A 144,179-nucleotide genomic window follows, 5' to 3' on the forward strand; every position below is an offset into this window, starting at 1 on the left:
TGTGAGATGTGTGGACGTCAGAGTGACATACAGGGTCAGCAGGGGGAGGAGCAGCTTCCAGGAAAGGAGACCTGCGGGTCTGTGTTGGGGACTGAGTCCTCTGGGTTCAGGGCAGCCTTCTGCCAGCACAGAGTGGTGGAGCCTTGGGTGGGAGCCTGTGAGGAGGATGGCCTGCACAGGACGGGTGAGCAGAGGGTCTGTGTGCCCTGGGAGGTTCCTTTGTCAAGGTCTTTTCCTCGAGATCTTCTCCCCTGGGCTCTGGGGGATGTCACACCTAGAGGACAGCGTTTCCCTTTCCCACGTGCACTCCCTTAAATGACTCTGAACCTCAAGAAAATCAGATGCGCTTGTGTGGGGTTCGTGGGGTGAGGATAACACGACAGCCCTTGGCCGCCTCGGGTGCCGGCGAGGGACTGTGTCAGGACCGCCAGGCTGGGACCAGTGACAGAGGGAGTTGTGTCCACGGTGAGGATTGATTCCAAGTGGGTGACTCAGGGTGGACGCCTGGACTCTCCCCTCCCAGCGCTGACTGGGAGGCCTTCATTAAAGGAAAGGCGAGCACGAAGCCAGAGGTGCTTGGACTCCAGACGCACGGATCTTCACTTATCAGGAGGCTTTTTTCACAAGTAGCTTGGTTTGAGTTATGGAATTTTATTTCCCTGGAGTAAAACTGAAATTTTTTAAATTGGCTCTTTTTATTTATCGGTACGAACTCTGTAGTATCTAATGTCTGGAACTGATTTTGAAGCTCAGCCACACTTCATGCCACATAGAGACTCCCCGAATACAGAGCCTCTGGGGCCTGATAATTTTGACCTCGGGACTGGGGGTCGGCATTCTTACGTCAGCAGGGCCTCTCAGAGCCACACTGCTGGTGGACAGACCCTCCTTCCCCACGCTGGCTGCATTCCCAGGGTTTCTCCGCAGTGTGACTTACGAAGGTTCATTTATTGCTGAATGCTTTCCAAAGTTCCTTCTTTCACAAGGCTTCTCTCCTGTGTGGGTTTTCCGGTGTATAATGAGGTGTATTTCCTTGCTGAAGGCTTCTCCACATGAGTGTTTTTATAGAGTTTTTCTCCTATATAAACTCTTAGAAAGTCAGTGAGCTCTGATCTCCAAATGAAGGTTTTCCCGTGTTTATTGTTTTCTTGGTGTTTCTCCCAGTATGGACTGTCTGATGGGCAGTGAGTCTTGACTTTTAGTTAAAACTTTTCCACATGTTTTACAGTTTTGTGGTTTTCCTTATTCTGAACTATGTAAGTTAGAGCTCAGGTGATTTCTTAGTAAAAGCTTTTCCACATTTAGAGGGTTTCTCCCCAGAGCGAAGTTTCTGACACAGAGGCCTGGCTTCCTGCTGCAGACTTTCACACCCGTCCCCCGCCCCATCATCACTTCCTGCCCTTGATGTGAATTCTCGGATGCACAGCTAGTCCCGTCTTCTCCTCAGGGGCCTTCTCCCGTCAGTCCATTTAGAGAGGGTGTCCACAGCATGCACGGTTTTTTGTGCAGTGGGGACCCTCTGTTCCTAAAGGCGCACCGTGTTTTGTACACGCGTGAGGCTTCTTTCCTTTCTGAGTTCTGCAGTGTCTGCAAAGGTTTGACTCCGGGGAGGGCATTTCCACATTCAGTGTGTACGGAGGCTGTCTCCCCCTCTGCGTTTCTTTGACATTCACTGGGGGTTGAGGGGTTTCCCAGGCTATCTGCATAGTTTTGCCTTCTCTGATGTCCAGTCAATCAACTTGAACCGCTGGATAAAGGTTTTTTCAAATCTGTGGACTTTCTAAGGCATTCTGACGGTGCGGCTCCTTCTGGGTTGGATGAGAATGGGGCTGTGCTGGGCGGCTCTCGCGCATCCCTTGTCCTGGAATGGTTTCTCCCCGGGAGGATCGTGTGCTCCAGTGACGACGGGCTTCTGGATTGGTGCTTTCCCACACGACAGTCACAGCATCCTCTCCAGCAGGCGTTCTCTAAACACAGTAAGATTACATTTTGATAGAAGCTTTTACTCAACTATTCGTAAGCGTAGCACTCGTGTCCCGTGTATTGAGCCTTCTATCACAGGGCCTTTCTGATATTAATTCTGTTACTATGCTTTTGCACTGGTGTGAATTGTTGACACATTTATTACAGCTTTGTCACATTTAGTACATTTTGTCTTCTTTGGGAATTTTCCTCAAATTCATTACATTCATTGTTTCTCACTTTACTCAGTGACTTCTTGTTAAATAAATGTAACTTTTCCCAGAAGTTTGACTTGGGCTTTCTGTTGCTTTTTTATGTGGTTATCAACTTGCAAGATTCCTTCTAAAATGGAATAAAATGCACAATTCCAAGTGAGTCTTTCCACCATCATTTTTTTTTTTAAAGATTGGCACCTGACCTGAGCTGACATCTGTTGCCAATCTTCTTTTTTTTCCCTCCTTCTTCTCCTCACAGCCCCCCAGTACATAGTTGTATATTCTAGTTGTGGGTCCTTCTGGCTCTGCTATGTGGGACGCCGCCTCAGCCTGGCCTGATGAGTGGTGCCACGTCCATGCCCAGGATCCAAATCAGCAAAACCCTGGGCCGCCGAAGCGGAGCTCGCGAACTTAACCACTCGGCTACGGGGCCGACGTCTCCACCATCATTTTACAGAATGAAACCTCTTCAGAAATATTCAGTTATAGTGACATCGTTGTTTCCAAATAAGAAAAATTCCTGTGTGTCAGTATTTTTCATCTTTTGGGTTTTGAGGGGGGAAAAGCTGCTGCAGGTGGACAGACAGACAGAGTACTGACAGCGATGACAAGTAGGCTGGGAGTTTCAGAGATGACATTTCAACCTGTGGAGCAAAGAGTAGAACCTAATGAGATAAGGCTCTGAAAGGGGGGAGACTGAGCGGGAGGGCTGTATGGCAAAGGCAGACAGGCTGTGGGGAGGCAGAGGGGTCAAGGGGCTGGATTTGGACATTTAAAGCCTCCTCGCAGCATTCATGGATTACTGTGGCGGGATATTAGCTGGTCCTTCTGCTTCCTTATCTCTCCCTCTCATCCAACACACCAGTGTCAAAGTCACCCCTCCAGGACACCAGCCCCCACATTTATAGGAACACTGCTATGGGCCCCGCCCTCTCCCAGCACCGGATCTGACTCAGAAACAGAAATAGCAGGAAGCACACATTAGTTTAGAGGATCATGGCCCCCTGAGCTGTTGACTGATATAATCTGGCAGATTAAACACTTGCATTAGGTTATTCTACCAGCGCAATTGAAATACTGAACTTACCCATAGTCTCAACCTCTGAGTTATTTTTCCCATTCTCATTTGCCAGACAGGGAAATTTTCTAAGATCCACAGACCTCGTCTTGACCATGCCACTGTATCCTTCCTTCAGGCAGCTTTTGCATCTTCAAATTCTACTGCGTTGAGGTTCAGACTTCTTCTTTTTTTTTTTTTTTTAAGATTTTATTGTTGCTTTTTCTCCCAAAGCCCCCCAGTACATAGTTGTGTATTTTTAGTTGTGGGTCCTTCTAGTTGCGGCATGTGGGATGCCGCCTCAGCGTGGCCTGACGAGCAGTGCCATGTCCGCGCCCAAGATTCAAACCGGCAAAACCCTGGGCAGCCGAAGCAGAGTGCGCAAACTTAAGCACTCGGCCCCGGGGCCGGCCCTACGTTCAGACTTCTTGAGATCAGTCCAGCTCTGCCACTTACTAGACAGGTGATCTTGGGCAAGATAATGAGCCTCTCCCACAGAGTCTCCTTACCGATCCCCACAGAGATGCCCACGTCACCGACCCCAGGTGCCCACCACTGACCCTCCCACACATACCAATCACTGCCATGCAGACCCCACTCACTAAGCAAACCCCTCAGCTGACCAGTCCCAAGACACCATCTCAGACTCAGGAGCCCCTGTTCACTGACCCTCACAGACTGCTCATTCATTTTTCCAACAAGGATCATTGGGTGCTGACTCTGCTAGGAGCCTGGGACACATCAGGCTACAAAATAGAACAGGATTGTCTCCTTCATGGGACTTTTATCCCAGTGGTAGAGACAAACATTAAACAATACGTAGGACAAATAAGTAAATTACACAGTGTGTGAGAAGGTGACAAGTGCTGTGAAAAAGAAAAGAGCAGAGCAGGGTGAGGAGGCTGGAGAAGGGCAGAGGGGACGGGCTCTGACTTAAACCAGCGTGGCTTGGCGCAGGCTCCATGGAGGAAGGGGAATTTGAAGGAGGTGGGGAGCAAGCCGTGGGGACGTGTGGGGGAAGAGCGTCCTGCAGATGGAGCAGCCAGTGCAGAGGCCCAGGGCAGGGGCATGCCTGGTGTGTCTGAGGACCCAGCAGAGAGGCTGGCATGGTTGGACTGGGTGAGAGAAGGAGACAATGTGAGAAGGTCAGCAGGTGTGCCAGTCAGGGCTCTCCAGAGAAACAGAACCAAGAGAGCACATTGGTTTCTCTGGAGAGCCCCAATAGATAGATAGATGTAGATATAAATACAGATCATGTTGGATATAGGAGTATATATAGATGTAAGATATAGATAAAGTATAATAGATACAGATAAATATATGTAATATATATACATATAGAGAGAATATAGTATATATAGACATAGGATAGAAAGGCTAATAGGTAGAGACATATATATCTCCTATGTAGCATCTATCTATCTTACACCTGATAAGATACATATACTTCATATATATATATATATATGTGTGTGTGTATACACATACATAATGTCAAGAGATATATTTTAAGGAATTGGCTCCCATGATTGTGGGGGCTGTCAAGTCTGAAACATGTAGAACATGTGGCAGGCTGGAAACTCAGGCAGGCACTGATGCTGTAATTTTGAGGCAGAATTACTTCTTTTCTGGGAAACTCGGATATTTGCTCCTAAGGCCTTCAACTGATTGGATGAGGCCCACCCACATTATTGAGGATAATTAATTCTCTCTCCTTTACTTGAAGTCAACTGATTGCAGGTCTTAACTACATCTACAAAATACCTTCACAGCAACACATTGATTAGTGTTTGACTGAATAACCTGGCTAAGGGGACACATAAAACAAACCATCACACCACGTAATGGGGGCATATCAAGTGGAGGCCCGCAGGCCATTACCACTACGGACTTGCTTTTGTTCTAAGGGAGATAGGAGACATTGCAAGGCTACACTGGAGGGTTTTAAGAGAGGAGTGAGATGGTCTGACAAATTAAAAGGACCACTCTGGCTACTGTGTTGAGAATATCTTAGAAACATCCTTTGTGCATGTGTCTTTTCAAAGTGTATTACAACAGAACAGTGTGGTGGATGCATTCATTCACTGAAATAACACTGCTCTCACTCACGCATGCACTAGCATTCTTAGAAGCACTTTTTGATGTGACCTTCTATTTTAGGAAGAGGATAAAAAGGAAGAGAGAGAAGAGGTAAGCAGAGGACGCTGGCAGCCAGGGGGACCAGTTCTCCAAGACCTATGGCCATAGAGCTTAGTGGTTAAGGGTTTGGTTTCTAGAATCAGAAAGATTTCACATTTAAAACTCTTCTCTTACTCTGCCACTGGGATCTTGGGCAAGTCACAGCTTCCTTATCCATGTGGTGAGCATGAGAACCACGTCTAGCTGATAGGTAATCATCCACCCTCACAAACCTGGGGGTCTGGTATAAATGTCATGGCTCAGTGCACGGTGCCTGGCTGATAGGAAGAGCTCAGTGGATATGGTATGATGTGAGCATTATCTATCATGCTATGAAGACCTATATAAGGAATAAAAACCCCTAGAAAGGGTAAGAAAAAGTTGATGATTAAAGAAAGCATAAAAGGAGACGAGGACGAGGATCATGACTTACTTCTCAAGGAAGAGCTGTCGACACTTCCTTTACCTACATTATCCTTAACTCAGATGAATCATTGTAACAGCTGCATAGCCCCACTCTCAAGATCCAGTCTCTCCCTAACTTCAGGCATCCATAATATCTTCCTACTGCAGAATCTGAGGAGTAGGGCCGAAGACATAAACAGCTGCCTTTTTGAACATCTCCATAGGTAATCTGGATCGCCAGCTTTGGTAACAAACCACTTTCCTAATGAATGTGTGATCATGACACTCTCTTCATCTCATCATCCCGGTCCATCCCCCCTGTCTACTTTAGAATTTCCAACGTGCGACATTGGTAACAAAAGCCCTTCAGGATTCGTTCTCAGCCTGCATACTCAGCGACAAAGGATGGCAGGAGTAATAGAACTGGATAGGATCTTTAAAACTCTCCAGTCCACTCCTTTATTTTTTTAATCAGTAAAGAAAATAAAAACTGGATGATAAGATTTGCCCCAAGTAACACAGCTAGGAAGTGGCAGAAACGAAAGGCAAGTCTGTCTCCGAGTTCATCGCCCCTACAAAAACACCGTGACTCTTCCACGAACACCTCTGCATCGCTTCTTCCACACGCCTTACCACGCGATTCCGGGTTTCAAGATCACTTACTGTTTGCAGCCAAGTTTCATGACGTCTTTGCCAACACCTCTGTCATTTCTGTGGATTCCGACAACAGTTTGTCTTGTCTCCTCACGGCACCCTTCGGAGTTCTGTCACGCTTTGTGGCTGCTCACTGCTGGGGACCCGAGTGATCTCTAATGGTCCATGGCTCATTCGTCTCTTTCAGTCTCCAGTGACTCTGAGCGCTCAGACTCCAATCTCAGGAGAAGAATACTTAGAAATGTATTAAATGTAAATCCTCGGTTCTCAACAATTCTCACTCTAAAAGACAGAGTGGGTAGCACTTAGTATGCAGACCAATAGTGGAAGTGGAAACAAGGACAGTAGGAAGGAGCACTCACTTCTCCTGACACTAAGTAAGGTGCAGAACTTTCATCCAGTCTTTCTGCATCTCAGAATTCTTCTCAGAAAGCTTCCTAACAACACAGTGACATCAGACGTAATATAATGAACTAATCAAGGTTAGTCCCTTTAAAAGCAAAATTTAACTCCCCATTATACTCAAAACGTATCTTACCATTTCTCCCAAATTACACACCTTAGTTTCCGGGATAGTATTAGTCTCCTGGATATACAGACTTTCCAGAATGGGGACCGAATCTCCTAGTTTATGTGGACACCTGACTCTACTCATAACTGTTCTCTCCAGCTCTGCATCTTCTTTATCTAAAGGGTAATTCCACATGCTGTGCTGACCTCTGGAAAGCTTCTGATTGGCCAGATCGTTAGAGCTCAGTGTCGGTGCCTGACTCTTAATGCCCATTTCAACCTTTATCATAATGTCATGAAAAGAACGAGAGTGGACATGAGTGCACAGGACACGTTTCGACTCTAAATAGCATAAAACAAGGCTACTCTTTTTTTTACCTTCACCTAAGTAAACCGATACAGCCTTTTGGTGTAAGTGGCTGGGTAAACACACATGCTCGTCTTCTCATCTATATAAGGGGCGGTGGTGGGCGGGGGAATGTGACAAGAGGGGAGCAGAGAACAGGAAGTGATTTTGAAAGTCCATCTATGACACAATGAACCCCCACACTCACCCCGGACACAGAAAGACATCAGCAGACTCCTACCTTCCAGGGATGAGGAAAGAGGGTAGTTTTTTCCCTTAAAGACACTGACTGGGAAAGTCTGAGGTCTTAGGTATACAGGGCATAGGAGGGGAAAGGGTGAGGAATGGGGCTAGAATCAAGAGTATTATTTAATAACCTTCTTACAGAAAGATTATCTTATCTCCTCTCCCACTCTTAGAATTCTATAATCAGTCAACTACCAATCAGTGTGAAGTCAGAATGAAGATACATCCAGACATGCAAGGACATGAAGTTCATCTTTTGTGTTTCCTTTCTTAGAAAGCATTTGGAGGATATGCTCCACAAAACTATGGTGTAAACCAAGAAAGAAGAAACATCAGATCCAAGAAACAATGGATCCAATAGACAGAAGATCCAGTTGGAAAGACACAGGCAGTTTTAGAAGGCAAGTTGTCTAAATTGGAGGAGGACCAAGGGTTCCAAATGGAGGAATACAGTATAAACGTGAAATCAATAGAAGATGGCAGGCTCATATGATGAAATATCTGAGAAGAATTAAGGATCTGTGGGAATTAATATAAGCAAAACTTTACGGCAGTTATCTTAGGAAAAATACAGTGCTGTATAAAAATAAAAATTTTATTCTAGGTTCCAGTTCTGGGTAATATGGAAGAAGCAGCCTCCATCCTGTCACCTCCACTGAAAGCTGCTTTACGACCTGGACAGGACGCACACAATAGCTATTCGAAGACTCTGGAAAAGAAATGATAGCAGGCAGATCGGGGGAAAAGACCAAAATCCGAAGTACTACTGAAGTCCCCCTACCCCAACTTCCCCTCTGTTATCGCCTAGTCTGCAACCTGGATGTGGGCACCAGGGTACAGACAGAGAGAGCGCTCCACACCGAAGCCTCTGGTTCTGGATCGAGAGCAGGAAAGGGGATTTCTAATGCTCAGAGAATAGGGAAATCCCCTCTAGTCCTCCTTTTTCCTTGCCCTCTCCACCTCAGTCCCAGGCAGGTTTGGAGAGGAAGAGTATGAGCTCCACTCGGATGAGCTAAGGTTGAGATCATGATTAGACAGCCCGCAGGGAATTCTGAGCAGGCTGTTACATACATGAGTCTGGATTACACTGCAGCTGCCCACACTAAATATGAAAGGTGGGGAGTCCTCCGTCTATGGGTGGGAAAGTCATTCATTTGCATGACGTCACCATGGGTGTGACTGTAAAGAGTAAAGAGAAGAGGTCAGAAGTTGAATGGTAGGGCATTCCAGTATTAAGTGGTCAGGGAGATGAGAAAGAACTAGCAGAAGATATTATCACCAAAGAATGGTGGGAAGAAAGCAGGAGTATTGAAATAGCAGCCAGTAAAGCAGGAGGAAAACCAAGACAATGTGTTGATCTGAAAGCTAAGTAAAGAGAGTAATAAACGATGTCCAGTGCTGCTGGTAGGTAATGTCAGATGAGGACGGGGAAGTGACCATCACGTTAGCAAACGTGCAGGGCACTGGTAACCTCGCCAGGAGCAGTTCAGCGGAGACGTGGGGGCACCTGACAGGATGGCTTTGAGAGAGCAAAGGGACAAGGGAGTGCAACTTTACTGAAACCAGAATCTCCTGGTTAAAGCCACTAAAAGACATAATAAAAATATTTTTAGAATTTTCATTGAAAAGCTGAAAAGATCATAAAGGGTTATCAGGTCAAACTCTCAGTGAAATCTCACTGACCCCAGAGAGGTAAGTGACTGATGAAGCTGCTTTCTCTCTGACAACATTTGAAGATTCAGGCAGACTTGAACATGGGTTTTGGACAACCTGCTGGGGCAACGTAGACAGAGTTCAAAGGCCAAGGTCAGCTCCATGGGGAACATCTAATGGGACACCCACCCCTTTTAAAGCTGGAAACTCAGAGGGCTACATACATCCGGGTAAGGAAGAAACCAGCTGAAACTTGTCCCTGTCTCTCCAGCATCCAGAGGGCATTTGTCTTGTGCATTTCAGAGCAAGAGAAAAACGAACCAATTCCTAAGATGTTATAACCACGTGACAGCCCTCACGTGGACGGGTAGCCAAATCCTCATCCCCTAGGTGTTCCGAAATATCCTGCCATAAATTGAAGTGTTCCCAGAGTGGTCCATGAGGGGCTTCGCAGAAGCAAATGTAAATCTTCCCTGGAAGATGGCACCTTCATTTGGGCCTTAGAATTCCTCCAACACAGTTATTCAAAGACAAGCAACAGCATAGCGTCAAAAGTAATTAAAGAGGGAAGTAAGGTGCCGGGAGAAAGAACCAGCAGAAACAAAGGCAATGGCAATGAAGAGACTTGCAAAGACTTCGGATGCTGAAATTAGCAGACACAAAGTAAAAAGGAACCTGACACAGCCCCCCCCCAAATCACTTTGGGCCTGGTAAATAAGCCCCCACTCCCACACCAGCGTTCCTTCTTTAAAAATTGCTTTCTAGAGGAATCTGCACTTTCAAAAAAAGCAGTAAAATAGCCTGATGGTTAAAAACAGAAGACAAGCTTGAAAATATCTTCTGTGAAGGGGATCACACTATAAAATGTGGTCTAGCATCTTGAATAGAATAAAAGATCCACTTTAGTTTTGATATTTGGTGTTTTCATTACCATGCGGCTTTCTGCAGGTGTCAAAGCCGCATTCTGTGTACAGTTCCGTAAGGCTGAGTACGTTAGCCGTGCTGTTCAATTCTTTTACATCATACTGTCCAGTGATTCAAGTGAAAAAGCAAAGACAGATAAGAAAAAGGGCTGAAACCATATCGAGTCAAAGACACACGGACACCCTTAAACAGGCCACAGCACTGACTCAGCTCCACCCAGAGTCGCTCGTAGACGAGGTTGGTTGTCAGGGAATTCCATCGTGGACGAGAGGGACAGGGACAAAGGACTGAAATACATCCTGAAAAACTGGGTCTAAAAGGTGAGGTGTAGGGCAGGACTCTTTGAATCGTCATTCAATGGAGACTTTTAAAATCTTGATTGACATTCTTCCCAGCATTAAAATTAAGTTCTAATTATCCTCTTAAATAGAGTGAAAGAAGATAAGATTTTGAGATAAGAAATTACTTTAGAAAAATATAAATTTTATTTTCTATATTTTAGGGTCAATCCATATTTTAGAAGTCATATTATTATCAAGCTCTAATAATTTAAAGTAGTGGCTCACAGATCATAGATAGACCGATGGGACAGAGTAGCCCAGAGAGAGACCAAAAGATGAGTAAAAGGTTCGAAGATACAGAGGGCATCTTCAATCAGCAGGGGAGAAGATGAGTTAGTGAATAAATGGTGTTATGACACCTGGATAGTCATCTGGAAAAAAATTAAATAGGTCCTATAATCTCACATCTTACACCAAAATGATTCCAAGGGATCAAAGATGTTAAAGTAAAAATAAAACCGGGGGAGTGGGGCGGCTCTGGGGCCGAGTGGTTAAGTTCGTGCTCTCTGCTTTGGGGCCCAGGGTTTTGCCGGTTCAAATCCTGGGCGCAGACATGGCACCGCTCATCATGGGAGGCTGAGGCAGCGTCCCACATGCCACAACTGGAAGGACCCACAACTAAAACATACAACTATGTACTGGGGGGATTTGGGGAGAAAAAGCAGAAAAAAAAAAAGCAGAAAATTAGCAACAGTTGTTAGCTCAGGTGCCAATCTTTAAAAATTAAAAAAAATAAAACCGGAAGAGTGGACAATTTAAAAAGTAACCTTGGTGTGGGTAGGTAGTTTTTAACTGTGATTTAAAACTCAGAAGCCATGAAAGAAAAGATTAATCAATTTTGTATAAATATCAAAAGCTTTTGTAACAAACAAAAACCCCATTCTGTTCAAAGACCAAACAACAACAACAAAAACTAACTAATAAAGTACATTTGCAACTTATAACAAAGGATAACAAGACTGATTGCCTTGTTATGGGAAAAGAACCTATAAACTGATTTCTAAAAACCAACAAGCCTATACTTACAGATACAGTGGCTCTTGGTCATACGACAGATGCCCAGTCTGACTCCCGAACAACAGTGCTCTCAGCTGCGAGAGTGGGCCTGGGAGCTGGCGAGCAGCACGGCGCCCGGAGTTAACAGCAGTGTATTGGACACTTGACGTTGCTATCAGAGCAGAGCTTTAATGTTCTTACCATAACCACAACAGCAAAATGGTGATTATGTGAGGTGAAGGATGTGTTAACTAATCCTGCTGGGGGAAACATTTCGCACTATCTACGTGTACCAAATCATCACATTACACACCTTGAACTTACAGGATGTTATATGTCAATTATATTTCAATAAAATGGGGTGGGGGGGAACCACTCGGAGACACCCTTTTGTCAGACTGGCAAAGATCACAGAGTCAGCTGAGGTTCCGTGCTGGCACGGCACACGTGAGGCAGTGCACACCGGCTCATCTTCTGCGGAGGGCAAGATGGTGCTGTTTTTCTAAATTAAAAACTGCACACACCGTTTGAATGCAGCAACCCGCTTCAGTGAGTTTTTCCCTACAGACATACTTGCCAAAGTATGAAATGGCATAGATCCAAGGACATTAATTGCAGCATTTTTGCAATAAGGAAACCACCTCACTGCGCCTCAATTTGGGACCACTGATTGAAATGTATTGGGGTGATCCATGCAACAGGATACTCTGCAACCATTACCAGAATGAGGCAGCTCCATATGCACTGCAATAAAGAGATCTTTGAGGTACGTTGTTAAATAAAAGTAGCAAAATGCAGAATACCACATCTAGCATGCTACCGTCTGTGTTTACAAAAGGGGTGTCGTTATGTACAGACTGTCTCTGGAAGGACACACAGTCAGGTAACGGTTGTCGCTCAGGGAGGAAACCAGACCACAGCGGGGATGGGAGGGAGGCAGTGACTTTTCACTGTACATGCTTTTGAGTTTGTACCGTGTGCTATCAAAAAGAAAAAACTTTAAATCATTTAAAATAGTTACGTATCTACTGAATAATGCTCAGACGATAATGCAACCACAACGCTCCCCACCTCCTTCGCGACAGTTCGACATGCAGTAACGGAATGAGTAGGGACTTTCCCTTATCATGCGGCCCTGGGAACAGAATTGCCCTTTATGACCCATAAGCCGATTGAAGGCATTTTCTTTAAAGAGAGGTGTGTGTTATATCCTCTACAGGCCTCAGCAAATATTTGTTGGAAATGGTGAGGTTCACGTTTATTAATTTAACACACAGTTGTTGACCCTACTGTGTGCTCAGCTTGAGCTGGGTTCTGGGCACAGAGGGCTACGCTGGGCCAAGTCCTTGACTTTGAGCTCACAGCCTAGTTGGGGAACTAGACAAAGAAACAATTACAAACCAGCCTCCGGTGCCAGGAGCTCTCCATTGCCGTGGGATAGGCGGGGCGAGGAGGCTGGAGAGGCTAGACAGATCTGGTTGTGAAGGGTCTTGACGGCCTTGCTTTCCACCCTCGGCCAAGGGGAGCCACTGAAAGGCTTGAGCAGGTGAGAGCCATGGCTGGGTCCGTGGGGTGGACAAGTCGATGGTGGCTGGAGTGGGAGATGGACTGGAGGGGACCAGAAAGACTGGTGAGGAGCCTGGGGCCATTCACCAGGGGGAACCTGGCTTGTCCCCGCAGGGAGAAGTTTATAACTCCTTTATTTTTCTTATCACAATGACTAGGAATTATAAAATCTTAGGTAATATATGTGTCAGAGAGCAACCTTGTATCTCAGTTGAGGAATATTAGTGAACAAATTAGTAATTGAACTTTAGGTGATGAACAGTTTTTTTCCAACTTTGAAATTTCTTATTCACCGCAAGGGAAATTAATTGGGAAAGGACAAATTAATTAGAAATTTTTCCATCTTTCATGTTCTGGTAAAATTTATATATCAATAGAAACTATCTGTAGCTTGGAAGTTTGAAACGCAGTCTAAAACGTGGTAGTAGCTTCCCCCGCACGTAGGCAGTGCCCAGAGCTCGCTGAGGGCTGCCCCGCTTCCTGCCAAACCTCGTCCTGCTCACCTAGGTCCCGACATGCTGGGCTCCACTCACACCTCTTTAAACCAGCCCAAGCCAGTTGTGCCTCTGAGCTTTCCCACGAGCTGTTTACTCTGTCTAGAACGCCCAAACCTTTCTCACTCACCCATCCTGTGTGTCTCTTGTCACCAGTTAATTCCTCACTGAGGCCTTCCCTAACCACACCAAAGCTGGCCCGACACTCTTTCGTAGCATCCCATTCTATTGACTCATTGCATACACTACAATTATTTGCTAATTCTTCGTTTCCTTTCATACTACCTGTCTTCCCCATTTAAGGTTCATGGAAGTAGTAACTATACGCGTCTATAACCACATATACTATGCTTGGCAGAAATTTTTAAATTAATGACTATGGCCCCTTTATGTTCCTCTGGCCACTGGCCTCAGCTTTCCTCTTTTGGGTCACCTCCACAAGGGGCATTCCCTAGCGTCTCTCTCACTGGGCCTGGGTCCAGCACCTGCATGGCTATCACAGGCTGTACCAGGGGATGCCCAGGGCTCAGATACCTATCTGTGAACTCACGGCTCCTGCACCCTCAGGTTGGAAGAGCACCTGAACTCTTCCCACCTGGTCAGCCCAAGGCTGAAGAAAGGTCTTCTTGCAGAAGTGCATGTGGAAAACCGTGCCTGGAGCACGGCCGCAAGACTGGGAACTTGCTGCACAACCTCCCACCCACCAATAGCCATGCCAGCCCCACCCCCGTGTCTGGAGCCAGGTGGCTCTCTAGGGTGGCCTGGAATGTGTCATAGAAGAGACGGCTGAACACAGTAGGTGAGCACGTGGGCTCTGGAGCTACCCCGCCTGGGTCAAGTCCTTGATTCACCATTTACCAGCTTTGCGACTTCTGAAGTTTCCAAACCTCTTTCTTCCACCTTCAAGTGCAGAGTGCTTACAACAGTACGTGGCACGAGGTGCGCCCTCGAACGTTAGCTGTTATTCCCAGTGACAGGCATATAGATCTTTCCATCCCACAGCCTGAACACTACGGTTTCTGGGGCCAGGCAGGTCTGGTTGGTCATTGTGGGGATCCAGAACAAGACTGGCCATAAAAAGATAAAAAACGCTTGGAAGCACGACTCTGGCCATGTCTCAGTGACATCTAATTGGATAAGCAGCCAACACAAATGCAACTTGTACATCTTGGAACACCAGGAACTTTCCTCATTTATTTTCAGAAAAACACAGTGATAATAATTCTTATGGCAACGATTTTTTAAGGACAGTGATGTGTGGTGTGTAGGGTAACACACAGAACAAGGAGGGATATGTCCGGGCGACCAAATCCTGGCACTTGTGGACAATGAGTGGTAGCACAACTGAGAAGTGCTTCAGTGATGGCAAACAATCAAGCCTTCTATTTTTTCTCCTTCATAAACAGGTATAAAAATATTAAAAGTAAAAATACTACCAAAAACATATTCAGCAGGAGTGGAGGTGGGCTGCGAAGCTGGGAACCCTCCTTCTGCAGGATGAAGCAGGGCGGGTGTGTCTTGTCTCCATGTCGTCCTGCTGGCTGGTCCAGCAGCAAACGGGAGGGCAGTGTGAGGAGCAGGGGCAACAGGAATGAATCGAGAGGAATCAGACGCCTGTTCTTGGACTCAATCCATGCTTAGGGGAAGGGTTTTCCCAACCAAAGGCATGCATGCAGTTCAGGGGTCTTCTGACCCAAGCCTCTGCTGCTCACGCACAGTGAGCTGGAAGCCTGAGTCTGCGGCGGCCAAGGTGCCGTGGCAGAGCAGTGCTGGAGATGGAGGAGGGCACCACCTCACGGAGATGCCGCTGTCAAGGCTGGGCAGACCCAGGTGGATGGGGAGAAGCTAGGTGTAGAACCAATCAGCTGGAGATGAGGAAGACCTGACGAGAGAGAGGGATTCGAGGAAACTGAAAGGGGAAACTTGGAGCAATTTTTTTTCCCTCGAGAGCAGGCAGTTTCAGCAGCTGTTCATGGGAGCCCACAGGCATTGAAGACTATAAGTCTAGATGCTAACCCTCTACTGAAACCCCTTCCCCTGGGCAGAGCAGGGTTGGCACCTCCAATGGGTTTGCTCCCTGGACAATTCCAAAGTACGCCAGGAGAGCTCTGATGTGGGAGGGGGGTCCTAGGTCTGCTTCTCTGGCTCATAGCTTTTTCTATAGTCCAGGTGAGGGGGCTGGGGAGACTGGCTCGCATGTAAGTTCAGCAGTCCCTCTGCCACATGCAGATTCGTCATCTTGAGATAGCATAGTTGTGGGTGTACCAGGAAGTCTGTGCACCACGTGGGGCAGGAAGTAGTGGGGGATCATCTGGATGTGCTGAGGGCGGCACGTTACCAGCTTGCAAACTCTGTAACCCTGAAGGGTCCCAAAGAGTGGTCCTGACCGTCTGTCACAGTCAGCCTCTATGTGGTCAATCAGTAAGACTAGAAAAGTGAGGTATGCAATGAACTCCTCTTCCTAGGACTCTCTGGATGTCTTGGGATTAACCTGGCTGAGGGTGGGGTAAAGTCCCTCCCAATAATTGCCAACATCTTGTCTAACACCATGCAGATCAGTTGGCAGAAGAGAAGGTAGCTGAGGATCTTTAATTCAGGGTTCTCAAAAATGCACTTTTAGGGGTCAGCCAAAGGTGATGCTGGGGGAGGTCCGACTGCCCAGAGAGCCATACTACTTCAGATTAGAAAAGTACAGAATAGCACCCAGGAAAATGCTGATGCCTATGGTTGAGAAAGTCACGCAGTGAGGTGCTGATCATATGGCAGAATGTCACCGAGCCAGAGCTAATGGCCTGGTCCAGCAGCAGTCCCATGAGTGTATCCAGGCTGGCCCAGCTCATCCCTCCAGACAGGGACGAGTGAACAGGCACCTCAGAGTCGAATTCCCTGAAGACCCAAGCCTGCTAGGAGGTGGGCTCAGGGAGCATGGACTGATCCCAGATGGAGGGCTTCAGACTGCACTGGTTCGGGTGGAGGAACAGCTCCTGGGGCTGTCACTGCGATGAATGGAGCCCTTAAAGCGGCAGCAGGTCTTGGCTCAACTGCAGGCACAGACCAAGTGGCGACAGCTCTTGTTAATAACAAACAAAATGAACAACAAATTGGCAATGTATTTCTCAGGGATTCAAGGTGAGAGAGTGACAGTCAGGACCAGGCAGGCCACACGGATAGCACTGAAGGCAGGTGTCTGCAGCAGGGACTGACTCCAACATGATGGACAACAGCCTCTTCTGAGCCTTGGAGCTGAGGTGCAGCATGTGTAGGGGCCAGCAGATTGCCCAACCTGATGGACAGCTGTTCCACAGGCCAGCACCCTGCCACTTTGCTTCCTGGAATGACAGTTTACTTGCTCTTCCATCTTCATTACATGATGTGTTCCAGCCTGCAGTGGTGTGGGCTCCCCATTCTCTGTGGAGCGGAAGGGGAGAATGCCACCAGAGGCTGAGTGTGTGAAGGCACAGAGATGTTATTTTATCTGTGATTTCCACTGAAAGCACTGAAGGTTTAAAGATGGAGACTGGACCTGTAGGACTAGAGTCTCAATCAAACTTCTGAGCATGGACACTGCCCCTGCCAGAGAATGTCACAGTGTAGCTGACCACTTCTTGACCTGTAGAATCATTCAACATGTCGCCCACCACTGTAAGGATGGGAGAGTCTTTAAGGAGTGCCATACCCGGCCGGAGAAGGAATGGCTACTTTCAAATCCAAAAGCAGAAATTCAAAGCTCTCTGCCTTTCCTGTGAACAGAGTAAATACCTTCAGAAAACTGGACAAAAGTAGGGCAAGAACTAGGATGCAGCAGGTCAATATCCCAGTAGTAACAAATACACTCTAATGCAGGGGACACAGAGGACAGCCCAGCTGAGGGGAAGAGAGTGGGTCAGAGCCTTCTGGGAGCTGGCCTTGGGGTTCCAACCTTTCATGCAGTTGCACATCAAGAAATGCCAAGTCCCAGAAGTGGAGGTGGCCTGGGACACCACTAGGTGGCTGGGATCGCCACACCTGAAGCTGCGCATGCCCTGACTGCTGTGTGTAGACTGCAGTGCAGAATTGGAGGGTATCCACACAGACTAAGGCCCTGCTTTAGGTATCGTCCCAGGGTTAGAGTCGAACTGAGGCCCAGAGGAAGTGGGTAACTCAAGATTTTGATTAACCTCTGCCTCCCAGACAGAGGTCCCAAGTTCTGAAAGCTGGGTTTGACTGCAACACCCAGTATCATGGACTGTGTATGAGATCAGATCACCACATTCCCCAAGGGCAAACGGGATGGTAATAAGTGACACAATGTTACCACTTAGGAGTTGCTAAAGCAAAAGAGGGACATGCCATTCAAATGAAGTGTCTCAGAAGGAGAATACAGGTAAGCAGCAGTGGACACATAGCCCAGGGAGACCTGGCCCCACATGGCTTGAAGCAGAAGGCGGGGAGCATAATTCAAGTAAGTCCTGGGCTGACCAGGGTGGCTGCGCGTCTTTACACTGGGCATCGGGAGTGTGGGTGTGGAGAACAGAGGGTTCCATTGAGGTGGGAATCCTCTTATATAAGAGAAGCAAGTAGAGTAAAATGCTTGTAGGCCATTTTCTTACTTTTGTGTTCCTTTGCTTCTCAACCTTAATTTTTACAATTTTATAATTTGTCTTAACAGTCAAAACATAAATTTGATAAACCAATTTCTAGGTTGTCAATGAAGATCCATTTTGGTTCTGACACTTGGTAATTCAGACTATTAAACAGCACTGGTGTTCAATTGAGGCAGCACTGAACCACGAGGAGGGTTTGCCATTCCTAAACTCTCAAAACCCACAATATCGTGAAGCTTGACTCTCAGTAAATAAAATGACTGTCTCACTGTAGTGTTCCTGGTTATTCTCTAGAATGACTCGCTTACATTTAATAACTCATAAATTCAGTCTTAAAGCTCCTCCATCTACACTCCCGTCACGTCACTTTTCTCCAATATGATGTCTCTGATGCTGAATGAGGTTGGCAGTCTGGTTGAAAGCTTTCCCACATTTATTACATTTATAGGGTTTCTCTCCTGTGTGAATCCTCTGATGTTGAGTAAGGTGTGTGCTTCGGATAAAGGCTTTCTCACAGATCTTACATTTGTAGGGTTTTTCTCTAGTGTGAATTCTCTTGTGTTGAGTGAGGGCTGAGTGGTCACTGAAGGCTTTCTCACATATGTTACACGTGTAGGGCTTTTCCCCAGTGTGAATTCTCTGATGCTGGGCTAGGGCTGACTGGTCCCTGAAGGCTTTCTCACACAAACCACATCTGTATGGTTTCTCTCCAGTGTGAATTTTCCGATGTCGAGCAAACGATGAATTATCCCTGAAAGCTTTCCCACATTCGCTACACTTATAAGGTTTCTCTCCAGTATGAATTCTCTGATGTTCAGTAAGGGAAGAGTTCACCCTGAAGGCCTTTCCACATTCATTACATTCAAAGGGCTTCTCTCCAGTGTGAATTCTCTGATGCTGAAGAAAACTGGTACTCTGATTGAAGGCTTTCCCACATTCATTACATTTATAGGGTTTCTCTCCACTATGAATATTCTGGTGTTTGGTAAGATGTGCCCTGCACACAAAGGCTTTGTCACATATGTTGCATTTAAAAGGTTTCTCTCCAGTATGTATTCTGTGATGGTGGGCAAGGTGGATATTTCGGATAAAAGCTTTTCCACATAAGTTGCATTCGAAAGGTTTCTCTCCAGTATGAATTTTCTGGTGATATGTAAGTGAGGAGCTCACTGAGAAGGCCTTTCCACATTCCTTACATTCATATGGTTTCTCACCAGTGTGAATTCTTTGGTGATGGATAAGGTGTGTACTCTGGTGAAAGGCTTTCCCACATTCTCTACATTCATATCGTTTCTCTTTAATAAGAGTTTTCTGATTTGCATTAAGTTTATTAGTATGAGTTTTCTGATGTTTATTAAGGACTGAACTCTTAGTGAAAACTTTTCCACACTCACTACACTCAAAGGCTTTTTTGCTAGACTGTAATCCCTGACTTTGAACAAAAGATGAGCTCACGGTGCAGCACTTCCCAGGTTCATCACATTCCTGGTCACTAACCACAGACAAGGTTTTCTGGTGAGCGAGTACCGCTTGCTGCAACTTCATCTCCTGGCCTCTATGCTGACGTTCCAATAGGCTGTCACATTTCCAGTGACCATCTCTAGTGAGTCTCTCCTTTATCACCCACCGATCCAATCCTTCTTCAGGAATATCTGCCTTGAGAGTAGATTTCCTACCTACAGGCATAGTGATCCAGTCTGAAAGACAGCAAAAAGAAAAACGTCTGTTTTATCCTAGTAAAACTTGTAGTTGGGATAAGAAGGTGAGCCTATTTATAATGGTAACAAATTGGTTTTAGTTTTGAAGATTTCTTGCAGTGAAGATAAGAAAGGAAAAGGGAGGAGATTCACAGAGGACACAGCAGGAGGGGTGACCTAATGGATAATGGATAAGGCAGAAGAGCCTGAGTGCAGGTCACAGGCCTGGGTTGGGATGGTGGGTACAACACTTATTTTCTTTGTGATTACAGAGAAGTTCCCTGACTTTCTAAGCCTCAAAAAAACCTATACAGACAAAACCATACCAACAGATAAGAAAAAAAATGTACCTTGTCTATTTTAGTGATAGCCCAGATGTGGCCTGAAGAAACCATTTAAACTAGAGGTCAACACTTGGTAGAAAAAAAATTCAGCTCCAGAGTAACTACTAAAATGAACATTTTGTATTTTATACTCATTTTAGCATTCAGATGGATATTAAAAATTTAGGCTACTATAAAGGCTGTGTGAAATACTCATATCTACCAATCATATTGGGACCTCCTGCTATCAGTGAGCAAGCAATATTTTCAAACCTATATGAATACTGTGACATCCATTTGAGGAAAATGTACCATGAGGACATATGTGTGAGCACAGGAAATTGAGACAAAGCAGCAAACCTGCCAGGACACACCAGCATGTCCAGGAAGGAGAGGCCCTGCACCGAGGAAAGGAGTCTACTAGTCACTAGAAGTGGGATTCTGCTACTGGGATGGGCACCATGGTCTATGAATTATCTGACAAAATGAGTCCTCTCCCAACACACAAATTCTATACTTATTCAACAACTGTCTCACTGGGGTTCATGGGTACCTTGATATTAACAAGCAGAGTTCTGAATTGCACTTTACTTTTCCGTATATATTTGTGAATATCTGCCTTTTATGTTAAGTCTATTTAAGACTTTGTACTAGGAAATGCAATGATGAGGACTAGAGACTAAACACAGATGATGCAGAGGTTCCCGGGAAATCCTATTAAGAACAGCCTCCCTTGTCACTTTTTTTTGGTACTTACTCCAGAAAAATCTACAAAGAGCTACAATCAAAAAATAATCTACTTTATATATCTGGAAAAGAAAGATAAAGAGGTGCCTTTCAAGGCTGAAATTCTGGTCAGCTCAGAGTAACGCATCTGTGCTCAGCAGAAAGAAGGGTTGGGTATGCCGGTACTGCCCAAACTGAAGACCTTGGGGCTGGCTCTCACTTCTGGACCTGACAGAGCAGCCTGTAGCAGACCAGCATTCCTGCAGAAAACAATAGGAAAATCTGAATTAAAAATATATTCTGTCTAAAGGCATCAGAAGTTACTTGAGGCAAACTGGACAGTCTAATATTTGGAAGAGAAGGGAAATAGAGAGGTGATCCCAACACTTAGTGGTTTTTTCCTCATAGAACTTGCTGAATTCTTATGCTACTCAGGGCAAGAGCCTAAGCTAAGCAGAAATTCAGAACTTTCTATAGTCTTATGGTACTGTAAAGTCAAAAACTGGAGTTTAGGACCCTCCAAAGAAGGCAGAGTGGTGGTTGCAGCAAACGTGAAGCTCTCCACTGGGCCTCCTGGAGGGCTACAACCTAGCAGTAAGGGCAAACAAGAGACGGGCAAAGCTTTACAAACATTGCACCCCATCTCTAGCCAACAAGTCCTGGCTGGATGAGAGGGGCCTGCTTGCACTCCCGCTGCCTGTCAGAGGAGAAAGCCAGTCTCCTCTGGAGGAATACAACAGCATCCAGAGCCTCTTCACTCCTTCACACATAAGGTCACACATAACGGATTCAATCAAAAAGTACCAGGAGTACTAAGAAACTGAATCAAGAGAAAAACAGACAATAGACAAAGACCCACAGAACTCAGACACCCAAGTTATCAGATATGGATTTTACAATGTGTAATTAATATGGTCAATAAAACAGATAAGAAGGAGAATTTCAACAGAGGATTGGAACCAAAGAATCAAATGAAAATTCTAGAACTGAAAAATATAATAATTGAAATTAAGAACTCAATAGATAGATTTAACAGTATATTGGACACAGTAGAAAAGAAGAATAGTGAATAGAAAAACACATAAGCAGAAAACATCCATGGTAAAACCTGGAGGAAAAAAATTTAAAAAGAGACATATAAGTCATAGTGAAAAGGCTGAACATATGTGTGACTCGAGTTCTGGAATGGGCGGAGGAAAAGAATGGGGCAAAAACATTATTTGAAAAAATAAAGGCTGAAAAATGAATTGGAGAAGGAATACAGACTTTAAGCAGAATAAATACAAAGAAAATCCACCTAGGCACGTCATAGTAAACCACTGAAAACCAAGACCATCTTGAAAGGTGCTTGAGAGAAAAAACACATTACCTTCAAAGGAGGAAAAATAAGACAGACAGCTGTCTTTTCAACAAAAACAATGGAAGGCAGAAGACAATGAAGCAACATCTGAAGTGTTGAAAGAATGTAACTGCCAAACTAGGATTCAATAGAAAGAAAATATTCCTAAAAAGTGACTATGAAATAGATACTTCCATACAAATAAAAAGAGACTGTGTCATCAGAAAACCCACGTTAAAAGAACACAGTGACAACAGGGCCAGGCACATGGCCGAGTGGTTCAAGGCCTGCACACTCCACTTCGGCAGCCTAGGCTCATGGGTTCGGATCCTGAGGCCAGACATACTCCACTCATCAGCCATGCTGTGGCGGTGTCCCACACACGAAAAATAGAGGAAGACTGGCAAGATGTTAGCTCAGGGCTAGTTTTCCTCAGGCAAAAAAAAAAAAAGAAAGAAAAAAAGGAAAAGAAATGATGATCAGAGTGCTCCAGGCAGAAACGAGGAAATGTAAGAAGGAATGAAAACCAATGGAGAGAGTGAATACATGGATAAATAAAAATATTACTGCACAAGACAATAATCATAATGTCTTCAGAGGTTGAAAACATATACATAACTAAAATACATAGCAAAAATAACACAAAAGGTTGAAGGAAGAAAACAGAATTAATGTTCTAAGGTACTAGCATTGTCTGAATTATTAAAAGTAAAAATTAATTTTGGATAATAATAAGCTGGTTTTACTTATTAGACTTATCAATAAAAGACTAGTTAAAGAAAGTACATAAACTAGCTAATACAGGGTGAAAATGGAACACTAAAAATAGTTAACTTAAGACAAGGCAAGATAGAAGACAAAAAAGTATTTAAAGCAGGAGAGTAAAATAGAAAATAAATAATACGATAGTAGACGTCCAATCTCATATATATTAGTAACTGGTCTAAGTTATCTTATTAAAAAACTTAGATTGTGAGACTGGAAAAAAAATAAAATAAAACTAAATGCCACTTAGAAGAGAAATACCAAAAATACAGACACAGAAATATAGAAAAGACAAGAATGGGAAAGGATTTACCATGTAAGCATTAACCACAAGAAAGCTGGTGTACATAAACTAATATCAGACAAATCTCACAATATTAGAGAAAACAGACTTTAAGATATTCCATATTGACAAAAGGGTAAATTCTCCAGGAACATATAACAAGTCTATATTTGAATATAACGCAACTTCAAAATGTATAAAGTAAAAATTGAGAGAATGAAAAGGAAAAATAGAGAAATCTTAACAATTACAGTGAGATATGTTTACATACCATTCTCAATAATTCAGTAATCAAACTATTGAGAATAGGGATGATCTCAACAACCAGAAAAACAAACTTGACTTAATTGATATACTTAGAACACTATACTGAACAATGACAGAACACCCATTATATGTAAGAGTATACAGGACACTTACCAAGACTGACCACATACTGGGCCATGAAGCAGCATGAACACATTTCACAGGACTGAGACCATTCAGAATATGTTCTCTGAACTCAGTGGAATAAAGCCAGAAATGAATACCAAAATACCAAAAAGATAATTAGAAAATCAACAGACGTTTCTAAATTAAGCAATACATTTCTAAATAATTGATAGATCAAAAAAGAAATCACAACAAGAATTAGGAAATATTTTAAACTAAATGATAATAAAAACATGAACTGGAACTTATAGGATGCAGCTACAACCACCGTCAGGAGGAAATGTGCAATGATCTATTTGTCTATATTGATGATCAATCTCAAGAAATTAGAAAAATAGCAAAGTGCACCCAAAGGAGAAGGAAAGAAATAATAAAGATAACAGAAATTAGTAACTTAATAAAAAATTGACAGACCTCTAGAAAGACTAATCAGAAAAAGAGAAGGCACATACTACCAAGATCAAGAACGATAAAGGTGACATCAGGACAGATTCCACAGAGATTGATAAGATAATAAGATAATGAGGAAACTTTATACCAATAAATTAGACAGTTTAGACAAAGACTCCAATTCCTAGAAAGGTACAATGTACCAAAACAGACAAAAGAAGAAACAGAAAATCTGAATGGTCCTATATCTAATAAATAAATTGAATCTTCAAATTAAAACCTTCTCACAAAGAAATTTCCTTGCAGAGATGGCTTCACCAGTGAATTCTTCTGAACATTTAAAGAAGAAATAACACAATCTTACACAAGCTCTTCCAGAGCACTGAAAAGAAGGAAGACTTCCACTGGTTTTATGAAGTCAGCACAACCTACCAGAATCTGAGAAGGACAATTAAAAAAATATAAAATCCCAGACCATTCTGTCTCATGAACACAGATAAAATTCCCAAACAAAATATTAGCAAAAGGTATGACATAAAAAAGGATAATATGTTACAAATAAGTTGAAATTCAAGGATGTTCTCATACTTCAATCACTCAACGTCATTCGCCACATTAGCAAAATAAAGGGAAAAATCACATCATTATTTCAATAGATGCTGAAAAGGCATCTGACCCAATTCAACACTCAGTTATGATAAAAATTCACAGCCGAGTAGGAGTAGAACAGAATTTCCTTAATCTGATAAAAGAGTATCCCTCAAAAATCTACAACAAACATCGCAGTTAATTGTAAAATACTGAAAACATCAGACGGGGCTGAAACGAGCATGTCTGCTGTCACCTCTTCTGTTGGACACCGTAACAGAAGTCTGGACCAGTACAAGGCTAAGAGAGAAAAAATAAAAGTTTGCAAAGGAAGAAATAAAATGTCATTATTCTCAGCTAATATGATTATGTTCATATAAAAATGCATAATACTTTGTGGACAATCTCTTAGAATTAACAAGAGAATTCAGTAAAGTTTCTGGACACAAGATCAATATATAAAAACCTATATACCAGCAACAAATAATTGGAAAATGAAACTTTCAAAACATATTTATAATTGCATCAAAAACAACAAAGAGTTAGAAATAACTATAATACTATGAAAGATGTGCAAGAACTATGCACATGAAATTACAAAAACATTTCAGAGAAATTAAAGAAAACCTAAACAACTGTAGGGATATACTATATTTATAGAATGGAATACTCCTCATTTTCCCCAATTAATCTACAGATTCAGGCCAATTCTTATCAAAATCTCAGTAGAAATTTTGTTGAAATTGAATAGCCAATTCTAAAATTCTATAAACAAAGAAAAGAACAAAGCTGGAGGACTTAGAACATCAATTGTAAGACAATATACTGTTGGAGTAATTAAAACAGTGTTGTATTGGCACAAGATTAGACAACAAGAATGAAACGGAAGAGAGTCCACAAATAGACCTGTACACAAACAGACCAGTGGAATAGACTATAGAGCCAGAATCAGACCCATGCACATGAGGTCAACTTAAGCATGACAAAGGTGACAGCGCAGTACAACGGGGAAAAGACAGTCTTTTCAGTAAAGGATCCTGGGCCAGCTGGATATCCACATGGAAAACAATGAATAATGAATCTTCCGTGTGAACTGTAGACCTAAGTATGAAAGACAAAAGAATAAAGCTGCTAAAGGAAAACATACAAGATCTTCATGGCACTGATGTCTTAAGTAGGACACAAAAGGCACTAGCCACCGGGGGAAGAAAACCTTGATTAATTGGACTATCTGAAACATTTAGAACTTCCGTTTATCAAATGACATCATTGGCCAGAGTGGGAAACAATGTTTGCAATACACATATCTATATGACAGAGGACTCAAATCCCAAATATACATCCCTACAAATCAATAAGAAAAGATCAGACAACTAAACAGAAAATGGGGGAAAGACACATAGTTACTTTAGAAAAGAGGGATATTTAAACAGTTAATAAAAGTAAAAAGGATGATTAATTTCAGCAGTAACAAGCTGAGACAGGAAATATTCAATATATCCTCTACAATGTGAAAATTAAAAAAAATAATACTAAGTATATAAGAGAATATGGAACCCTCATATCCTGCTGGTTGGAGTATAGCCTGGTATAAGCATTTTGGAAAACTATTTGGCAGTGTATAATAAGCTCACAAATTGATGAACAAAGTACTCCTAGCTATATATTCGAGATAAATGTATGCATATATTCTCTAAAAGACGCACAGGAATGTTCATCGCAGTACTATTCATGATAGACTCAAGCTAGAAATAAACCAAACGTCTAGCAACAGTAGAATGTATGAGTAGCGGTAGGTTTACATGGCAAAATATTGTACATCAGTGAGAACGGACTAACTATTGCTACCTGTGACAACATGGATGAATCTCAAATACACCACTGAAGGAGAGAAGTCAAACACAGAAGGGTACACACCGTATGATTCCATTCACATGAAATTTAAAAATAGGCAAAACGAAGCTATGGTCAGGGTAGTAGTTATCTTTAGGACAAAAGAAACAGAGGGGACGGAGGTTTCCGGGGTGCTGGTAACAGTCTATTTCTTGATGTAGGTGCTGATTATGCAGATGTATTTTTACTGTAAAATTTTGTTGAGTTGTACACTTATGATCCGTGTACTTTTCTGTGTTAGTATTACCTCAAAAAAGTTTACTTTAAAAAATCCAGGAGATGGCTTTAAAAAATAATAATTTGGCTCAAGAAAAACAACCACTTGTTAGCTTTCTTTTTCAGCAGCTACTGATGTCTAGTAAAGCCTCTTCCTGATTGTGATCATAGAAACACATCATCTGTGCATTTTAGAGAATATTTGTCTTTTTCATGTTTTCTGTTACAGGGTAACATTCATCTAATTGTTTATTAAGAAGGGAGTCAAATGCACCATTTTTTCTGCGCTGAAGAGTAGCTGAGGTGTAGAAAGACTGGACTCACCGAAACCGACTGTCCTGTGATAGAGCAGGCTCGGATGGGCACTCAGGCTCAGCTCTGGCTGGGGCCCAGGGCACTTCAGGGTGGGCTGAATTAGGGAGCCACACGCCAGGCTGCACTGACCCACATTCAAAAGAAAAGGGTATGGTTTTAAAATATATACCCGAAGGGCTTCAAGCAAGGCATGCGAGGAGTATGAGCCCAGGCCCTACACAGTGTGGTCAAGAAGTCGCCCCTCCGTTTCAAAAGGTTCCAGAACTGGCACCATCAGGTACGGCTGAAGTGGAGGGGTGGGGCTGCCACAATAAGGAGGACTGGTTGAAGGTCAGTTTAGGAGGGATTCCAGATCCCTCCCCCTCTACGGACGGAGGAGTTCCCTCTCCTGACTGGGCAAAGAAGGGAGGCTCTTTCTCCGGAGAGGGTACATCAAAGCTGCTCTGGGCTGAGGACACCAGGGCAGCTGGCAGCAGGAGAGGCCGGCCGAAGCCTAAGCCCCACTGACCCACCCACGCACAGCTTCTTAAAAGGACGTCAGTCCTCCCACTGTTGAGTGGGGCAGACAATAGGGAGTCACTAGATAGCTGGGGAAGCTTCTAGCAAGAAAGAGATAAACTAATCAAAGAGAAAATTCGAGAACACAGAACCTATGAAGGGAGAAGAAAATGCTTTTGAAAATCATTATCTTTAGAGGTAAAGCATTTTAACTGTAAAACATGAATAAAACTTTATAAATATTTAGAGCGATATTCAGAGAAACAAGAGCTCTTGGAAATTAAAAATGATGGCAGAATTTGAAAACTCAATAGAGAATTCCTGCCAAAAACAGTTAAAAAGCCAGAAAAAAAAAAAAGAAAGAAAGAAACAACTGTTTTTAGGCCATGGACAAATGACAGTGACAGATACAGACCCCCGGAGGCAGGGCCAGGTCAGAGCACAGAGCACGGAGCAGCCCAGGGGTCTGAGTGAACCGAAGCGAGAGAGATCAGGGTTTGCGGAGGCCGAGTCGGCAAACAGCTGTGGCCCACAGAAGAGAAGAAAGCCGCCGAGAGTGAACACGAAGTTTAAAACTTCCGCACAAGGAACATCCCTGGCCCAGAAGACTGCACTGTTCTGCCAAACGTTTAATGAAGAAATAACACCAATTCTACACACATTTTCTCAGAAAACAGAAAAGGGGGAACTTCCAAATTCATTTTATGACACTAACATTACTCTGATACCAAAAACAAAGATATTACGAGGACACAAAATTACAGACTAATAGCCCTCAAGTACTGATGCAAAAATTCTTAACAAAATGTTAGCAAATTAAATCCAGCAATATTTAAAAAGGATAACAAATCAAGACTAAGTTGGGTTTATTACAGGAATGCAAATTTGATTTGATATCTTAAAACCAATCAATGTAATTCACTATGTCAACCATTGCATCATCTTAAGGATTCAGAAAAGCATTTGGCAAATATTTAATACCCATCCACGACAAAACTCTCATCAAACCAGGAAAAGGTGTAAACTTTCTCACCTAATAAAGGGCATCTACAAAAAAGCCTACTCCCGACATCACACCAATGGTGGAAGGCTGGATGCTCTCCCCTAAGATGGGGAGCAAGCAGGGCGGCCCCTCACAGCTGCTACCCAGCACTTTGCTGGAGGCCTAAGCAGCACAGCAGGAAACACCTGGGCCCCACACACACCACTGTGGGAAGGCAAAGTGGAAGGGTCACTGAGAAAACAGTTTCACAGTTTATTACAAAGTTAAACACACATTTAGTTTACACCCAGCAATCCTACTTCTAGACATCTGCCTTGGTGAAAACATATGTCCACAAAAAGCATATGAACTAAAAATCATGCCCACACTTGTACCAGAATGTTCACAGCAGCTTTAGCCAAAACCTGAAAACCCCAATGTTCAATAATGATGAACGCATGAACAAACAGTGGGAAGGTCATAGAAGAGAATGCTACTCAGCAATGGTAAGGAACTACTGACACACGAAACAGCAAGGATGAGCCTCAAAGATAATGTGCCGAGTGAAAGAAGTCAGATACGAGAGCACATCCTGTACACTCCCCCTCCTATGAACGCCCGGGAAGGTAAACAGCGACATCGGCAGAGCAGTGGGCTGGGGAGGGGGAAGGGACTGACGGCAAAGGGGTAAGAGGGAACTTTCAGGGATGACAAAAATGTTATTTTTCTTGATTTCGTGATGGTTACACAACTGTATAAATTTGTCAAGACTGATCAAATATTACACTTAAAATTGGTGAATTTTATTGCATTTTTAATCAGCTAAAACATCGAAAATAATTTAAAAATATTTTTAAAGCTCAATAAAAGAACTGGAAGATAAACTTGAAGAAACTTGTCAAAAACTACAACAAAAAGGCACAAAGATGGAAATTTTAACACAAAGATAAAATTAGAAGATTGGTCCAGGAGGTATCAAGCACTCCATGAAGAGTGAACTGAAGTGGAAATCAAACAACGCTAGACGAAAATGTCCTAGAACCAAAGGGCAGGGATTGCAGATGGAAAGGCCCACCAAATACCCAAGCACAGGCTCACCGGGTCTCAGCGATACAGATACAGAACCACCCAGGCAACACTCCAAGAAACCTCAGCACACGGGAGTAAACGAGGAGATCCTGCAAGCTTTCCGAGAGAAAGATACTTCCCAAGTGGTGAAGAAGTGGAATGATTTTGGATTTCTCAACAGCAGACTGAGGTCGAGAAAACAATGGAGCAAAGTCTTCAAAACTCCGAAGGAAAAAGATTTCCAGTGCCGAATTCTATTTAGTCAAACTATCCAGAAAGTATCAAGCAGAAAAAAGACATTCAGAGACATATTAGGTTGCAAAAAACTTATTCCCATGCATCCTTTCTTAGGAAGCTACTGGAAGATGTGTGCCACTCAAAGAAGAAAGTCAACCAAGAAAGAAGATGCCATGGGCTACGCAGCCTGGGAGAGAGGGGACTCGCAGGAGGATGACAGCTGGGCACCAAGCATTCCAGCATGGAGCAGGTCAGATGGTCCAGAAGAGGCTTTTCCAGGAAAATGGAACGGTCAGCATGACTAACGAATCACCCGAAAGGCCTGAGATGCAGCCAGCCAGAGAAGGGCTGAGCTTAAACCAGTGACCAATAGAAATGAAGCTAAGAAGCAATGAACTCTGGGAATAGATTGCTGAGGAAAGCAAAAGTTGTCATAATTTACTATGGATCAGTTGTGAATAGTGTTTGAGAATGTAAAACACTGATTATTGCTCCGACTAAAGTTACACTCCCACTCTACAAGCGAGGGCAGGGAATGGAAACAGCGATAAGCATGAGGAGTTGGGGAGGTGAGCTGAGTCCTCACGTTTTATAGAAGGAATTCATAAAAAATGTCTAAAACTGCAAAGTCAAGAGGTAGCAACACAAACATGTTACTTGGAAACACAGAACCAAATATACCAAATAATCAGATAAAAGAAGAGAAAGTGGTTACTTCTAAAGAAGGGAGAATGGGGAAAAGGGGGACGGGGGCCACTGTTTTTCATAGTAAACACTGTAGTTCCATTAAACTAAATGCATGTATTACTTTGATAAAATTTAATACTGAACATAAAGAAAAAGAATAAACTCCAAAAAAGTTGAAGGAAAGAAATAACAAAGAGCAAAAATTAATGAAATAGATTAAGACAAAAAAGAAAGGATCAGCAAAGCCAAACATTTATTCATTTAAAAGTCTATTAAATGGGCCAGCCCGGTGGCGCAGAGGTTAAGTGCACACGTTATGCTTCAGTGGCCCAGGGTTCACTGTTTGGATCCCTGGTGCGGACATGGCACTGCTTGGCAAGCCATGCTGTGGTAGGTGTCCCACATATAAAGTGGAGGGAGATGGGCACGGATGTTAGCTCAGGGCCAGTCTTCCTCAGCAAAAAGAGGAGGACTGGCAGCAGATGTTAGCTTGGGGTTAATCTCCCTCAAAAAAAAAAAAAGGGAAAAGTCTACTGAAAAAGCAAAACTCTGATGAGACTTATAAAAAAAAAAAAGATAAAAGTAAATACTACTAGAAAGTCATGCTTTCATTCAACAAATACATACTGGACCCTGGTGTGCTGAGGATCCAAGAGCAAACCACACCGAGTCCTTCCCTCCTGGATTAAGGGTAGAAAGGCTGATTTACACAGGACACAGAAAGCACAAAAATGCTTTCTGATCGGGGCTGGCCCCGTGGCCGAGTGGTTAAGCTCGCACGCTCCGTTGCGGGCGGCCCAGTGTTTCGTTGGTTTGAATCCTGGGCGTGGACATGGCACTGCTCATCAAACCATGCTGAGGCAGCATTCCACATACCACAACTAGAAGGACCCACAACGAAGAATATACAACTATGTATCAGGGAGCTTTGGGGAGAAAAAGGAAAAAATAAAATCTTAAAAAAAAAAAAAAAAAGCTTTCTGATCATAAAGACAAACACAGGGGGCCAGCCCCGTGGCCGAGCAGTTAAGTCTGTGCGCTCCGCTGCAGCGGCCCAGGGGTTCACTGTTTTCGATCCTGGGCGCGGACATGGCACTGCTCATCAGGCCACGCTGAGGTGGCATCCCACATGCCACAATTAGAAGGACGAGCAACTACGATATACAACTATGTACCAGGGGGATTTGGGGAGATAAAGCAGGAAAAAAAAAAGACAAAGACATATATTTTACTTCATTAATTAAGAACTTCTGTTAGTAAAGAAACAGAAAAGATAAGCTATAGACTGACATACATATTAACTGATAAAGTATTAGACTCCTGTATATATATAGAACTCCTTTACAAATAAATAAGAAAAAGATAAACTGTAATAGAAAAATGGACAAAGAATATGAATATGTAAGTCATAGAACACAAATAATCAACATACGAAGAGATGTTCAAGTTCATTAGTAAATAAGGAAATGCAAATTAAAACCGTGAGATACCACTTCTCAGGAATGGGCTAATTTTTTTTGTTTTTTAGGAAGATTAGCCCTGAGGTAAGATCTGCCACCAATCCTCCTCTTTTTGCTGAGGAAGACTGGCACTGAGCTACCATCTGTGCCCATCTTCCTCTACTTTATATGTGGGACACTGCCACAGCATGGATTGTTGGGTCTGCACCCAGGATCCGAACCCACGAACCTGGGGCTGCCAAAGCAGAGCAGGTGAACTTAACCACTACACCACCGGGCCAGCCCCAGGGCTAATTTTTAAAAGTCTGACAGTTCAAAATTTTGGCAAGAATGTAAAGTAACAGGAACGTGCATCAATTACGAGTATAATTTGGAACAACTAATTTAATCAGCGATCTGAGGAAATCTAGGAGAGCTGAAGAAGCACATACTCTTAAATGCGGTATTTCTACACCCAAGAACGCACCTACGAGAAACTCGCAAATGAGGCCTGTGTGGATAAGGAAATATTACTGAACCATGACCACCTGGTTTTTCATGTCATTACCCACACCTGACTACGAAATGCCTCTAGGCATAAAAGTCCTCATTTACCTTCATATTTCCCCCACCAAGCGCAACAAAGAATTCGTGTTAATGATGAACCAAGGGAAGAATGAACGACATTAGGCTGCCAGAGTGGTAGGACAGTAGGTGAATTTCTTTCAATTCCCGCCTTTTTTTTGTTATAGCACTGCTTGTGTAATACAGAGTGAAATATTAAAAATGCCTTAGTTTGGTTACAATAGAAATTCAGAATCGTATTGGGGTAAGCTAAAAGATTTTTTTTTGATAATTGAGTTTTGGAGTTCAGATATTTAAACTCCCTAACAGATTGGGTCCTAGACATTGAAGGTACAGTCACGTGCCACATAATGGCAATTTGGTCAAGGACAGATTGTATATATGACAGTGGTCCCATAAGATTAGTATCTATAGCCTAGGTGTGTGGTAGGCTGTCCCATCTAGGTTTGTGTGAGTACATTCTATGATGTTCGCACAATGATGAAATCGCCTAACCACATATTTCTTGGAATGTGTCCCCGCCATTACACAAAGTATGACTGTATATAGTTATTTACTGTAGTGTATAAATTCCTGCCCACTTCACTGGGCTACCTTGAAAAATCACTAATAAAAGGTTTTAAAAAATATTTTAGAGTCTACAAAATGCTAGCTGAAGGTGAAGTGTTGTCATGTCTCACACAAAGCAACGTGCTCTCCAGAACACTGAGGCACCTCCTCCTGCTCTTACGCTACCAGATCCAGTGGGCTCCTCAAGACAAGTATCAGCCACTACACCATCATGTTCTCTGTAGCCCCAGGCAATAAGTCCATGTCGCTTACGAGGTGCCAAGCATTGTGCTGGGTGTGAGCAATACAGCAAAATGTACCACGACCCTGGCCGCACTCCCACAGTGCTTACAGCCCAAGGGGATGCCAGCCCAAGGTGGAGAATAGTGAAATGCTGGCTGAGTGTACATACACATGGACAAACAAATATGAAGGTGGCTGAAGAAATGTGCAATGTTCAGCTGGAGGAGCTGCCTCAGTAGGCATATGGTGACTGGCCTTTAGGACCAGAAGCAGCCCTGCTGTGTGTGCCCACGGGGATTCCTCCGCACTGGAGCAGTGCGAGCAGAGACTGCACTGTCACATGCTGAACAGGACGACAGGACACACAAGCACCGGGGGGAAATGCCCAGACTACATGTCAGGACTTTTCCAAATCAGAGTATTAACCTATGCCCAATAAGGAGAGAAGAAAAATCATGCAGAGGAGGGTCCAGGGAGGGACAAACTGCCACATAAAAGGAGTGCCACATGCACACAGGGACAAATGGGGCAACACGGTATTGAGGTGAACACGGGAAAAGATACTCCTTCTCACTCCACAAGCCTAGCGCACTTGCCGAGTTCCTCCCGATGCCTCCCGGACGCAGGGTTCTTACCAAGACAGAGGCATCTCGAGGCGTCCTCTGGCATCCAAACTCCCCCTTTTCCCAGCTGTGAAAGCATATCTGGTTCAGGTCCTAAGAGTCCTGTTTTTAAAGGAAAAAAATGGACCATATCTGTTCACACCAGAGAGAAAATCAGTGCAAGGATGAGATCTGGTCCTCTAAACTTCCTGGAAAAGGTGACATAACAGGAAGGCCCAGGGTAGAGACGAGTTCCCAGGAGGCAAAGATGGCTCAGGCCTGACACAAGCAATCTGTTCCCATGTCTTTCTCCCCGCCAGAAGGGAGGAGGATTCGACCCCTAGTCCCCTGTGAGGCATCTGCACTGAGACTCCAAGAGTCACCAAGGATAGGCAGGCAGTGGCCCTGAAGACGACATCCTCGGTCAGCCCACTCCAGCCCAACCTTTCACATGTAACCAGTTGAAGGGTCCCAGAGCAACGTCCAGATGTGAAGATCAGCCTTCAGAGGCTGCCCCTTACCCAGCGAGACCAGGGTGCTGTAGTTCTCCAGCATCACCTCCCTGTGCAGGGCCCTCTGAGCAGGGCTCAGCTGCGCCCACTCGTCCCAGGTGAAGAGCACGGCCACATCCTTGAAGGTCACCGATTCCTGTAACAGGAAACCCGCCCCTGTTCACCAGCGGCTACCCTTCACGGGGCTCTCTGGGAATGCTGGGACCCTGGGCCCCGGGGGCCACTTGAGATCTGCAGGACATTAGCATAGGGGGCCTGGCGTTCTGTGACAAGGCAAGCACTTCCTCAGGGTCTCCTAGGGGCCGAGGTTTTATTAGACCTTGTTCTCCACCTTGAAGAAACATATGTCATGGAGAAAACATGTTTCCTCAGCACTGGGACTTCATACCTGCTGTTCATTTTGACAAAACGTTTTCTCCCATCTCCCTCAATGTGCCCAGCCCTGCCTCCACCCCCACCCCTATGACCAAACCCTCCGCAGGTCTCGGCTTAGACATTACTTTCTCAGCACGGCCTTCCTCGACTGCTCCCATCACCTGTGCAGGTCCATCAACGCTCGGTCCCACTTGATGTGAGCTTTCCGTTCCCTTGGACTGTGAACTCCAGGAAGCTGTGACTGTCTCCACATCTCCCTTCTCCCCAGCATGTCTTCCAGAACATGGCGTGTGCACCTAGCACCTATTATTTGTTGCTCAGCAACTCCTGCTTCTTTCAGTTGCTCACCTGCTCACCCCCAACACACATACACGGTTCCCATGGAAACAGTCGTTCTGGGCAATGTGACCTTGCCTCTCTCTCTGATCACAACTAGCGCCGTCCTTGGAAACTAATGCCTGAGAGGCCAAGGGAGCTGCTGTGCACTGAGAAAGAAGAGTTAAGCAGAAGCCCAGAGAAGAAAGCCAAGGGTCCAAGAGAAAGGACTTTTAGGTTATTCTAGACTCCATTTCCATAGCCAAAATCCAATTGCATCTTTGCCTTTGGAAAAATACGTGGGAGATATACCAGTACCCTTCCAAGAAAAGCCTACTTTTGCTTAAGACAGTCTGAGCTGGGTTTCTATCACCTGCACCCAGAGCCTTGCACAAAGTAGGCAACCAAGAAACACTTACTGGATTCAACCCATGAACCAGTTTGCCAGGGACCACTGTCCACCTTTGTATCACCTGCACGGATCACAGCACCCGGCACGTTTTACATCCCTGAAAGAGGTCTGCTGAATGGCAACCAAATCAAGGCAGCCTGTAAACAGGAGATAAATGTGTGACACCAACGAGTTTGAGGAAAAGGCTAGGGCACGGAAATTTCACAGTGGACTGGCATCGTGCGGACAGGGTTCACAGAAAAAGTGGTGCCTAGGATGAGTCCTAAAGAACAAGTCAGAAACCAGGAGGAGGAGGGTGAGCAGCCAGTGAGCTGCCACTGGGTTGAACACAGCACCCTCAACTGGCTGCTCACCCCTTCCAACGATTTCTGCCACAGATTCCTGTCCTGGACAGGCTTAAATGTGAAGGAATTAGATAATTTTACCAAATTCATCAGAATTCATACATTCAAATGCTATCTCCTTCAAAGTGGAGTCCACACTCTTACTCTAAACAGGCTGGCACTGCTCAAAGCTTTTTAGTAATTTACTGAAATTGAAAACAAACCATTTGAACGATTTCATTGGTACCTAAAATTCCTCTGGAGTAAAAAGCCAAACGTCATTTTAAAAAAGAGTGCAGTCAACCCCACCTCCCCAAGAAAGTGTCAGAATTCCTCTCTTCTCTCAACTCCTATGTCAGGCACTGCCTTTACTGCTTTACAACCCTAATCTTACTTGCCAGTGGAAAGAGTACAGGTTTCCATTTTGGACCAACGTGGGCTCCAGTTCCTGTTGTGTCACTGACAATACCTTTAGCAGGATACTTAGCTCCAACATCCACTGGGACAAGCTCAATATGGTGGGGGGCGGGGAGCAACTGGGTCAGCCTCTGAGCGAGACTGGATTGGGAGAAAAGCTCCTGGTCAGGGAAAGAAACATGCTCACACTCTTCAAACCTCCAGATTCAAATCTTCTCAGGCAATCTGGAGGGACCCCATAGCAAATCCCCACTCACCTGGGCCATGGTTGGCAGGCGGCTGACTGCCATTCCTTCTTCTCTGATGAGCCCGTTTAAGGACAAGGAGAGCAGGGCTCCTCAGGCTGGAAACTTTGAGGAGAGGACTGGATCAAAAGATAGTACACAGCAGTCCAGAGCAATGCTGTGAGCATTCATATCCTGGGAGGCGTCCAATATCCCAAGCAGTGAATTCTTCGTCCCTCTTTGCTCCCAATTCTCTCTTTCTTCGGAGGGTATTTCTGCTCACCTCCACTGTAAAGGGACTCACTCACTATGCTACTACTTTCCCCCCACATCTTTCCCCTAGCATCGGAGACAAATCCTCCTTTTCTATCTTAAATACATTGACTTCTCCTGGCCAAAGCCACCCTCCAGCCCCAGTTCTCATGCTTTCTACCCACCTTCTGGCCTTCGCCCTTAAGTTATGCTGAGAGGTCTCAAGAGAAGTGTGTCTCCTGCCTGGACAGCTGCCTAATCCTGGGAGGGCAGGGGAGGGGAGGAAGTGGGGAAGGAGGGTCGTCTTCTTTCTCAAAAAGGAAGCTAGGAAGGCTGGATCTTCATTGCCCACCTCTCTCAGGCCAAGCCCTTGTCTGGCCTCAGGCCTCTCCCCCTCTGGGGCCCAGTTTGGATGACCTAGAGTCAAAGGTGGGCGAGAAGCAGTGTATTTGTTGAGGGGGTGGGGGGCTAGCAATCTAATCCACGCAACCTCCCGTCCTGCCCTCTGCCAGGTCCCCGGGGAGCGGCTGCACAGGCTACCCAGCGCTGCCCCGGCCCGCGAGTCCCGCATACAGGGCTCCGAATCCTACCGGGGCATGTACTCCCGGAGCATAAACGGGCTACCCGTCGTCGGCTCCAAGACACACGCCAGAGGCCCTGACCGCATCCTCCTCCACATGCACTCGCAGGTTCGTACTCTAAACCCGAGAGCCCACACCTGGCCGTCCTCCCTCCTTCTCTTTGGAAGCAAACCTCAGCCATACATCCCGGGAAGTTTGGGGCATCAGATCAGCGTCCTCCAGAACGGACCACAACCCAGACCTGCTCGGCTTTCCCTTTTCCCTGTCCCCGGGCCCGACCACTGCACCGCCGCTCCCGCTCTCCCATGCGGCTGTGGCCACCGTGCCTGGTCACCACTGAGTTGCCCTTCGAGGAACCTGTGCAGGCGGCAAAAGACCGCAACCGCCACATCGCAGGCAGAACACAATGAGCTGGAGTCTGCAGCCGGGGTCTGAACTGCGCTTGCGCGTTGCCCTGGGAACCGCAGAGCTGAATCCCCACAAGTCCGAGGGGGGCAGCACTTCTACTTCCCAGACTCCTGTTTCCAGAAGGCGAATTGGCCACGAGCTCCTGCACCAGCGCCGGGCCGAGAACAACATTGCGCGCCTGCGCAGATAAGGCCCTGCCCTTCAGCCCCCTACCCCAGGTCTAGTGGTTTTCGGGGCTGAAACTACGTTTCCCAGAGGCCTCGGCGGGGGTCGCCGTTCCTCCTGCCGATGACTCCCTGCGCGCTAACCCGCATGTGCCGATTTGGTTCCGTTCTGGTGAGAGTTGGAATCGCTGTGTGCCTTGAAAAAATGCCCAAGGACATAGAGACTAGAGAAAAGTTGAGCACGGGAATGGGAGAGGTTATTCCGGGGAAGCAGCGCCTGAGCCGCTGACGAGAGCGGGTCGGGGAAGGCCCCCGAGGACGGAGTAGGAGGCCACAAGCCGACAAGGCCGCTTCCTCACAGAGGACCGCGCCTCGGCCCCGCGGGCGCAAACGATACCGCGCAGGGGAGGGTCGGCCGGGGGGCGCGGCGGGGCCGGCGGGGGCGGGGGGCTGAGCGCGCGCCTCTCGGCGCCTTCCCGGGCGGAGGAGCTCGGATGCCCAGGGGCCCCCTCTTCCCCTACTGCGGGGCAGGAGGAGGTGGTCCTCCGTTTGCGGACAGTCTTCTGCAGGTCGGGCAAGGGTGAAGCGATAGATAGAAACAGGCGACGGGAGCTACTCGTTGCCTTTGAACACCCGTTTTCATGGAGCTCAGGAAGGAGCGATGAGAGGGTTTTAACTTTGTCAGTGGTGGAAAAATAGCCAAGAAAAGTGCCTGAGGCTTGTCAGGTCACTGTTGGTCGCCTCTTAGGAAGCAGTGTCAGTGGCCCTGCCTGACACTAGGGCATCTTGTTTGCGTTTCATTGAAAATTTTATCCTGTAGACACTTGGGAGCATCATGTGTCAGGCTCTGTTCTGGGGGCTGGAGAAATAGCAGAGAAAACCCGGCACTTGTGCAGGTTTAATTCCACTCGGGGAGGTGGTCAATAAGAAACAGAAAATATGTATCAGGTAGTGCTGACACAGTGAAGCTGTGTCAAGGTTTAGAGGATGGGGCTGGGAAGTTCTCTTTCAGGAGGTAACATCTGAGCAGAGATTTGAAGACAGTGGGGGAAGCCATGTGAACATCTAGGAAGAGCCTCTAAAGGGAAGGGGACAGAAATGCTGTCCAGAGATAGACGTGTGCCTGGCGAGTTCGAGGCTCAGCAAGGCCAGTATGAGTGGAGATGGCATGGGGAACAAGGCAGTGGGAGATGAGGTAGGAAGGTAACTAGGGGCCTTGAAGGCCATCATAGAAACTTGGGGTTTACTCTGTGTGTGATGGGAAGCTGTTGAAGGGGTTTGAGCAAGAGCCACATGGCTGAGCACATCCTGACAGAGTCACTGGTCAGCTGTGGAGACAGATGCTGGCTGGGCTACAAGGGATCCAGGAAAGCCAGTTAGGAGGCTACTACGGCCACCCAGGCAAGGGACAGCCTGCCACAATTATACAAGCTTTCTACAAGGCATCTGCTTTGAGAACCTAGTGATTCTAAGATAATTAAGGGTTCTGGATGGCATGCTAAGTTTTGATATTCCATTTTCAGGTATATGAGGGTGATAATGTAACATTTACTGACCACTACCTAGATATCTACTGGGCACTTTTATAAGCACTTTACATTAGTATTGAACATAATCCAAAGCTATGAGGTTTGCACTATTAACAAATAAGAAAGCTGAGGCCCTGATATGTTAAGTGCCTTGCCTAAGGCCTCATGTCTAGTAAGCAGAACCAGGAGTCCTGCCCCTGCCGGTAGAGGAGCAGCCCAAAAGTTGTTCCCTCCTTCCTGCCCAGGACGCCTGGGAACTGACATACAAGGGCTGAAGGCTTCCAAAGCGCCTGGAAAAAGTAGTTAAACCTTCATTTATCTGACCCATTTCTTCTGGTGCAACCTCTAAGATTAATATTTTACCAATTCTGAGTTATTGCATCCATCTTAGGCTTCAATACACTTCATTCTTCCTCCCCCTCTTGTCCTGTGCCTTCCTTTTGAGCCTTTATTTTGCTGCTGTCTTTACCATTTTCATCTATGGTCTACCAATCTCTCTGTCCCCTTTCCTCTTCCCTTCCATTTGTATCTTTTGAGATCAGGTGCGAAACAAGAAAAAGAAATAAGGGAAAGGAAGAAACTGGGTGTAAGGGGACACATTATTAAAAACCTAAGTTTCTGAGGATACAATTAATTCAGTGTTTCATTCCCCTTTGTCCTTGCCTGTTCTAACTCCAAGAGGTAGACCTTAAAGGTCCCCTTGCCCAAAGAGATTGAACTGCTCAAGGTCCAAACACTCCGGGTCCATAGGGAACCTCCCCACTGCCACCCACAACATCTTCTGCACCCATCGTTGATTCCCATCTCGCCCAGTGGAAAGTTTCCTTCCTCCTAGTGAAATAGATTCCTATGGCCTCCTCCTGTGCCCCAGATCTTATTTTCCCACTTTGAGCTGCCCATCCCTTCCTTGTTGCACCTTCAGACTCTCTTACGCCTCTTCTTTTCAGTGATAAACATGCTCAATTCTTCTACCTTAAATCACACACACACTGGCGGATTGTTGGTTGGCTACATCAGCCCCATTCTCGAACCCTCCTTTTCTTTGCTTACCTCTACCATAGAGGCTAGAAGAGCTAAACACTTACGTTCCCAGCCCCTTTTGCTACCAGCCTCTAGGTAACACAGCTGTGGTCAATGAGATGGAAGGAGAAGTCTGCTGAGGGGCTTCTGGGAAAGCTTTTCTGATAAAAGGCAGATGTTGCAGGTGCTAGCCACCCACTTTCTTCCTGCCTTGAATGCAGATACTTTCTGGAGCTGTGGCAGCCATCACATGACCACGATGGAAAGCAAGGCACTAAACTATTTGGTCTCTGAACCAATGCCAACCACCGCCAGTTTTGTTATGCGAGAAAAATAAATCCCTATTTGCTTGTAAGCCATTGTTAACTGGGCTTCCTATTATTTGTAGCCCAAAGCTCTTCTAATCTCTAGACCCTCTCTCAACCCCAATCTCCCTCCAGTTATCTTTCTAAATTTCTTCTTTCTCAGTCAAGCTACTAAGTCCTTTTCAACCTTGAACTCACTCTGTGGCCCACTAAAATTTACAGAGGGTATCAATAACCCAAACCAAAGGCTGTATTTCTGTTTTTACCTTACTTTAACCCTCTAGGATTTGAAAACAGTAACCATTCCTATCCCTACGCTAAAATTCTCCTTTTAGTTGTGTGCCACCCCCTTCTCCTGATTTTTCTCTCCTTTGGCTGTTGTTTCCTCTCAGCTTCTAGGGCCTCCACTTCCTCCACTTGCCTGGTCAATGACAGTCCTCCCAGGGGCCCTTTATCACTGCCCTTCTACTTAGTCTACTGCTCGTCAGGAGACTTCGCTAGGATATCCATAACTCAGCAAAATGCCCCCAAAATGAACTCATCATTGCTCCACCCAACTGGTCAACTTCACGTGTTTTTAATTAGGGCACCCCCTTTCCCCTCAAATAAGAAATTCAGGTGCCCATATTTAATCAGTTACCACCTTATGTAGATTCTGCCTCATTATTGCTTGAATTCTTCCTTTCCTCTCCCATCCTACTGCCAATTTCTTAGGTTAGCCCTTGGAAAACAAAGAATACATCGTATTCATTTTGATTTTCTAATCATGTCTAGTGCATATTTAGCACTTATTAAATGTGAAATAAACGAAATTGTCTTTCCTATCATAACTATAGATCTACAAGATCTCCCTATGATTGTCTGAATATGTTCTGAGTTGCAGAGATTTTGTTCCTAGTTCAAATTTTCACATCTGTTAGCGTTCAGCCTCACTCTTCTCCTTTCCACTTCAAGAGTTTGATACAGAGATAAGTATTTTGAATCCTGTGTACTTAAAGACTACATTTAATTTATACTGTTTTCTAAATAATTAGCTTATTTAAACAGTTTAATGACTATATTAATTGAGAACTCAGAACACCATGCTATTGCATTAAGATATGTACAATTGTTCCATCACCTGGTAGCAACCAGCCTATATTTAGGGGAGAAAATAACAATGCAGGGGGAGGGGGAGGGACGGGGGGATAATAGGATTTGGCAGAGGTAGAGAATTTTGTCTCAGAACATCCAGGGAAACCAGACTGTGGAACAGGAGCATCTAGATAATGTATATAACATGGTAAAAGATCAAAGATCTCCTAGCATTCATTACATTTATAGGTCTGTAGCATGTTACAGCTAAAATGGATCCTGGAGACCTTCTAAGTCTCAAATCTCTCATTTACTAGAAAAGAAAACTGTGACCTGGTGAAAGGTGACTTGTGCAAGTGAGTGGCAGGTCAGGACTACGTACCAGGTCTTTGGGCTGTCCAGCTGAGCACCCTCACATGCTGTCCAGTGTGAAGTCTCTGACGTCCAAAGGAGAATCTGCAGCATGCTACAACGGAGCTTATCTTCAGTGCGAATCCTCCTCGTTTAGAACATTAGCTACTTAAACTTTCTGATATAAAGTGAGTTTCACTTTCAGAATCAAGATTTCTCCACTTTGATATGGTTTCTCTGTGATGGTCTGTAGTATCTGGAAGGTATACTTGAACTGAAAGATTTCTACACCATTACATTTAGTAGGTTTCTGCATTACATGATTTATCTGATTATCACTGAAGAGTTAATCATGGGTCCAATGAAAACTTTCCTCACGTATGAGTTCTCTGATGTCGTGTAAGGTTTGTACTCCGACTGAAGGCTTTTCCACATTCATTACACTGATAGGGTTTCTCTCCTGTATGAGTTCTCTGATGCACTATAAGAGATGAATTCTTAATGAAGGCTTTTCCACATCGATCACATTCATAGGGTTTCTCACCAGTATGAATTCTTTGATGCTCAATAAGGTATGCGCTCTGGCTGAAGGCCTTTCCACATTCATTGCATTCATAAGGTTTCTCTCCAGTATGAATAACCTGATGTACAGTAAGGGATGATCGCCCAGTGAAATGTTTTCCACATACCATACACTCATATGGTTTCTCTCCAGTATGGATCCTCCGATGTTGAGTAAGAGATGAATTCTTACTGAAAGCTTTCCCACACTGATTACATTCAAAAGGTTTTACCCCAGAATGAAGTCTCTGATGTTCTATTAAATATGTACTTTGGCTAAAGGATTTTCCACATTTGTTACATCTGTACGGCTTTTCTCCAGTGTGATTTCGCTGATGCAGGGTAAGAGTTGAGCTCTTACTAAAGGCTTTTCCACATTCACCACACTCATAGGGTTTTTCTCCAGTGTGACTTCTCTGATGGACAATAAGATGCATACTCTGACTGAAGGCTTTTCCACATTCATTACATTCATAGGGTTTTTCTCCTGTGTGAGTTCTTTGATGCACTGTGAGATTCATGCTTTGGGTAAAAGCTTTCCCACATTCATTACATTTGTAGGGTTTCTCTCCAGTATGAATCCTTTCATGTTGAATAAGGGATGAATTCTTGCGGAAAGATTTTCCACATTCTTTACACTGATAGGGTTTCTCTCCAGTATGAGTTCTTTGATGAACAGTTAGGTTCATGCTCTGACTGAAGGTTTTCCCACATTCATTACATCTGTAGGGTTTCTCTCCAGTGTGAATTCTTTGGTGTACAGTAAGGGAGGAGCGTTCAATGAAGTGCTTCCCACATATATCACACTTATAGGGTTTCTCCCCAGTATGAATCCTCTGGTGCTTAAGAAGGGATGAGCTCTGACTGAAGGTTTTTCCACATTGATTACATTCATAGATTTTCTTTCCTACAAACATTCTTTGAGTTTTAATTAATTCAGAATTTTGTTTAGTGTCTTTTCCATATGAATTCTGATTATGGGGCCTTTCTCCCCTAGGAATACTTTGTTGTGTATCAAGGACTGAACCCTGACTGGAATATCTTTCAAATTCATTACCTCTACAGACCCTCCTCTCAGTGGGGGTTTCCTTATGGGGAACTGCCACTTGGCCCAGATGTCTATCCTGGTTTTTCTGTTGCCCCTCTAACCAATTATCAGGTTCCCAGGTTTCCCCTAAGGAAGAATGCCAGAGACCTTCCCTTTCCATTATTACCCATAGGATAAATCTTCAGTAACGCTGGCTCTGCAGTTGACTCTCTGGTTTCAAGTGTTGTCTCCCAGTCTGAAAAAAATAAACAATTCAAATGCACATTGGTTTCTGAGCTGGGAGACTGAAAACTGAAAAGGTGGGAATTAGAGAATAAAACTGAGAATAACCATAGGGACATTTGAGAGCTTTCAAAGATGTTCCTACAATTAGGAATAGAACTGGAAGGGAGGGAAACTGAGCTGGGACAAAAGAACAGTGAACCAGTTATAAATAATGGAACAGACACAGGGTAAGCAGAACAGTGAGCCTCTGGAGGAGGGACAGACACTGAAGTCACTGACCGCGGGACAAGACTAAAGAACGAAGATGGCACTAGGGCAAATACTCATAAGCTGGGTTGGCAGAGGCAGATCCGGAGGCCCTGGCACTCGCCATCACCCCTCCTACGCTGCTGCCTGTAATCCTGACACTAACTCTTCGTAAAACATCCCAGTGTGACACAGTGAAAGGACTGTGGACCCTGGAGTCAGACAAATGGGTTCAAACCCTGGCTGTGTTCACACTTATATCTGCACTAGTTACTTGTTTCTCTAGTTTTGAGTTTTCGGATATAAAATGAGGATAAAGATAATCTGATAAGGATTAAGTAAGATAATGTATTAAATGAGATAATTTTCACTAGTTACTTGTTTCACACTTACATCTTCACTAGTTTCTTGTTTCTCTGGGTCTGAGTTTTCAGATATAAAATAAGGATAAAAATAATCTGATAAGGATTAAGTAAGACAATGTATATAAACTACCCTTCAGGAACATACTTGTCTGGATCATAAAATGCCAGAACATACTTGAAACTTAAACTCGTGTGGGAGGATGACAATGTAAATAGCTTTCCCCTGCAAACTTTGCAGGCTGTAATTTTCTCACAAACGAGAGTCCTAAAGCGTCCTACCCTTTCCTAAATATCTACTCCTTAAAGATGAGAACTGGTGGCAGGGACAGGCAAGGGAGAATCTGTTGAACTGCTTGAGGGGACGCTGACGGAAGGACCTTGTAGCCACTCAGACTTTATTTTTTCAGATCCCATTTGTTATCCCAGACAAAATGGCCTGGAGGCAGTGAGAGGCAGAGGACAGGAAACTACAGTCTGCGAATCAGCTTGTCAGCTTGATCAAAGTCAACAGAGCCGAGATCAACACGGAGCCAGCAAACCAAAGGCTTGAGGGCAGGAGGCTTTGCTGTGAATAAGAGGTGTGCGTCAACTGGACCTCCTCCTTGCAGCCTGAGCTGCTTCCACAGAGGAGGAGAAACAGTGGCAAGCCAAGGAGGCCCCACCTCCAAAACACACACACACCACCCAGTGACCTCAGAAAGCACCCATCCGGTCAAGTACGAGAACAACAGGGAGCACAGGAACCAGAGGCGGCCACTGCCCTCCATCAGCACATCCAGCAAGCCAGCTAAAGTTCTTTGAGAACATTCAAAGTGCTACCCAGTAAACAACATAAAGGGCAAAGGGGATCCATTCACATGGTTAGACAAATAAAAAGCCCATGCAGAACTCCCTCCACTCAAAGATAAATGATACAGAGAAAATAATCAAGTTTGGAAACTATGTAGAAGTTTAAGAAATAATTTTTTTTTTGAGGAAGATTAGCCCTGAGCTAACATCTGCTGCCAATCCTCCTCTTTTTGCTGAGGAAGACTGGCCCTGAGCTAACATCTGTGCCCATCTTCCTCTACTTTATATGTGGGACGCCTGCCACAGCATGGCTTGACAAGCGGTGCCATGTCCACACCCAGGATCTGAACTGGCGAACCCCAGGCTGCCAAAGCAGAACGTGTGCACTTAACCGCTGCACCACTGGGCCAGCCCCAAGAAATGAAATTTTAAAATAATAAAAACAGGAGAATGAGAAGAAAAAAGAAGCATAAAAACTAAAAGGGAGAATAAACCTTGGAAGTATAATTAAATGCTTCCAATCATCAAAAGACATCATAAAGAAAGTAAAAAAAAAAAAAGGTCACATACTGGGAAAAGATATTTGCAACACATGACCCACAAAGAACTAGAACTAGACTTAGAAACAGTATCTCTGGAACACTAAGCCCACCAGAAAAGGGGGCAGAGGTCTTGAAAGGACTGAAGAAAAGGGAACCTGAATGGTTTGGCAAGTCTACTAAAAGGTATATACATCTAGGTAAATCTGCCTTGTAAAGGTATACCATGATTCATAATTTTAAAAGTAGCATTGTGTACAATAGCAAAAAATTGGAAACAACCCAAATATCCATCAACAATAGAATTAAATTGTGAAATGTTTATACAATGGAATAACTGACAACAGTGAATGTTATGGACTTGGTGTTTGTGTCTTCCCAAAATTCCTATGTTGAAGCCTAATCCCCACTGGGATTAGGTGGGACCTAATCTAAGAGGTGGGACCTGAGACGTCATGAGGGGGGGACCCTTAGTGCCTTTATGAGAAGGGATGAGAGAGCTTGCTTCCTCTTTACTCTCTACCACGTGAGGATGCAGCCAGAAGGCAGCATCCTGGAAGATAATATAGGTAGTACACTCATTGACATCAAACTTAAAAGGATCTTTTCAAATACCATGTCTTCTCAGACAAGTGAAACAAAAGAAAAAATAAACAAGTGGGACTTCATCAGACTAAAGAGCTTCTGCAAGGCATAAGAAACTAGGATCAAAACAAAAAGACAACCCAACAATTGGGAGAAAATATTTGCAAATCATACATCCAATAAGGGGTTAAATCTCCATAATATATAAGGAACTCACACAACTGAACAACAAAAAAACAAACAGCCTGATCAAAAAATGGGCAGAGGATATGAACAGACATTTTCCCAAAGAAGATCTACAGATGGCCAATAAACACATGAAAAGATGTTCAACATCACTAATCACCAGAGAAATGCAAATTAAAACTACACTACGATACCACTTACGCCTGTTAAGGTGGCTATAATCTCTAAGACTAAAGATAAATGTTGGAGAGGGTGTGGAGAAAAGGGAACCCTCATACACTGTTGATGGGAATGCAAACTGGTACAGCCACTGTGGAAAACAGTATGGAGATTCCTCAAAAAACTAAAAACAGAACTACCATATGACCCAGCTATCCCACTACCGTGTATCTACCCAAAGAATTTGAAATCAACAATCCAAAGTAACACATGCACCCCTATGTTCATTGCAGCACTATTCACAATAGCCAAGACATGGAAACAAGCCAAGTGCCCATGGACTGATAATTAGATAAAGAAAATGTGGTATATACATACAATGGAACACTACTCAGCCAGAAAAAAAGACAAAATCATCCCATTTGCAACAACATGGAAGGACCTGGAGGGAATTATGCTAAGTGAAATAAGCCAGACTGAGAAAGACAAACACCAGATGATTTCACTCATATGTGGAATATAAACAAACACATGGACAAAGAAAACAGTTCAGTGGTTACCAGGGGAAGGGGGGTGGGGGGTGGGGGGTGGGCACAGGGGGTGATGGGGAGCACTTATGTGGTGACAGACAAGAAATAATGTACAACTGAAATCTCACATTGATGTAAACTATTATGAACTCAATAAAAAAATAAAGAAGCATTAAAACCCCCCCAAACAAAAATTCACTGCTTTTCACATTACTAATAACTTCCCTCTCTGTTTCTGCATTAACACGGTGACTAGTGTAACACTGTCACTAGGAACAGCACCTCTGTCTTTACATTTTCTACTCATCTTTTATAAAATAGCAGAATCTAATGAAACATTCAATTGCTATCCACACAAACACTTTAGTACAGAAAAAGAAGACAATGATGCTGAAAAGAAAATTAGGCCAGGATGCAGAAGTTCTATTTTTACTAGATAGACTAGGAAATAAGAAGTCACAGCAAATGTGGAGGGAGGAGGGCAAAATGGGTGATTAGGCACATGAATGTGGTGATGGATGTAATTAGTCTTTGGTGGTGAACCTGATGTAACCTATGTAGAAATCAAAATATAATGACGTACACCTGAAATTTATATAATGTTATAAACCAATGTTACCTCAATAAAAAAAAAGTCATAGCAAGGCAAGGAAAGTTATGATTTTTAAAAAAATTAGCATTAAAATCAAAGACAGATAGAAAGAAAACAAAACAAAACGGCTGTGTTCCCATTCTGGCCTGTCCCACCACCTCCCTGAGCGCCTTCTCTGCCTGGGAAGGGGCTGACAGTGCTGCCCCTCGGGGTTGCTGAGATGAGCACATCAGGTGAGGCCTGGGAAGAGCTGGGCACAGCACGCAGTCAATGCTCTCTCGTCTTGGTTTTGGATAGGATAATAAGACGACTAAATGGTAGATTAGTCTGGTAGTAACATGAAAGAAAATCTGGAAAGAACGAGATCCAGAGTTGGCACATGCTCGTGTTTTCTGGGCTCCATGCCCCTCCACTTCGTTGTGTCTCCAGTTTCCCCCTCTACCAGACACCTCTCTGCTCTTGTGACGACATTCAGGTCTCCTTCTGGCAGAAGCACTCTACCTCTGACTTCTCTCAGTTCTCGCCCTTTCTTCCTTTTCCTTCAGGCTAATCCTGTTGAAACGCCAGTCTGTCTTTCAAAGTCTCTAGTTGTCTGTTTCCCCTTCGCTTTTCTACCCACAGCACAGTTCCCTGGTCACAGGTGGCTTCCTTGTCACTAAGGCCAATGGCACTTTTCACTTCTTACTTGGCACTGTTGCTCTCTCCCTCTGCTTTTCTCTCTTCCCTCAGCCCAGCTCTCCCTAAGTTCTCCCCTCCTCCTCTGACCAGTCTTTCTGTCACCTTGCCAGGACATCTTTGGCCTCCAACCAGATGTTCTTGCTCTTCAGGTGCTGCTTTGCCCTTCTCACTCTCTCCTTCTGATGCTCATCTAACACTCACTGATACGACTGTCACAGATATGACTACAACCCTCAAAGCTGTATTTTCACCTGATTTCTAAAAATTCTACTTGATGTCATTCAATATTCACTCAACAAACGTATTAAATATCTACTCTGGCAGGCAATGTGCTAGGCAGAGGCTATAAAGAAAAGTAAGCTCAATCATGACAATTCAGTGAGCCTACATACTAGTGGCTAGACAGACATTCAAAGAGCTAAGGAAAATAGTGTGAAATGTGGTCACAAACAGATGAAGAATCTTTAGGACATAGCTCAGTGGAGAAGTCTGCAGAGGAGTGAAGAAGTGGGAGAGGAAACAGGGTCAGGAATATATGTATTTGACTCTGCTGCCTCCAGAAAACCCACCAGAATAGCATGGGGTAATGAAAAAGCCATAAATAAACACAATAAAATCTAGGGAACAAGGAAAAAAATGCTGCATACACATTCCCCAAAACCCCAACCAAAATTACTTAAATATCCTCATACAGAGAAGTTAATGCGTGCATTAAAAAGAAGGGACTTAGATAATGGGAAGATTCATAGAAATAAAAAACATATGCTGGTAGAAATACATTTTTTCACAGAAGGACTGAAAGACAGAGTTTCAGGAAATCTTCACATCTCACACTCCTCCCTTCAAACAGTGCCATGCAATCCACTGCAGGGTCTGTTCCCTGTGCCCAGAATGTCCTCCCACGTGACCTCTGTCTCTATGGAGTGTCTGTTCAGCAGGCGCCTAGAGGAGAGGCCTTGCCTGACGGCCTGTGGAACCGCACCCTGGCCCCGCCCACGCCCCCCGCACGCTGCTTGTCTCTCTACACAGCACTCTCTCTCCAATGCTCATTCCCTCCTTCCTCCTTCCTCGACTTTCCCTTCTCCCTCCCTGCCTTCTTTCTTTCTTTATTGTCTCCCCTACTAGGCTTTAAGCTCCACAGGGAAACTCTGCCTGTTTGCTTATTGCTGTATCCCCAGTGCTAGAAATAGGGCCTGGTGCTCAAAAAATATTTGTTGAATAAATAGGTTATTTACATAAGAATAAATACAAATAGCAATAGTAATCAAATCCATAGAAATCTGTAATAAAGGCAATTAAGGCTGCCGAAGGGATTATTTTATACCTAATAAACCAGCATTAAGAAACAGATAACATCCAAAGTTGGAAAATATGTAGCAAGAGCCACAAAAATATGTATATCTTTTGACCTGGTGATTCTTCTCCTAGAACCTTGTTCTTTAGAAAGCTTACTGGAAACCAGCAGCGATGTTCATCAGATTATTTTTTCCTATCAATATGTTCTTTTACTTATTTCTTTTATTGCTTTATACTTAGATAGCCATTCACTATCCACAAATCAAATAAATATTTGCCAATGTCTTTAATTTTAAAAAAACACATAAAAAGAAGTGGTGATCAACGCTTTCCCACAAAGTAGAGAAGATAAAGGTGTAAGAGGCATTTTTTCAGAGAAAAGTCACTGATAACATCTCAGAGAAATTTCAGTTGTGATGGAGATTAGAAACCAGATAAAGATGAAGAAGCATTAAAATTTAGAGGAGAATAGGGTTGAATAAGCAGTAGATGTGGATTAAAAACTTGGGAATGAGAAAGGAAATATATAGAACGTGAGGTTATTAATAAAAATAACCAGGCTGCAGTCATTCTTCATTTGTTTTTAAATGACTTTTAAAATACCTATAGGCTGCAGAGGAAGAAACGATGGTTTGAATGAAGGCGGGGCCGAAGCTCTGGATGCAGGTTACAGCTGGTGACTCGTCAAAGCGAGGAAAGGCCGGGATGAGACAGAAGGGATTCAAAGTACAGACGGAGACGGCGGAGGCAACAGTACCTGCTGGCCTCTCCTGAGTGCTCACTATGTTCCCAACAAGTAGGTGCTACAAAGGTAGTAACTCATTTAATCCTCATAACGTGTGACCTCCCTCCAAGGTAAGGACACGCGAGACCCAGGGAGGACGGGTGACATCACTAACACGGAGGCATCTGACAATACACATCAAACGGTGCTGGTCTCTCCAGAGACCCGGGATCCCTGAAGTGATTTCTCCCCAAGGTGACACACGCATGCAACAAGTCCTTGCAGCCTGACACTTGTTACCTGGAGAGACACACCCTGGAAATTCTTTAGTGATCAGGCTCAGTTCTTCTCGTTCCAGCTGGGAAATCACATCTGGTTTGGAAAGCTGACGCCCTGCTCAGGAGAAAAGACACTAAATGTGTGTTCTGATCTGAGTATACAAACCAGCCCCAGCACAAGTCCTCATCCCTCCCCCTTTCGGGCTTCTGAGCAAAGGAAGGCGTGGCCTCCGAAGTTTCCCATTCCCAGGCTCGGGAGAAAAGCCCTCTCACCCTGAAAGAGAGGACACCAAGCCAAGACCCTAAAACAGTGCCCTGAAAGATCAGGGATTTCGAGTCTAAAGGCAAGCATTTCAGAGCTTGTACAAGATGTCAGCAGGGGGAAAACATATCAGTACGTAGGTTTTGAGTTACAAGAAGTCCTTACCCAGCAAAGCCAGGTCCCTGGAGATCTCCAGCGTCACTTCCCACACAGGCTCCTCTGAGCAGGGTCGAGAGGAATCCACTGCTCCCAGGTGAAACACACAGACGCATCTTGGAACGTCACTGACTCCTGAAACTATAAATTCCTGCTCAACGAAGGACTGTGACAATAAAATCCTCTGAGGGCAGTGAAAAAACAAGCAGCATTAGAAGAAACAGGATACAGAGATCTGTGTGAGAAAAATGTGTAACCTCCAAAAGAAACAAAACACTAAAAATAGACACCAAAACAATATATATAACAAATATAACAAAAATACACATTACCATGAAATAGTCAGTGATGAATATAACACTGCAGAAAGTGCTTTGGCATTCAAGGATAGGAGGAGGAGGATAAGGGAGTGACAGGCAAAGGTGCCGAGCGCTGCCCCGGAGGACCGCTGGGGAAGAGAGTGTGGTGTTCTGATCCCCCGCTAGTCACCCCACTGGTGAGGGAGGGGCTCCCCACCCTGAATAGTACAAGATAACTGAACACATGGCACCAGGCCCCGGACAGATGAAACTGACAGCACTTTATTGTCACATACACAGGGAGCCTGGGAGGAGGACACTGCATACCATGCAGGGCTCCTGGGCGCTGCACTCAGGGACAGTGTGACCCAGCAGGGGCTAGGAGGCCGGCTTTGTGCTGACAAGAGGGTCAGGTGACCTTGACCACCCTGGGAAGACGAGAGTGGTTTCTTTGGACAATTTTGTGGGCTGGTAAGGAGGTGAAACCTGTTAGGTTGAGGGCTGGGAGGGGTGCACCTGGTTGGGCTGATGAGGGAAGCTAGCTGGGTGGGGAGCCTTTCCTGCTGATGGGGAGTCACCTGGAGGGAGCAGGAGAACTCATAGCTAGGTCTCTGGAGCCCGTGAGGCTCAAAGATGTCAAGGCAGCACATGGAATTTCCAGCCTTACAATACAGGTGGGAATCCCAGTTAATAAGGGGAAAGCATGTGCAACAAGATACGTCCAGAATGTGGCTGGTCTACGTGAGGACCAATAAAACACTCAGCTTGACTCGAAAATGGCATTTCAAATTTATAAGCCCATTTCAGCCCTGTTCTCTAGCCCTGAGACTAGGAAATAAAACACCATAAGCATTCAATATGTTTAACGAGTGTGATAGTTAATTTTATGCATCAACTGGATTGGGCTAAGGGATGCCCAGATGCTGGAAGGCATTATTTCTGAGTGTTTCTGTGAGGGTGTTCCCATTTGAATCAGTAGACTAAGTAAAGATCAGCCCTCGCCATGGTGGGAGGGACCATCCATTCTGTTGAGGGCCCAAATACAACAAAAAGCCCGAGGATGGGTGGATTTGCTCTCTCTTCTTGAGCTGAGCCCTCTTCTCCTGCCCTTAGACATCAGTGCTCCTGGTTCTCAGACTTTCCGACTCTGACCGGGACTCACACCACTGGCACCCCTGGTTCTCACGGCTTCTGACTCTGACCGGGACTCACACCACTGGTGTCCCTGGTTCTCAGACCTTCCGACTCTGACCAGGACTCACACCACTGGCTCTCCTGGTTCTCAGGCCTTCCGACTCTGACCTGGACTCACACCACTGGCACCCCTGGTTCTCAGGCCTGTGGGTTTGGACTGGAACCACAGCACTGGCTCTCCTGGGCCTCTAGACTGCAGATGGCAGATGGCGAGGACCCTTCAACCTCCACAACTGGGTGAGCCAATCCCTCATAATAAATCTCTTCCTCTATAGCTACATATATCCTATTGGTTCTGTTTCTCTGGAGAACCCTGACTAATACAAGGAGGGTACACATAACTAAGTGGTGGTCACCACGAATGATAACTCAAATTTGTACTGAGTTTTCACTAAAAGGAGATTCACATGCCTCACCTCATTTAATCCATACAACAACCTGCTAGATTGAGAGCACTAAATAAAATCATTTTATAGATGAGGAATCTGGGGATCCTCAAAAAAAAGGTTAAATAACTTATCTAAGATCACACAGCTGGGACTTGAAACCAAGACCATCCAACTCCCACTGTTGTGAGACGGCCAGGGAAAGAACCCTGGAATCCCCAGCAAGCAGGAGAGTCAGAAAAGGACAATAAGGGAGATGGAAGGAGGCTCAGGATTGAAGTCAGCAGAGAGTTTCAAGGGGGGAGTAGTCATTGAAGATAGAGTGGGTCAAACAGAATGATTGAAAATTAGCTAATTTCAGCAGAGTGCTGGGGGCAGAAGTCAGCTTACAGTGGACAAAAGAATAATGGAAGATAAGGAATCAGATGAAATTACTTTAAACTTTTCATGGAAAGATGAGAGCTAAGACTGTATGGAAAGAAGAACGAAATGGGTAATGGAAATAAAGTAATGGAAAAGGTTTTCATTTAAGGACAGAGAGCACTTTAATATGTAAATAAGCAAAAGCGAGAAAATTAGTGGAGAAAGAAGGACTGAAGAGATGAAATAGAACAAAACAATTTCCAACAAATTTGTGTGTTTTACATCCTACTGGCTACAGACTGAGAAAAAGTGTCAACACTCAAGCACAGAGTTCATTATCTTTCTTTCTACCTCATTATTTTTTCCTAATATTTATTTAATCAATATGTCAAAATGACAAAAAGTGTTAAAATTCACTGACAAATATTGTCAGGAACAGTAAAGGTAGCTACTAGTAGGATATAAATACATGGCAGAATTTCCATTTTATGAAAGGAAAAAAGGAACCAAGACAAATCATCAGTTCAACAAATGTAAACAAAGGAGAAGAAAGGAAACAAGACAGCAAAATAACCATAAAACATTAAATAACCAGAAAAAGACCTGATATATGTATAACAACAAACATAAATGGATTGACTTTCTCTATTAAAAGACAAAAACTCTAAAATTGGTTTAAAATCCAGTTATATGGTACATAAAGAGATATACCTAAAACACAAACCAGAAAGTTACCCCAAAAAAGGCAGAGACAAGACACAGCACATGCAAATAAAAAGACAGTGGGGTAGAAACAAACCAGCATCAGACACGGTAGAATGCATGTAGAATAGAAGGAAACAAACATAAGCCCCTGCTTTGTGAAAGAAAATAAAAAATCAGAAATAATGAGATTCCCTTTCCAAAAATGAATCCATTTGTTTTCAGTAAATTGCCTTGTTAGCTGAACATATCAGGCAAAATTAAAAGCCCAAATTCAGACTGCCATTTGCTATCCACTGGTCTTCCCCACCCCCTAGACTCTCATCACCGTAGGCAGAGCCCTGAGTGCGCCCCAGAGCTCGTCACCATCGCGACCCGCACTGTGGACCCCGCACAGGCTGCGCGTACGCCCGCGGAGCTGACTGACTAAGAGCAGAAAGACATTTTAAAAGGCTGTAGTGAAACTTAACGATATCGCTCAGAAACTGTATTCGTTGTTAGTCCCTTAAGAGTTTTCTCTCTTTCTCCTTTCCACTTAGTCTGGGTCTTTTTCTCCCCAGCACTACGTTAAGCACAGGCTAACTCACAGTGTTTAAAATAAACAGCTTCGGGGGTCTTCTTGCATTCATGCAGAGGTTTTCTTAAACCTAAAAACACAGGCTTTTCCATATTGTTTCTTTAAAAAAGTTGAGTATCAAATGGAATAGATGGGGTATTTTAAATGATGAAAGCATAATTTATAAAGAAGATATGATAGTGATGAAATTTTAGGCACCACAGCAGCAAAATGTCTTCAGATATAATTCTCAGTAACCAGTTTTTTTTTTTTTTACAAAATCACAATCATGGTTATAGTTCAATCACAGTGGCAACAAAAAATGAAACACCTCAGAATGCACTTAATAGGAAAATGCAAGATCCTCATGATCAGTCTGTAAAAAGTTAACAGAAGTCCTAATTAAAGATTTGAATAAAATGAATAATTTGTTACTTACTAGGAAGAATAAATATTGTAAGGATGGTAGTCTTCCTCAAACTGACATAAAGATTAATGGCATTCAAATCAGAATTGTATATTTCTTCTTTTTTACTGTAATTGTTGGAACGTGATAATAGTTAATAAAATCCAACTAGAAAGATAATGTATAAGAATAGTAACCAAAATTTTGAAAAGAAAAACTGGGGGGATTTGCTTTACGAAATAACAAATTCTGAAACAACAAATAAAAATGTGGTACTACAAGAGAAACAGAGCAATAGAACAGAATTTAGAAAAACAAACTTATGTATACATATGGAAATTTAGTATCTTTTTTTGGTTTTGTTTTGTTTTTTTGAGGAAGATTAGCCCTGAGCTAACATCCATGCCCATCTTCCTCTACTTTATATGTGGGACACCTCCACAGCATGGCTTGACAAGCAGTGCATAGGTCCACACACAGGACCAGACCAGCGAACCCCAGGCCGCTGAAGCGGAACGTGCACACTTAACCACTGTGCCACCGGGCTGGCTCCTAGTATCTTTTAAAGGTAGCATTGCAAATCTATGGAGACTAAGCCAATTATTCAATAGATTCCATCAGTTTGAATGCCGTCTCCTCAGAGGTGCCACTCCTGCTCTGCCGAGCTAAAACAGACCCCTAGTCACACTCAACCACACCACCCTGCTGCAAGGCCACCACAGCACTTAACACTGTCCTTAGGAACACTTCCTCTTTATTGTCTGTCTCGCCTTTCTAGAAATGAAGATCTAGGAGACCCAGACGCTGCCTGTCTCATTCACTGCTATCTTCCCAGGATCCAGAACACCGCTCACACAGGGCAGACAGGAGGCTACGTATCTCCTTAATGAACAGGTGGTTGGTGAAATGCTCACCACCATGTTACATGAAGTTAGATTCCAACCTCATAGCACAGACAAGAAATTCCAGATAGCTAAAGGATGGAAATTGAAAATGACAAAACTAACAGAAAACATAGAAAAATGTTTATATAATCTTGGGGTACAGAAAGGCTTTCAAAGCATGACTAGAAAGCCAAACAAAGGAAAAGGAAATTTAACTGCATAAAACTTCAAAACTTATTTGTAGCAAAAGATGTTATAACAAAATTAAAAGAAAAATGACAGAGGACAATATTGGTAACTTATGGTAAAAGATTAGTATCCACATTATATAAAAGGCTTCTTTATATATAAACAACCAAACATAAAAATGGGCAAAGGATGTAAACAGGTATTTAAAAAGCCAGGAAGAATGCACATCCAAGTTATTTTTGAGGTTGAGATACGGAATTATATCTTCTAGTCTTTAAAAAAAATTTTATAACTATATGCCTAATGTTTATATTCAGAAAAAGAGGATAATGTTTAAAAATAAATAAAAGTCATACTTGGGCAGTTCATAGTCACAGCACTGGCCATAAAGATGAAAATATGAGGACAAATGAACAAGGAAAATGGCTCAAGTGCTGCGCTAACAGATCCCAAATCAGTCACTGACTGTCATCATTTGACAACTGTGTTTTCTTTCTCAGAATTTTAGCCACTCATTTCCCATTGTCTGCTGTCCAGCTCCAACCGATCAGTAATTCAGAGAAGCACCAGCTAAAGTGAAGAAGTGTGTGTAGCCAGTGGATCTCACGAATGTGGGCTAACGTCCACCGCTAGAGACTGGGTACATACACTGCGGTGCCCCACGCAACGGAAGGAAGAAGTCCTTATGTACTGATACAGAGACGCCTCAAAGATATACTGTAAGATGAAAAAAATAAAAATAAAACACAAGGTGCAAAATTCTGAGTAAATATTATCTGTTACCAATTGGATAAAAACTTGGGATAAATGTATATACTGGTGTGCTCTCACAGTCATCTCTGGAGAGCTGCATAAGAAACTATGTCATGGCTTTCCTGTGGGGAGAGATGCCTGGGTGGCTGGGAGACAAGGGTAGCAAGGGGACTTTATTTTTTAAGTGCATGCTTATTTATACTTTTTAAATTTTGAACGATGTGAATACATTAACCATTTGAATTTTAAGTAAGTAATCAGAATTTCAATCAAATCATCAGCAAACATCAAACAAACCCAAAGTGAGGAACAGTCTATAGAACAGTTAGCCTGTCCTCTTCAAAAGGGTCAAGGGCATCAAAGACAAAGACTGACGAACTGTTCCAGATTAAGGGAGACTAAAGACGTGTGGCAGCTAAATGCCAGGTGTGATCTGGATTAGATCCTGGACCAGATAAAAGACATTTGTGGGACAGCTGGCAAAATACGAGTAAGGTTTGTAGAGCAGCTAATAGTATTGTATCAACATAATTTTCTCTATTTTGATAACTGTATTTTGGTTATGTAAGATAAGGGCCTTGCTTTTAGGAACACATACTGAAGTACTTAGAGAGTTAATGGGGCACTTTCTATAACTTAAGTGGTTCAGAAAAAATTAAATGTGCATATATATGCATATATGTATATATAAACACACACATACATATATATATATATATGTGAGGAGAAAGAATGAAAGCAAGCATGGCAATCCAGGTGAAGCCTATATAGGAATTTTTGGTATTATTTTTTCAACAATTATTTTAAGTTTGAAATCATTTCATAATAAAAATATTTGTTTAAAAACCACAATGAAATATCATTTCCCACCCATGGGAATAGCTAAATTAAAAACACTCATATACTAAGTGTTATGGATTGAATTGTGTCCCCCAAAAAAGATCTGTTGAAGTCCAAACTTCCAGTACCTCAGAATGTGACCTTATTTGGAAATGGGGTCCCTGTAGATGTAATTAGTTGAGATGAGGTCATACTACAGTAAGAGGGACCCCTAATCCAATATGACGGGTGTCCTTATAGGAAGACAGCCATTTGAAGACACAGACACACAGGAAGATCACCATGTGACAATGAGGGCCAAGATGGCAGTTATGCAGCTATAAGCCAAGGGGTGCCAAAGACTGCTGGCAAGCTGCCAGACACTGGGAAGAGGTGAGGAAGGACTCCCCACTTCCAGGTTTCAGAGGGAGCACAGCCCTGAAAATACCTTAGTTTTAGACTTCTAGCCTCCAAAACTGTGAGACAGTAACTTTCTGTTGTTTGAAGTCACCCAGTTTGTGTACTTTGTTACAGAAGCCTAGCAAACTATACACCAAGCATGGAAGAGGAGATAGAGCCACTGGAATGCTCAAACACTCCTGGTGGGAATGTAAAACGGGACATAACTTTGGAAAGCCATTTTGCTGTTTCTTATGAAGTTGAACATACTATTGACCAGCAATTCCACCCCTAGATATTTACTGAAGGGAAATGAAAGCATATGTCCACACAGAAACTTAGATATGAATGTTTATAGCTTTATTCATAATAGCCAAAACCAGGAAACAACTGAAATGTCTATCACAAGTGAATGGATGAACAAAATGTGGAATATTCAATGGAATACTACTTGGCCATAAAAAGGAACAAACTTCTGCTATATACAGTATCATGGACAGATCTGAAAAACCTTAGGTTGAACAAAAGAAGCCAGGCACAAAAGAATATATACTGCATAATTTCATTTACATGAAGCTCTAGGAAGGGCAAGACTAATCCATAATGATAGAAATCAAACCAGTAGTTGCCTGGGATGGGGGTGTGGACTGGAAGGGGCTGAGGACACTTTTTAGGGTGATGGAAATGTTCTACAGCTTGATCGAGGTGGTGATTATGTTGGTGCATAAAGTTGTCAGAACTCAACGAATTATACACTTACAAGGGGTTATTTCACGTAAGTTATACCTGAAAAGAAAGCTAATTTAAAAACTTAGTTAATGGGACCGGCCCTGTGGCCGAGTGGTTAAATTTGTGCGCTCCACTTCCGTGGCCCAGGGTTTCGCCGGTTCGGATCCTGGGTGCAGACATGGCACCGCTCATCAAGCCATGTTGAGGTGGCGTCCCACATGCCACAACTAGAAGGACCCACAACTAGAATATACAACTAAGTACTGAGGGGGCTTTAGGAAGAAGAAGGAAAAATAAAAAAATAAAATCTTTAAAAAAACCCAAAACTTAGTTAACATTATTTTAACTAAATAAAATAAAATGACAACCAAACCACAACCTTCATGAACCGAAATCTTCTGAATGCTCCCCCTTTAAACCTTTCCCTCTTTCAGAAACTCCCTCGTCTATAAAAATTCTTACCACAAGAAAAAAAAAAATTGTAGCTATGTGTGGTGAGGGATGTTAACTAGACTTGTAGTGACCATTTTGCAATATACACAAATATTGAATCATTGTGTGTATACTTGAAACTAATATAATGTTCTATGTCAATTATATTTCAAGTTTAAAAAAATCGCATTGCTGGGCCGCACCCCCAGAGTTTCTGAGTCACAAGGTCTGGGGTGGGACTGAAGAATTTGCATTCCTGACAGCTCCCAGGTTCCCAGGGGCCGACACTTTGAGAACCGCTGCTCTAGAGAAACACTCACACAGGCATATAAGGAGACACTGGCAAAGCTGTTCCTGCAACACTGTTTATAGCAATGAAGAAAGAAAACATCCTAACTGTCCCTCTGTAGTGGAAGAGGTAAATAAAAACACGATTTGTTTTCATTATGGAATAATACATAGGAGTAAAATAAATGAGAGGAACAACACATATTAACATAGATTAAAAGAACTCCCTCTCTCTAATACCTATTTTTGTGAGTTATGTTGCCTTTTATAACTGAGCTTGATCATACTGAGGGGAGAAAGTAGTACAAATAGAAATCACAACAGTTACTACTTGTCTTTGTGAAGACTTCTTTAAACTGGTTCCTTGGATGAATAAGCAAGAGATGATTTGAAGAGACCCTAATATGTGATCTTATGAATAGAGAAAACACCACAAGTCCTTCAGTATTGCAGATAAGGTTAAGTAAGACTGACCTTAAAAACAAAAACAGAACCTTTCTCCCGGGCCAAGTCTCCCTGAGGTCGTTTCCTTTTCCAGAGAGGCAACATCTCCAGGTTCCAGTGAAAACTAGCAGGTTCCATTTTCAGGCAATCTCTCAGGGCAAAGACACCCCAGGCTCCTCACTCACTGTTTTCTCTCCATGATCTCCTCTAGCTAGATGTCCTCATGATGGACACTGCTTCTTTCTAGAAAAGCTTCTATCACGCCAACTCCCTTATGGAAGTTCCTCAGCCTCCTCTCCGCTGCCACACCTACCACCCTACCCAACACACAAACACCCCTTCCTGGCACTTGACCTCGAACTTTGTATCTGACTTCCTCTCACTACCTGTCACTGCTACATTCGTTCCACCTCTAAAACTCTAAAATACCTGGCTCTTGGCTGGAATAAGAATGCCTTCCACTTACCAAATACCTTCAACATTCCAGGGAGCTTGCTAGGCGCTATTTACATACTGGGCAGTAGGTATGATAAGTGAAATAAGCCGTGTGAGATTCTCACCGGTGTCAGTTATGAGGCAAGCCCTCAGTCAAGGATGTTATTTCTCTCATCACCACGAGGAAATAATCCTTCAGGGAAGTCAAGTCACTTGCCCAAGACAATGCAGCTATTAAATGCTAGAGGCAGGTTTAACTTTGGGACACTGACTCCATGACAGCAAATCCCCTCCGGTTATCCCTACCCAACCCTACTTCTGGTCACCACACTGATCTTCCCTCTCCAGGTCTTGGAACACTGACAATCTGGGGACCTAACCACACTTGTTCTTACTATCACATTCATGTGCAATCATTGTGACTGTGTCCTGTCCAGATGTGACCTCATTTAAGTTCCCTGAGAGTCTGTAAGCCCTATTAGCAACAGGAACATCTCTCACATGATTTTTGTTCCTTTTCTGACCCTTGCACACACCAAGAGCTCAGCAGGCCAGATATCCAGCTGAATGACAAAGTGACAGCTGAGAACAGAGCTGAGGGACACTGAGGGGGGCTTTGTGGAAAATATCCAACATTCTGAGATCTCAATAGCCCGGTCATCTGCAGTGAAGCCCACATATAGTATATGAGTAAGGGAGCGGTTTGAGAGAGAAGGAGGAGCTCACCTGAGCTCCTGAGGGCAGAGGTCCAGCAGCCACTGCCTTCTCCTTCCTTCTAGTGGGATCCTTCCTGGGGGATGGGCAGGAGGCAGAGCTGCAGGAAAGAAGGAACCCATGAGAAATGAGGCTCCTGCAACAATAAAAAATAAAATACCCATAAATAAACCATATAAAAAGTGTACAGCATCTACATAAAGAAAACTATAATTTCTATTTATTAAGCTTATTTAGATATGTTAAGAAAGATGAACAGAGACAGACACACATATTCCTGGATAGGACGTCACAATATTCTAAGTTGTCACTTCTTTGAAATCAGTTTATAAACTTCACACACTCCCACCCAAGTTATACTTAGCTAGTAATATTTTAAAGTTAATTATGGAAAAAATGATTTTTGAAGAAGTTAATTGTGTTGTATACCAACAGCCAGGAAATTTTTGAAAGGGTATAATGATGAGCGAGAACTTGTCCACTGGAGATTATAAAGCTACAATAATTAGAACGGAATGTTACTAAATAGACAGAATCACTCATTCACCAGATATACTGTTGACCACCTCCTGTGTACCAGGCGCCTTTCCTAGGGGAGGGGTGAATACAGCTGTAAACAAAACAGAGAAACTCTCTGCCCTCAAGGATGTTACAGTCTAACAAGCAAAAGGGTCAGTGGAAAAAATTCAAATCCTACCAACACAAATGGTTCAGAAAATAATTTATATATAAGAATTCAGGATATGAAAAAGCGACATTGCATATCAGTGAAGAAAAGATGAATAGTCAATAACCTGGAACAAGGGCTTACCATTTGCAAATAAAAATTTGCACATAAAATAAAACGAAAAGACTAGAAGGAAATACAGATGAACATTTTTGTGATCATGTGGAACAGGCCTCCCTAACAATTATGTCAGAGACCCAAACACGAAGGGACGGTCTTCCTGTCTGACGATATGAAAATGTAACATTTCTGAGTAGTAAGGAAACATATACTTGTGTATCAGCTACAAAACTTTAAAACAAAACACAAGTTGTATAAAAATATTCATGAGTGTTCAAAATGCAAATTTAAACCACCCTATCATTTGCACCTCTCGAAAGTTAGAGACCACCACCCACAGGTGGTGTGGGTGAATCAGGCACATTGACGTTGCAAGTGTTTGTAAACTACTCCTCTTGCCGGGAGAATAAGAGTTTCAAGCCTCAGAGACCTTGATCCAGAAATTCCACTTGAAGGACTTACGGAAAGAGACAATAAGGTAAAGTCACATGTAGCAAACGGCCTGCATTGTTTATAATATTGAAAAAAACCTTAGAAAGAACACAAAGTCCTAAAGCGACGATTAAACATGGCACAGCCATACTTTTCCTCACACTCACTAAAAATGATGACTTAGCTGTTTTTAAAAATTGGCATACCGGCCGGCCGGTGCGGGACTGGTTAAGTTTGTGCACTCCGCTGCCGGTTCGGATCCTGGGCGAGGATATGGCACCGCTCATCAAGCCATGCTGGGGGCGGCCTCCGGCATGCCACAACTGAGGACTCACAACTAAAAATACACAACTACGTTGGGGGGGGGGACAAAAAAAAACCTTAAAAAAAAATTGTCATAAGTAGGTGTTCCTGTGGTAGTTACACAGGTAAAAATGTTTATAAAAAAGCATGGACCTTAAGATTTGCGCACTTTAAACCCTACCGAACGTATTACACAGCTCACTTTAAAAAGTAAATGGAGACAAGAACTCCAGCATCCACATCTTTGTTCTACATTTACACACACATCCTCGCCGACGTGTGGACTTTGACAGGTTCAAACGACTCCTTCCTCCCCGCACCTCCGAATTTCCAGTCGCCTCTCTTCGAGGTCAGCCGGCCGCGCACAGGAGCCCTCCTTCTCCATCCCCCCCCCCCCCCCCCCCGCCCGGAGCCGTCCTCCTCCAGCGCCCGCGGGAGCCCTCCTCCTCCATCCCCCCCGGGAGCCGGTCCTCCTCCATCGCTCGCGGGAGCCGGTCCTCCTCCATCGCCCACGGGAGCCCTCCTCCTCCATCGCCCACGGGAGTCGGTCCTCCTCCATCGCCCGCGGGAGTCGGTCCTCCTCCATCGCCCGCGGGAGTCGGTCCTCCTCCATCGCCCACGGGAGTCGGTCCTCCTCCATCCGCCCACGGGAGCCCTCCTCCTCCATCGCCCGCGGGAGCCCTCCTCCTCCATCGCCCACGGGAGTCGGTCCTCCTCCATCGCCCACGGGAGCCCTCCTCCTCCATCGCCCACGGGAGTCGGTCCTCCTCCATCCGCCCACGGGAGCCCTCCTCCTCCATCGCCCGCGGGAGCCCGTCCTCCTCCATCGCCCACGGGAGTCGGTCCTCCTCCATCGCCCGCGGGAGCCCTCCTCCTCCATCGCCCACGGGAGTCGGTCCTCCTCCATCGCCCACGGGAGCCCTCCTCCTCCATCGCCCACGGGAGTCGGTCCTCCTCCATCGCCCGCGGGAGTCGGTCCTCCTCCATCGCCCACGGGAGCCCTCCTCCTCCATCGCCCACGGGAGTCGGTCCTCCTCCATCGCCCGCGGGAGCCGGTCCTTCTCCATCGCGCGCGACGCCGCCACCGCGCGGCTGCCCAGCGGGCCGGGTCGGGCTGCGCCGGCCCTGAACCCGCGAGCGCCGGCCGCCCAGGGGGCACGCGGACCCTACCGCTAAGTCACCGGGCGGACCCTGGTTTTTGTTTTAAGAGAAAAAAACTGCTTGAAAGAAAAGCAAAGGGTTCCTCGGAGCAGAAGTTTGCCGGGCCGGCCCACTCCCACGGGGAGGGGTCGAGGGAGCCGCAGGCGCACAGGGCCGGCGCCGCGCCGCGAGACCCCGCGCCCGGTCCGCACGCCCGAGACTTTCCAGGCGGGTCCGGGGAGAGCCCGCGGGGAGGAGCTGGGCCCGAGGACTCCCGGACCGCCCGCCAGGTCCCCGCCCCGCCGGCCCCGGCAGGCGGCAGAGGGACGGCGTCGGGGCGACCCTCAGCTCTCGCTGTTGTCCCCGGCCCAGCTCCTGCGGAAGAGGCGCCCCTGGGCTCGGCGGCCCGAGGCTGCTCGGCGCGGAGAGGACGCGGTCCCCAGCCCACCCGCCGCCGGCTCCGCCCCTCAGGGCCTCGCCCGGCGCTCGCCCAGCGTCCGCCAAGCCCCGCGCGTCCCGCCTCGGGGCCGACACTCACCCTCTCCAGGCAGGAGCGGGAGCCGCCAGCGGACCGACGCGGCCCCGCCCGGCGCCTCCACGCAGGGCGCTGGACTACATTTCCCACAAGGCTGCGGGGGCGAGGCGTGGGGTCGGAGTGCGCAGGCGCGAGTCCGGAGGCGCAGGCTCCCGGGACAGCAGCTCGGCGTCCCTGGGCTAGCGGCTTGCCGAGCGAGAAGCGGACTGCGCGGCTACCTTCTTCCGGCGACCCTTACCCAGCCCTTCGTGAGTCTGTCGATGCCCACCGGGAGAGGAGAGAAGGGGCAGACAGCCTTGGCGAAGCCTCGCCGTGCTCCTCTGAAATAAAGGAAGGCCGGAGGAGTCCCTTGCGAAGTTGTCAGAAGGAGCAGAGGAGGTAGCGACACACCGGATACATGGTGAGCGCTCCATGACGGGCCTGTGCCCGCTCCTCCAGCCCAGTGGCACGTGCTGCTCTAAGTGCTTCAGAATTATCACTGTGTGGGATGCCGACAAAATCTCCGGTTAAACATGTGGCCAGAGTTCGGTTGGTTTCAGCTGGATCTGCCACTGTGGGACTTGGAGAACACATGACATTTAGGGCAGATCAGTATGGTAGCTTAGACTGTAATATTTGGTTTTCTAAAAATAACTGCTAGTTTCCTCTGCCTCTTTCTATTGCTGTGACAAAGACTCACTCCTTGACCAAACTTTAGACAGGTTCCTCTTTTCTACTAGGCTAAGTACTTGGGCCCTGTCCTTGGCCTGTGGAGCCCAGTTTTAGCAAGAATCCTAAGTCAGTTTAGGTAGGATCCACCACGCTTGGTATCTGATCAAACCCCTCATCCCCTACTCTCCATGCAGAAGAGCTTGGCCTGACTTTAGCAAGAATCTCCCTAACCCTGAAGTCTTGGTAATTTTCCATCCACTGACCGACCCCCTTACTCTGCTTGTTGGCTGTAAATCCCCAGCTGTCTTTGCTGTGTTGGGAGTTGAGTTCAGTTTTACTGCAGCCTCTCTTCCCTAGTGCAATAATACTGAATAAAATCTGTCTTTACTACCTTTAACTAGTGTCCAGCTCTGTCTCTCTTTGACAGCTGTCTGAACTATTTCAAAATATTGAAAAATATGAAAATCTTCACAATTTATTTAATCAAGCTAAGGTAACCTAAACAACACCAAACAAACTAAGTAACAATCTATCACTACACTAAGACAAATACCTTGAACTAAACAGTTTCTCCAGGACTACAAGGGCATTCTAAAATTAGAAACTACATGAACATGTTCATCATAGTTGTTCTGGCAGAGAAATGGTCCTTGATAAAACTCACAACATAGACCATGCAATTTCCAAACAAGCAGAGAGTTTGGGATGGGGATAGGAAGAAGGACAAACAAAAACCCCAATGACCCAGAAACAGAAAAGTATAAACAAATAAAAAGTTCAGAAAAAGATGTTAGCGATAAATTCAAGTCTGTCAATAATCACTAGAAATGCACATGGATTGAACTTTCCAATTAAAAGAAAAATACTATCAGATTTTTAAAAATCTAGCTATCTGCTGAAACATAAGGATACACAAACCTTAAAAGTAGAAAGTTGGGAAGAGATATAGCTGGCAGATATTAACCATAGAAAGTTAATGTAGCTACATTTAGATGAAACAAAATATATATTAAGTCAAAAAATATTGCCAGAGGTAGAGAAGGCAATCACATACCAACAAAAGGGTTAATTCACCAAAAGAAGAAAATATTCATAAACTTTTAATAATTTAGCTTCACATTATTTAAAAATGTAGCTTCAAAATACATAAAGCAAAAATTGACAGAACTATGAAGAGATTTGACATCCACCACCACAGAGAGTTATTAATACCCTATCTTTCTTAGTAATGGCTAGAAAAGCCACCCCCTCCAAAAGCACTCAAGATACGGAATATTTGAAGAGCAAAATTAACATTTGATTTAATGAACAGACATATAGAATACTGCATTCTAAAATTAATGAAAACACATTTTTCACTAATTAATGAAATCACATATTTATATTTAAAAAATGACCTCATGCTAGGCTGTAAAGTAGTCTCAACACTTCCTGAGGAATTGTACCGGATGGACCACATTATTTGACAGCAACGCAACTCGACATTTTTAAAAAGACTAGAGTACTTTTTAAAAAATTTATCTAAATTTATAGAAAGGGAATATTTAGAGGTTGGGCCGGTCACACTGACAGATTCTCTCCTTGACCAAACTCTAATGAGGCCCCTCTGAGCTCTTTTTCACCTACGCATGGATCCCCATGTTCATTTCTGCATCATCTAATTTTAACAAAAATCCTGCTAAGCCAGTTTAGCCAGAATCCTCCATCCTCCACATCTGATTGCTCTCCATATCTGACCAGGTTCCTCACCCTTCACCACCCCCGGGTGACATCTGGTCATCTGGCCCGCTTTCAGCAAGAATCCTGTTAGGTCAGTTTAGCCAGAATCCCCTCTCACCCCTGATGTTGCCTCTTAATAACTTTCCATCCTCTGACCCCCAACTTGCTCCTTGGGTATAAATTCGCACTTGCCCGTGCTATACTCAGAGCTGAGCCCAATCTCTCTTCCCCACTGCAAGACCCCGCCGTAAGTCCCTATACCTATCACGATGGCCCCCCTTGAATAAATTCTGCCTTTCCGTTCTTTAACAAGTGTGATGAACAATTTTTTCTTTAACAGTTAGGATAATCTTTTCTTTAACAACATCACATTTTGTTCCCTTCCAATACCCAGTAAAATCAAATTTAAGAGATTATTTGAAAACTTGTTAACTCACAAAATTATTTCTGCACAAAATTGGGGTTCTTTGCCCAATGCACATAAACAAGCCAATTAATTATAGCACCAGCCTTTGGTGGGAGAAATCAGCTTTTTATTCCGCAAGATCGATCTGTAGGGAGAACAGAGGACATGTGCCCTCAGATCTGTCTCCCCGATTCAGGATTTGGGACAAAATTTAAGAGGTTAGGGAGAACAGGCTGGCACGTGGAAATGCTGGCGGGACAGGTTTTGACTGGTGGGCTTCAGGCCTTTATGGTAAAGTTTTAAACATTTATGACAGAGTTCTAAACATTTATGATGGGGCTCTAAACATTTTTGATGAGGTGGGGAAGGAATTTTAACACCGGATCTTCCTGAATGAGGGACCCCTCATTTCTGAATAAGAGTCGGACTTTCAAGTTCCGGTCACATCCTGGTCCTTGGGTTCCGTGGGGAGGAGGATCTTTGGTTCCACGGTCGTTTCAGGTCACGATTTCTTTTGCACATGCCCTGGCTAGGTGACTGTAGTTTTTCTGGAAGACAATCCTTAATTACTATCTTGACGAGAGATGGGTTCTGTTCAAACTGGCTCTAAATGGGCCCATGATTACAAAATCAGGAAAATACAGGTAAAGGACACAACAGCAACATTTTGTACCTGGAAAGTAGATGGATGTTATTTTCTTGGCAAACCTGAAAAATGCCAAATTCCCAGAGAGCTGTGGGAAAAGCTGAGTGTGAATCCAACTTTATATCTCAGAAACCTCAAAAAGTACAGGATTTGCAATACTAGATACTTCTGGAATTGGGACTGAAGGTAGGGGGTGGAGCTAGAATAAAAAGGGTAAAGAAGACATAGTGGAAACTCTTTGAGACAGATCCTTAGATCTCCTTTCCCAATCAACATTATGGGCAATTTCCCCTCTTTCACCTTGGTAGAAATCTAGATAGTTCTGGAGAGGGGAATGGGAAGAGGGAAGTAAGACAGAGGCCAGCCACATGGCAGGAGGTTGAAGCTTTAAAGAATCTTGGCCAGTTGGGAATTCTCAGGAATTTAGAGATGTCTTGGGAAATATCTGAGAAAGCTGACATGTGGATTATAGAGCCCTATTTTCCTGGACTTAATTTTATTTTTAATAATTTTTTTATTGAAGTATAATGTACTTACTGAAAAATCTTAAGTGTTGTGAAAGATTGTGAAATGGACCAAAAAGATTATTAAGCATCTGTAATGGAAAACTATGAGATGTCTAGAGCATACCCTTCCAGGTTGTCTGATTCTCTAGGGTTTGAATCTTTCATTCTCTGAGCTATTTTAAAACTTGGTGAGTTTAAAATACCAGTAGACAATTGATAATGCAAATTATTCTCATCTATAGACAAGCAAATAAATTGTTTGGTGGAGGGACAACTGATTTCTCTCCAGCAACCTCCCACAAAAAAACAGTTCTGCATCTATTCGTAAATTCATTTCATGTATTTTGAACCAGTAGTAATGTTACAGGCACTTACTACGGGCCCTGATATCAATTCCCCTACCTTGAACCCAGCACATATGGGGTTAAAACCAGAACCATCCATCCCCATTCCCTGCTTCTTCAGTTACTCTCATATGTAACTATCTGTCTCTTTAACCTTGACTCTCTGAGCTTTACAACCAAATAGGAGTTACAAGCTGTTAAAGCCCACATGGCCTCAAGCTGGGTTCCCACTAAAGTTGTGGCTAATCACAGGTCTTTGAAGTTCTTTTATAGAGAAACTAATGACTAGAGAATATCAAGAAACTGAAGCTTCCCAGAGCTTGCTGGCACCAGAGTCCACCATCTGCCACAGAGACAGCCAAGGACACCCATCTGTGAATTCTCTTATCTCACTCAGCAGATAGCCTCACAAGGCCAAATGCAGACTGGTGGGAAATCACCGGCAATCAAGGCTACAGGCCCCCCTCTGCTACCTAAAACCCCAAATAAAAACCCCTACCTGGTTTCTCAACAGGGAACTAGCAGTTCTTAAGGCACTAGCCATTGCTTTGCTCCCTCTGCCTGGCAAAGAAAATAAAGCGTTTCCTTTCCATTCAAGACTGTTCTTGTTATTTGGATTGGTACTGAGTTCACAGATGAGACTTTTGGTAACAGTAACTTTTTACTTGTTCCCTCACCAATTAAGTAATTCAATAAAATCTATTCATTTTATATCTATACGACAGTAATGATTTTACCTTTAAAAAAAAAAACTATCCTTGAATAATTTACTGCTTAATGGGTCATCACAGATGAACACAACTCTGTAACCACCATCCAGTGAAACAGAATGCTATTAGCACTCCAGAAGCCCCCCTCATGCCCCGCCCAACAAATACCCCGTCCCTTCTTCCCAAAGGAAACCATTATCTTGACTTCTAACACTAGATTATTTTTACATTTTTAAAACTTTAAATAACTAGAGTACTATAGTATGTATTCTCTTCTGTCTGGCTTTCATTCAGCATTATAGCTTGATATTCACTCATACTGTTGGGAGTAGCAGCACATTACTCTATGTGAATACATCATAATTTATTTATCCATTCTATTATTGAACATTTGAGTTGTTCCAGTTTTTGGATATTAAGGAGAATGCTGCTATGAATATTCTTGTACTTGTCTTTTGGTGGAGAAAGAGAGAGATATATATGCTTATATATGTATTTGTTGTTAGTGCCAATGAGTAGTTTGTGACTCCTAGTGACCCTGTGTACAGCAGAGCAGAACCCTGCCTGGTCTTTTTGTGCCAACCTCTCATCTTCCAGTGCTGTATCAAACACTCCTCTGTTGCTATTCCTAGGGTTTTCATGCCATTATTTTTGGAAGTGAGTGGCCAGGTCCTTCTTCCTAGTCTGTCTTAGTCTGGAAGCTCCACTGAAACCTGTCCACCATGGGTGACCCTGCTGGTGAAATCCTAGTGGCAGAGCTTTCAGCATCACAGCAACATGCAGTATGACAATCGACAGATGGGTGGTGTAGTTCCCTGCCAGGATAACAAAACTGGACCTCTGCAGTGAGAGCGCCACTTAACTACTAGACCACCAGGGCTGGTTTTATATATATATATATATATTCATGAAAAGTAAAACCCGACCCCACCTTATTTTATTCACAAACGTAATAGCATCTGGATTATTGATCTAAATGTGAGTGGTAAAACAATACAGATTCTGGATCAGCACGGTCCAATAGAATATATCCATTCTGTAATGATGGACATATTGTATACCTGTACTGTCCAGTACAGTAGTCACTAGCCATACGTGGCTGTTGAGCACTTTAAATGTTGCTAGTGCAACTGAAAAACTGAACTTTTAACTTCATGTCATTTTAATTAATTTAAATAGCCACATGCAGCTAGTGCCTCCTCTATTGGACATTGCAGTTCTAGAAGTAGGGCTATCAAAAATAGGAGTATCTTTGGAATAGGGAAAGGTGTTTTTTTCCTTTTAAAGGTTACAGAAAGCACTAATCATAAATTTTAAAGAACTTGATAAATTAGACTATAAATTAAACCACAATGCATTAAAATGAGGATTTTTTTTAAAAAGTGAGGATTTTCTGTTTATCAAAATATCATTAAGAGAGTTCAAAGGCAAGACACAGAGTGGGAAAAGATATTTGCAACACACTTAACTGGCAAAGGACATATCCAGAATATAGGAAGAACTAAAAATAAGAAAAAAGGCAGAAAATCTAGTTCAAAATGGACAAGTAACTTGAATAGAAAGATATCCAAATGGCCAATAAACTTTGTTAATTATCAGGGAAATGCAAATTTAAACCACAACGCAATACTACTACGTCCCCATCAGAAGGGGAAACATTACGACCGACAGTATCAAGTGTTGGTGAGGAGATGGAGTAGTTGATGGTTGGTAAATCTGTATTGTACAACTGCTTTGAAAGACTGTTCAGCTGTAACTACTTAAATTGAACATTTACATCCCTATGAGCCAAGAGTTCCACTAAGAGGTACATAAGACTCTGATTTTAAACAGTATGAGTCTGTCACCAAGAGCATGCTCATCTTTGGATGCCTTCAGAAAATCAGCGTGTGAATCTGAAAGAGAACTGGACCAAAATTTGGAGACCCAGTTGGATGCGCCCCTAAATGGCTTTCAGCGTACAGCCAGCATCCCTTCACCAACAGTCCTCAAAAAGGGAACCTAATTTGTAGTCGAGGGTGGGGAGACACTTAAGGTAACTTTTTTGTGTCTGATGTAGATATAGTCAGGCTCCTGAATCCTCATTGAGACTCTTAAGATCCATAGTAAGTTTGGAGCAAATGAAATCTGTATCACTAACCAAGGCTGTCATCCCTAACTCCTATATATTCTTTGTCCATTATTAAAACTTTCCAACAAAGAAAACTCTAGATCTAGGATGCCTCTTTGGTAAATTATTTCAAAAAATTTTAAAAGAACACCAATCTTACACAAAGTTTTCCAGGGAATAGTTAAAAAAAGGAACATTTAACAACATGATTTGAAAAGGCAGCATACCTCTGACTAAACAAATGAACATTATAGACCAATCACCCTCCAAAGCATGCACTTAAAAATCTACAACAAAATATTAGCAACAAATCCAGCAGGGTATTGAAATGATCATATAGCATAACCAAGTGGAGTGTATTCCAGAAATACAAGGTGGTTTATCAGGTAAAAATCAAATCAATGTAATTCACCACATGAACATGAAAGGAAGGAGAAAAGACATATAATCATCTCTGTATATTCAGTAAAATCATCTAGTAAAATTCAACATTGATTCAGGAGAAATTTTCTAAAAAATCTCTTTTAGCAAACTAGGAAGACAAGAGGACCTCTTTAATTTGATTAGACATACCTATAAAAGATCATAGCAAATATCATACCTAATGTGAATTACTGAAAACTTTTCCCCTGAGATCGGGAATGAGACAAAGATGCCTACTAACGCTACAACATCATATTACACAGAAAAGCATCTTCGTGACCTTGTGACTGGCAAAGCTTTCTTAAACAGGACATCAAACATTCTCCCCATAAAGGAACGCACTGATAAAGCAAACTTCATTACAAAACTTTACCTTGAGGGCGCGGGCCCCAAGGCCAAGTGGTTAAGCTCACACACTCTGCTTCAGCAGCCCAGGGTTTCCCTGCTTTGGATCCTGGGCGCGGACATGGCAGCGCACGTCAGGCCATGCTGAGGTGGTGTCCCACACAGCACAACCAGAGGCACTCACAACCAGAATACACAACTATGTACTCCGGGGGCTTTGGTCGGGGGGAGAGGGAGGGGGTGGGAGAGGGGGAAGGAGGAGGAGGAGGACAAGAAGAAGAAAGGAAAATTGGCAACAGATGTTAGCTCAGGTGCCAATCTTTCAGGAAAAAAAAATGAGAAGCTGACAGATATTTTTAAAAAAAAACTTTACTAGGGGCTGGCCCCGTGGCCGAGTGGTTAAGTTCGCGCGCTCCGCTGCAGGCGGCCCAGTGTTTCGTCGGTTCGAATCCTGGGCGCGGACATGGCACTGCTCATCAGACCACGCTGAGGCAGCGTCCCACATGCCACAACTAGAAGAACCCACAACGAAGAATATACAACTATGTACCGGGGGGCTTTGGGGAGAAAAAGGAAATAATAAAATCTTTAAAAAAAAAAAAAAAAAAAAAAAAAAAAAAAACTTTACTAAAAGTTTATTAAAAGACACCATTTTAAGAGAATGAAAGGCAAGCAGTTGAGTAGGGGAAGATAATTGCAATTCTTAAATATCTACAAAGACTCGAATTCATGAAATATACAGGACTCCTGAAAATCACTAACAGACAACATAATAGAAAAATTGGGATGAAACATGAATACACAAAAAGGATATCAAAATGGAAAAAAAGAGTAGGATATCCAAATGGCCAATAAACATAGGAAAAGGTGCTCAACTTCATCAGGAAATTATAAAATAAAACCATAATGAGATACCAACTCACAGCCACCGGATTCATTAAAGTAAAAGGCAACACCACGTGTTTGCAATGATGAGGGAAAAGTGCGGAACATAGACTACTAATAGAATTGTAAATTGGTTCAATCACATTATAAAATTGATTGGCAGTATTAAATATTAAAGCTGAAATTTGTATATCCTACTACTCAGCAATTTCACTTCTAGTTCCAACAGGTATGGATACATATATTTTCCAAAACATACACAGAAAAGTGTTCATAAATCTAAACTTTTTATTTTCTAGGAGGATAGTAAACATCAACTAATATTGGGCTTTGAGAAATACTAATGCATGTGGTGCATTTCTATACTAATCACTAGAATAAGGATAATAGAATAAGTAACTTCTGCCTGGAAGAGAGAAAAAAGATAGAATGATTAAAGTTATCAATCCAAAAGGATTCAAGGATAGAGAAAGGGGAGGGGATAGAGAATAGATGGAACAAATAGGAAGCACAAAATAAGATGATCTATTTAAATATAAACATATAATTACTTAATTCAGTGTAAATGGACTAAATCATCCAGTTAAGCATCTTCTTAGAGTGGAAATAGGAAACATTATTTAGTTGTAGGCTTTTTATAAGCAAAACATCTAAAACCTAAGAAACACTGAAAGGTTGAAGTTGAAGAGAGATTTCACAGAAACACTGACAACAAATCAAATCTTAAAACCTTCCAACAAAGAAAACTCTAGCTCTAGAATGCCTCTTTGGTAAATTATTTTAAAAAATTTTAAAAGAAACAACACCAATCTTACACAAAGTTTTCCAGGGAATAGTTAGAAAATAGTACCTAAATGAGTAGATCAGGGATACAGACTTTGGAACCAGCTCCCTGTGCCGGGTTCCCCGAAGCTGGCAGGAAGTGGGCAGGAACATTAGGGATACGCCCTGTGGCTGCAGAGGCTGCTCTGGCTGAGCCACTCTGGCCCCGACTTTGGCGCCACTGAACGCTGAAGATTCCTGCCATTTTCTCTTGCATTTGCCACCAGCTCTCCTAGCAGCAGCTCTTCTCTACATAGCAGGGACTCGTGCCTGAATTGGAGCACAGTCTCTCCAGGTGACGGCTTTGGTGCTCATCAGTAGCAATTATTTATGATTATAAAAATAAAACCTTTAAACAACAATATCAAGAAAAAAATTTCCATAAAGGGAGCATTTCCTGTCCTCTGCGCTCTAGAATAGGCCCTCAGGATGCAGAGAAAAGAGACACAGCCCAGGATTTCAGTGTTAATGCAGCTGAAATTTCAACAATAAAGAAGGAAGTAAAATGGAGCTATTTCCTCACTGTGTTTATGGCAGGCCACTGGCTGATACGTCTTTCAGTTAATTTCATAAGCGTTTATATAGTCCATAAAATATCTTCTGTATTTGTTACAAATATTTACTCACTTGTCCTCATAGCAACTTAAAAGAAAGGGATTATTACTAATGTCATTTTCCAAAATAGAAAACTAAGGCACAGCATGTTTCCCTAATTGGAACAGGACCTCATGGTTGTAATTTTCAGAGCTAGGAATAGAACTTGGCATTTTGGCTCTAGAGTTTACGAGCTTAACCACTGTATTATGCCACCTCATTCTAATTTTAATGGGAATGTGCAGGTTGTTGATTTTTCGTCTCAGTCATTTTTATATTTTCCATTTATCTTCTGAGGGTCATGCTTTCCTTCACCTTTGTGACTGTAGGGAATCTGTATATAATAGTTATTTGCAAGTCTTTGTCTACTAACTCTTTCATAAATATCACTTATCGGTGGGTTTTTATTGATTGATTTCTTTCCTTGTTATGAATTGAGTTTCTCAGCTTTGTTGCGTGCCCTGTAATTTTGGACTGGGGCTAGATATTGAGAATTTTCTGTTGTTGGTTGGTAAATTTTTTTGTGTTTGTATTAGTTAGGGTTCTTCAGAGAAACAGAAAAATAGGATATATGTAGCTATATATAAGAGGAGATTTGTTATGGGAACTGGCTCATACAGTTATGAAGGCTGAGAAATCCTGACTTGCCATCTGCAAGCTGGAGACCCAGGAAAGCTGGTGGTAGAATTCAGTCCAAGGCTGAAGGCCCAAGAACCAGGAGTCCAGATATCCAAGGGCAGGAGAAGATGGATGTCCCAGCTCAGAGAGAGAATTCACCCTTCCTCCACCTTTTTGTTCTGTTTGGGCCCTCAGTGGATTAGATGATGCCCGCCCACATTGGTGAGGGCACATCTTTACTCTGTCCACCATACAAATGCTAACTTCTTCCAGAAGCACCTTCTCAGAAACACCCAGAAATAATGCTTTATCAGCTATCTTGGCATCCATTAGCCCAGTCAAATTGACATAAAATTAACCATCAAAGTATTCCTTTAATTATTTTTGGACTTTGTTTTGTAATGCAGTTAGTTAGAAAAGTTTGGTCTTTTTGAGGGTTCTTTTAGATACTATGACTCATCAGGTAGGAGGTTTTCCACTCTAGCTGCTGGGGACACAAATTCTTCCTGGCTCCAAGTGACCCCAAGATTGTTCAGCCTGCTTCTTTCTGGTGGCTCTTACCCAGTCTGGGTAGTTTGCTCACGTGCATACACTGATCAGTGCGTGAGCAAGGAGTCAAGCAAACACCCACAAGAACTTTCTTGTCTCTGTGCAGCTCTCTCCTCTTTGATACTTGAACCCTAGATTTCTAGCTGTCTTTCCCTCTTCAAATTCTCAACCCTATTTCCTTAACTCAGGGGTAACTCCACCCTCTGCCTGGACCCCCTTCTCACTGTGTCCTGGAAGCTCTCTGCAGGCTCTGAGCTGTGGCCGCTGTGGGGACCCCTCACTTGGTTCCTGCCTCCAGACACTGTCCTGTGCTCCTATTGTCCAGTATCTGAAAATGTTTGGTTCATGTATTTCATCTGGCTTTTTACTTGTTAGATGCTATAGGCAAGTCTGGTTCTTATTATTCTATCATAGGCATAAGGGTTGTAATCCAGATTACATACCCGGCTCCAGGTATATAATCTGAAAAAGAGAGAGAAGAAAGAATGAAGGAAAATAAAAATAGACTCATAGAAATGTGAGTCACCATTAAGCACACCAATATATGCATAATAGGAGTACCAGCAAGATAGGAGAGAAGAGAGGAGAAAAATATTTTGAGGAAATGATGACTGAAAATATCCCAAATTTACTGAAAAATAATGACCTACATATTCAGAAAACTCAACAAACTCCAAGTAGAATAAACACAAAGAGATCAATAATTAGACACATCACATTAAAAATGTTAAAAGCCAAAAACAAGGAGATAATCTTGAAAACGGCAAGAGAAAAACAACTGGTCACTTATAAAGGAAACCTAATAAGAGCAAGAGCTGACTTCTTATCAGAAACAATGGGAGCTAGAAAGCAGTGGGATGACATATTCAAAGAGCTCAAAGGAAAAAACCTGTCAACCAAGAATCATATATTCAGTAAAGCTATCTTTCAAACATGAAGATGAAACAAAGACATCACCAGATAAACAAAAACAAAGAGTTTGTTGCTAATACACCCACCTTGCGAGAAACATTAAAGGAAGTTCTTCAGGTGGTAATTTGAATCCACATGAAAAAACAAAGAGCACTGGAAAAGGTAATTATGTAATTATAAAAGATAGTATCTATGCATATTTCTTATCCTTCTCTTAACTGATTTGAAAAGTAATTCTATAAAACAATATGCATATAATTTGTTGTTAGGCCTAACATTTAGAAATGTTCTATATTTGTCAATAACAGCACAAAGAAGGTGGGTGGAGGAAGCAAAGCTGTATTGGGCTAATAATTCCAGATGTTAAATGGAATCCACAGGGACCAATGAAGAGAACCAGAAATGATCAATAATGTGGTTTATCTAAAAAAGCTACAAATATTTACTTGTTCTCCTTTCTTTTCAAAGCTTCTTTAAAAGTTAAAACATTACATAAGATAATTATAGCAATGTACTGTTGGTTTTATAACATTTATAGATGTAATATGTATAACAATAACAGCACAAAAGGGGTAAAAGAGAATAGAGTTATATAGGAGCAGTGTTTCTATTTCTCACTGGGATTAAGTTAGAATAAATCTGAAGCTGATTTTGATAAGTTAGGATGTATAAGGTAAGTCCTAGAGGAAGCACTAAGGAAATAAGTTTAAAAATCATAGTGAAAAAATTATAGAAATTAAAATGCTATTTTAGAAAATATCTAATAAATGTAAGAGAAAGCAGTAAAAGATGAATAGAAGAACAAAAAATAGGTGAGACAGAGAAAACAAAAAGTAATGTGTAGTTGTAAATAAAACTATATCAATAAACATATTAAGTGTGAATGGATTACATAACACAGTCAAAAGGCAGAGGTTGTCAAATTACATAGAAAATGAGATCCAACTCTATGCTGTCTACAGGAGATATGTGTTAGAGTCAAAGATAGAAACAGATGGAAAGTAAAAGGATGAAAAAACATATTGCATGCAAAGAGCAATCAGAGTAAAGCTGGAGTGGCTATACAAATACCAAAAAAAGTAAACTTTGAAAAAAAAATGTTACTAGAGATGAAGGACATTTTATAGTGATAAAAGAGCCACTGCATCAAGAAGATAAAATAATTCAAGGTAGGTGAAGCAGCCTGCATTTCTCCCAGCAACGTGTGAGTGTTCTGGTTGTACTATATCCCTGTCTGCAGTTGATATTGTCAGTCTTAAATTTCAGGCATTCTGGTGTGGTGGTATCTCACTGTGGTTTTAATTTGCATTTCCCAAATAACTAATTTTGAATAGCTCTCCACGTACTTAATTGACATTTGTGTATCTTTTTTGATGAAGGGTTCAAATATTTCTTGGGGGGGGGTTGTTTGTCTCCTTATTTAACTCTGAATGTTCTTTATATATTGTGCATTAAAGCCCTTAATCAGAGAAAAAAAGAAGACATAACTAAAAACATAAATGCACCTAATAACAGAGCGGCAAATATGTGAAACAAAAATGGACAGAAATGAAGGGAGAACTAGATAGTTAAACAATAATAGTTGGAGACTTTACTATCCTGCTTTCAATAATGGATAGAACTAGGCAGAATATCAACAGGAAATGGAAATTTGAAGAACACTATAAACCAAGCAGACCTAATAGACATCTATAAAACAATTCCTCCAACAGCAGCAGAACACTAAGCTCAAGGCCACATGGAAAATTCTCCAGGACAGACTACACGTTTGCAATTTAAAAAACACCTCAGTAAATTAGAAGGCTCGAAATAATACAATGCGTGTTCTTCCATACAATAGAATGAAACTATAAATCAGTATCTCAGAAATATGGAAAACTCACAAATATGTGGATATTAAACTACATGCTTCTAAAAAATCAATGGGTCAAAGAACAAATCAAAAGAGATACTGGAAAATACTCTTGAGATGAATGAAAATGAAGAAATAATAAACCAAATCTTATGGGATACAGCTAAAGCAGTCTTTAGAGAGAAATTTATAGCTGTAAATGCCTATACTAAAAAAGAAGAAAGACCTCAAATAATAACCTAACCTTCTACCTTAAGACACTGGAAAAAGATCAAACTAAAACTAGAGGAAGCAGAAGAAAGAAAATAATAAAGGTTAGCATAGAAATTAATGAAATGAAGACCAGAAAACGTTAGAGAAGATCAATTAAGTCAAAAGCTGTTATCTTAAAAGACCAACAAAATTGACAAATCTTTAGCTAGATTGACCGAGAAAAAGAGAGAAGACTCACATTACTAGAATCATAAGTGAAAAAGGGGATATTACTACCACTATATAGAAATAAAAAAGATTAGAGAGGGATTTTAAGAAAAACTGTATACTGGGGTTGCCCAGTGGCATAGTGGTTGGGTTTGTGTGCTCCACTTTGGCAGCCTGGGGTTTGCAGGTTTGGATCCTGGGTGTGGACCTATACACTGCTCATCAAGCCATGCTGAGGTGCTGTCCCACATAGAAGAATTAGAAGGATGTACAACTAGGATATACAACTATGTATTGGAGCTTTGGGGAGAAAAAAGAAGATTGGCAACAGATGTTAGGTCAGGGCCAGTCTTCCTCACACACACACAAAAAAAGTATACCAAACATTAGAGAACTTAAGATGAAACAGACAATTTCCTAGACAGTCCAAAAGTACCTAAATAGACTCAAGAAGAACTAGACAATCTGAATAGATCTATGACAAGAAGAGAGACTGAATTAGAAAATTTTTAAAAACTACACACACACAAAACCTCAGGCCCAGATGGTCTCACCACTGAATTCTACCAAACATTTAAAGAATTAATACCAATATTTGAAAGCTCTTCCAAAAAGTAGAAGAAACATTTCCCAACTCATTCTATGATGTCGGTGTTACCTTGATATCAAACCAGACAAAGACAACATAAGAAAAACACCAATATCTGTTATGATATTCTATGCTATCCTATACATATACTATTATGAATATGGGTGCAAAAATCCTCAATAAAATACTAGCTACAAAATTCAGCAACTTATAAAAAGAATTATACAGTATGAATAAAACTTATTTATCCCAGGAATGCAAGGTGCATTGAACATCCAAAAATTAACGAATGTAAAACACCATGGCAATAAAATAAAAAAATAAAAACTGCAAGATCATCTCAATAGATACAGAAAAAGCATGAGGCAAAATCCAACAATCTCATGATAAAAGCACTCAAAGATACAGAAATAGAAGGGAACTTCCTCAACTTGATAATCTACAAAAAACCTACAGCTAACATCATAGTTAGTGGTGAAAGACTGGATGCTTCCTCCCTAACATCAGGAACAGACAAGGATGTCCACTATCGCCACTTCTACTCAACATGTACTGGAGGTTCTGGCCGTAGAAGTTAGGCAAGAGAAAGACACAAAAGGCCTCCATGTTGGAAAGGAAGAAGTACACTATTTCTATTTGCAGATTACATGATCATGCATATAGAAAATTTTAAGGAATTCACTAAAAACTATTAGAACTAATAAGCAAGTTTAGCAAGGTTACAGGATATAAGATCAATATACAAAAATCAGTTGTATTTCTATACACTTGTAATAATCTGAAAATGAAATGAAAACAATTCCATTTACAATACCATCAAAAAGAATAAAATATTTAGGAATAACTTTAATAAAAGACATGTAAAACTTAGGCTTTGAATACTAAAAAACTGTTGAAAGCAATGAAAGATGATCTAATTAAATGGAAAAATATTCCATGTTCATGGTCTGAAAGACTTAATATTGTTAAGATGCCATTATTCTCCAAAAAGATCTACAGAGATAATCCAAACTCTATCAGAATCCCACCTGACTTCTTTGTAGAAATTGACAATCTGATTTTAAAATTTACACAGAATTCCACGAGACCCACAGCAGCCAAAACAATATTAACAAAAAGAATATTGAAGGAGGACTCATATTTTCTAATTAAAAAAATCACTACCAAGCAATGGTAATCAAGACAGTGTAGTACTAGCATGAGGATAGATACAGAGATCAATGGAATAAAGTTGAGAGCCCGGGAATAAACCCATGTGATTTTTGACAAGGGTGCTAAAGACCATTCAATGGGGAAAGAATATTCTTTTCAACATATGGTGCTTGGACAACTGGATTTCCATGCAAAGGCATGAAGTGTGACTCCTACTGCGATATTGTGATTTATAAGAAACATATATATTTGTTCATTCAGATGACTGAAACATACTTCTCAGATATATTTGGCCTTCATCCATAGTTCCTGACTCTCAGCTCCCAAATCCCTTGGAATTTCCTGAGCAATAAGACCCCATTCAAGGGTAGGGGCTGTTTGCCAGGAGAACCAGCCATGTGATCAGAGGACTGGAACTTTCAGTCCCATCCCCTGATTTCCAGGTAGGGAAGGAGGGCTTCGTTGAATCAGTTGCCAATGGCCAGTGACTTAGTCAACATGACTATGTAACGAAGCCTCCATAAAACGCCCCCCTTTTTTGGAGAGCTGCTATGTTGGGGAACCAGAACTCTTCCATATGCCACCATGCTGGGTCCAAAGCTCCACGAGGGCAGAGGCTCTTTTGTTCAGGACTTCACCTTATCTATCCATCTGGCTGTTGATTCATATCCTTTAATATCCTTTGTAGTAAATCGGTAATCTAGTGAGCAAACGAGTTTTCTTGAGTTTTGTGATTTTTGACAACTGTGCTAAAGACCATTCTAGAAAATTAATTGAACCCAAGGAGGAGGTTGTAGGAAGCTCTGACTTATAGCCAGTCAGTCAGAAGTACAAGTAACAACCTGGACTTGCAATTGGCATCCGAGTTGGAGGGGGTCATTGGAACCTCCAGTTTGTACCCGATTGGTCAGAAGCACAGGTAAAAACCCAGGCATGTGACTGGGATCTTAAGCGGAGGACAGTCTTGTGGGACTGAGCCCCCTCCCTATGGAATCTGATTGTATCTTCGAGTAGACAGTGTCAAAATTGAGTTGACTTCTTGGATACCTTTGGCAGCTGAGAACTGCTTGTTGCTGTGGGGAAGCCTCTACACACACATATACTGGAACTGGGTCCAGCAACCCTGTGCACCTACTAACACTATATAAAAATGAACTCAAAATGGATTAATGACCTAAATATGAGAGCTAAAACCACAAAACTCTCAGAAGAAAACGTAAGAGAATCTTCACGACTTTGCATTTGGCAATGGATTCTTAGATATAAAACTAACAGCATAAGAAAAGAAAACAGAAAAATTGGACTTTATCAAAATTAAAAATGGTTGTGCTTCAAAGTGTACTGTCAAAAAAAAAGATAACTCACAATGGGAAAAAACAATTGCAAATTATATATCTGACAAGAGACCAGTATGTAGAACATAAAAGAATACACAACTCAACAAAAAAAGACAACCCAATTAATAAATGGGCAAATTATCTTAATTGGCATTTTTCCAAAGAAGATATACAAATCGCCAATAAGCACATGAAAAAATGCTCAACATCACTAGCCATCAGGGAAATACAAATCAAAACCACAGTGAAATTCCACTTCACATCCACTAGGATGGCCAGAATAAAACAGTCAGAAAATAGGTGTTAGTTAGGATGTGGAGAAATTGGAACCCTCATACACTGCTGGTAGGAATGTAAAATGGTGGAACAAATTTGGAAAATCATCTAGTAGGTCCTCAAATGGTAAAACAGAGTGACCGTACTATCAAGCAATTCCACTCCCAGGTATATAGCCAAGAGAAATGAAAACATACGTTCACACAAAAACTTATACACAAATGTTTATAGCAGCTGTAATCATAATAGCCAAAAGGTAGGAAAAACTCAAATGTCCATCAATTGATGAATCAATAAACAAAATGTACTATATCCATACAATGGAATGTTCAGATATAAAAAGAAATGATATTAAAAGGATACAAAAATGATATAAAAGATACCTACAACATGAAATAGACCTTGAAAACTTTCTTAAGAAGCCAGTCATGAAAGATGATGTATTATGCGATTCCACTCATTTGAAATGTCCAGAATAGGTAAATATATAGAGCCATAAATAGATGAGTGGTTGCTTAGGGTTGGGGGGTATAGAGGGAGATAGGACAGTGACAGCCAAAGAGTATGGGGTTTCTTTTTGAAGTGATGAAAATGTTCTAAAATTGCCTGTAGTGATGGTTGCACCTATCTCTGAATATACTAAGAACTATTGGCTTGTACTCTCTAAGTGGGTGAATCATATGGTATGCATACTCAATAGCTTTAAAAGTTCATGTACAGAATTCCATGCGAACATAAGTTTTCCATACTTTCTAACAGATGCCCAGAGTGCAATTGCTAGGTCATATGGTAGTTGTGTTGTTCGTGGTCTTAGGAGGAAATTGTTCAGTCTTTTACCAATAAGTATTAGGTTAGCTGGAGGGTTTTTCTAGATGTTCTTTATCAAGTTGAGGAAGTTCTCCTCTATTCCTATTCTTCTGAGAGTTTTTATTATATTTGGGTGTTTGATTTTGTGAAATGCCTTATCTGTATCAATTGATATGATCATGTGACTTTTCTTATTTAGCATGCTATTAGAAAGGATTACATTGATTGGTTTTCAAATATTAGACGTGTCTTAAATTCATGGAAAAAAACCCACTTGATCATGGTTTATAACCTTTTTAATATATTGTTGAATTCCATTTGCTATTATTTTGTTATGGACTTTTGTTACTTATTCATGACAGATGTTGGTCAGTTTTCTTTTCTTGTACTCTTTGGTTTTCATATCAAGGTAATACTATCTTATGAAATGAATTGAGAAGTGCTCCCTCTTCTTCTGGTTTTTGGAAGAGAGTATATAAAATTCATGTTAATTCTTCCTTGACCATTTAGTAGAATTATCCAGTGAAATAGTCTGGACCTTGAGATTTCTTTTGAGGGAGATTTTCAATTATGAATTAAATTTCCTTAATAGTTATAGAACTATTCAGATCGCATTTCAAGGAATTGGTCTATATCATCTAAGTTGTCCAATTCAAGTCTGGAGAAATGCTTGCTGTTTCGTATTTTATGAGCTGGTCAGTCAGCTGTGACTAGAAGAGATTCAGAAGAGGCTCAGGAAAAAAAATAAGGTTAATTATACTCACAGGTCCTAGAGACAGGAGGCATGGCCTGCTACGCAGGGCCACATAGGAAAGACACCAGGGTGGGCAGGAGCATTCAAGGTCTTTGACAGCCTAATTCTAGCTTTCATTTACAAAATTATTTTTTCTTTGATCCCATCAGGAGCCCTTTACATAAGCAAGGCTAGTTTCCCCACTGGTCCCTACAGATGCTGCATTTATTCTCCCTCTGAGCCTTTTACTCCTGTTACTCTTATCCTTGCTTTCCCCTTCCTTTCCAGGTATTATGATCCCATCCATCCTTCAGACTTGGATAATAAAGAATTATTTCTGCTCTGAGTTCTTAGAACATAATCTTGATCACTTCATCAAGCTCCTATTTATTAAGGAAGAAACCTGATCTTATGTACACATACACATATATTATGATACATCAGGACCAGGTAGGATTTATTTCAGGAATATAACATGGGTTAACATAAAAATCTAGTCAATGTAGTTCTCTATTAAATGTATGGAGAAAAACACTATGATCATTTCAATCAAAGAAGAAAGCTGACTATGACAAAATACTACTCCCATTTTTGATAAAAACTCACAGCACACTAGACATCTAAGGGAATGTCCTTATTCTGATAACAGATGTCCACAAACTATAGCTAACATCATATTAAATGGTGAAATACTGAATGTTATCATTTGTATTCGACATTGTACTGGCCTGTGCTAAACAGTGCTATAAGAAAAATTTTAAAAAGATATTACAATTACAAAAGAAAAATAAAATGGCCATTATTTTCAGATGACAATTGTGTATACAGAAAATTAAATAGAATCTACAAAAAAGCTATTAGAAAAAAGTGATTTTAGCAAGGTTACTGGATACAAGGTCAATATACAAAAATCAATTGTACTTCTATGTACTAGTAACAAGTAATTGGAAAATGAAGTTTACAAATTTACAACAGCACAGTGAGTGCACATCACGTCCTCTCATGCCTCACCACTGCACAAACTTTCTCCCTGTGAAAACCTTTCCATCAATTCCACACACCTGTTGAACTCCTACATTTCTTTCCAGTCTCTCTTCAGGCTTATCACCCTCTTAAAGCATTCTTTCTCCCCATTCCTGAGTAGTTATTAAACTTTAATTCAGAAGGAAATTCTTTTCTTAAAAAAACAAAAAGTAACACACACCTTAAACTGATAAAATTGATACAAGTGGCGCTTTCTTATTGAAACAAGAGTAGGGAGTGAACACAGACCCCCAAGTTCCTAAAAAATGGCCAAAGATTGAATGTCATTAATTTGATTAACATTTTTAAAGCAAAGATCCAAAAATTGCTACTGTAATCAGTTTCTTAAAAAATGAGATCTTTCTCCTGCTGTACAGAAAATAACATCCACAGGCATAAATTCCTTCCCCATCTGAATCAGACACACTTATTTGCATTCCCATCTTTCTGTAGGTTTTTCCCTCCAGCCTAAAGTTAAGGTTCATTCCTACACCTATGCTCATAATCCCTCATAACATCTCAGAAAGTTTGTTCCACTCAATGATCTCTTCTTTAATTCACCCTCAACGTGTGTACACATTATTGCCTCAATCATTAAAATATAAATGCTCCCTAAATAATTTTCTCCCCTCTAAATACAGCCATCCTTACTTCCCTTGCATTTACTCCTCTTGAAACAGTCTATAACAGCATACTAGTCCTCACTTTCCTATAATAATCTGACAGAAGTCTGACTTGTGTTCACCCTAATTCACTGACATTGCTCTTGCCCAGGTCTCCAATTACCAGGTCTCCTAGTTACCAATTCCACTTTATTCTTTCCCCGTTACTAACACTACTGCCTGTCTGAGGTTCACTTCTCCTTTGGGCTCAGTGACATCATTCTCCTGGCTTTTCTCCTGTCTGAAGTCCCATTCCTTTTCTTCTTAGTCCAGTTCTTTTTTTTCCACAATTGGTTATATATACATATTTTGCTGGGTTTGATCCTACCCCTTTCTCATTCTAATGAATCTCTCTGCTGGCCAACTTCAGGTACCATGGTTTTGACTACCAACTATTATTTTATTTACTCCTACTTCTAGTCTTCTGGCTCACATTTCCCTTTTAGACTTTAGGGCCAATTTTACATGCATAAAGTCAAAGTTGTTGACCCCCTGTATTGCCTACTTGATGCATGGCACTCCATCCATCCAGTTAACCAAGGTAGAAACCTGGGAGCCAATTATTCGATTGCAAAAACCACGCCGTATGTATTTTACACTAATATTTGTCACATATTCTTCATCCCACTGTCTGTTCTTGAGTTTAGAGCCTCATTCACTAACAGTTAAATGACTGTATGTCCATACTTCCAGGCTTCAGGCTCCTCAGCTGTCTGTAACCTCCTAAATTCATTCTCTACATTATTGCCAGGACAGTTTCCCTCACACCAAATCTGATTCCATAAATTTCAGAATAAAATTCAAATTCCTTAGAATGGGAAATAAGACCTGTGGTTATCTGGCCTCTGCCTTCTTCTCAAGTTTCAACATCTGTCATTCTCCTCATTAATTCTTAGAATTCCTATTATTCTTCCAAACTTGGGCTCTGGCAGCACTGTCCCTGGGTCTCCCCAGGATCCATTCCTTCTTTCGGCATCCTGTGCAGATCTCTACATTTACATTCTGCAACACAGTTATCATCATAATCTATTTCTCTGTGAAAACGACTTCAACATATGATAGTTTGCTTTACTCACTTGATATTCCCTTCAACCCCATGCTCTCACCCACTCAATTCATGACCTCTTGAAGATAGGGCTTCTTTCTTCTGTACAATTGACAGTGCCCAAAATAGTACCTGGTCCAAACCCGGGGTTAAATGAATATTTACTGTGTAAAACAGTTCTGAAAGTTTGGAATTATTTTCCTTCTTTTATTTTTCTTTGCAGTCTTAAGTTTAAAAACTAGAAAACCACAAGAGGGGAAAAGAGGCTTTTATTTCAAGAAATTACTTTCTTTCCAAGACTGCCACATGTGATAGGTTCTTTCAACTATTTCTTAGAATTTCTTTTGCAGCCAACTAAAAAAATATTAATAGCTTTAACCTTGATGTGAGTGCCTAAACAAACTGTATGTTTCCTACTTACCTCACCTGAATCTTACATGATATTCACAGCATAGCTAATACAATGATATAATAAGTATATCTTCTAGGCAACAAAGAAAAATTATTCTGAGAACAAACTTAGAAATTATGTAAAAAATTTGGAAGACTGTCTGGTGTAGTTTGGAAATAACTAGAAAAACGAGGAGGAAGAAAACAGATTTTATTTCTCTTTTTTAATGAAATCCATGCAGAAAGTTTGACAACAGGTTAGGAAAAGGCAAATTCCAGAGACTAAGAGGTAGTTTACAGTTTGTTTTTATCTTTTATTTGGTCCTTTGTTCTAAAAATGCATATATTTTAAGATCAATTCTTTTGTTTGCTATTTAAATGTTATAATAAATATGCTACTAACTTATACAGTTGGTCTTTCTAAGGAGAAATCCAGCACCCCTGTACTCAGTTTTCTCACATTTACATACTCCATATAGCATACAGTGCTATATACATAGAAAAAAACCCATCTTTTATCTTACAAATGGCCAAAAGCAATACTTGCATTGTGAATTATTTGTCTCAAGATATTTTAAAAAGCGACTGAGAGGTATGAAAGTATTCCCCGTATTTATTATATACTCAAGGTTTATCCTTCGGTTTTAATACTTGGTAAGGACTAAACTAAAATTGAAAGTGTTCTCACATTCATTATTTTATTAAATCAATCTCAGGTACGTATTCTCTGATAAGCTTTGGTCCAAGGCTCTCACACATGAAAATCTACTTTCTAGGGGTTCTCTTCAACATGAATTTTATAATGATTGGTAAGGGACGACCTCTGGCTGAAGAGTTTCCCACACGCATTACATTCATAGGGTTTCTCTCCAGTATGAATTCTCTGATGGGCAATAAGTGATGAGCTTTGTCTAAAAGTTTTCCCACACGTATGACATTTAAAGGGTTTTTCTCCTGTATGAATTCTTTGATGTTGAATAAGAGCTGCACTTTGGCCAAAAGATATCCCACATTCCTCACATCGATATGGTTTCTCTCCAGTATGAATTCTCTGATGATTACTAAGGGAGGAGTTACACCTGAATGTCTTCCCACACTCATTACATTTATAGGGTCTTTCTCCGGTATGCATTCTCTGATGTTGAATGAGAGCTGAACTCTGTCTGAAGGCTTTCCCACACACTTTACATTTACACGGTTTCTCTCCAGTATGAATCCTCTCATGAATAATAAGTGTTGAGTGGGAACTTAAGGCTTTACCACATTCATTACAATTATATAATTTCTCTCCAGTATGAATTATTTGATGTCTATTAAGACGTGAAACAGAAGTGAAGCCTTTCCCACACTGATTACATCTGTACGGCTTTTCTCCAGTGTGAATTCTTTCATGTTGAATGAGAGAGGCACTCTGACTGAAGGCTCTCCCACATTCACTACATTTAAAAGGTTTCTCTCCAGTGTGAATTCTCTGATGATAACGAAGGGATGAGCTCGACTTAAAGGTGTTGCCACATTCGTTACATAAATAGGACTTCTTTCTGGAATGATGTCTCTGACACCCAGAAAGGGACGTGCTGCAACTAGATGCTTTCCTACCTGGATTATACTTATGGGGATTTTCTCGAGCATGGATTTTTTGATGTATAAAAAGGCCAGACCTTCTGCCGAAGGATTTGCCACATTCTTTACATCGATAGGATTTTTCCACAGTATGTGTTCTTAGGTGTTTACAAAGGGATGCACTATGGCTGAAGGCTTTCCCACACTGTTTACATATATAGGGCTTCTCTCCAGTATGAGTTCTTTGATGTTGAATAAGAGCTGAACTTTGGCTAAAGGCTTTCAAACATTCTTTACATTTAAATAATTTCTCTCCAGTATGGTTTTTCTGATGTTTACGAAGGGATGAATTGTGAATGAAGGCTTTTTCACATATATTACATTTATAGCGCTTCTCGGCTGTTTTGATTTTTGGTTGGTTAAGTAAATTTGAATTCTGCTTGAAGCTACTTCTTTGTATTTCATATTTTGATGGTATTTTTTCTTTAGCAACCCTCTGCTGCTTAACAAAGACTGATTTCAGGCTAAAATTTTGGCCAAATTCAATAAGGCTTCTTTCTACAGTGAGGATTTTCTTATGAGTCATTGAAATTATTTGTAAACTTTCATTTCTGTCCTGTTTCTTTAATCTGTCTTCATATATGCAGGGTTTTTCTGATATGAAGTTCCAGGGCTCATCCTTTTTGAGTCTTTTCCTTAGAAGTCCCTGAAATGAGGAGTCTTGAGTTTGAGTTGACTTTGTGGTTCTAGGACTGCTCTTACACCCTGAAAAAAGCAAAAACAAAGAAAATGCCAATGATTCATGTTATTGGCTGAAACTAAATGTGTAGACAGAATATTAATGATACCTAAATAAGGGCTTGGTATCTGATTAAAAGATAATAGCAAGAGAAAATACGAGAAGTTACACTGTATAAAAACAATAATGAGTGAGGGCTGAAGTAGTAGGGTGAATAAAAGAATAAAGGAAGCATTTAAAGAAGGTAAAAGTGTAAGAGTAACCAGGAAAATGGAGACTAGAGAGAAGGGATTAGAGGAGAAATGTGAATTGGAATGCTGTCTGGTACCCAAAGCCTATGACAGACTCGTAAATTATCTCCATGATATGATGTCTTCCTTCCTTTTCCTACATGCCAAACTTCTCTGTAGGCTTCAGATTCACTTCAAATGTTAGCTCCTCTGTGCATCCTTTCTTAACTCTGAGCTCCAACAATCCAGTCCCCTCATTATACCACTTACTACAGTATATCATATTGTATGTAAATCCAGAGCCTAAGAGACCTGTGAGACACCATCAAATGGACCAAAATATGCATGTGGAAGTCCTAGAAAGAGAAGAGAGAGAAACGGGCAGAGAGATCACTTGAAGACATAATGGCTGAAAACTTTCCAAATTTGATGCAAGTATGAATCTATAAATCATGAAGCTTAATAAACTCCAAATGGAATAAATTCAAAGAGACTCACACTGAGACACACTTTCATCAAACTGTCCAAACCCAAAGCTAAAGAGAGTACACTGAAAGCAGCAAGAGAGAAGACTTGCTGTATAAAGGATCTTAAACAATATCATCAGATTTCTCATCAGAAACTTTGGAGGCCAGAAAGTAGTGGGTTGATATATTCAAAGTACTGAAAGAAAAAAAAAACTGTCAACAAGGAATTCTCTAAGTGACAAAACTCTCCTTCAAAATGAGGAAGAGGGGGCCAGCCCGGTGGTGTAGTGGTTAAGTTCATGCACTCCACTTCAGTGGCCTGGGGTTCATGGATTCAGATCCTGGGTACGGACCTACACACCACTCGTCAAGCTATGCTGTGGCTGTGTCCCACATACAAAATAGAGGAAGATTGGCACAGATGTTAGCTCAGGGCCAATCTTCCTCACCAAAAAAAGAAAGCAAAAGGAAGAAATTAAGATATCCCCAGGTAAACAAAGCTAAGGGATTTTGTCTCTAGCAGACCTGCCCTACAAGAATTGTTAAACAGAGCCCTTGAAGTTGTAATGAAAGGATGCTAGACAATAACCTGAGGCCATGACAAAATAAAGATCTCTGGTAAAGGTAAATGCATGGTCAATATAAAAATTAATACTATTATAATTTTGCTTTGTAACTCCACTTTTTATTTTCTATATGATTTAAGAGATAAATGCATTAAAAATGCAGAAAATCAGGGACAAAAAGATAAAAGGCATATAGAAAACCAACAGCAAAACAGCAGGAATTCCTCCATATCAGTAATTACTTTAAATATAAATAGATCAACTCTCCAATTAAAATACAGATATTGGCAGAATGGAAAGAAACAAACGTAATCCAACTATATGCTACTTATTAGAATACTCACTTTAGATCCAAAGACACAAACTAGCTGAAAGTGAGAGGATGGAAAGATACTTCATATAAACAGAAGTACCAACAGAGAGCTGCAGCACTACACTAGTACCAGACAAAACAGACTTAAGAACAAAAAAAGTCAGAAGAGACAAAGAAGGGCGTTATATACTAATAAAAGGTTCAATTCAGCAAGAAAATAATACGAGTGAAACATTTACATGCTTAGTAAGACATCCTCAAAATATATGAAGCAAAAATTAATGAAACTGAAGGGAGAAATAATTTTACAATAATAGAGACTTCAATACCCCACGTTCAATAAAGGATAGAACAACTTGACAGAAGGGAAGAAAGGAAATCAAGGCCTTGAACAACAAATAAAGCAATTGATCTAATAGATACACACAGAACATGCTACCTGTCAAAAACAGAATACACGTCTTCACATGGGACATCCTCCAGAATAGACCACGTGTCACACACAAAACAAGTCTCAACAGATTTAAAAATACAGGCATCATAGAGGCATTCAACCTCAATGGAATGCAATTAGAAATCACTACAAGTAAAACTGGAAAATTCACAAACATGCAGAAATTGAACAATACACTCTTAAACAACCAATGTGTCAACAAAGAAATCACAAGGGAAATTAGAAAACACTACAGACAAATGAAAACAAAAACACAACTTATTAAAACTTATGGGGTGCAGTAAAAGCAGTGCTGGGAGGAAAATTTATAGATGTAATAAATCTAACTTTACAACTTAATGAACTAGAAAAAGAACAAACTAAACTCAAAGCTAGCAAATGGAAGGAAATAATAAAGGTAAGAGCTCAGATAAAACAGAGAACAGAAAAATAGAATCAACAAAATCAAAACTGGTTCTTTGAAAATAGCTACAAAATTGAGAAAGAAAACTTTAGTGAGACTAAGAGTCAAAGTGAGAAGACCTAAATTACTAAAATAAGAAATGCAAGTGGCAACGTTACTATGGATTCTACAGTCATTAAAAAGATTACAAGAAAGAACTATGGGCAACTGTATGACAACAAACTGGACAGCCTAGAAGATATGGACAAATTCCTAGGAACACAAAACTTACCAGACTGAATATGAAGAAAGAGAAAATCTAAATAGACACATAACTAGTAAGGTAACAGAAGTAGTAATTAGAAACCTCTCAACAAAGGAAAGCCTTGGACCAAAGGTTTCACTGGCAAATTCTACCTAATAGTAAAGAACTAACACCAGTTCTTCTCAAACTCTTCCAAAAAATTGAAAAAGAGGGAACACTTCCTAACTTATTCTGGAGGCCAGCACTGCCCTGGTAACAAAGCCAGACAAAAACACTACAAAAAAAGAAAACTAAAGAGAAATATTCCTTATGAATATTGATTTAAAAATCCTCAATAAAGTGCCAGCAAACAGAATTCAGCATCATATTAAAAGGATTATACACCATGACCAAATGAGATTTATCCCTGGAATGCCAGAATGGTTCAACATATGAACATCAATTAACGCATTAGCACAATGAAGGGATAAAACCACATGATCATCTCAAGTGATGCAGAAAAAGCATGACAATATTCAACACCTTTTTATGAGAAAAACACTCAGCAAACTGGGAACAGAACGAAACTACCCCAATGTAATAAAGGCCATATAAGAAAAGTCCACAGCTAACATCATAGTCAATGGTAAACGACTGAAATCTTTTCCTCTAAGTTCAAGAACAAGACAAGCATGCCCACTTTCACCACTTCTATTCAACATAGCATTGGAACTTTTAGCGAGAGCAATTAGGCAAGAAAAAGAAATAAAAGTATACAAGTTTGAAAGGAAGAAGTGAAATTATCTCAGTTGCAGATAACATGATCTTATATGTAGAAAACCCTAAAGATTCCAGAAAAAAAAACTGTTAGAATAAACAAATTCAGCAAAGTAGCAGGATAAAAAATCAACACACAAAAATCAGTTGTTTTTATACCCTAACAATGACCAATCCAAAACAGAAATAGAAATAGAAAAAAGGATTTCATTTATGAAAGCATTAAAAAGAATACTTAAGAATTAACTCAAAGAAGGAGGTCAAAGACTTGTACATTGAAAACTACAAAAATTTTAGAAAGAAAGTAGACATTGATAAATGTCACGTGTTCATGGATTGTAAGGCTTAATATTAAGATGGCAATACTGCCTAAAGCAATCTACAGATTCAATGCAATCTCTATCAAAATCCCCATGATGTTTTTTTTTCAGAAATAGAAAAATCCATTCTAAAATTCCTATGAAATCTCAAAGGACCCTGAAAAGCCAAAATAATCTTTAAGAAGAACTAAGTTGGAGGACTCACACTTCCTGATTTCAAAACTTATTACAAAGTTACAATAATTTAAACAGCATGATACTGGCAGAAAGATGGACATATCGACCAATAATAGAAAGTCCTGAAATAAACCTGCACATATATGGTCAAATGGTTTTTGACAAGGTGCCAAAACCATTCAATGAGGAAAAGACAGTCTTTCAACAAATGGTGCTGGGAAAACAGGATATCCACATGCAAAAAAAAAATGAGGTTGAACCCTTACCTAACATCATACACAAAAATTAACTCAAAATGGATCCATGACTTAAATGTAAAACATAAAACTGTTAGAAGAAAACCTAGGGCAAAATCGTCATGACACTGGATTTTGCAATGATTTCTAGGATAGGACACCAAAAAAGCAAAGGCAACAAAGGGGAAAATACACAAATTGGACTTCATCAAAATCAAAAGCTTTTGTGCATCACAGGACACTACCAGCAGAATAAAAAGGCAACCTACAGGATGGGAGAAAATATTTGCCAATCTTACGTCTGCTAAAAGGTTAATATCCAGAATACATAAAGAACTTCTACAACTCAACACTAAAAAACAAATAACCCAATTCAAAAATGGGCAGAGGACTTGAATAGACATTTCTCCATAGAAGATAAACCAATGGCCAATAAGCACATGAAAAGATGCTCAACATCACTAATTAGTAAGGAAATGCAAATCAAAACCACAAGATACCATTTCACCTCTATTAGCATGGCTATTATATATTTAAAAAAAAAACCTCGGAAAATAAACGTTGGCAAGGATGTGGAGAAATTGGAACCCTCATGCAATGCTGGTGGGAGTGTAAAATAAAGCGGCCACTGTGGAAAACGGTATGGCAGTTCCTTAAAAATTTAAGCAGAGAATTAGCATGTGTTCCAACAATTCCACTCCTGCATATATACCCAAAGGAATTGAAAGAACACGAAGAGATATCTGTACAACCATGTTCATAGCAGCATTATTCACAGTAGCCAAAAGGTGGAAACAACCCATATGTCCGTTGACAGATGAATGGATAAACAACAATGGAATATTATTTAGTCTTAAAAAAAATGAAATTCTGATAGATGCTATCACATGGACGAACCTTTTACCAAGGGTTGGGGAGGGAGCCAAGTGTATTCATACAGTGGAATATTATTCATCCATGAAAAGGAATGAAGTATGGATACATGTTACAACATTGATGAACCATGAAAATATTATGCTAAGTGAAAGAAGCTAAATAGAAAGAGCCACATGCTGTATAATTCCATTTACATGAAATGTCCACAATAGCCAAATCTGTAGAGACAGAAAGTCGATTAGTAGTTTCCAGGGGTGATGAGGATAGGGGAATGTGGAGTGATCGCTAATGGGTACAGGGTTTCTTTTGGGGGTGATGAAAATGTTCTAAAATTAGGTAGTGGTAATGGTTGAAGGTCTCTGTGAATATACTTAAAACCATTGAAGTGTACACCTAAAATGGTGAATTTTAGAGTATATGAACTATATCTTAATATAGCTGTTTAAAAAAAGCGAGAGAGAAAACAACCATTCCCAGCAACAGTCCCATGTGTTCCTGCCCCATCCCTGCCTCAGATATAAGGCTCTGTGGTGAGCAACGGGAGACTGAGAAAAAAGCTAGAAAGACAGGAGCAACTCTATTAAAGAGCCTGAAGAAGAGCTAAAGTGGCCACCAGAAAGATTAACCCCACTTTGAATTGAAAAATATGAAAAAGGTAACCAAGAAGATGAGAACAGGAGCACAGGAAAGGTAAAGTAGGGCTCTATTTAAATTCCTAGCTCACAACACTAGAAAAACAAAGTAAAGGAAAAGAAAGCCATGGAAGAAAATTATAAGGACAAAAGCATAAATTAGTAATGAAGAGAACAGATACCCTATCCAAATAAGTTTGAAAACCTACTTGAGATAGATAATTTCTTAGATATACAGTTACCAAAATTGACCCCATTAGAATTAGAAAGTTGGAATAGACCAATTTTCATTAAAAAATAAAGTTATTGGGGCTGGCCCCATGGCCGAGTGGCTAAGTTCGCGCGCTCCGCTGCAGGTGGCCCAGTGTTTCGTTGGTTCGAATCCTGGGCACGGACATGGCACTGCTCATCAAACCACGCTGAGGCAGCGTCCCACATGCCACAACTAGAAGGACCCACAACTAAGAATATACAACTATGTACTGGGGGGCTTTGGAGAGAAAAAAGGAAAAAATAAAAATCTTTAAAAAAATAAATAAATAAATAAAGTTATTAAAGAGCAATCCCACAAAAAACCACAGGGGAATTCTATCAAACTTTGAAGCATCAGATAGTCCCAACATTCTATAAATTATTCCAGTGCACTGAAAAGAAGAAAAATTCCTAATTCCTTTTATGAAGGAAAATAATATTGAAACCTTAACCAGATAAACAATACAAAGAAAGAAAACCATACATCACAACATCAATGCAAACATTCTAAAAAAGTTATTTTTAGCAAACAGATTCTAACACCACATTATTCCAGAAATGCAATGTTGGTTCAATATTAGGAAATCCATTAATATCATATAGTTTTCTCTTCTACCCTGTGACTTAAGACCAGAAATCGTGTCCTACTCACCTATAAATCCTCATTATGGCACTCAAATTACAAACAACATTTTTGTTTTATTAATCTTCCTTAAACACAGCACTTTCATCTTTCTGAACAACGTCAAATACTCTTAGTTAATAGACATACATGTTTGGAACTCTTAAAGAAGTTGCATTACACGATAGTCGGGTTGTGGGGAGGCTTCAGGACCAACCCAAAGAGAGAAGCAGGTAGGCATTGAGTTACTCTGCGTAAGCGTCAAAACATAAGGGGAAGCCAAAGTTGCAAGCCAGGAAGGTAGCGAGTTTATGCCTCGAGAAAGAGTCGATAACAAATTGTATGCAATATTGAAAAGCAGTCAAGCATCAGTAATAAGCCAGCCAAGAACAGAACGAGGTAAAGGAGCATTAACATAATGCTAAGAGAGTATAAAACAGAATTTAATAAATATTAAAACTTGGTTAAGGCCATAATTCAATAATTCCAGTTACAATGATATTATATGGTTCATCGAATAATTACAAAAAGCAAAGTTTTAGTTTGCAAAAAGTTAAAATTTAAATAGGTATGTTTTAGAGTACTGTTGGAATGAAATTAGAAGATAAAATGGCCTATTAATAAATCTCTGGCTCTGTTTATTAAAGTGGTTCTAAATAATATCACTTCAGTAGTAATGTATGTTATAGTCCTTAAGACTCTGATCTCGAGGCCGGCCCCGTGGCCAAGTGGTTAAGTTCGTGTGCTCTGCTGCAGGTGGCCCAGTGTTTCGTCGGTTTAAATCCTGGGTGCAGACATGGTACCACTCATCAAGCAACACTGAGGCAGCGTCCCACGTGCCACAACTAGGACCCACAACTAAGAATACACAACTATGTACTGGGGGGGCTTTGGGGAGAAAGAGGAAAAAAATATAATCTTCAAAAAAAAAAAGACTCTGATCTCTTACAACTAAAAGGAATGAGGACTCCTTGGAAGGATGGCTCTTTCTTTTATAGCCTATGGAAGGTATGAAGTATGTATGAGGTTTCTTTGCACCGGTTCTGGAAGGTACAAAGTGAGTATGGGACATATTGACATTAATAGAAAGCAAGGATGTGAACAAAGTTCATAGGGTTGGTAAGATACGTATTAAATGCATTGGCATGTTTGCCTATTCTGGTGTGGGATGAGGTGGGGAATAGGGAGGAGAATGGAGTGGGAATATAAGAGTGAAAAACTGGACCCTGCACACACCAGTGGGGGAAATGTGTTACAAAACAGAATATGGCGAACTCAACCCTCTGCCCTTGAGGTTTTAAAATATGTAACATATATATACTTACATATACATGTTCACACGTGTGTGTGTGTGTGTGTGTGTAGGGTTGTGACAAGGGACATAGGAGCCAGCTTAAAGGAGTTTCTGATGGCTAAGTCAACAATTTGTATCTAAAATAATTAGTTAATTAAGTTTGTAAAAAGTCACGAGTCCATAATGATAATAGAAGGAAAAAAGTATAATTCTTAATTAAAAAAATGGGAACTAGATTGATATTTATAAGGAAGTTATTGTTCAGTTTTATGTATGGTATCAAGATGGACAGATGACTACCTACACACAAAGACTGGTACAGTCACCATGAATAAATGGCTTGAAGGGGGAAAAACAGCTTCAAACGTCTCAACATAATAGTGCCAATGAAATTAACACTAATCTCTAACAGCATCTTATATACAAGCAGTGTTCAAATATTCCTAATTGTCTCATACATTTTTTCAATTGGGAAACAATCAAGGTTCACCCACTGAATTTGGTTGCTATGTCTCTTAAATCTCTTTTAATCTATAGGTTATAAATGTAATCTGTAACCTGTTGAAGTGAAGGTCATTTGGCCTCTAGAATGTCACATATTCTGGGTGTTACTAATTGCACATCTGTTGTGTGTTTCACACGTGCCTCTATCTCCTGTAAATTAGTAGACGGTCCTAGAGGCCTGATCAGATCCAACCTCAATTACTGTATTATATCCAGAGGCACTAATATCTGTTTATTTTTATAATGTTACAACTGATGAATACATTCAAGTGGTCTCAGCCTGATACATCTTATAAAGTTCCCCGTTAGCTTTACAATTTCCTGATTTTAGCAGCTTTTGATAATCACTAACTAGATCCATGATCTCATTAGGGGTTACAAAATAGTGATGCTCTAATTCTACCATTTTTCTGCATTTATTAGCTGGAATTATTCTAATAAAAAATAACCTTCCTTCATAAATTATGGTTAGCCTGAGATACGGTTCCTAAAGGAAAGGCAGGAAATTATTTTTTTCCTCTCCCTTTATTTGCCAGTGTTTAAGATAATGACTTGGTTCTCTAGCATCCTCCAAAAGTGACCAATGAAGCTTTTTTTTGTTTAAGTATCAACATAAACTTACGAATTTTACCATATTTCATGTTTGGTTGCTTTTTCTTTTTTAATTCTTTGTATTCATTACTCCTTTACATGCTCAAAAATGTCCCATTTATGGCTAATTTGAATTCTATCAAATTAGCTCCTGATGTGACTCATTTGTCTTGGGAGCTCTTCCTTTCCTGTAGGACAAGATATTCTGTTCATCTAGAACATCTTCCCAAACGTAGTAGAATCAGTCACTTTTCCAAGGAGCCCTGGTTCCTGATAATGGAAAAAGGTCTTTACAAAGTGTAGTCTGGGAACTAGAGGTGTTCATTACTACTAGGTTGGTCATTGTTTCAAGGCTTCTTTCAAAGATAAAGCTAGGAGACAACTAATTGGACATTCACCAATTAACAAAGGATATCCAGATAGCATCTCAAGATGCCTAAAAGTCTCATGCTACTACACATCAGAAGGCAGACGGACTTCCCCCTGGGAGGAGGTGGAAATAGGTGAAAACTCTCTGACCCCCGACCCCCGGACAGCCTGGTTCCTACAGGAGGCTCTCTTCCAGTGGACTCCCCCATAGCATCGCCACACACCAAGGGCAGGAGTGTGCACTCACCAGCGGAGCGACGGTGGAAACAGGTGACAACAGCCCTACCCAAGCCACCTGAGATCACACTTAAGCCCAGGGGGAATTCCCCAGGGCCCCGCACCCACCGGCAGGGAAGGCCTCTGCTCGCCATTAGCAGGGAGGCCCCACCCAGAAGCCAGAACAAAGAGAAGCACCTGGCAGGCCCGGCATGGCACCAGACCACAAGCTGCCACTGGGCTCATGGTCTCTGGTGCACGGCTCGGTACAGAGGGCACCTGGACTTCCCGTAGACGTGCTTGGCGACACGGTTGGAGCTCCAGCGCCTGGCTCTGCGGCACGGAGGAAGGCTCCGGGGTCCTGCATCTCCCCGGGAGGGAAAGCCTCTGCTCGCCATTAGCAGGGAGGCCACGCCCAGAATCCAGGACAAAGGGAAGCTCCTGGTGGGCAGATCCCCCGGGGTGGCTCCAGACCGCAAGCTGCCGCTGGGCTCACGGTCTCCGGCGCACAGGTCGGTGCAGGGGGTGCCCAGACATCCCGTGGACACGCTTGGGGACTGGGTGGAGCTCCAACACCCAGCTCTGCGGCCCGGAGGGTCGCTCCAAGGTCCCGCAACCCCCAGCAGGGAGGGCCTCTGCTCGCCATTGGCAGGGAGGCCCCGCCCAGCATTCAGAACACCAGGAAGCTCCCTAGAGCAGAATTCCCCACAAGGCAGCAGCTTACAAGCCACCGCCAAGCCCACGGACTCTGGCCATGTCCCAGACGAGGCAAGCGGCTCCCAGAGATCCTGTGAGAGTGGAGTGGGACAGAGTGGAGCTCCGGTGAAACAGCTACATAGCCCAGGGGGGAACTCCAGGTTCCTACAGCAGCCTCAGCAAAAGCCTCTGCACAGCACTAGTGGAGAGGTCCCGACTGGCAATCACAAGGCGGGAAGGCCCTGGGGCAAAAGCAGCACAGCTAGGTGAGCTAACGACAGACTGCAGAAGATAACCCATAGCTCTGCTGGGACCTATAGTGGACAAGTGTGATCTGGTGGGCTCTGTTAGGGACAAATCGGAGATTATAAGTGATCCTGCTCCTGGCTGCTGGGAAAGCCCACAACACCGCTGCAGACCACAAGGAGGGAGCACGTCTAAGTGGGCTGCAACAGTAGGCACCAGCAGCCTGAGGCCCCCTTGTGATTGCCCCCACAACTGACGAGGGACCCCACAAGACCACTGTGACTACGAGGAGGGGTCCAGGCCCAGTCAGTAACAGCTGACAGGGTTCCTGGTTGGTGCAGTCTAAACAGCTGCACCCGTCCCCCAAACCAGTTGCAACAAGTGGAAGCAGCGACTAAACTCTATCTCTATGCGGAGGCACAAATCCACGCCATTAAGCACTATGAAAAAATATATTAAATCTCCAGAACAGAAGGAAAATGACAAGCACCCAGAAAACAATCCCAAAAACAATGAAATCTATAACCTAAATGACGATTTCAAAACTGCCATTATGAAAAAACTCAACAAGCTAAAAGAGAATTCAGATAGACGACTCAGCGAGTTCAGGAGCTATGTCACAAAAGTGCTTGACACTATAAAGAAGAACCAATTAGAAATACTGGCGATGAAGAACACAATGGAGGAGATTAAGAAAAATCTGGACTCTCTGAACAGTAGGGTCGATAATATGGAGGGCAGAATTAGCAATTTGGAGGATAGGAATATAGAAATGCTGCAGGCAGAGGAGGAGAGAGAACTAAGACTAAAAAGAAATGAAGAAACTCTCTGAGAATTATCCGACTCAATTAGGAGATGCAACATAAGGATTATAGGTATACCAGAGGGAGAAGAGAAGGAGAAGGGGGCAGAAGGCCTGTTCAAAGAAATAATAGCTGAGAACTTTCCAAACTCGGGAAGAGAGATGGAACTTCATGTGACAGAAGCCAATAGATCTCCAAACTTTATTAATGCAAGAAGACCAACCCCAAGGCATATAGTAGTGAAACTAGCAAAAGTCAACGACAAAGAGAAAATACTAAGGGCATCCAGGCAGAAGAAAATAACTTACAAAGGAAACCCCATAAGGCTATCAGCAGATTTCTCAAGAGAGACCTTACAGGCTAGAAGAGATTGGAATGAAATATTCAAAACTCTGAAGGACAAAAACCTGCAGCCAAGAATACTCTACCCAGTGAAAATATCCTTCAAATACGATGGAGAAATAAAAACTTTCCCAGATAAACAGAAGTTAAGGGAGTTCATCACCACAAAAGCTCCTCTTCAAGAATTGCTCAGGAAGAAACTCATTCCTGAAAAATCAAAAAAGGGAAAGGGGTTACAAAATCCAGAACAAAGGAGATAAGCAGAAGGACAATAAAACAAAGTAATAGCTCTCCATCAGGACAAATGCAAAAGAACAGGAAAACAAGTGATAAAATGGCAACAGTAGGCCCCCACGTTTCAATAATCACTCTAAATGTGAATGGATTGAACTCTCCAATCAAAAGACACAGAGCGGCAGGATGATCAAAGAACAAGATCCAACAATATGCTGCCTCCAGGAAACACACCTCAGCCTCAAAGACAAACACAGACTCAAAGTGAAGGGATGGAAGACAATACTCCAAGCTAATAATGAACAAAAGAAAGCAGGTGTTGCCATACTTATATCAGACAAAGTAGACTTCAAAGCAAAACAGATAAAGAAAGACAAAGAGGGGCAGTATATAATGATAAAAGGGATGCTCCACCATGATGACATAACACTTATAAATATATATGCACCTAACACAGAAGCACCAAAATTCGTAAAGAAATTATTAACAAAACTAAAAGGAGACATCAACAGCAATACAATAGTAGGGGACCTCAACACCCCATTAACACTAATGGACAGATCTTCCATACAGAAAATCAACAAGGAAATTCTAGAATTAAATGAAAAATTAGATCAGATGGACCTAATAGATATATATAGGACACTTCATCCAAAACAGCAGGTAACACATTCTTCTCAAGCATGCATGGAACATTCTCAAGGATAGACCATATCTTGGGAAACAAAGCAAGCATCAATAAGTTCAAGAGGGTTGAAATAATATCAACCATCTTTTCTGATGACAACGCTATGAAAGTAGAAATCAACTACAAGAATAAAGCTGCGAAAGGGCCAAAAATGTGGAGACTAAACAACATGCTACTGAACAAACAATGGATTATTGAAGAAATTAAAGAAGAAATCAAATATTACCTGGAGACAAATGAAAATGAAAATGAAAACACACCGTACCAAATGATTTGGGACACAGCAAAGGCAGTCCTAAGAGGGAAGTTCATTGCAATACAGGCTCACCTCAATAAGCAAGAAAAATCTTACATAAACAACCTCAAACGACACCTAACGGAATTAGAAAAAGGACAAACAAAGCCCAAAGCCAGTAGAAGGAGGGAAATAATAAAAATTAGGGCAGAAATAAATGATATTGAAACAAAAAAGACAGTAGAAAGGATCAATGAAACAAAGAATTGGTTCTTCAAAAAAATTAACAAAATCGACAAACCCTTAGCCAGACTCACTAAAAAAAAAGAGAGAGATGTCTCAAATAAATAAAATTAGAAACAAGAGAGGAGAAATCACAACAGATACCGAAGAAATACAAAGGATCATAAGAGAATACTATGAAAAACTATATGCCAACAAATTGAACAACCTAGAAGAAATGGATAAATTCCTAGCCTCATACCACCTACCCAAGCTGAATGAGGAAGAAATAGAGAATATGAATGGACCAATCACAAGTAAAGAAATAGAAACAGTAATCAAAAACCTCCCAAAAATAAGAGTCCAGGGCCAGACGGCTTCTCTGGAGAATTCTACCACACATTCAAAGAAGATTTAATACCTATCCTTCTCAAACTATTCCAGAAAATTGAGGAAGATGGAGCACTCCCTAATACACTCTATGAAGCGAACATCACCCTGATCCCCAAACCTGACAAGGACAACACAAAGAAGGAAAACTACAGGCCAATATCACTGATGAACATAGATGCAAAAATCCTCAACAGAATTTTGGCAAACTGAATACAGCAATACATCAAAAAGAGTATACACCATGATCAAGTGGGATTTATACCAGGGACACAGGGATGGTTCAACATCCGCAAGTCAATCAACGTGATTCACTACATTAACAAAATGAGAAACAAAAACCACATGATCATCTCAACAGATGGAGAGAAAGCATTCGACAAGATCCAACATCCATTTATGATAAAAACCCTCAATAAAATAGGTATAGAAGGAAAGTACCTCAACATAATAAAGGCCATATATGACAAACCCACAGCCAACATTATATTCAACGGACAAAAACTGAAACCCATCCCTCTGAGAACACGAACAAGACAAGGGTGCCCACTTTCACCATTCTTATTCAACATAGTACTGGAGGTGTTGGCCAGAGCTATTCGGCAGGAAAAAGAAATAAAAGGAATCCAAATAGGCAACGAACAAGTAAAACTCTCGCTGTTTGCAGACAACATCATCTTATATATAGAAAACCCCAAAGAAGCCATAGAAAAACTATTAGAAACAATCATTCCATGCACATGGATTGGAAGAATAAACATAGTTAAAATGTCCATTCTACCTAAAGCAATCTACAGATTCAATACCATCCCAATCAGAATTCCAATGTCATTCTTTACAGAAATTGAACAAAGAATCCAAAAATTCATATGGGGCAACAAAAGACCCCGAATTGCTAAAGCAATCCTGAGAAAGAAGAACAAAGCTGGAGGCATCACAATCCCTGACTTCAAAACATACTACAAAGCAAGAGTAATCAAAACAGCATGGTACTGGTACAAAAACACATGCACAGATCAATGGAACAGAATTGAAAGCCCAGAAATAAAACCACACATCTATGGACAGCTAATCTTTGACAAAGGAGCTGAGGGCCTACAATGGAGGAAAGAAAGTCTCTTCAAAAAATGGTGCTGGGAAAACTGGACAGCCACATGTAAAAGAATGAAAATCAACCATTCTTTTTCACCATTTACTAAAATAAACTCAAAATGGATCAAAGACCTAAAGATTAGGCCTGAAACAATAAGTCTCCTAGAAGAGAGTATCGGCAGCACACTCTTTGACATCAGCTTCAAAAGAATCTTTTCGGACCCCATAACCCCTCACATGAGGGAAACAACAAAAAGAATAAACAAATGGGACTTCATCAGGCTAAAGAGCTTCTTCAAGGCAAAGGAAAACAGGATTGAAACAAAAAAACAGCCCACTAAATGGGAAAAAATATTCACAAGTTATTTATCCGACAAAGGGTTAATCTCCAGAATATACAAAGAACTCACACAACTCAAGAATAAAAAATCAAATAACCCAATTACAAAATGGGCAGGGGACATGAACAGACATTTCTCCAAAGAAGATATATGGATGGCCAATAGACACATGAAAAGATGCTCATCATCACTAATCATCAGGGAAACGCAAATCAAAACTACACTAAGATATCACCTTACACCTGTTAGAATGGCAAAAATATCCAAAACCAAGAGTGACAAATGTTTTAGAGGCTGTGGAGAAAAGGGAACCCTCATACACTGTTGGTGGGAATGCAAACTGGTGCAGCCACTATGGAAAACAGTATGGAGATTTCTCAAAAAGTTAATAGAAATACCTTATGACGCAGCTATCCCACTACTGGGTATCTATCCTAAGAACCTGAAATCAGCAATTCCAGAAGTTCTATGCACCCGTATCTTCATTGCAGCATTATTCACAATAGCCAAGTCATGGAACCAACCTAAGTGCCCAGCAACTGATGACTGGATAAAGAAGTTGTGGTACATATATACACAATGGAATACTACTCAGCCATAAAAAAGGACAAAGTCGTCCCATTCACAGCAACATGGATAGACCTTGAGAGTATTATGTTGAGTGAAATAAGCTAGACAGAGAAACAAGAACTCTGTATGTCTCCACTCATAGGTGGTAGTTACCATATGGACAAAGAGAACTGATCGGTGGTTGCCAGGGGAAAGGGGGGTGGGGGGAGGGCACTAGGGGTGAAGTGGTGTACCTACAACATGACTAATAATGATGTACAACTGTAATTTCACAAGGATGTTAACTTTTATAACCTTAATAATAATAAAAAGAAGATAAAGCTAGGAAATACTTTTTAAATGAGACTATATAATCATGAGTTCATTCTAACATTTTCAATTCAAATTTAATATTATAACAATGCTACTTAACCTCTTTCATTTTATATTTGCATCTCTTCTCTCATACTGAAAACTGGATCCTAATGATACTAACAAAATTACTCATTTGTTTTTCTTATATAATTTCAAAGTAACAATACCAGTATTATTGTTAAAAATATGAACATGAAAAACAATTTAAGATTTGTTTGCAATTCTTTTTATCCTCAGGCTATATAACCCACTAGAATATTCACTCAAATTGCCATATTTTAAAGACATAATTGAAATAATTCTTTTCTGCTTTGGTTAAACCATTAACCTGAAACACAATGAGGTTCATTTGTTTCATTTTGCTTTCAATTTTCAGGTATTCTTTTTTCTTGTTTACTTAATTTTATAAGACATTTTCATAGCTCCAAATTCAAAACTATAAAACAAGGTTCTTTCAGAGAAATCTTGATTCTGTCCTTGTCCTCTTCATCTTTTCTTCTTCCCTTACCTTATACATAACTATATATAGATCTGTATCACCTTCCATATTACATAAAAGTGTGATACTCACTGTTCTACATTCCCCTCCCTTAGTAATATATTATGGAGATCCACAGAGGAGTTTACTGAGGTCTTCATTCCTTTTTCACAGCTACCTAGAATTCCACTCTGAGGAACTACCTGCATTTATTCAACCAGATTTCATTAACAGACAATTTGGTTAAGTCTGATTTTTAGTTTTCTAATTTTAATACAACTGGAATTTACACTGGTACATGTGAAATCCTCTGTCACATGTACATCAGGATAGAGAGCACTTCCTAATTTACTCTATGGAGCTAATACAGCCCTGATATGACAAAGACAATATGAAAAAAAGAAACCAACAGACCGCATCTCTCATGAATATAAATGTAAAAATCCTTAAAATATTAGGAATAGAATTCAGCAATATATAAAAAGAATTATACACCATAACCAAGTGCATTCATTCCAGTGTTGTAAGGCTGGTTTGCTCTTTGAAAAACCAGCATTAATTAACCTACAATATTAACAGGCAAGACAAGAAAAATCACATGATCCTATCAAATGATATATTAAAAACCATTTGACAAAATCCAACATCCACTCATGGTAAAAACTCCTAGAAAAATATCTCAATTTGATAAACAGCATGTACAAAAACCTATAGCTAACATTATAGTTAACGATGAAAGACTGAATGCTTTGTACATAAGATTGGGGACAAGACAAGAATGTCTGCTCTTAATACTCTTATTCAGTGTAGGACTGCAAGTCTAGTTAGTAGACTATGGCAAGAAAAAGAAATAGAAAGTATACAGATCAGGGGCCTGGCCTGGTGGCATAGTGGTTAAGTTTGCAATCTCCATTTCAGTGGTCCATGGTTCACGGGTTTGGATCCTGGGTCTGGACATACACGCTGCTCATCACGCCATGCTGTGGCAGCATCCCACATACAAAATAGAGGAAGACTGGCATGGATGTCAGCTCAGGGACAATCTTCCTCCAGCAAAAAGAGGAAGATTGGCAACAGATGTTAGCTCAGGACCAGTCTTCCTCACACACATACACACACACACAAAAGGTATACAGATCAGAAAGGAAGAAATAAAACTATTATTTGTAGATGACAACACATGGAAAATCCCAAGGAATCTACAAAACATCTCCCAGAACTAATAAGAGAGTTCAGAAAGGTCATAGGATACAAGATAAACATACAAAAATCAATATTTCCATATACTAGCAATGAACATGTGGTGGTGAAATTATCACTACAATGCCATTAATAATCACTCAAAAAATGCTTTGGTGTAAACTTAAAACACGTACAGGACTTGTATGCTGAATACTATAAACCACTGATGAAAGACATTAAAGAAGAGCTAAATAAATGGAAAGATGTACCATATTCATGGATGGGAAGATTTGACTTAGTAAAGATCTCAACTGTCCCAAAGTTGATATATGGATTTACTGCAATTCCTATCAAAATCTCAGCAAGATTTTTTTGCAGATAGATAAGATTATTCTAAAATTTATATGGAAGGCAAAGGAACTAGAATAGCTGAAATAACTTTCAAGAAGAAGAATAAACTGGGAATAATCACTCTACCCAACATTAAGGCCTCTATATAGCTACAGTAACCCACAAAATGTGGTGTGGGTGGAGGGATATATACAGATCAGTGGAAGAGAACACCGAGAAATAGGCTCACACAAATATGCTCAACTGATTTTTGACAAAGGTACAAAAGAATTCAGTGGAGGAAAGACAGCTGCTTCAACAGATAATGCTGGAACAACTGAATGTCCATAAGCAAAAAAAGTGAATCTTGACCTAACCCCACTTCTAATACAAAAATTAACTCAAAAAGGATCATGAACATAAATGTACAATGTAAAACTACAGCACTTCTAGAAAAAAACAGAAGTAAATCTTTAAGATCTAAGGGTAGGCAAAGAGTTCTTAGATTTGACACCAAAGGGACAATTCATAAAAGGAAACATTGATAAATTGGACATCATCAAAATTAAAACTTTCGTTCTGTAAGACATGTTTGAGGACGAAAGGAAACTAAAGACTATGAGAAAATATTTGCAAACCACATATCCACAAATGACCACGATCTAGACTATATAAGGAACCCTCAAAACTCAACAGTAAAAAACCAAACAATTCAATCAGAAAATGGACAAAAGACACAGACATATCACCAAAGATATACAGATGGCCAATTAGCACATGGAAACATGTTCAACATCAGGGAACATGCAAATTAAAATCACAATGTTTATCACCATACACATAACAGAACTTGCTAAAATAAAAACTAGTGACAACATAAAATGTTGGCAACGATACAGAGAAACTGTACTCATATGTCACTACATTGTGAGTGGAATATGAAATGTAAAATGTTTCCAGTCACTCTGTAAAACAATTTGGCTGTGTCTTCAGAAACTAAACATGCAACTAACATATGATCAGCCATTGTACTCCTGGGCATCTATGATACAGAAATGAAAACTTATTTTCACAGAAAAACCTGCACATAAATGTTTATAGCAGTGTTATTTGAAATTGTCAAATACTGGAAACAATCCAGATGTCCTTCAATAAGTGACTGGTTATACAAACTATGGTATATCCATTTCATGGAATACCACTCAGCAGTCAAAAGAAGGAAATAGTGATACACACAACTACTTGGATAAACTTCCAGAGATCTATGATGAAAGAAAAAAACCATTCCCAAAAGGTTACACACTGTATAATTCCATTTATATGACATCCTTAAAATGACAAAATTGTAGAAATGGATTAGTGGTTACCAGGGGTTAAGGACAAGGGGAGGCGGGGGACAGGGACAGGTAATAAGATGGAAGTGGGTATGTCTAAACAATGGGTGACGAGAGGGGATCCTTATGGTGACTGAAGGAATTCTTCTGTCTCTTTACTGTATCAACATCAATAATTTGGTTGTAATGTTGTACTATAGTTTTGGAACTAGGTAAAGGGACATGAAATCTCTCTGTTCTATTTCTTATAATTGCATGTGAATCTACAATGATCTCAAAATAAAAAACTTTTTTAAACAAGTAAAATTTCCCCTCAAAGTAAAAAACCAAATTTACGCCATCCCCCAAATCTGATCTCCTCCCAGTGCCACTATCTCTGTGAATATCACTGTCCATCCCAGAACAAGCCACAAACCAAGCAAGCATCTCTGACACCTCCATTTCCTTTACCTTCTGTATCTAATCCATCTCCAAGTCCCACTGCTTTATCCCCCAAATAGCCTTGAAGCTGGTCCACTTCTGTCTGTCTCCAAGAGCACAACCTAGCCAAGCCCTTCAGGCATTCACTCACCGAAGGCCTACTCTGACAAGGCACTGGGGAAATGGGGACAAATGAAACAGACAACCCAGCATAAGGGAGTTTACAATCGAGAGGAAGACACAGATAGTAAGTAAACAGGTACCACCATGCAGTGCTAAGCACTCAGAGGAAGAGGAAGCACGGGGAGGGCATCAAGGACATGGGGGATGGAGGTTGTGTCTTACATGAGCTGTGTGACCCGGGAGTGGGACATGTGGGCTCCGGCCATGAGGCAGAAGAACACTCCAGGAGAGGAAAAGCAAGTACAGAGGCCCTGAGGCGGACCCTGCTTGGCCCGTGGCACAAGTGCAAGGAGGCCAGGGTGAGCAGAGTCCTCGAATGAAGGGCAGAGTGCAAGGAGGGGAAAGGGTAGCTGGGGCCAGACCATGCAGGCCTCTCAGGCCACTCTGGATTGTGCTCTAGGTGACGGAAGCCACCAGAGGTTGTGAGCAAGGGAGTGAGTCGGCCTGATTTGCCTTTTAGATACGTTCATGTGCCACACAATGATGTCAGTCAACGACGGACCGCATAGGTCCCGTAAGAACAGTACCATAGAGCCCAGGCGTGTAGTAGGCTACATGGTCTAGGTTTGTGTAAGTGACCTCCATGATGTGTGCACAATGACAAAATCAGCTAATGACACATCTGAGAACTTACCCCTGTCGTTAAGCATGTGTGACTGTAGGTCATTCTGGCAGCTACAGGGAGAACAGATGTCGGCGGCAGGATGGGAGGTGCAGGGGCATGTGGGGGTCTTTGTTGGGGAGGGCAGGGGGCAAGGACAGGCTAACTCACACATATTAGACTGGGCTACGGAGCACGTGGGCTCCACTTTCACCTTGTGAGAAATTCACTCTCTCAAACCACCGCACCTACTGCCATAGACTGCGACCCCGCCAGCACTTTGTGCGACTGGAAAACCCGGCCTTCCCTGCAGGAGCGCCAGCAAGTCCCGGGAGTGGAAGGCAGCCCGAGCGACCCTCAGCTGACCACCCTGCACAGTTCAGTCCGCTCGACTCGGTTTCTCGCATAAAGACAGCAAAGGAAGAGAAAAAGACAAGGAAAGACAAGCACGGTTTCACTGGAGGTAACGGTTTACCCAGATCATCTCTGGATTTCTGAATTTCAGATTTCAAGAATATTTCCACATTTGGGTGTAAACCCAACTCACGAGACGCACAAGTTGGTTTACTCACATCATTCTCATCCTAACTCTTCCAGAAAAGCATGGCCTCCGTGAGTATACTCGGGGCTCATTTCTTAAGCAAGACTCAGATGAGACGCACACCCTTGGGGTCAGCGCCTCTCACCTCTCAACTGGAACATCCGCACTCAGGGAGGACACGACTGTCTTTCCGGTTTGTTTTGTTTTTCCTACTTGTGAACAGTTTTGAAGGGAAGAAAACTTTTTTAAAGAACATTTGGAGGCATCCAGAGGTGGGAGGAGTCCTCTGGTGGAGCGCGCTCTTTCCTGTCCCTGGCTGTTCAAAGGGAAGGCTTCGGCTCTGCTCTAGAGTTAACAATCGGGGGTGCCTCCAGGAGCGTCCAGATCCTTCACCTGTGCCCGCAGGGAAGTGCTGCCTTCCCCGGGGGAGCCGTTCTGAGGCCACTTTAGTCCAGGCCGATGGAGACTCGTCAGGGGTGCGGGAAAGACATAGCCACACGCCCACACTCCCAGGATGTCCTGTCTGCTCTCATCTTGAGGGAACAGAGGAGGTTCACCCATTGAGAGGAACACGCACTGGCCGGCTCGGACGCCCTGACCCCTCCAGACACCCACCCACAGTTTGCCTTTAGGGGCGTCTTGGCAAACCCGAGCAGGGGCTAACTGAGGACGGCGACCCCATCGCCAGGTGGTCCCAGCACCTCCCTGGACAGCTTTGGCCTCCAGCCAGACCGTCTATTCTGTTTAAGCCAACAACACCCACTTCACTCAGGACGGGAGACTCACTCACGGATGAGAGGCTCCCGGGGAGGGGAGAGGGTCCTTTCTTCTCTGCCCCTGAGCTTTCAGGCCAGACTCGCCCACCCTAAAAAGCAGGACTGACACCCCTCCCAACTCGCAGCTGTTCCCTGCTGCCTGCACTCTCTGCTTACTTTGGGGTGGCGTCTGCCAGTATCCACAAAATTAGTCTATTTCTCCCAAATGAGAGTTGAAATGATAGATAGACAAGTGTGGTTCCCACATCAAAAACCTCAACTTACAGCAGGAGGAGATCTCCCCCTGGCGTGGGGCTGGAGCATTGAGGCAGCCTGGCCCGCAGCTCCTCTGCTGGGCCCACGAGGTGAGGGCGGTGGACTGACTGTCTGGACCTGTCCCAGCCTCAGACAAGTCCCCCCATGTCGCACCAACGGGCTCCTTGCTGGCCGCAGGCTGACCTTGGCAGAATGTAACCCTGGGGCTGCAGCTCCTCCCAGCTCCTCAGGGCTTGCCTGGCTCTCAGGCACAGACCAGACCCTGTGACGGGGCTCCCCGGGCCCAGTGGGATCTGGTCCATGCTCCTTTCCTGCTGACTCTTCTCTGCTCTTCCCGCTCCCATCTGCACACGCTGGCTTCCTTTCTCTGGACTCGCACATAGGCCCTTTCCGATGCCTGGAACACTCCACATCCTGGGGTCCGGCCCTTCATCAGGAAGCCTTTGCCAGCACCACCCCCTCCTGTTCCACGCGGTCTCTGCACTGCGTCTCTTTCCTTCCAGGTCCTGACGGGACCCTGTCATTCCACACCCTCGTGCGCTCAGTTCAGGAGGCTGTCTCCCCACCTGACTGGGCTCCACCAGGGCAGGTCCTGCGTCTATCCGTCACTGCTGCACCGCCAGTGCCCAGCATGGAACTCACTCTCTGCTTATCACAGGACAGGAGCGCAGTGGCAGGGCTGGAACCTGGCTCCTCCAGGGCCCAAGCCTCCCCAGTTCAACAGCTCTCCATCCCCAACTTCCAAGACAGCCGCCTCTCCCGTTTCTCTCCTCCGATGACCTTCTCAGGCTCAGCCACACACTCTTCTTTAACCCACCTCGTAAAAGTTGAGGTTTCCTGGGACTCCGTCCTCTGCCCTGTCCCCTCTCCTGGTCATCGCAAGGCATCTTCAATGCCACCTTTGCACCATGGCTTCCTGACCTTCCTTTCGAGTTCCAGCACCCCACACCTCATACAAGTGTCCACTGGCGATCTCTACTCGAGGGTTCCACTTACATCTCAGATGAACCCATCCCACGCCGAACTCATCCTGCACCCTCAAAGGGCCCCTCCTCTTCCCTCGTGAACCCCACGTCTGGGCCCCAGTAACGTCTTGCCTACATTATGCATTAACCTCCGGAAGGTTCCCACTCCTAATTTTGCCTCACTTTAAATCTAAGCCCGCCAACGCTTCTAAAGTGACCATTTTTATTAAAGTCAAACTACACAAGGACTTCATGAATATACGCTCTACGAGAAATCCAAACATTACATGAGATAAAGTGCCCTCTCCTCATGCCCATTCTCAGTCACGTTCCAAATGGAGCCAGCTAAGGGGTGCCCCCCAGCCCTGCTCTCTGCCCTTACACGCGCATTTTACATCAGACAAACACCCACACAGTTTTCTTTACACACATACGGTGATGCATCTTAGCAGTGTTGCGCAGCCTGCTTTCATCCTTCCCGCACCCTGGGCTCGGGCCACCTCACTGCGCCCTCTACCCGACTGTGGCGCTGTTCACCAGAGGGACATGCCATGGCTTCTTTAGCTATGCCTTTAGTGGAGAATGTCTGTGCTGTGTCTGATTCAGACCAACCTTTCCAAAATATCAAGGACTGTAACGTTCTTTTGCTTAAAATCCTTTAATTGTCTGCAGTCATCCAGGGGACATTCACATCTCGAGAAGTGCACCAAAGCAAGTTACAGCGCGGACCCCCCAGCTCTCTAACACCCCTCCTCTGGCGCCTCCTCTGTCCCACATACACTGAGCTTCAGGCAGAATGACCGACCCGCAGCTCCATAACTGCACCACGTTTGTGAACGAAGACGTGGAAACGTAGCCCTCTTCTGACGCAACAGGAGAGAGGAGGAAAGAGACGGAGATTCATTTGTGAAGCGATCACCAGAGAAAAAGAGGAAGCTCGTGTCGGGGCCTGCACGTCCCCTTCGGCACTTCTTGGGGACTGAGCCCCGGAGAACATTCCTGCCCCACGCCGTCCGCCTGCCAACCAGCCTGCTGCCTGCAGCCATTCCTGGGCACCTGAGCCGCCCACTCGCCGCCCACTCACCTGCGGAGCAGCCTCCAGAACTTTCTCTCTCCACCTTCCAGGGATCTTCTCCTCGCTGCAACAGGGAGATCACTTTGGGTTTGGAAAATGGGAGTCCTGCTCACAGACAAAAAAAAAAAAAAGACTTGGTTTTGTTTCCACACAAAGAGGTAGCCCAGATCTGAGCGGAAAACTCAGGGGATGGGGCAAAGGGCTCCTGTGGGGTGCTCCAGCTGTGCCCCCACGATGTGAGGGGTGTGCTCGGGACAATGCAAGGGACTCCCAGGACATGACGACGTAATAACTAGTTGTATGTGAGGGAACCGTGATAAACACGCAGCCTTCATTAGGAGGGTACCACTGGCTTTCTGTATCAGATGGAAGATATTAGGTGCACAGACTGAATTAAAATTTGTAAAAAGCTATGTATCAAGGTATTCTATGCCAAGCAGCTTGGTTAAAACAAGAAAACACTGTCTGACTCCCTTTCAAAGATGGCAGTCTTAAGCAAACTACAGCTCATAGGACAAACCTAGGCCACTATCTGTTTACATACGGCCCTTGAGAAAAGAATGGTTAAAAAAAGAAGAAACGGAATATGTTACAGAGACTGTATGTGGCCTGCAAAGCCTAAAATATTTACTACCTGGCCCTTCACAAAAAAGGGGGGCTGATCCCCGCAAAAGTCAAGCAGGAAAGGCAAGTGGTAGGTCCAGAGGTTGAACAAAGTCCTCTGCTGAGAGCTGTGCACACAAACCCCAGAACAATCACTGTGGGAAATGATGCCTGAACCGCGAAGACACTCCTAATGTGCACTTATACCGAGAGAAGTGGCTGATTACTGGCACCACCTCCTCCATTCCCATACCCGGGGCAGCTCCATGCCTATGAGGGGAATATATTTTTAATACTTATTTGTGGAGATCCTGTAAGGACAATCGCACAGCAAAACTCAGGGCAAGTTTATTAGATGATCCACAGCTTTCATCTAGGGAAGTGGGTGCTACGTTATTCTGATTTATGAATTGGGGAGGCAAGCAGAAGGTCAATGAAGAGGGCAGAGGGCAGCTCTCTGCTGAGAGATGAGCAAACAAATCACAGAACAATCAGAGTAGGAAAACGTAGCCTGAACTACGAGGGACTTCTAACGTGCAGCTGTGCAGACTGCCCCATGCATGGGGTATTCCACGCACATAAGGGGAGAAAAAGGTTTCATATTTATTCATGGAGACCCAATCTGTACAAGCCTGAGGCAAAGCTCAGCTAAAGTTTCTGATGACCCACGATTTTTAACGGAGAAGCAGGTTCCCGGTTATCCCAATTTCTGAATTCCTTCTCTACAGGGACGATTTCCTTACCCAATGAGACCAGGTTACTGTAGTTCTCCAGCATCACATCCTGGTACAAGCTCCTCTGAGAAGGACCCAGCTTTCTCCACTCATCCCGCGTAAAGAGCACAGCCACATCCTCAAACGTCACCGACACCTATAATGACAAGCCATCCCATCTCACCCAGGACCACCCATCACACACTGAGGAAGGTGGCGTGGGGAGGCAGACGGGCTACCATGAAATGCTGCTCCTATTATTCCAGGTTCTGAAGGTTCCAGATCATCTGTTTAGTGAACAGCTGACCAATGACAAATGTATACTGAGCATCAGGAAGCATGAACCAGGCTCTGTGTCAACCACAATAAGAGATGTGCGGAGGAACGAAGGCCATCAGTGGGAGTGTCCATTAGAATAATGGTTCTGATGGTGCTTCAATAATACATATTAAAAGCTTTAAACGGTTTTAAACTAATATTTGTTAGCTCACCAATTACTATATTTGGATTATAACAAACAGTGCACAAAAATGCACACATAGGACATTTATCGTGGGGTTAGTGACAGCAAAAAAACCGAAAACCTAAATAATCACTGATCATGGAGACTAGGTTAAATAACTTAAGGGACTATGTGTGTGCTCACGGAAGCCTGAGGACAGCAGTAACGAAAGACTGAAACAGCTCCCTTTTATTGAACGCTTTCTATGGGTCAGGTACTGTTCTTGGAGTTTTATGTTAATCTGCAATATAACCTTCACTTAAAATTCACAACAACCCTAAGAAGAAGGCACTATTCTTGTCCCCATTTTACACAAGAGAAAACAAAGTCACAGAGAGGATAAGAAATTTGTCTGAAGTCGCACAGCTGGTCAGCAGTAGAGCTGGGACTCGGATCCGGGGAGGTGCCGGTCTCCACTCTGAATCACTCTGCAAAGCGGCCTCTTGCAACCTCCCAAAGAGAGTCAACGAACAAACAAGACGATCCATTCAAGGGACTTAACCCCGTGTCTGGCTCATTTTAAAGGTTCAGATGTCAGCTGTCATCAAATCAATATAAAATGCTGGGAAATCATTAAAATTGACGGTAATAAGTCAACATTTGTTGACTTAAAAATATAGCCACGATATTAAATACGAAAGGAAGGTTATAGATCAGTGTGTATAGCTTGCTCCCATTTTTGAAAATAACTATATATGTATGTAGAAAATGATGTTGAGGGATGCATAACAAATGACTGACAGTGATTACCTCCAGATGGTGGGGTTAAGGGCAATTTTACTTTCTTTTGTATACACGAAAAACATATACCCACAAATACATGTACATAGACACAACTATATATACACACACATAAACACATCTACGCACATACATATATACACGTACACACATGTATACAGATACATATAGGTGCAAATTTTATTCTCTAAAATTTTTACCATGATCATGCAATATTTTTATGGTAAGAAAAAGCATTAAATTACTTGCATATTGGGGAGGAATGCAAGAAATGACCTTTGCTCTCAAAGAATTTACAACCCAAGTGGCAGGCAAGAGAAGTGCAGGAAATGACTTGAACAATGAAAGAGAAAGACGTAGCTGGACAGGACCATATACCATCTCCCAGTTCAGTCTTCATTTGAGATAGAAACACAGGGTCCAGGGCAGTCAAGACCCGGGTCACATACTCTCCTAGTGGCAGAGGCAGGACAGTAATTAAAGGTTCCTTTTAACCCAGCACTCGGTATAGTCTGTCTCTGGTCTGAAAGGTCCTGTCACTGAGTATTACACACGAGTCCACGCGGTCCTACCACACGGGCAGCAGCAAGGTTGGGGAGGATGCTGTCGGGGATCCAGTCACACGCAGGGATGGAGAAGATTCTGGGCAAGAGAGCAAGCTGGCTCAGCTGGCATGGAAAGGAAAGCCTTAGAAAAGACCAGCCCAGACTGGCAGTGGCAGGCTCATGCCTCAGGAGACAAACCCCACTGCACTCTCCCCAAAAGCTGCCCACAGTGCAGAAGAGCTCGGGCACCACAGGGCTGGGTCTGCCCTGCTTCTGAAAGGTGCACCGGAGGCATGGCTGGACCATACCCCAAGCCTGAACCTGGAGGCCAGACACCCTGAGCCTGAATTCAGGTTAATTTCTTTGAGCCTCAGTTTCCCCATATGTAAAATGAGGCTAATAACTGTTATGACAGCAAGAACAAAGGTGATGCTGTTCCTGTTACATGAGGATCAGTAAGGAAAGGAGGAGGATTTTCTGGGTCCTAGAAACACTGCACAGCAGCTTCTGGCTATCAACGTTAACAGTATTACTACTGGAATAATATGACTCCGCTACCACAGGCGCCACACACGAACATCTACCATCTGCCCGGCCCCATCTAACACTCTCAAGAACCAACTCACTGATGCTCTCCCAACCCTATGAGGTAGGCACTGCTCTTACTCCCATTTGACAGGTGAGGAAACTGAGGCATGGAGAGGTGGAGTTACATGTCCAAAGCCCACAAACGGCAACAGAGGAGATGGGTTCACACCCCGCCGCCTGTCTCTGAGCCCCACCTCCTCACCACTGTGCACACGGCCTCTCCACCACCCGGACCCCACGGACCTCCCTGCCGCTGCCCGAGGGGCTTCTCTCTGCCTGGGAGTCCAGAGACCTCTCCCACTGGGTCCCCTCCCGCCCGGCTCCGCTTTGTTCACGGGGGGGGGGGGGGGGGGGCCATCCCCATCCCCATCCCCAACCCCACGACACGAAGATGGAGACGGCAGGTCGAGAAGGCTTTTCGCGAGAGTGGGAGAGCAAGGCACCCGATCCACAAAGTTAAGAGGCAGAAAAAACGGAAAACTATGGGCTGGAGACGCCTGGGGAGTGGAGATGCCTGGGGAAGGTGTCAGGAGGATTCGCGGGGGAGCAAAGAAAAAGAAAAGAAAAGCATTCTTGCCAAGGGCAGGGAAGTGGGGAGGGAAGGAGACAAGGGCAAGACAGGGAGGTGGGAGGAAGGAGTTCTGCCAAGTGCACATGTCCCCGGGTAACAGAAGACACATGGCATCTTAGCCGTCGAGTTAGCGATCACACAGCGACTCGAGGTTAATGAACAAAGGGCTGTCTACTAGGAAAAGAGAGTCTAGACGCGGATTCGGGAGAGGAGGCAAGCACGCCCTACAGGACCCCCCGTGCACCAGGCGGACTGACTCCTCCAAGGGCAAAAGGCTGGGGCTCGGAACGCTGGCGCGGGCTGGGCAGGCCCGACACGCATGGCTGCCGCCACGGCCCGGGGCGCAGTGAGCTCACCTGAGGCCTCGCTCCCCTCCGTGCAGCAGCCATGTCCGCCGGCGGCGCTCTTCCCGGAGGACGGGCGGAGGCTCCCGAAGGCGGATCTGAGGGAAGAAAGAGGGGCCAGGAGGAAGCCCCTTCCGCTGCCCGCGCCTCTGAGCCAGCAGCGCTGCGGTCCTCGCGCCTCGGAACGACCCCGCGTGCCGCGGAGCGGGAAGTCAGCGGAGCGGGAAGTCAGTGGAGCCGGAGTGGGCAGCACCGGTCCGGCCCCACCTCTTCCCCGGCTCAGGGAGCCAGGACCGGGACCCCGGCAGCAGCGCCTCGCAGTGGGCCGGGCCGTCTACACCGGCGGCCCCGCAGCGCGGCCGGCAGTGCCAGCACCCCGCCTCCAGAGCAGGTCCGAGGGCACACGCCGGCGCGGGGGCACCGCGCTCCGGACCTCACGCCATCCCGGGCACAACTCGTCTCCGCGCCGCCCGCGCCCTCCGGCAAGGAGTCAGACTCCGGATTCCGAGAACTCGGCTCCGGAAAGGGCCGCAGCCGCAGCCCCGAGCACCGAGCCCCGAGCCCCGGGCCGTCCGCCCGCGTCCGCCGCCCTCCGCCGCTCACCTCGCCCAGGCTCGGCGCTTCCGGGGCCCGTGCCTCCCCGTCCACGCTCGGCCGCGGGGGCTCCGGGACCGCCCGGCCGACAGCAGCCTCGGGTCGGGATTCCCCCCGGGCGACGCCTGCGGGACCTCGGTCCCCGGAGGCGCTCGCTCCCGCGGCAAACGACCTGCGCCCCGCGCAGAGCCCAGAGGGGCGGGGCAGGGGCGAGTGAGGGCCGGCCGGCCGCCAACGCCTCTGGGAAGTGTAGTCCACGAGAGGACCGGGGATTCTGGGGAGTGTAGTTCCCCGCGTGGCCTGCGCGGCGCGGCCCCGTTTAGCCGATCTCGTGCCCGGCTCCCGCTTCCGGGCTGGCGGGCGCGTTCTGTGAGATGCTGAGCGCGCGCTTCCTGGTTCCTCGAGAAGGAAACGGAAGGGTGTCGTGGGAGCGCGTCTGCGGAAGTGGTAGGCAGGCGGGTGGGCGGCCGCCCTGAACGAGCCTGTTTCCCCTTCAGTCGTTCAGCAGGCGTGCTGAGTGCCCGCCGCGTGCCGAGCGCCGTCGTGCGCGGTCGGAAGTAGGTCAGTGAACGAAACAAAGGTCATCGCCCTCGACACCTTTCTGGGCGGCGGGAGCGGAGAATAAGCCACGGACGTGCCTGTGCGACGGCTGAGAAGACAGGCGTGTGGGAGACGAGGAGGGGAGCAGGCTCGTGGGGCCCGGGCCGCTTGGGGCGGGAGGCGGGAGCCGGAGGGCAGATCCCGGGCGGCGCGGGGCGATCCCGGACCTGGGCGGACTGCAGAGCGTTCTCCTCCGTGTTTCTCACTAGAGGAACACGTGCCCCATTTAGAAGGCTTGATAAATACAGAAAAGTGAAAGGAAAATGCACTTTACGCCACCACACAAAAATAAGTGGTCCCAGTTTGTTCTTTAAACAGCCCGTTGAACTCCGTATTGATCAATCGTTGCCGCTCCCATTTTAACAAAATGGAATATTGCAGACATCACTTGTAACCCGTGCTGGTTTTTCCCCCACTTAAGAATACGCCTTGAACATTTGCATTTGCCAGTAAATGTTCCCCGTCAGTAGTGTTTTCAGTGGCTTCAGTGCGTTCCATTGCATCTAATTAAATTTTTTAGTTAAACACATTTAACTAAACTGAGCTTAGTTAAATGTACTTAAATAAAGCTCTATTGTTGTGTTATGTCCAGTTTTTTGCTCCCTTACTAGCCTTGTAGCTACATCTTTGAGGGTTATTTTCTTAGCTTACGTTCCTTGAAGTCGAACTGCTGGGTCAAGGGCTGGTGGGGTTCTGAGCACCCTGTCCCCTCGTCTTCCTGGCAGATTGTACAGCTTATGTTTCCATACGCAGTTTGTGACAGTATGTGCCTAGCGCCCGTGCCCACTCTGGGAGTTTTCTTCTTAATGCTTTTTAAAAATGTTTATTTAATAGAGCAGTTTTTTATATCGAATTTTGAATACTTGTGAAATTAAATACAGACATGCATCGCGTAAGGACGGGAATACGTTCTGAAAAATGTGCCGTTGGGTGATTTCCTCATTGTGTGACCATCATAGATGTACAGCCTGCTGTGCGCCCGGGCTCCTGGTGCTAATCTCACGGGGCCACTGTTGTATGTGCCGTCCATCGTCGACTGAAACGTGCAGCGCATGACTGTATGACGTCCTGTGTTTATTGAACCGTTTAGATATTTTCTGATGTTAATTGCTTTATATAGGTACTGGGACCAGTTTGTGTTGAAATGTTCAAGATTTTGGTATCATTTTGAAGTAGATGCATAGTTTTTTCAAAAGAGAAAAGTGCTTTCTTGTTTACCCAATGAAAATAGTGCATTCATTCTAAAATTTTTACACACGCACTATATGGAATGAAGAAACGTGTAATAAAGAAACAAGTCCAGTGGAAACACTGATTACATCTATTCATATATGCTGTTGTGTGTGCATCCTCACATTTGTGTGTATGAAACAAATAGAATCCTGTTTCTCCTATTTTACAAAGTGTGAAATATACATACACAAAGCCAATTAGAACGTATAATTCAGCTTGACAGTGATGATAAAGAGAACACCCCTGTAAACACCCACCCAAGCCAAGAAGTAGACCCTCTCTGGCAGTCAGTACTCCTTTGTGATCACAGCTACTGTCATGACTTTTCAGACAGATTTTTGCTGTTCTTTATAGTTTTACCACCCATTTGTGCATCCTTATGCAGTAGTTTTACCTGTTTTTAACTGTATATAATAGAATCATCCAGCCGTATCTTTGTGTGCTTTGTTCTCCAAATAGTTTGTCAGATTCATCCTCATTGCATGTAGCTTTACCTGCTATTACTGTAGATGGACATTTGTGTTGTTTCCAATTTTAACTATTAAGAACCACAATAAAATGAATTTAGTAATATATCGGTAATAACTGCAATAACGATTGAACCTAAGTGATGGTATACAGGTTTTCACTGTAAAATTCTTTCAACTTTCCTTTGTGTTTAAAAATTTTCATAATAAAATGTCGGAATAACTCTGTATCTGGGATTTGAGCCAAAACGGAACAGCCCCAGTCCTCCCAGGTCATCCCTCTTACAGCTGAAAGCCCCTGGACATAACACAGGAAACAAGCATCGGGAGAATGAAATGTGGAAAGAGGACGGCCAACTGCCCCAGGACTAGAGGGCTGAGGAGCACCGTGGTGGTAAATCCGCGTCTTCCTCATCTCCTCCCATGTCGCTCGGCTAAGGTATTGGAGACGCTCGCAAGCCAGAAACAGCGACACACACAGACCGAACAAGTTCTGAGAAAAGTCAAAGCGGGGAAAAGAGTGGCTAACGCAGAGCACTTCTGGTACCACCCACCTTATTCCAACCAAACCCCCACGAGAACCCACCCCACTCACCTGAACCAGAGAAGCCGGAGGAAGTGGGAAGAGAAGGAACTGTCGACCATGAATTCTACAAAGAGGAAAGATCATTCAAGAATAAAAGGGAAATAGGGACATTCTCAGACAAAGGATAACTACAAGTGTTTACTGCTAGCAAAGCTCCCCTTAGAGAGTAATTAAAGGAAATACTCTAAACAGAGTAAGTGATAACAGAAAAAGGCTTGGAACTATAGAAAGAAAAAAACATCAGAGTGGGTAAAAATAGGGATAAATAAAATAGACTATCCTACTGATGAGTTTCTTGAATCATAGGTGATGGTTGAAGCAAAAACAGCACCATTTGCAGTGGTGCTCCGTGCACGTAGGAGAAGGAGTTAGGACGGCTGTGTTTAAGAAGTGGAGGCAAAGGGGCATAAATGGAAGTTGGGTTTCTGCATTTCCCTGACCAACTTATGTCTGTATATTTTATATCTAGAGCAACCACTAAAAAAACTATAGAAAGTGATTTACTCCAAAACAGTGGAATAAGTCAAGGTGGAATTCTTTTTTTTCAAAGAGTTTGAATAATTTATTTTATGATAGAGTTGAAGAATGTATTTCCAAAATAATACATTTAGGTAATAAGTGATTTTTATACATACTTATCTGTAGAAAATTAATGAATTCCATATTACATTTAGATATTTAACTTTTTCATCTGGTAGGAAAAATTCCCTTGTTTTCAAAGGTTACATTATGCATGTTTGTACATTTTCAACTCCATATGATTTTTAGTATCACCAGTTTGATTGTGCTTGCAGTTAAAGTTGTAGGTAAACTCCTGGATAGCTGCCTTAACAATTGAGTCTTTCCATTTAGGATATGGATTTTCTCTCAAATGCCAGGCTTTTTATCGTTTCTTGCATATTTCTTTCCTGTTTCCTCTTTGGAAGGTTTTTAGAATTATCTTTTGTTATGAAACTATGTGTAGATAACCCTCAAAGTGGATCTTTTTCTTTTTTTATTGCAGTTATAACATTAAATATATTAAATATTAAATATAAATATATTAAATATATTAAACATAAATATATTAAATATAAAACATTGGTTTATAACATTAAATAAATTTCAGGTGTACATCATTATATTTTGATTCCTGTGTAGATTACATCTGTTCACCACCCAAAGACTAATTAGATCCATCACCACACTCATGTGCCTGATCACCTCTTTCCCCCTCCACCCTCCCCCTGCACCAATCCAGTGTCTGTCTCTATGTGCGTGTTTGTTGCTGTTTTTATCTTCTATTCATGAGTGAGATCATAGGGTATTTCACTTTCTCCCTCTGACTTATTTCGCTTAGCATAATACCCTCAAGATCCATCCACGTTGTTACAAATGGCCAAATTTCATCATTTCTTATGGCTGAGTCGTATTCCATTGTGTTTATCCGTTCGTTCCTTGATGGGCACCTAGGTTGCTTCCAAGTCTTGGCTATTGTGAATAAGGCTGCAATGAACGTAGGGGTGCATATTTCAAGTTGGAATTCTAAAAAATGTTCAGGTAACCCGTGGAAAGGCAAGAAAAGAGAAACCGAAGAATGAGAAGCAGAAAACAAACTAAAAATCATTTTTCTGTGATTAATCAAATGGCTCACAATAGATAAGATACTCTATCTTGAGGGGCTTTTTAATTTTCATTTTCAGGTAAGAGTAATAATAGCTTTAAAAAGCATGCTGCTGTAACAAGCTGCTCACAAAAAGATCAATACTGTATGATTCCACTTATATGAGGTACTTAGAGACAGACAGCAGAGGGTGCCTGCCAGGGGCTGGGGGAGCGGAAGTGAAAAGTTAGTGTTTAATGGGCACAGGGTTTGAGTTTTACAAGATGAAGGGTTCTGCAGATGGACAGTGGTGAAGGTTGGACAACATTATGTAATTAATACCATAGATACTTTACACAAAGTGAATTTAATACCACTGAACTATACACGGAAAAATGCTTAAGATGGTAAATTTTATGTTAGGTGTATTTTACCACAGTGAAAAATTGAAAGAAGTGCTGTGATCATTCTGTACACACGGGTGTACCTCTTCATGAGTTTCTAGGGTTTACAGATGCCTGCGGATATGTGAAGACTTTCCTGCGAGTCCCAGCTTTAAGGGACCGAACTTCTAGGCCACAGTGTCCATTTGTACTCTGCTGCATGGGGAAGGTTCTCTTCTCTCCTCATTCCCTTCAAATCGCTCTCTTCTCGCTCCCCAGAGGACTCCTAAAATGGTGCAGTGCCCCAGGGTGTCACTCTGGGCGCGGCACCCTGGGCCTGCTGAAACCAGTCTTTTCCAGGAAGACATCTTTCCTGAGAATGAAAAACCCCAAACGCAGGGCTTCCCTCTCTGTAGTCGTGTTTCTGTTAACAGTGAAGCGTTGTTAGAAATGGGGTACACGACCCATAGGGTGCTCTGAAGCCAGGTGTTTCAACAATCTGGAAGTAATGCTAATTTCTTTGAACAGTCCTTTCTCATCCATTCAACAAACCCTGTCAAATAATAAACTGCTCTTGAGAGAGAGTGTACGGTGAGAACAAAGCAATAAGGGCTTTGGTAAAGAAAATATTGAATGCTGAAAATGGTGCGCGCAAACACACACTTTTTTTTAAAGTAAGCACTATTCTTCAGTAAGAGATGATGTGAAAAACATTGCAAAGTGGATGCCAACTAGCACCTTAGTGGGCTTGCTAATGACAACTCTGTCTGCAGCTCTCAATGTTCATCCATAGGAGGGGCCATTTACTGTGCGACTTGTGTTTTTTCTAACACCATGAAGTGATTAACACAATTGTGACACTATTTACCTGGAGATAGCATCAGATCCCACAAGTTACGGGTTCAGCCGCACAAGCATGTCCCCACCCCTAACTTCAGATGCCAATCGCAAGGTCAGGTGTTACCTGTATTCTGACCAACTGGCTATATCGGAGGTTTCCACAGCCCCCTCCTCAGGTTTAATTAATTTGCTAGAGCTGCTCATATGACTCAGGAAAAGCGTTTACTTCTTAGATCACCAGCTTATTGTAAAAGGATCTATCTCAGGAACAGCCAGATGGAAGAGCTGCAGAGGGCAAGGTGTGGGGAAAGGGGAGCGGAGCTTACTTGCTGTCTCCACATGCTACTCTCCCAGCACCTCTGCAAGTTCGTCAAACTGGAAGCTCGCCAAACCCCAGCCTTTGGAGTTTTGATGGAAGCTTCATTACATAGGCACGATTGATTGATTGATCGATTGATTAAATCATTGGCCATTGGTGATTGAGCTTAATCTCCAGTCCCTCTCCCTTTCCCTGAAGGTGGGGAGTAGGGTAGGGCTAAGTTGCAACCCTCTAATCACATGGTAGGTTCCCATGGCACCCAGCCCCCATCTTTAGGGGCTTTCCAAAAGTTAGTTCATTAGCATAAACTCAGGTGTGGTTGAAAAGGGCTGGTTGTGAATATCAAGACGCTTATCACTTAAGGAAGTCCAAGTGTTTTAGGAGCTCTGTGCCAGAAACTGGATGAAGGTCAGATGCATATTTCTGATTATAAGTCACAAACTGGCAACAACAGCAACTTTAAACAGTCGTAGCTACATGTTAATGATGCTCATTATTTTCCTCTATTACTTTTTTAAATGCAGATTTTTAAGTATACATTTTCATAAATGTTGATAAATTTGTTCGACCCCAAATAAAACATGAAACATTCTCACCATCCCAGAAAGTTCCCTCGAGCTCCTTCCCACTGAAGACCACCCACCCAGCAGCAGCAACCGTCCCGATTCCTTTCACCATCAAAATTAGTTTTGCCAGTTCTAAAACTTCATATAAATAGAATCAGCTAGTATGTACTGTTTCTGTGTCTGGCTTCTTTCACCCCACATATTATTTATGAGATTCATCCATGATGTCCTGTGTGTCTTCTCGTGGCGTGTAGTATTTCGTTGCACAAATATACAACAACGTCCATCCATGCATCTGTTGATGGGCGTTTGGATCTTTTCTAATTTGTATGAATAAGGCTGCCATGAGCATTAGTGTACAAGTCTTTCGGTGGGTAGAGATTAGAACTGCTAGGTGTAGGGTAGGCGTGTTGTCTGCTCGGGCTACCATAACAAAATGCTGTAGGCTGGGCGGTTTAAACAGTGGAAACGTATTTCTCACAGCTCTGGAGGCTAGGAAGTCCTGGGGAATTCTCATCTGAGGAGCCTGAGATCAAGGTGCCAGCAAGGTAGCGTTCATTTTGAGGCCTCCTCTTGTGGCTTGTGGGCAGCTGCCATTTGCCCGTGTGCTCACATGACTTCTTCGTGAGCGAAGGAAAGAGAGAGCGAGTGAGCGAGCCCTCTTCTAACAAGGGCCCCCCATCATGGCCTCATCTAACGCTAGTTACCTCTCAAGGGCCTCATCTTTAAATGCCACTAAATTGGGGGTTAGAGTTTCAACATACGAATTTTGGGGGGACACAAACATTCAGTCCATAACAGTGGGTGATGTTTAACTTATAACAAACTATTAAGTAGTTTTTCAAAGTGGTTGTATCATTTTACACTCCCAAGAGCAATGTGTGAGAGTTCCACATACTCACCAACACTTGGTATTGTCATTTTCTTTTTCATTTTAGCCTTTTATTGTACAGTGGCATCTCATTGTACTTTTAATTTGTATTTTCTGAAGACTAATGATTTTGAGCTCTCTTCCTGTGCTAATGGGCCGTTTGTGTGTATTCTTTCATGACGCGTCTGCTCTAGTCTCTTGCACATCATCGTCACAGTTGTAAAGGTCTCTATGAGATATGATTGATTCGGTGGCAAAGGATACAAGCAGGTCTGAAGAGAGTCAGGACTTGCAGGGGAGTGGGGTGCCACCAATTAGACGGCTGTTTTTCTTACCCTCCCAACCGTAAATTAAATTTCATTAAGCCTCTAGATGCTGTATCAACTTAAACTGTCCCTTAGCCTTTTGGTCACATAACTTAATTTAGCTTCTCTTAGACGTTTCCTGGCGAGTTTACTTATCTCAAACAATGGTTCTGCAGGTGAGGAATGCCTCTGCAAGGCCTGGCTAATTTTATCAAACTCAGATGGATAAAACTGATATCAAAATTGGTATCAAAGTCAGTTATCTCATGTTGTTAAGAACTTTATTTAAAGGCACTCACCCGAGCAGAGACTCTGCATTCTCATTATAACAATGATTATTCGTCATTGTTCAGCTGTGTCCCTGAGCTCTGGCACAGCTTGTTGTCTTCAGATGACCCCAACTGGAAGCAAACTGCTCTACCACCAGAGGACCTCAGGGGTCACATTCTACTTCATTCCCACGGTTCTGATCCTTCAATCATTACCTCTTTGTTATACGATGTTTAACATAATAATATAACAAGTAATAACCTGTATCTGTAATCATACTACATGTCTATACCAATTACAGTAGTCACCCCTTATCCATGGCTTTGCTTGGAGGCCAACCACAAATCTTAGAATATTAATATTTTATTAATAGTTTATGGATTGTTAATATTAAATGAAAAATTCCAGAAATAAACAATTTATAAGTTTTAAATTGCGTGTCGTTCTGAGCATCAGGGTGAAATCTCGAGCCATCTCGCTCCGTCCTGCTTGGGCTGTGACTCATCCGTTTGTCCAGCAGATCCATGCTGTATATGCTACCTGCCATTAGTTGCTTAGTAGCCATCTGGGTTATCAGCTCGACTCACCGTGCTTGTGTTCAAGTCACCCTTATTTAGCCCAAAGCACTAGAGTAGTGATGCTGGCAATTAGGGTATGCCAAAGAGAAGCCCTAGACTGCTTCCTTTACGTGAAAAGGTGAAAGTTCTCAACTTAATAAAGAAAGAAAAAATCATATGCTAAGGTTGCTAAGATGTATGGTAACTTTTTTTACAGTATATTTGCTATAGTTCTATTTTATTATTACAGTTGTTAATCTCTTACCCTGCCTAATTTATAAATTAAACTTTATCATAGGTGTGTATGTATAGGAAAAAACTATGAATACTATATATAGGGTTAGGTACTATCCCCGGTTTGAAGCATCCACTGGGGGTCTTGGAACGTGTCCCCCATGGATAAGGGGGGCTACTGTAATAACATTAATTGAAATCCGAATCTAATCTTGTTCTTGTGAAAACTAATAAACAGAAACTTCATTTAAAATGGAGTCAGGAAAGCCAGAAGGGGAGCTCTCCCCTCCTAGGATGATTGCCAAGGCCAACAAGAAGACAGACTTCCTCTTCTTGCCCAGCAACAGCTCAGCCAATGAGAGACTGTCCCAACTCAGCCAGTGAAAAGCCACCACACCTGGGACTCCCAGTCTCCTACAGGGGACTCTGCTTACCACGGCCCTCTCACCTTTCTCTTCCCCCCTTTAAAGAGTTTCTCCTCCTTGTGTTGCTCTAGACTTGCACGTGGCTCGCCATGGTTGCAGACCTTGAATTGCAATTCTTTTCTGATCTGGAATAAACCCTTTTTGCTGGAGAAATAACTGGTTGGCTGTTTAAGGTCAGCGTTCTACAAGACTAAAATTATTGGCTAGGTTTAAGGTACACATATTTTGAAACATTTACAATTGATCCGGTTCCAACAAGTAATCCACACTTGTTCCTTTCTCATTCATGTTATTGATGACTTTATGGCAATACGTTCCGTTTCTTGATTCAGCAATATATCAGCCTGAGAAATGTGACTCAGTGGTGCAAATATCAGCGAAGCATTCCAGTTTGAGTCGCCTCTAAGAAGGAATCCTCTGGGTGGCAACCAGGTCAATCTTAGCGACCTCCGTTTGATATGAAGATGAGATTTGAAAGAGGAAAAATTCACAAGAGTCTTAAGAGCTCCCTTCATTAACAAAATCAAGTAGCAATAATTTGTTTAGCAAACATCAAGTAGCAGCAAATTGTGGTCCATTAATCTCTTGCTACCATAGGGCATATTTTGAGAAAATTTTAAGGTACCCAGTAAAGATTTCCTCCTGTGCTCGTTACCAGCTGTAGGGCTCGAGCAGAATTCCGTAAAGCATTCGACTCTGTGCAGGAGGCGATGCTGTGAGTCCCTGTGTTCTGAAGGCCTCCAGACGCCAGGTATCAATGGCCCACACAGACGGACAAATCTGAGAAATAGACTTGAAGTGGAAGTGAGTGTTTTCTGTCCCAAGAGGGAAAGGTGAGAAATCATGATTAATAAATATGACCATGCATCTTAACATACAGAAAAGTTTAGATCTTTTATCTAAGAGTGTATGTCTAAGATTAGATGTGTGACTTTTGGGCTATCGTCCTCCTGATTGAATGTCCAGAAGTATCTTCTGGCCCAGCAGCCATAATTTCACTTGGCTTCACACCATCATGTTGTTTCATTCATGTTTTGAATAGCTACCACAAGCCCAGCGTGCCAGCTGCTCTGCGTCAGACATTTCCCTTCAGTGGGAGTGGTCTGTTCAGAAGTGCACACAGTGGTTCACCAGCTGTTTCTTCTGAGGCTTCAGGTGATAATCAGGTAGCAAGAATCACCCTGGCTTTGAAGCCCTGGGCCCTACCGGATGCAATGGTTCTCGTCACGTCCTATGAAGACAGCTTAGTTGCCAAGGTCCGGCCAAGGGACTTGCCCATCCAAACACAGTTTGCCATCAGGAGTCGTTTTATCACAAGCAACGTTACCTAGTAATGCGGCTGATGAATCTTGGTAGCGTGTTACCAAGGCAATCAGAGCCATAAATAAGATGCTTAGAAACACGGTTGGCCTGCTTTCTTGGTTGGTTACCAGGGGAACAGAGCTAGTATGCCAATCAAGGTCAAATTCTTTCACAGAGAAAGGGAAAGGATTTTTTTAACTCCTTACCTATCATCTGTCACCTTGTTCTTGGGTTGATTTGTTTTTTAATTAAACTGTATTTTGAGATAATTGTTGATTCCCATGCAGTTGTAAGAAATAACACGGAGTTGTAAGAAATAATAATATACTTTACCCCATTTCCCCAATGGCAACATCTTGCAAAACTATAGTACAATAACACATTGCTTAGTTTTTATAATACAGAGAAGGAGACAAGTTAGTATAAACACGATCACCAGGACTTGTATTGTAAAATGGGCCATTAACATCCCATTTAGTCCTTAAATAATTAGGTGAAAATTTTGATCAAAATAATTTCTTAGTATCCATAATATTTTTATAGGCAATTTTCTACTAAATAAGAGTATGACAGTATTTAACACACCAAATAGTGTTAATTGACAGAGTTAACATATCAAGCCAGAGTACAGTGTCCCTTTCATCCTCTTGGCAAGTGTCTCTTTTACGTATTTCAAACTTAGTATGTTTTAAATAGGATATTTTACCTTCACTCCCAAACCAGTTTTACCAACATTTTTTAGATAGACTTTGTTTTTTCGATCAGTATTAGTTTCACAGTGAAACTGAGCAGAAAGTACAGAGAGCTCCCAGACACCTCCTACCCCACGTGCACAGCTTCCTCCACTGTCAACATCCGGACCCAGATGGCACATTTGATACAATACATCAATAGCTCCCAAAGTCCAGTTTACATTAAAACTCATTCTTAGTGTTGCCTCACTTTTTTTTTTTTTTTTAAATCCCAGTTAATGGCGACTCTGTCCTTTGGGTGCTCAGGTAAAAGATTCCAGATTTTCCTTGATCTCTCTCTTCTTTCTCATACCCCACATTGATCCACTAGTAAAGTTAGGACTTTTCCAAATCCCAAATCTACTTTGGTCACAAAAAAACAAAATTACGTGTTCTGGTTTGAATTGTTAAAATACTCAGTCAATATTTTTATAGCTTCAAATAGCCTGTTTTAATTATCCCCTTAGGAAAGCTTTTTTTCTTAGTCTGCATTCCTAACATTTTTCCTTAGATGGTAGCACAGATCATTGGTCAGATTCCAGTACAGGTTTAAGTTAGCGATGAGCTTCTGCAGCCTAGAGCCAACTTTGTCAGAGTTCTTGGTCAGCTGCTCAGATTTCCCCCATATACGTAGGCTCAGGCACCTTTGCAAAGGTCAGGGTCACACCAAGCTGCTGTGGGTATTGCATAGCTGCTCTGTGCGTCAGGCCATTTGGCAGTCCCATCCAGCCCTGTGCGCAACCAGCAGACCATCTGTTCTTTCCTTGCATGCCCTGCAGTGGAGTGCTCCTGGGTGCTTTCCCGAGGGGATTGGAGGTCAGAGGGAACCCGGTAGTGTCATATATAGTGTCCCATGTGGTCTCCATAATTCTGCCTGCCCTCCTTCTTCCTTTGTGCCCACACCTGGGCTTGCGTATTTCACAGTGGTAGTGGGGGGGGGGGGTGGGGAAAGGTGTGGTTCCCGGGTGCAGCTCTCAGATGCTTTCAAGTGGGGATGAGCCCAAGTGCGACTGGAACCACCTTGTGGTCCCATCCCTTTCACTTGAGTCAAAAACGGGGGGACATCAGGGTTCTGTGCCAGCTGTGACTTTTGCAGCCCAACTGTGGCATTGTTTCTGTCAGTCTCTCTGTGGAGGGATTTGGAGACAGGTCTGCTTCAATGACAGTCTTTCTCTTGGCACAGATTTGGCCTCGTCTGAACCTTGTTAATTTTTTCTGTTGGATTTAGCTCTGACTTTTGCCCCAGAAAATGTGTAAGACAATGAATAATAACCAAGTCATCGTTTCACTTTCTTGGTTGTGTAATTGAAATTGTTGCCATTTTGTGATACAGTTTTTATACTGTACTAATAAGACGAAAATTCTCTGTCCTGAGTCCCCACAGATTGTACTTTGTGCCTCTGGCCATTTCCTGATCTCATCCACTTATCAAAGGGACTGCGAGGCCAGTTTGGAACTCAACTTGCTACTCCAAGGACCTCAGGACATAGTCTTAGTTCCAGATATCTCTAGGAATGTGGCTTACGTGACAGCAAAAGGCACAAGCTGAAGAGCATCAGGACCTCGGCAGTGTCGGAGGCCCCGGTTCATCAGAGCTGTTGCTTCCCGTCTTCGCAGCCACACATTCACCTCCGCTGAGCCTCATGACAGCACATGACCCTAAAGTGCCTTTCGGGCAGATAAACTTGCAGTTAACTTCGCTTAGTTTTCTCCTGACAATTTGGCTTTCCTGAGCCCACAGGTGGGAAGCATTCCTGACGTACCTGTTTCAGTTGTGTAGCTTAGCAGGTACTCGGGAGCTGTTTCCGAATAGCCCCTGTTGTTGAGAAACGCTTATCCAATAGTAACTCACGGAGCAGGTGCTCTGCGTGCCCAGCGTCGCTTCCTGTCTCCCAGGGATCCGCATCACAGCCACACTGCCCTAACACCGAAGTCTTCTGCCTGTTTTGATGGAGTTGCTCGTCTGTTTGTTATTTATGAGTTATTTATATTCTGGGTAAAAGATCTTTGTCAGATGTATGTGCTGTGTGCTGTGAGTATATTCTCATCTGTGGCTTGCTTTCTCATTTTCTTAATGGTGTCTTTTGGAGAGAAGAAAGTTTTAATTTTGATAGTACGATTTGTCACATCTTTTTCTTTTCTAGTTAGCGCTTACATGCCCTGTTTAGGAGATCTTTACTCAGGCAAAGGTTAAGATTTTCCCCTCTAAGCTTTATAATTTTGCCTCTTACATTGAGGTCTGTGGTCCATTTTGAGTTAATGTTTGTGTCTGGGGTGAGCTCTGGTTGAAGTTCACTTTTCCCATGAGGAAATCCGGTTGTCTCAGCACCCTTCATTGCAAGGGCTTCCCTTTTCTCAGTGAACTGCCTCGAAGTCTTTATCAACAAAGCAATTATCTGCATATATTTTCTTCTAGGTATTTTACGGTTTTAGGTATTACATTTCAAAATAAACAAATGGAACTACATCAAACTAAAAAGCTTCTGTGCAGCGAAGGAAACTATCATCAAAATGAGAAGGCATCATACTGAATGGGAGAAGATATTTGCAAATCATATATCCAACAAGGGTTACTATTCAAAATACATCAAGAACTCATACAATTCAACAACAAAAAAGCAAACAACCCTGTTAAAAAATGGGCAGAGGATCTGAACAAATGTTTTTCCAAGGAAGATATACAGATGGCCAACAGGCTCATGAAAAGATGTTCAAAATCACTAATTATTAGGGAAATACAAATCAAAATCACAATGAGATATCACCCCATACCCATCAGAATGGCTATTATTAAAAAGACAAGAAATAACAAATGTTGGAGAGGATGTGGAGAAAGTGAACCCTCGTGCACCGCTGGTGGGGATGTAAATTGGTGCAGCCACTATGGAAAACAGTGTGGAGACTCCTCAAAAAATTAAGAACAGAACTCCCATATGACCCAGCTATTCCACTGCTGGGTATGCATCCAAAGAACATGAAAACACTCGTTCAAAAAGATATATGCACCCCTATATTCATTGCAGCATTATTTACAATAATTTACAAGGTATGGAAACAACTGAAGTGTCCATTAATGGATGAATGGATAAAGAAGATGTGGTGTATATATGTATATATATATATATATATATAAAATGGAATACTACTCAGCCATATAAAAGAATGAAATTTTGCCATTTGCAACAACATGGATGGACCTTGAGAGCATTTAGCTAAATGAAATAAGTCAGACGGAGAAAGACAAATACCCCATATTTCACTCATATGTGGAATCATATGTGGAATCTAAAAAATCAAAACAAATGAAAAAATAAAAGAAAAACAAACTCATAGATACAGAGAGCAGATTGGTGGTTCCTAGAGGGGAAGACGATTGGGGGTGGATTAAATGGGCAAAGGGGGTCAATTGTATGGTAATGGATGGAAACTAGACTTCTGGTGGTGTGTGCGTTGTAGTGTATACAGATGTCAAATTATAATGTTGCACACCTGAAACTTACATAATGTTATAAACCAATTTTACGTGAATAAAAAAATCAACTATCTGGGTGTTCACTTCTGGCCAGGATGGAGTAACAGAGGCTGAATTCATCCTCCTGCTGAAAAATGGACAAAATGTATGAAGTGATGGTTTCAGGACAATGGGCATCAGGCAGTGAAGGACAATGATCTCTCAGAAAAGAGAAACAAATGGAAATGAGTGGATTTCCTAAGTTGAGGAGACAGTGCTGAGATTCCAGAGCACCGAGGCATCTGGAGTTTACAGAAAAGAGTAGTGGAGAAGATAGAGCCACACAGAAAGAGTGCTCCAGAGATCTTCAGAGGATCCTGCTCAAGTGTTTCACTGTTGCTCACTGACGCATGCCTGTGGAGAGGCTGCCTTAAGCTGGGGAAGGACCCCCCTGAAAGGATTAGAGGCAACTCTCTGATGTGGACATAGGGCCAGGAATGACGCCTGTACCCAACGTGCAGAAAACATGATTCATGGAGCACTGGATAAGTGCAGAGAGGGGTCTGACCTCAGCAGTGGGGAATGGTCAGCCGTAGACTGTGCACTGCTCCAGTCCCACCCAGCAAATCCTAAAAGCAAGACCAGAAAGGAGCAAACTGTTTTCAAGTAACTTGACTGCATCTCAGAACAAACTCAAGACTATTTGTGGGAATACGAAAACATCCAGCACTCAATGATGTAAAATTCATATTGTCTGACATCTAATAAAGCATTACCATGCATGCAAAGAAGCAGGAAAGTGAACATGGAATTAGAAATCAATAATGAAATGGTATCTGGAGAATCTTCAAGTATTTAGAAATTAAATAACACACTTCTAAATTACCAAAGGGTCAATGAGGAAATCACAGGGAAATTAGAAAATACACTAACTGCATGATTATGGAAATAATGTATGAAGATTTGTGAGATGGAGCCAAGCATTGCTCACAGGAAAACTTATAGCTTTACATACCAATATTAGAAAAAGGAGGGGCCAGCTGGTTGGTGCAGCAGTTAAGTTTGCACATTCCGCTTCGGCAGCCTGGGGTTCACCGGTTCGGGTCCCGGGTGCCGCTTGTCAAGCTATGCAGGCATCCCACATATAAAGTAGAGGAAGATGGGCACAGATGTTAGCTCAGGGCCAGTCTTCCTCAGCAAAAAAAAAAGAGGAGGATTGGCAGCACATGTTAGCTCAGGGCTAATCTTCCTAAAAAGAAAGGAGTACGTTCTAAAATCAGTGATCTAAGCTTCCGCTCTAAAAAGCTAGTCAAAGAATAGAAAATTAAATACAACACAATTAGAAATAAGTAAGTGATAAAAAGTACATCCAATACATGAAATAGAAAACAAAAATGATAGAAAAAATCAGTGAAACCAAAATTTGGAGCAATCTCTAAAGTGGTGAAATAAATTGCCAACCTACACTTCTATACCCAGTGTTACAAACTTTCAATTATAAGATGAATAAATTTCATGGATCTAACATGCAGCATGGGCACTATAGTTAACAATACTGTGTTGTATACTTGAAAGTTGCTCTAAGAGTGTGTTCTCACCATAAGACAACAACAACACAGTAATTATGTGAGGCAAAGGACGCATAGCTAACCTTATTGTGGTAACCATTTCACCATGTATACATGCATCAAATCATCACATTGTACACCTTCAACTTATACAATGTCAGTTACATCTCAATAAAGCTGGAAAAGGTGAAATAAAATAAAATTCTGTACCTAGTGAAAATATCTTTAAAAATTAAGATGAAATAGTTTTTGTTCAGGCATATAAAAATTGAAAGAACTTATCGCCAGCAGACCTGGATGATAAATGTTAAAGGAAGTCCTTTGGGCAAAAGGAAGATGATGCCAGATGGAAGTATGGATCTACATGGAAAAAGGAAGAGTGCTGAGAATGGCAAATAACTGCATTTTCTCTGTTACTTAGATATCATCATAAGATAATTGACTGGCTAATCAGAAATAGTACCTTTGTAGTGTGAGTTTTATAACATACATATAATTAAAATGTAAGACAGCACAAATTAAATTGGAAAGGAAAATGGAAAAATACTCTTGTAAGGTTATTATACGATATGTGAAGGGGTGTAGTATCACTTGAAGATAGACTCTTATAAGTGAAAGATACATACTATAAACCTCAAAGCAAACACTAAATACCAAAACAAAGAGGCGTGGCAAATTAGCCAACCCAGGAGAGAAATAGAATCAGAAAAAGTATTCAGTTAATCCAAAAGAAGGCAGAAAGGAAGCGAAGAGGGAACAAATCACAGAGGGAACAAAGAAGAAACAAATATCAAGATGACAGATGGAAAACTAACCATGTTGGTAATTATAACAAATGTCAATAAACATCCAATTAAAAGTCAGAGATAGTTAAATTGTATAAAAAAGTAAGATCCTAATAAATGTGATATAGAATATAAAAGATAAAAGCATAAAAATAACTGTAAAACTATGTAAATGGATACACAATATAAAAAGATGTAATTTGTGACATTGGTCATGTAAAGTGGGGCAGGATGTAAAGGAATAGAGCTGTTATATGCAATTGAAATTAAGTCGTTAGTAGCTTAAAAAAGATTATAACTATAAGATGTTTTATGTAACCACCATGGTAGCCACAAAGAAAATACCTACAAAGAAAGAATGTGATAATAAAAGAACTATGGATTGACATGCTAAAAATGAAAAGCATCAGAAATGGAACATAAAAATGTAATTTTTTTCTTATTTTTATTTGCTCTAATGGATAATTGGCTGTTTAAAGCAGTAATAGCAACAATGTATCTGTTATTTACAGCTTATGTTAAGGTGGAATATATAACAACAAGAACAGGAGGGAAGAATTGGGAATATATTGTTAGAAGTTCCTTACACCAGTAACATAACATGATTTAAAAGTAGACTAATATTATTATAATGTATATTGTAAACTCTAGGCCAATGACTAAAAAAGTAAAAAAAAAACCCCGAATAAATAAATAATAAATCTGTAGAGAAGGTAAAATGAAATAATTTAAAAATGTTTAATTCAAGAGATGGCATTAAATGAGGAAAAGAAGCAAAGAACAAATGGAAGAATTAAAAAAAGCAAGTGTTAGATTTTAATTCAATTATATAAATAATCACCTTAAATTTGAATGATTTAAACACACCAATTAAAAAGAGAGATTTTGAGATCAGATTAAAAGAATTGAGACCCAAGTATATGCTGTCTACAACAAACTCACTTCAGATAAATACATGGATAAGTTGAAAGTAAAAGGCTAAAGAAAGATGTGCCACGCAAGCACTGATCAAAAGGAAGCTGGGGTAGAGATACTAATTTCAAAGTAGATGTCTGAAAAAGGAATATTACCAGGTCTAAAGAAGAACATAACATGAGGAAACAGGGGTCAGTTCACCAAGAGGACGTAACAATCCCACATACGCATGCACAAATAACACTTTCAAAATGTATGAGGCAATAACTGATAGATCTGAAAGGAGAAATAGAAAAATTTATCACAGAGTTGAGCTAGAAACCAATGACACAGATATTAGCAAAATCCTCTAAGTATTTGGAAATTAAACAAGACATCTACTAAATAACACATGGGTTAGTGAAGAAGCCTCAAGGGAAATTTAAAACTATTTTGAACTAAATGAAAGTGAAAACACAAATGTATCAAAATTTGTGAGACTCAGGTTAAGCAGTGCTTACAGGGAAATTTCTAGTATTGAATGCTTATAGTAAAAACAGAAAGATCTTGGGGCCGCCGCGTGCCATAGTGGTTAGTTCGCATGCTCTACTTCAGCAGCCCAGGGTTCACAGGTTCAGATCCCAGGTGCGGACCTAGCACTGCTCATCAAGCCACACTGTGGTGGCATCCCACATCCCACATCCCACAGAAGAAGATTGGCACAGATGTTAGCTCAGTGACAATATTCCTCACCAATAAGAAAAGAAAAAAGAAAGATCTAAAATCAATAACCTAAGCTTCCTCCTGAATAAGCCAAGAAAGGAAATATAAGCAGAAAAAAAATTAAAAAGACAAGACAGAAATCAATTAAATTGAAAATAATGGAAATTTGCTAAAAGAGTAGAACTTAAATATCTCACAAAGAAAATGAAAAAATATGTGAACTGATGGGTGTGTTAATAACTAGATGGGAGGAGTCCTTTGACGATGTCCACATGTATCAAGTCATCGTGATGTACACTTCAAATATCTTACAGTTTTATTTGTCAGTTATATCTCAATAAAGCTGAACAAGATAGAAAAGGAAAAGAAAAAATAAAACAAAAAGCTAGCTCTTTGAATAATTATCAGTAAAACTGATAAAGGTCTAGCCAGCCTGACCAAGAAAAGAGAGAAAGTTCAAATTAGCAAGATCAGCAACGAATGAGGGAACATCACTACTGATGCCCCAAAATTAAAACAGGAAGCACGGGAATACTACGTACAGTTCCATGTCCATGGATTGAGAAATGAAGTGAGTCCTTGAAAGGCCTAGGCTTCTGTGAGTCTCTCAAGGTAAAACAGATAGTCTGAATGGTCTTACGTCTGTCACAGAAATTGAGTTCTTTGTTAAAATTCTTCCAAAATGAAAATCCAGGCCTGAGTGGTTTCAGCTGAGATTCTACCAAATATTTAAGAAGAAATAATACCAATTATACACAATCTCTTCCAGAAAATAGAAGAGGAGAGGATACTTACCAACTCATTTTATTAAGCATTACCTTAATGCCAAAACTAGAGAAAGAAATTACAAATAAAGAAAACCACAGACCAATATCCCTCACATAGATGCAAGCATCCTTAACAAAATATTAAGAAATCTCATTCAGCAATATACGCAAAAAGGGTAAGACATCATAACCAATTGGGGTTCGTCTCTGGAATGCAAGGTCATTCAGATTTGAAGATCAATCAACATAAATCACTATACTAACACCCAGGAAAACCATGGAACTGCAGAGAAAAGAAAACCTGCTCCTAAAGAGCCCACACACAGACTCACTCAGCCCGGGAAGCAGTGAAAAAACACCAGACAGAAAAGTCATAGTCCATAAAAAAAGAGACTCACTTACTAAACTTGGATCGCCTCCTGGAGAGGCAGAAAGCAGCTGCTCCCCCACCCCCAGGACTGAGATGCTGGCAGCAGTCATTTTCGTGACCTAGTTCAGCCATGCTGACGCCAGTGCTGGCTGGCACCATTTTGGAATCCTCCCTCTAGTCTGCCCCCCCCCCCCCACTAGCACACCCGAGGCAGTCCTGTGCAGCCAGCTAGCAGAGGCAGCCCATGCCAGGGGCCTGCCCTGACCAGTGAGCCTGAAGCAGCCTTGCTCTACCCAGCCTTGCAACGAAGCACAAGGGGTCTGCCCCACCCACCCACACACCTGAAATGACCGTGCACTGCTGAGCCCACCAGCACCCCTGAGGCAGCAGTGTGCTGCTGGGCTGCACAGCTAGCACATGCTGAGGGCCTGTCTCACCCACCAGCAAACCAGCAGCAGTCATGGGCCACACAGCCAGCTGCAACTTTGCCTGCCCTCCCCACCAGGGAGCCCACAGCAGTCATGCACCCCCACGCCTTGCAACCAGCCACATGGGGGACCTGCTTCATCCACCAGTGCACGTGAGGCAATCGTGCACTGCTGGGCCCTGCAACCAGCCACATCAGGGGCCTGCCCTGCTCACCAGCGAGCCCATAGCATTCACGCACCCCCGGGCCTCACAGCCAGCCAGTTGGGGACCTGCCCTGCCCAATAGCATTCCTACAGCAGCTGCACATGGCTGGGCATTGCAGCCAGCTGACCTGGGGCCAGCCTTGCCTACCAACCCACCTGCAGCAATTACAGCCCCTCCACAACAGAAAGGCACATGCAGCCTACACATGGGACACCCCTGCAATATCAGACATGGTGATGACAGAGAGTGCACTGCTGGGCCCCATAAGACGTCTCCTACACAGGGCCACTTTCAAGATTGAGAGACGTAGCTGGTCTACCTAACACGTAGAAATGAACACAGAGAAGTAGGAAAAATGGGGAGATAGAGGATTGTGTTATAAATAAAAGAAAAAGACAAATCCTCAGAAAAACAAAAACTAAACAAAGGAGATATAAGCAATCTACCTGATAAAAAGTACAAAGTAATGGTCATGCTGATGCTCACTGAACTTGAGAGAAGAATAGATGAACACAGCAAGACCTTCAACAAAGAGTTAGAAGATATAAAAAAGAACCAATCAGAGCTGAAGAATGCAATAATTGAAATGAAAAATTCTCTAGAGGGAGTTGACAATAAAGTAGATGACACAGAAGAACGGATCAGTGATCTGGATGACAGCGTAGAGGAAATCATCAAGCTGAACAGAAAAAAGAATTTAAAAAAACGAGGATGGTTTAAGGGCCCTCTGGGACAACATTGAGCATACTAACATTTGCATTATAGGTGTCCCAGGAGGAGAGGAGAGAGACAAAGGGGCAGAGAACTTATCTGAGGAAGTAATAGCTGAAAACTTCGCTAACCTGGGGAAGGAAACAGACATCCAGATACAGGAAGCACAGAGAGCACCAAACAAGATAAACCCAAAGAGGCCCACACCAAGACACATTATAACTAAAATGTCAAGAATCAAAGGTAAAGAGAGAATCTTAAAAGCTGCAAGAGAAAAGCTACAAGTTGTGTATAAGGCAACTCCCATAAGATTATCAGTTGACTTCTCTCAGCAGAAGCCTTACAGGCTAGAAGGGAGTCACATGATATATTCAAAGTGCTGAAAGGAAAAAACCTATGACCAAGAATCCTCTACCCAGCAAGGTTATCATTCAGAATGGAAGGACAGATAAAGAGTTTTCCAGACAAGCGAAAACTAAAGGAGTTTGTCACCACTAAACCAGCCTTACAAGAAATGTTGAAGGGACTTATTTAAGTGGAAAAGAAAAGATCTCAAATAGAAATAAGAAAATTATCAAGGAAAAAATATCACTGGTAAAGGCAAATCTATAGTAAAGGTAGTGTGTCAGCCACTTATAAAGCTAGCATGAAGGTCAAAAGATAAAAGTACTAAAATCATCTACATATACAACAAGAAGTTAAGGGATACACAAAATAAAACAGCTAAAATATGATGTCAGAAACAAAAAACATGGCGGAGGGAGTAAAAATGTAGGACTGTTAGAATGCATATGCACTTAGAGACTATCAACTTAATATAGACTGCTACACACATAGGTTGGGATATATGAACCTCCTGATTACCACAAACCAAAACCTTTAACAAACACACAACAAAATAAAGAGAAAGGAACCCAAACATGACACTAAAGAGAGTCATCAAATCACATGGGAAGAGAATAGGTGAAGAAGAAAGGAACAGAGAACTACAAAAACATCCAGAAAACAGTAACAAAATGGCAACAAATGCATAACTATCAACAGTTACTTTAATGTAAATGAACCAAATTCTCCGACGAAAAAGAAAAAGAGCTGAAAGCTGCCCAAATTGGAAAGGAAGAAGTAAAAGTGTCACTGTTTGCAGACGACATGATTTTTATATAGAAAACCCTAAAAGATTCCACCAAAAAACTGTTAGAAGTAATTAACGCATACAGTAAAGCAGCAGGGTACAAAATCTACATACAAGAAATCAGCTGCATTTCTGTATACTAACAATGAAGTAGCAGAAAGAGAAATCAAGAATATAATCCCATGTACGATCACAACAAAAAGAATAAAATACCTAGGAATACATTTAACCAAGGAGGTGAAAGACGTGTACACTGAAAACTGTGAGACTTTACTGAAAGAAATCGAAGAATACACAAAGAAATGGAAACATATTCTGTGCTCGTGGATCAGAAGAATTAACATAGTTAAAATGTCCATATTACCTCAAACAATATACAGATTCAATGCAATCCCATCCAGAATCCCAATGACATTTTTCCTGAAATTTACATGGAACAACGAAAGACCCCGCATAGCCAAAGCAATCCTGAGGGAAAAGAACCAAATCTGGGGGCGTTGCACTCCCTGATTTCAAAGTATACTGCAAATCTATAGTAATTAAAACGGCATGGTACTGACACAAAAACAGACACACGGCTCTTTGGAACAGAATTGAGAGCTCAGAAATAAACCCACACATTTATGGATAGCTAATTTTTGACAAAGAAGGCAAGAACATACAATGGAGGAAGGAAAGCCTCTTCAATAAGTGGTGTTGGGAAAATTGGACAGCCACATGCAAAAGAATGAAAGTAGACCATTATCTTACACCACACACACAAATTAGCTCAAAATGGATTAAAGACTTGAATGTAAGACCTGAAGCCATAAAACTTCTAGAAAAAAAACATAGGCGGTATGCTCTTTGACATCAGTCTTAGCACTATCTTTTTGGATGTGTTTCCTCAGAGAAGGGAAACAAAAGAAAAAACAAATAGGATGACATTAAACTAAAAAGCTTCTGCATAGCAAAATAAACCATCAACAAAATGAAAAGACAACCTGCCAATTGGAAGAAGATATTTGCAAATCATATATCTGATAAGGGATTAATTTCCAAAATATATAAAGAACTCATACAACTCAACAACAACAAAAAAACCAGCAACCCAATTAACAAATGGGCAGAGGATCTGAACAGACATTTTTCCAAAGAAGATATACAGATGGCCAACAGGAACATGAAACGATGTTCAACATCACTAATTATTAGGGAAATGCAAATCAAAATTACAATGACATATCACTTCATGCTCATCAGAAAAGATTTTATTAAAAAGACAAGAAATAATAAGTGTTGGAGAGGATGTGGAGAAAAGAGAACCCTTGTGCACTGCTAGTGGGAATGTAAATTGCTGCAGCCACTATGGAAAACAGTATGGAGATTCCTGAAAAAATTAAAAATAGAACTACCATATGATTCAGCTATCCTACTTCTGGGTGTTTATTCAAAGAACAAGAAAACACTCATTCCAAAAGACATATGCACCTCTATGCTCATTGCAGCATTATTCACAATAGCCAAGACTTAGAAATAACCTGTGTCCATTGATGAATGCACGGAAAAGAAGATGTGGTATGTATATAAATATACAATGGAATACTACTCACTCATAAAAAGATGAAATCTTATGATGGATTTAATTTGTATTTCCTATTAACTAATAATGCTGTGCATGTTTTCATGTGCTTATGGCTATCCGAATATCTTCCTTCGGTAAAATGTTTTTTGAAATATTTTGCCCATTTTGTTAAACTATTGGTTTTCTTACTATTGAGATTTCCTCATACATCCTGGATACAAGTCTTTTGTCAGATGAGTGATTTGCAATTAACTTCTCCTGGCTTTTGGCTTTTATTTTGGATTATGATTTTGGTGTCATATCTTAAGAAATCTTTGTCTAACCCAGTGGCTGGAAAATATTTTTTGTCAAAGGCCACATACAGCGTCTGTCGTGTATTCCATAGTCTTCTTTTTTTTGTTTTTGCTGTTGCTTTTACAGCTTTTTAATAACTTAAAAACAATGCTGAGCTCACAGACTGTGCAAAAACAGGCCATGGCTGTATTTGGCCAGCAGCCCATAACTCCCGCACCGCTGGTCTAACTAAGGTAACAAAGGTGGACTCTTATGTTTCTTCTAGAAGTTCTATAGTGTTAGATTTCACATTTGGGTCTATGGTGGGTTTTTTGTTTCTTTCTTTGGGGTCTTTTTGGTGAGGAAGATTGGCCCTCAGCTAACATGTGTTGCCAATCTTCTTCTTTTTCTCTTGAGGAAGATTGTCCCTGAACTCACACCTGTGCCAGTCTTCCTCCGTTTGTGGCTAGATGAGCGGCGCTTAGGTCCACACCTGGCATCCAAACCCACGAACCCGGGGCACTGAAGTGGAGTGCACGAACTTAACCACTAGGCCGCTGGGCTGGCGCCTGTGGTCTATTTTAAGTTAATTTTTATTTGCGGTGTGAAGCAAAGATGGAAGTTCTTTCTTTTTTATTTTTTTGCATATGGACATCCAGTTGTTCCAGTGCCATTTGTGGGAAAGATCATCCCTTCTACACTGACCTGCCTTTACAACTTTGTTGAAAATCAATTGCTCTTATATGTATGGATTTTTTTGGACTTGACTTTGTTTCATTCATGTATTTGTCTGTCTTCATGCCCGTAACTTACTGTGTGAGTATTAGCGTAAGCCTTGAAATCAGGTAGTGTTAATCCTGCAAATTTGTCCTTCTTTTGCAAAGTTATTTTGACTATTCTAAGTTTCCATATACATTTTTAAAGTAGCTTGTCAAATCCCACAAAGACGACTGTTAGGAGTTTTAAAAAATTAATAAATTAATTAATTTTTGAGGAAGATAAGCCCTGAGCTAACATCTGCCGCTAATCCTCCTCTTTTTGCTGAGGAAGATTGGCCCCGAGCTAACATCCATGCCCATCTTCCTCTACTTTATTTGTGGGACACCTGCCACAGCATGGCTTGACAAGTGGTACACAGGTCCACACCTGGGATCCAAACCCCTGAACACCAGGCCACTGAAGCAGAACGTGCAAACTTAACCACTGCGCCACTGGGCCGGCCCCAAGACTCTTAGGATTTTGATTAATATTGCATTGAACCTACAGATAAGTTGGGGAGAAGTGACATCTTGACAATGCTGTGTTTTCCTAACCGTGAGCACAGTCTATCTCTTCACTGATTTGTCTTCTTTCCTTTCTCTCAACATTAGTCTGTGATTTACACGCCTTACACATCTTTTGCCAGATGCATCTTAAAGTATTTCATACTTTTTATGCTATTGTAAATTGTGCTGTTTTTTATTTCACTTTCCAATT

At 42.3% G+C, this 144,179-nt stretch overlaps 2 protein-coding genes and 1 long non-coding RNA gene across 36 annotated transcripts in view; 2 read left to right on the forward strand and 1 right to left on the reverse strand.

The window, feature by feature from the left end:
- Nucleotides 1–2,247, forward strand: part of GRM6 (glutamate metabotropic receptor 6) — a 14,752-nt gene extending 12,505 nt beyond the window's left edge. For all 4 annotated transcript variants that reach the window (XR_011525399.1, XR_011525398.1, XM_070570091.1 and 1 more), the window contains one exon: nucleotides 1–2,247. This exon is cut by the window's left edge. The gene's annotated coding sequence lies outside the window, so the exon portion shown is untranslated.
- A 12,466-nt stretch (nucleotides 2,248–14,713) lies between these two features.
- Nucleotides 14,714–118,703, reverse strand: LOC103540006 (zinc finger protein ZFP2). Of its 31 annotated transcripts, XM_070570101.1 has the most exons (9): nucleotides 64,661–64,748; nucleotides 61,473–61,596; nucleotides 51,478–51,609; nucleotides 51,073–51,165; nucleotides 42,281–44,093; nucleotides 36,599–36,691; nucleotides 34,509–34,635; nucleotides 34,021–34,110; nucleotides 14,714–19,827 (listed from the first exon to the last, which is right to left on the reverse strand). In XM_070570101.1, exons 6-9 carry the CDS (start codon nucleotides 36,629–36,631, stop codon nucleotides 18,494–18,496), a joined length of 1,584 nt encoding a protein of 527 aa, XP_070426202.1. In that variant the 5' UTR covers nucleotides 36,632–36,691; nucleotides 42,281–44,093; nucleotides 51,073–51,165; nucleotides 51,478–51,609; nucleotides 61,473–61,596; nucleotides 64,661–64,748; the 3' UTR covers nucleotides 14,714–18,493. The 31 variants fall into 31 exon arrangements, 30 of the variants coding, with proteins under 30 accessions (XP_070426202.1, XP_070426212.1, XP_008504739.2 ...); XM_070570111.1 differs by lacking the exon at nucleotides 36,599–36,691 and having other exon boundaries at nucleotides 51,478–51,603; nucleotides 61,473–61,560; nucleotides 64,661–64,786; XM_008506517.2 differs by lacking the exon at nucleotides 36,599–36,691 and having other exon boundaries at nucleotides 61,473–61,560; nucleotides 64,661–64,786.
- Nucleotides 37,847–42,630, forward strand: LOC139075235 (uncharacterized). The gene is made up of 2 exons (XR_011525402.1): nucleotides 37,847–38,142; nucleotides 42,216–42,630. It is a non-coding gene; the product is annotated as an uncharacterized lncRNA (long non-coding RNA).
- Nucleotides 118,704–144,179: the final 25,476 nt, after the last annotated feature.

This window comes from Equus przewalskii, chromosome 13 (genome assembly GCF_037783145.1).
Source record: "Equus przewalskii isolate Varuska chromosome 13, EquPr2, whole genome shotgun sequence".
In the NCBI taxonomy this organism is placed as follows: domain Eukaryota; kingdom Metazoa; phylum Chordata; class Mammalia; order Perissodactyla; family Equidae; genus Equus; species Equus przewalskii.

What these genes read in the sequence shown, in the direction of transcription:
- LOC103540006 (XM_070570100.1), bottom strand. Translation starts at nt 118,012, where the DNA reads ATGGCTGCTGCACGGAGGGGAGCGAGGCCTCAG. An exon ending in GGAGGGGAGCGAGGCCTCAG is followed by an intron (nt 114,834 to 117,979) that starts GTGAGCTCACTG and finishes TTGTCATTATAG; the next exon opens with GTGTCGGTGACGTTTGAGGA. An exon ending in CAGTAACCTGGTCTCATTGG is followed by an intron (nt 113,466 to 114,706) that starts GTAAGGAAATCG and finishes GTCTGTGAGCAG; the next exon opens with GACTCCCATTTTCCAAACCC.